At 38.6% G+C, this 144,179-nt stretch overlaps 3 protein-coding genes across 4 annotated transcripts; 1 reads left to right on the top strand and 2 right to left on the bottom strand.

Annotated features, from left to right (window-relative positions):
- Window positions 1-33,930: 33,930 nt before the first annotated feature.
- On the bottom strand, window positions 33,931-53,367 carry tedc1 (tubulin epsilon and delta complex 1). Its single transcript, XM_036563708.1, has 8 exons — window positions 53,157-53,367; window positions 52,192-52,279; window positions 49,567-49,778; window positions 47,926-48,090; window positions 42,966-43,052; window positions 41,045-41,131; window positions 37,464-37,658; window positions 33,931-34,657 (listed from the first exon to the last, which is right to left on the bottom strand). Exons 1-8 carry the CDS (start codon window positions 53,286-53,288, stop codon window positions 34,295-34,297), a joined length of 1,329 nt encoding a protein of 442 aa, XP_036419601.1. The 5' UTR covers window positions 53,289-53,367; the 3' UTR covers window positions 33,931-34,294.
- Window positions 53,368-54,361: 994 nt separating this feature from the next.
- dnal1 (dynein, axonemal, light chain 1) lies at window positions 54,362-60,120 on the bottom strand. 2 transcript variants are annotated; one of them, XM_036563710.1, is made up of 8 exons: window positions 60,065-60,120; window positions 59,529-59,567; window positions 59,286-59,395; window positions 59,129-59,184; window positions 58,956-59,011; window positions 57,878-58,004; window positions 57,635-57,775; window positions 54,362-55,136 (listed from the first exon to the last, which is right to left on the bottom strand). In XM_036563710.1, exons 1-8 carry the CDS (start codon window positions 60,065-60,067, stop codon window positions 55,087-55,089), a joined length of 582 nt encoding a protein of 193 aa, XP_036419603.1. In that variant the 5' UTR covers window positions 60,068-60,120; the 3' UTR covers window positions 54,362-55,086. The 2 variants fall into 2 exon arrangements, with proteins under 2 accessions (XP_036419603.1, XP_036419602.1); XM_036563709.1 differs by lacking the exon at window positions 54,362-55,136 and adding an exon at window positions 57,226-57,312.
- Window positions 60,121-61,485: 1,365 nt separating this feature from the next.
- fut8a (fucosyltransferase 8a (alpha (1,6) fucosyltransferase)) lies at window positions 61,486-141,278 on the top strand (the record flags this gene model as incomplete). Its single annotated transcript, XM_036563715.1, is given in 3 exon segments — window positions 61,486-61,645; window positions 101,280-101,328; window positions 140,865-141,278. A coding segment is annotated over 1 exon segment (203 nt), but the record flags the coding sequence as incomplete, so codon positions are not given.
- Between the last annotated feature and the right edge of the window lie 2,901 nt (window positions 141,279-144,179).

Below are 144,179 nucleotides of genomic sequence, written 5' to 3'. Positions count from 1 at the left end.
TTCTATTGGCAGAGAACTTTGCTTGTTTCAAACCTTAAACACAATGTCAAACTATTAATTTATTTACTATATAGGTTCCTAGGTATAGATGTATTTTCAGTGGAAATAAATTTGTTAATATAGTTAAATAATTAACTAAATAAGTGTAAACAATGTAACTAGAATCAGATCAGTTCATAGAACAATAATAGCGGTTTATGGAAGAATAGAGGGATGGAAAATGAAAAATGAAAGGAAAAGATAAAAAAGGAAGGAAAGTAATGGGTGAAATCTGGAAGACTAGAAATTGGAAGTTGTTGTAATAGTCATATTTATCAGTTCATGTAAAAAAAATTCTGCCCTTGTTCAGCAAAAATATTTTTGCTGTATAATTTCATATTGTCAAAAGTAATACAGTACCAGTACAACACTCACTAACATTACAATGCTGGTTTCAATAATGAGCTGAGAATGATCTAACACCGAAATGATATCTTTTTTGATATCTGATGGTCCTCTGGTGGTCCCCTTCCACTGAGGAAGTGCATAAAGGGTGGCCAGCAAATTCTTTTGAAACAGATGAGCTACAGGCAGTAATTGTATGTGGACGCACCAATCATGATTTTTTATTGCTGATTACAATTACATTACAGCCAAATTGGCAATGTAAATAAAATGATCAAAAAGTAGAAAGCTTAATCAAAAGTAGAAAGCAACTGGCTATTGGCTGGCTATTAGCACAAGTCATGCAAATTATGCTAGTAATTCCACACAACAAACGTTTTATAAATTCAAAAGTGCACTGATTCTTTGTAACTCATGCTTTTCATGTGACTGGGAACTAGTACTATGCTTTTCTGTCACAAACTTACAAAAAGCTAAATATGCTCCCGAGTGGCGCAAGTGTTGGCCCTATCATCAGGAGATCATGAGTTTGGGTGGGTAGGATGGCCTCTCAGCATGATGCTAGTCAGCACAGGCGTCTGTTAACTGCCGTAACAGATCTGGTGGTTGGTGCTTTCCTCTGAGTGCATTCGGCTGTCCAATGACCTTGCGTTAGCGGCAGTTCGAAAAGATGCGGCAGCTGGCCTCACAGGTCTCGGATGAAGCCTGTGCTAGCCTTCACCCTCCTAGCGCTAGTGGTATCGTGTGATTGGGGGAGTCCTAACTAGTGAGTGGAACTGAATACGAAAATAATAGACTATAAGACTTGTGGCAAATGATCCACATAAAGTCTTTGGCCTGCCTTAAACTTCTAGGAACCATGGGCCAGGGACAATAGGATATCTTTGACACATTTTCCCCTTGGGGACTAAGCCAAGACAGCCCATTTGCTGCACATTCAACAAGTTTTCTGGAGCGTATGCATCTGTGTCTCTGTACTGCAGTGGCACAAGTGTCTGTCTGTTGGGAAATTCCACCTGTCTCCCGTAGACAGCAGTGATTAGTGTTCTCCGATTGCTCTTCAGGGAAAGAATTATTGCACAATTGTGCATTCATCATAACCAGCATTTAGAAAAAAGCAAAGAAAAGTTGCTAAATCTCAGCAGTGTTTTTAAATCCTGTAGCAGATGCCTGCTCTGATAAATAAGCATTAAGTCAGCACTGATAAAGGAGATGGGCTAATGGAGGGATTGGGGGGTTGAGAAAAGTCATTAAATTGTAAATATTTACCCCAGTTCTAGGATGATGAGCCCCAGTAACATCCTTAGGGAGGGGTCTCAGATCTTGCATCTGCCTACCTCTCAGAGTTTTACAAGCAGTGGACTGGATATCCAGTGAGCTGGGCAAGAGGCCTTAGCAGACTGCAAAGACTCAGCAAATTTCACTAGTTTTAGGTTGAAAGACAAGAAGATTTGGATAGGCTTACAATCTTACTGTATTTGCTCTCATATAATATGGCAGTGTATAAATAATATGTATTACACAACGGCTTCAGACAAGATTTATATCACAAGATTTACTTTACAGTGCTGTCATGAGGATATATCCTGAAAAGATACAACAAACAACTTTTCATAAGAAGAGAAAAACATTTGTTTGTGATACTACTTTGGTCTAGTGAAGATGTAAGGTCATGTAGAGTTTATATTATAGCTCACATGGCTGTATGCACACTGAAACTGTTACCGATAACATATTTTTAAGAATCACTTAAAATATAAAATACACATATCCCACACCAAGCATATCACACAGTGTGCAGCAGCACTTAGCCATGCAGCTTGCCTAATAGCTAAACTGACTACCTTTTATTTTTATCAACATTACATAGTAAGTGTTTATCATCACTACAGAGTGTCCACATATTGTTTCCCATAATTGGGAATTTAACACAAATTTTACTGAAAAGTGCTTTACTGTGCAGGTAACTTAATGCAACAAAACGAAAGAAGCACTAACCTTCCCTGCCGGTATTATACAAATGGAATTGTTTTCAGCACTTCTTTACTGTACTCTTATCATCTTTTGACTTAGTAGTAGCCCTTACTTTTCATTTATGTCATAACCATTATTTATTTAGCTCTTCTTTCTTAATTATCATTGCACCTGTTATTATTGAGGTATTTTGCCCTTTAACATAAATATCAGACTAAGAATTCCAGTGACAGACCATTGACAGAAAAAAATGTCACTGTAATAAGCAATAAAATGTAATCTCTATACAGGATATGTATCAGACATTATTATATTGTTATTCCTGTTAATAATTTATTCATGATCAATTTCATCCACTAGCTAGGTCTTCTCCTATCACACAGTGCCACCAAGCTGGGAGGGTGATGGGTATCACATGATTCCTCCGATACATGTGAAGCCAGCCACTGCATCTTTTTAATCTCTAGTGCAATGTCATTGAGCTCAACACATTTGGAGGAGAACACTAACTGCCAATTGTATTATGTTAACTAACAGAGACCCACCCAGAGACAGCAAGGCCAATTATGCTACCTTGGACTCCTGGCAACAGATGGCTGTGCCATTGTCAGATATACCACTTGCTCCGGTTCTCAGAAGGGGCTCTAGAGGCGTGGTATGGCATGCTCAAATCTAATTTGTCTCCACAAAAACATTTTATATATATATATATATATATATATATATATAAAGCTGGTAATTTCTGTTTAACACTGATCATTTGTTATTTTCTCTCCAATGAACTGTTCGCCTACTCTAATGAGGGGAGAATACAGACCAATTACAGAGAATATAGAATATATACACCAGTTAGAAAAAGTCTGTTAATGGTATCCACCAGTGCAGCCAGGCCTCTGCCTACCCACTGTTATCACTGGCCAATGCATGATGCTTAAATTTAGTTTCAATATTAAAGTTTTATGAATAAATAAATTAAAAACAACTTAATGGCCATGCAAAATATATAACACATTCTAAATTCCATTTAAGCAATAGAACATGAGAGGGAGTGTGTTATCGGGAAATAACATCACGGCTGTGATTTGGTCGCAGGCAAAGATCATCGCAGCCGTGATGTTCTAGCGATAACACACGACCTCGAGTGTTCTATTGCTTTTATACAATAGTTAAATAAATAAAGTAAGAAATAAATAAATTGCTCCATTCACTAGCTGCACAGCCGGCAGTTCATTTCCCAGCTCCTTACACTAAATTCCGAAACTGTCATTACCAGTGAGCAAGCTTTTTTGTTTTTTATTGCGGCAGTTTTATGGCTCAGTCCAATTTGGTCAGACTCTGAAGATGAGACTACACGTATGGCGAATGGTATTCGGTTCACGTCTGGCTAATTCCAGGTTGTTTATGTGTTCTTCTGTCACAGCTGCTGACTGAAAAGCTTGCTCAGTGGTAATGATAGTTTCGGAATTTAGTGTAGCCTCATTTTCAGAGTCTGACCAAATCGGCTTTAGGTCAAATGTAATCTTAAAAGTATCTATTTTCTGTTTGTGCGCAAAGTAAGTAAAACGTTCAAATGGCTTGAGCATCTCCTATAGCTGTCAAACTCATTGCTTAGCAACGGCGTCTTAGCGGAGTAATACAGTGTTTGTGAAAAAAATGTGATGTTATTGCGAAATAACAGCATTGTTAGAACGCTTCTCAACCAATCAGCTTGCGTGGCAACCAATCCAAGTCTCAGTTAAACAAATAACTACAACTGTGAGGGGTTTGCTAAGCATTACTCCCTCCTGAAACTCCAACCCAGCTACAGTTTTCACTGCTGAATCTTGAATCTTAGAGCTTCTCATCACTTCACGTTCATGGAGTCCTGCATTAGCAATGATATCGTCAGCATTTCAGAGATGAATGTAGGGAGAACTGTTATGTGGATTTAAGGATTAGAAGCATATGAACAGCATCTGTTTTAAGCATGAAGGGCTCAGCACAGCACAGCTTTAGTTTGTTTAGTTTACTGACCAAGTCAGTTATTTACCTTTTTTTTTCCTTTTTCCTTCATCGCCAATGCATGAGAGTTGGCAGCCCTGTTATGATATTAAAAATTCATGGCCCTATTTTATTTTTAGAATGACACTTTGTGACATCTTGTGATGTATAAGTAATTAGACATTGGCACAATTTGGTGTTTTGGCTCTGTAACTGGACAAATTAAAATAATCTTCAAAAAACTGACCTGTTTAGTACTTGGATGCAAATAGTCCTTGTCCAGCTGCATTTACTGTGTTTTGAGGTATTTGGCTGGAAATGAGCATTTAAGATGCAGCATACTTATGAATTCATGCTGATGCTGCACATCGGTCATGTCATCAATAAAATGAGACAGTTAGCTGTCACATCATCAGTAAGCCAGTTCCTCTGGTAGCCACAAACGTCCATGGCACCGTGTCTCAGAGATGAAGTGCATATGCATTGGATTATGCATCGGATTATGACCAGTTCCTTTCTGCTCCACACTTTCCTCATTCTGTCACCCCACTACAGGTAATGCTTAATTGCATCTTTCCATTATACTTTGTTTCTGTATCTGTGCAAATTTTAATCTGACCTATCTGTTTTGGTGACTCCCAGTGGTTTGTATCATGTGCTAAACCTAGAGTTCAGGCTGTTGAATTTTTCTCTTTATGAAAGTAGCACATTTATGTCTATATCTTGAATACTGTTCTTGAACTGTTCAAAAAATTTTTACTATTTCTAAGCTCACTAGTCCATTCTTGCTTTCTGACAATTTTATCTCTGCTTTACTGTCAATGACACTTCACTGATCCTCATGTTTGGAGACAACAACATGACAAACTCTAAGTGCAAATGCCACCAAGTCTCAATCTTTGGTTCTTTGTTGGCTCTGTTGTGTATGAATTAATGATGATGTAGTTTTCCAAGAAAAAACTGAGCAGCTAATTTCCCAACTACTTATGGTTCCCTGAAATAGGGGCTATATTAAAAAAAATGTTTAGTGATTCCTATACAACTTACCAAGTGTAGCTGCAAAAACCCTCAATTTAAAATGACATTCTGCACTTTAACCTTTTCATCACTATTGAATTCCAAGTCTAATCCACAACCGTGAAGTCTAACTCCTGCAAAATCAGCTCTACCACACACAGGCTCCTGCAAGATAGATTACATTTTGATTCACAAATCTGTTAGATCAATGTGACACTGATCATTTACATGTGATTTGTAATGAATGGGTGACATGCATGTCAAATACTACTATTAGTAAGACTAAGGTGGCCAGCTGTGACAGCCATCCTATAATTGTTTTATTTTTACACTATATGCAGTATATACTTCAGTGCCCCTTGAACTCCAGTGTTCTTATCACAATATTTTTACCATCATATTACTTTATATTAGCTGTTCAAATTAAATTGACACTTCGCATGATCTACAAATTTCTTGTGCAGATATTTGAGGGAGCTACACTTTCCCCCAGTGGACCTTGCTCGATCTTGCTGATATTTATGACAGCTGGGGCTGGTAGTTCAGAAGCAAGAAGGAAGGAATCCAGTGAATGGAGGAAGGGTTGGGGGTGATGAGTGCTTTTTACCATCTTATAAATCAGAGCACAAGGTGTCAACAGGCTTTGGGGGAGGGGGACAGGGGGCTTAGGGAGGATGATAAGAAACCACAACAAACCGGAGCAGGCTAGGGTACAGTGCAGACAGTTTAGCTGCCTGCAAAGTGTGGAAATGTATATACAAGTGTGAATTTCATTTAGTCGTTTCTTTTATTTATGCAGTGATAATGCCTACTGCTAAGTTTTGTAGCTCTTAAATACGTGCATTAAAAGCTTCTGACAACTAAAAATGTGTCGCTCCTCCCTGCATTTAATGGTGGCTCAGTCCAGGTGTGTGGATGCCTTAGCCCCCTCACAGTCCAGGCCTGAGAGTAGCATTACTGTGCTACAGCATAGGGAAATAAGAATGTCTCGCTCCCTAAAGGCTGCCTTTTCATCACTACTTAAGGTTGTCTCATGACATGTCATCCTGAACCCTCTCCCTCTTTTCTTCCCGTGCTCTGAAAAGGCCAGGTGCCCTTCTCTCAGCATCACCTGCAACCTCAGTAGCCAGACATTCAATACTGGCAAACCAAGGAGAGCCCCATCACCAGCCACCCCAAGAGCACCACCAGAAAACCTAGAGGGAGCATCCCACTATCGCCAGCAAAGACAGCACTGTCTGGAGACTCAGAGGACAATGTCCTACTGCTGATGATGGTGACAGCACTGCCAGGTGCCCGAGAAGCTGGAACCAAATTACTTGTCTCCATGGCCCCACCAGATGACCTAGAAGGTGCCACCATGTAAACAGTTTGTTGGAGAATAATGTTAAACAGCTATCTTGCATCTGGGATCCATGAGGATGTCACTTCACTGCTATGAGGTGCAAAATCACTGCCTAGGCTTTTCTCCTGGAGCACTGAGGTTGGGTTCAGGCATTGTTATAGAAGAGCAGTTTAGGCCAGCATGGCCTCTCTAGGTTTACCTCTCTAGCATCAAAACAGTCACCATGCCATGCATGATCTTTGACAGTGGTGCTGTTCTCCAAGATTGTTATGGCTAGAAGACAGGGCTGCCAGAAATTCAGATGTGGCTAATATGGCACACTTGATGGGCCCTCCAGCCAAAGAAAAGAGAAAGAAACATAGCAGGAGAGCAAAGGACTGAGATAGGCCAGAAACATACTTCATGCAAGTTTTTCAAATGCAGACAGTTTGCGCTATGCAGACATGGTTTTGCGTGTTGTTGCATTCTTAAAATGCATGATGATACAATTCATAATGCAACGCAAGTGTGAGTTGCATTCTGTACATTACAGGAAGGGGATCTATAGTGACAGCCAAGCCTGATCAAGCTGTCTCATACTGCCAGCATGCTTTCTCCCTGTCATAACTGTCATAGCAGACGAGCAGTTGGATGAGTCTCTCACAAAAATTACTTGCTTGCATAAACATACATATATGATGTATCACCTCTTTATTCTGATAGAACAAGTAAAGCAGCCCACGCTCCTCTATCAACCGCGTGTTTAGTAGTTGCAGCTGTTGGGCTAACAGTAGATCCTGTTTTGATTTGTCCTCTGTCACCTTGAGCACTAAAGTAGAAGGACTATGCAGGTAATAGTGAACTAATGATTAGGGTAGTTTACTATTAACTAAACAATAACTACTGAGTCTCATAGAGAATTACTTAGTAACTAGGGTTTCCTAGAATAACTACTCAACAGTAGTGAAATACACTACACAGTGTGCAGCCTCTACAATATAATGGATTATACCCTCCATTTCTATTCACAGAAACAGGTATCCTCAGAGAAGGCTGGGGCATCACACCACACTGTAATGACTGGTGTCCCTCGTGTTTTTTTTTATCAGAAACCTTAAAATGCTAATGCACATCTTCATATTTGGCAGTGTGAACCAATTTGCACATCAGCCTACAAATGGGACAATTGCCAAAACACTTCAGTAGACCAGTCTGCTTACCTCTCATCTTTAGAAAAGGAAACATCATTGTTTTCTGCAGGAGCATGTGTGCCAGTGTTTCTTCTGAACAGTAGTTCTCCTTTAATGTCCTCTTGAGGGTGGGGTCAGTTGAAGAGAGGGCTCATAGAAATATCTGAATGTGTATGTGTCCTGCCTTCAAATTCACTTGGTTCTACATATTACTAAGTGATTATGTAATTACTGTCTGTTAGATAATGATTGAGGTGTTGCTGTTCTTCACTAGGAGTTAATCATGATCAGGAACAATATAAAATGAAACAATGGTAACTCATCATTAATGAACTAGGAGTTATTGATGATCAGGAAAAGTATAATGTGAAACACATGGTAACTTACTATTAATGAACTAGGAATTGATGATGAGAAAAGGTTTATAAAGTGAAACACATGGTAACTCATTCTTAATGAACTAGGAGCTAATGATGATCAGGAACAGTACTATAAAGTGAAAGAAATAGTAACTCACTATTAATCAACTAAGAGTTGATGATCTGAAACAGTATTATAAAGTGAAACACATGGTAACTCATTAATTAACTAGGAGTTAATGATGATCAAGAACAGTATTATGAAGTGAAACACATGGTAACTCACTATTAATTAACTATGAGTTAATGATGATCTGGAACAGTATAAATTGAACTACATTAGAAATAAATAAACCCCTAAAGAAATGATGTACTGTAGTACAAAAAGTAATAATAAAGAAATTTTGAAAAAAAGTAAGAGTACATAAGTTGTTTACTGAGTCCTTTTTTATTTGTGAACAGTCCAAATGTGAAAACATCCCTGGGTTAGCTAGCTATATCACTGAAAATAATAAAGCCAAACAAAATGAGATCAAAATCTGTCATTACTACTGAAGGAGAAAGTCTGAGAGCTGAGACCAATCACAGTATATCCTGCTAGTACATTAGTTACACATTGTTATGACCCGTCTAGGGTAGGCTGCAACATAAAAGTGTCTCCACCAACTTCCCATTACCAACCTGCCAGACCTAATCACACTCAAGCACGTATTATTAGTCTCATGAATTTTATTATGGAATGTGGAAGCTTAAGCTTTAGGAGTGAGCTCAGCCAAAAGAACAAAGAAAATGATACCTCCCCAAATCAACCAACTTACCTAAACAAAACAAAAGAAACAAAAATACAAAAACATAACCTAACTCCCTCAACAAAACAAAGACAAACCCCAAAGAAAATAAGGCTACACCCCCTTACGGCTTCCAATCTAGAAGTCTAAGTCTTTTAAGAAAAGGCTTCACATACCACCACAATGGACAGTTTAACACAACACATTAGACTAGCAACTACACAGAGAGTAGGCCCAACTACTCCGTGTTAGAACTTCTTGGTCTGGCGACAACATCAAGGGAAGGAGGAGGAGCCTTGAGGAAACCGTCACCAGGCTTATAAGATCTTGCCCCGATCTCAGCACAGCCAATTAGCGTGCGCCATTACACCTCCCTCAGCAGCAACACCTGGCGGCTATGATTGGAGAGCAAGAAGCTGACCAGAGCAGAAGTTTGTGCAAGAGATGAGAGGGAAAAAAAAAACATTTAAACAACACGTCATTGGACGTAACACATATTTCTGTTTCATATCTGAGGCACAAAGTTTTACTGCCTATTAGCTTAACTCACATTAGCTAAATTACCTAGCTAGCTAGCATGCACTCATAACAGAACATCAGCAGCAGCTTTAGGTTTAATTAAAAAAAAGCACACTAACATGTGCTTATAATTCTGAAACAACATGGTAAAACAGACATTGTACAAGAAGAACGTACCTACTTAGCTCAGATCAGTTAGCAAGTCAGCTAACTGTGTCTCTAGATTAGTGCTGCAATCTGAATAAACCCTTGAATCTGAATCAAAATCTCACGTTAGCGGCCCAGGGGTATGCCATGAGTCTGATTCACTCATCATACATCAGGAGATACAGCGAGTCAGAATTAAAATATGAACAGAATTATCAAACTAATCCACTGAGAATGCAGGATTAACTGCTCTCCTTTTCCAGCACTAGCAAAAACCTCATGGGCGCTCAACAGAAACACCAAAGCTATCATAATAAGAGTCCTGTCCAACTCTACGGTTAAATGTAAGTTCACTTAATTCAGTAGAACTCTAAAATGTTTATCGTAAATGTCAATACCTAAGTATTTGTACTACTACTACTACAATAATAATAATAATTATTATTATTAATATTATTGTTATTATTATTATTATTATTATTATCATTATTATCAGTAGTTATAGTAGTAGATTGTGGTGATAGAACACTTGCTAATAAGCACTGACCAAGATACACCTAAATGAGTGCATATTTGAAGTATTTGGATGAAAAAATACAGAACATTTTTTACTTACATTTTTTGTACCAGGCCTTTTTGGAGAGGACCACCTGACACTTGGCCCACACACAATTTGATTTTAGGACGCTTTATTTTATATTTTATTTCAAATAAAGTCTAGTTGTTCTTTCCATGATGGCTTAACTGGGCAGATCAGAATGTTTTCATTTAATAATAAAAATGGATCTATGTTGTTTGGTTTATATTTAGTTCACTTTAGGTGGTGATTCCAAATAGATTTTAGAGAAGAAGGGACAGGGAATAATCTACTAATCGACTAATATTATAATATAATAATATAATAATATTTCAGAGTATTTTCAGTCTATATATTATTTAATGTTTAGTTTTACAAAATATGTTATAAATATAATATTCATCTATATATAATGTATAATGAATAATAAGGAACCTTTTTAGTGGTTTCAGTAGTTTTTGTCCTCTTTCTTTTCATTTTTAAATTCTGAGAAATCTTGTCTTAGTCTCAATCTTGTCTTGGTCTCACCACTCCTGTTGTTTTTTTGTAGGAGTAGTCGTATATATAAATAGAGAGTCTGATATTTAAAATAAGAAACACTTTAGAGTTCTATTGAATTAAATAAACTACATTTAATAGTAGAGTTGGACAGGACTTTTATTTTGATAGCTTTGGTGTTTCTGTTGAGCGACCATGAGTTTTTTGCTAGTGCTGGAAAAGGAGAGCAGTTAATCCTGCGTTCTCAGTGGATTAGTTTGATAATTCTGTTCATATTTTAATTCTGACTCGCTGTATCTCCTGATGTATGATGAGTGAATCAGACTCATGGCATACCCCTGGTATAATGTGAGATTTTGATTCAGATTCAAGGGTTTATTCAGATTGCAGCACTAATCTAACGTTAGAGACACAGTTAGCTGACTTGCTAGCTAACTAACTGATCTGAGCTAAGTAGGTACGGTCTTCTTGTACAATGTCTGTTTTACCATGTTGTTTCAGAATTATAAGCACGTTAGACCTAAGTGCAGCCTTTGACACTATTGACCATACCATCTTGCTAGATCGCCTGAAGTATGGTGTTGGCATCCAGGGGGTAGCATTAAAGTGGTTTGCCTCATATTTAGAAAATCAAACCTTATCTGTTAGGTTGGGTCAATATTTCTCTTCCTCTCCAGCACCTATCACTTCCTCAGGGATCCATTCTGGGACCTATTCTTTTTTCTCTATATATGCTCCCTCTTGGGTCTATCTTCCAGAAATACAATATCTCATACCATTGCTATGCAGATGGCACACAGATATACCTTCCACTTAACCCAAGCAAAAACTGTTCCTTACATCTTTTGTTTGATTGTTTGAGGGATGTCGAATGCTGGATGTCTAAGAATTTCCTCAAGTTAAACCAAGACAAAACTGACATTATTATCTTTGGAAATCCTGCCTCGGTTAGTGTTATAGCCAATGATCTGGGACCTTTGATTACTAATGTGCATGACCACGTAAAGAACCTTGGTTTCATCTTCGACACTAACTTAAACTTTGAGAAACAAGTCAGCACAGTTGTTAGAGGAAGTTTTTATCACCTTAGGAACATTGCTAAGCTCAAAAGCATCCTGTCTTTTAAGGACCTGGAAACAGTTATCCATGCTTTTATTTCCTCTCGTGTTGACTACTGCAACTCACTGTACCTGGGTATCTGTCAGTCGAGCCTGTCACATCTGCAGCTGGTCCAAAATGCAGCTGCACGGCTCCTGACTGGTACCAAGAAAAGGGAAAGTATAACCCCTGTACTGGCTTCACTGCATTGGCTTCCAGTAAAATACCGGGTGGAATTTAAAGTTTTATTGTTTGTTTTTAAAGCTTTTCATAACCTGGCTCCAAGTTACATTTCTGACCTCCTTCACCTTCGCTCGACCCCTCGTGTTTTACGCTCCTCTAACCAGTTGTGTTTAGATGTTCCTTGCTCTTGGCTGAAATTTAAAGGTGATCGTGCCTTTTCTGTAGCTGCTCCAAAACTTTGGAATAATCTTCCACTTTTTATAAGGGAATCAGCCACAGTGGACACTTTTAAGTCCAACTTAAAAGTGTCCACTGTCCAATCTTTTCTCTCAGGCATTTGAGTCCTGAGCGGATTATGCTATTAGTTGTCTGTTTTGTCTTGGTCGACTCTGTCTTGTCATCAGATTCTTTTACATGATTGTTTTATTGCTTTACTGTTTTTCGTTTCTTTTATGTCTAGTTTTTTGTATTATTTTTAAATAGGTTTGTGTTATATGATCTTATTGTACAGCACTTTGGCCGGCACTCGTTGTCTTTTAAATGTGCTATATAAATAAAGATGACTTGACTTGACTTATTAGCGTTAGTGCTTTATTAAACCTAAAGTTGCTGCTGTTGTTCTGAGTGCATGCTAGCTAGCTAGTTAATTTAGCTAATGTGAGTTAAGCTAATAGGCAGTAAAACTTTGTGCCTCAGATATGAAACAGAAATATGTGTAACTAATGTACTAGCAGAATATACTGTGATTGGTCTCAGCTCTCAGACTTTCTCCTTCAGTAGTTATGACAGAGTTTGATTTCATTTTGTTTGGGTTTATTATTTTCAGTGATATAGCTAGCTAACCCAGGGATGTTTTCACATTTGGACTGTTCACAAACAAAAAAGGACTCAATAAACAACTTATTTACTCTTACTTTTTTCAAAATGTCTTTATTAATATTTGTTGTACTACAGTACATCATTTCTTTAGAGGTTTTTACTTCTAATGTAGTTCAATTTATAATACAGTTCCTGATCATGATTAACTCCTAGTTCATTAATAGTGACTTACCATGTGTTTCACTTTATAATACTGTTCCTGATCATGATTAACTCCTAGTTCATTAATAATGAGTTACCATGTGTTTCACTGTATAATACTGTTCCAGATCATGATAAACTTCTAGTTCATTAATAATGAGTTACCATGTGTTTCACTTTATAATACTGTTCCTGATCATGATTAACTCCTAGTTCATTAATAATGAGTTACCATGATTAACTCCTAGTTCATTAATAATGAGTTACCATGTGTTTCACTTTATAGTACTGTTCCTGATCATGATTAACTCCTAGTTCATTAGTAATGAGTTACCATGTGTTTCACTTTATAATAGTGTTCCAGATCATCATTAACTCCTAGTTCATTAATAGTAAGTTACCATGTGTTTTACTTTATACTGTTCCTGATCATCAATAACTCCTAGTTCATTAATGATGAGTTACCATTGTTTCATTTTATATTGTTCCTGATCATGATTAACTCCTAGTGAAGAACAGCAACACCTCAATCATTATCTAACAGACAGTAATTACATAATCACTTAGTAATATGTAGAACCAAGTGTATTTGAAGGCAGGACACATACACATTCAGATATTTCTATGAGCCCTCTCTTCAACTGACCCCGCCCTCAAGAGGACATTAAAGGAGAACTACTGTTCAGAAGAAACACTGGCACACATGCTCCTGCAGAAAACAATGATGTTTCCTTTTCTAAAGATGAGAGGTAAGCAGACTGGTCTACTGAATACTGAAATGTTTTAGCAGTTGTCCCATTTGTAGGCTGATGTGCAAATTGGTTCACACTGCCAAATATGAAGATGTGCATTAGCATTTTAAGGTTTCTGATCAAAACAAACGCATGAGGGACACCAGTGTGGTGTGATGTCCCCAGCCTTCTCTGAGGATACCTGTTTCTGTGAATAGAAATGGAGGGTATAATCCATTATATTGTAGAGACTGCACACTGTGTAGTGTATTTCACTACTGTTAGAAGTGTTGGAATACACTACATCAGTTAGTAGTTCAGCAGGAACCTTGTCAGACTCAGCTATTAAGCAATTAATGTTGAATTGATGGGTAATTTATGAGTAGTTATTCTAGGAAACCCTAGTTACTAAGTAATTCTCTATGAGACTCGGTAGTTATTGTTTAGTTAATAGTAAACTACCCTAATCATTAGTTCACTATTACCTACTGAGTAGTTAACTAGTAGTCCTTAGTAGTTAAGAGTAGTTGCTTACGTGTTAATGCAGCACTACTCATTCGTTCTTGCTTAGTTCCTGATTAGTTACTTATTAACTATGCAACAGTATTGTAAAGTGTTACTGAAGTTTTCGTATCTGTGATCTTTGAATGAAGTAAAACTTATTCACCTGGGCCTGATTCCTGCAAATTAATCTCTGAGCCCCAACTTGTTTTTCAGTCAGAGTGGCACAGCCTGTCTCCAGGCCATCCCTTCAGGCTATAAAAACTTTTCAGTCTCACGAAATAACAGACAAGAGGTCAAAGTGAAAGGTGGTCTATATATTTCAAATTATTTATACTTCAAAGTGGTTGGTCTTCCAAAGTAGTTGACCTTCTATGCCAACCTTTGACCTGTGACAAAAATCTTGCTAAGTTTATATGTTCCGGCTATCACCCAGCAGTGTGGATATGCTGTTGTCTTTCATCCTGGCTCAGACCTTTGCTTGAGTGTTATATATTTATTTAGTTTGTTTGTTTTCTTTGGTTTCCCCACCTCAATTCATTTCTCATTCTTGCAACAAAGAAAATGTCTCTATGCTCAGACGCTGTAAAAGGTCAGCACTGTAGGGCCACACCTCAAGTACACAATTTCTTTAGAGATTCCATACAATAATACTTGATCTCCCTAGAGAAAAACAACCATTTTCCTTGACACAAACAAAGTGAGAATAGATTTTCTCTCACATATTTCTGGTACCAGGAACAGCTGCATTACTATGTTCTTTGAGTGCAGATGTGAGGACTGAAACAGCTATAATCTGTTTTATTTGGCGAGTTTAAAAATATCCCACAAAAAAAGGCTTTGCTTTAACAGTGAAAAACTCTTACAAGCTATTCATGTGGACATTGAGAATGACCAAAAATATGCAAATATTATTTCTTCAGAGATTTTTCTGTACTGCAATAAGTCTCTCTCTTTGTCTCTCTCTCTCTCTCTCTCTCTCTCTCTTTGTCTCTCTCTCTCTCTCTCTCTCTAGTGTAGCTGATTATCTGTACTCTTCTTTTCTGGTCTGTATGTTAGACTTCTCTAGGTCAATGGTGTGGCACAGTACAATCAGTCATTTATGCTCGGCTGCTTTTGTCTGAGCTGTGAAAGAGTTACAGTAGGGATCAATAGGGGCTGTAAATCACAGACCCTTGTGATGGCTATTGATTTAGTGCTCAGGGCCTGTGCTATCTGTTCCCAGGTACCGGCACAGACCTGCTCCCTCATATCTGCCAATGATGTGAACTGGAGAGAGACTCATGGCTTTGTATTTTACTCCTCTTTTTTACTCTTTCTCCTTCTCTTCCTCTTTCTTTCTCTTACTTGTACACTCACATACAGATTTTTTCATTGGATTCAGCTGCTGAGTCCCATTGGAGGTATTCTGCCAGTGGATTTAGACACTTTGGTTTTCCATTGGTTTTGAAGATTTAAGACTTACTAAGAGTTCCATATCCAAAATGACATGCAAAGGCATATATTCACATTGGATAAGTTGTAATTAAATTATTGAAAAATCCAAGAGAACGACAGATATACCACCTATTGTGTAAAAAAAAAGTATACAAAACTGATGAGCATCTGGGGTATTTTGCATACAGCACCCAGTCATATTAACATTTGAGCTATCAATCAGTAATTACTGTAAATCAGAAATGCAGTCATGATTTGCAGTATCTGTACTTTACTTAAGTGTTTCTGTCGTCTAATATTTTTTTATTTTTACTCATTACGTTTCAGAAGAAAAATATTTATTTATATTTATTTATTTATATATTCTTTTCATTGCAATTTAAAACCAGGCTCATTATTCTGAAGTTTATTATTATTTTTTTTAATTTGATTAATTTGTTCATGTTTTTTTTTCTGAAGCTTTGTTTACTTTATTGTTTTTCTTATGAATCAATATTTACACTCAGTGTCATTGTTGTGTACATCTAATTAACACTCAATAAAGTACAACCTGTTTAAAAAATGTAATTAGAAACAAATATAAATTATGTTACTTTTTATATTAAGTACGTCTAGAAGCAGTACTCATTTTATACTTTTACTTGAGTAAAAAATGTAAACCATACTTCAACATTTATAAAAGTATTTTTTTACCAGAGTACTCACACTCAAGGACTTCTCTACTTTGTGATTGCATGAATTGTGCTCTACATATGTTATAAACGGCTGTCTTTATCAAACAAGACAGCTACTCACACAGTTAAAGAGACAAAACAGGCTATACCTGCTGATTTCTTAATACTGTTAGCTCCTATACCATCAATATGCTAGTTAACAATGAACTTTCTCTTGCTGGTTGTAGTATGTTATGACACAATACAACTTTAATTTCTCATCTAATCGATAATATTGCCACGGAGCCTCTAGCCTAAACTGAGCATCTGCTGAGCATGTTGATTATGCTAGCAACATGCTAAGCATGCTCTAGCATGCTGATTTAGCTAGCAACATTACGAGCACATGTCTAAGTCACTTGTCCTTCTGGGTCGCAGGGGGCTGCTGGAGCCTATCCCAGCAGTCATTGGGATGAAAGGCAGGAAACACCCTGGACAGGCCACCACTCCATCGCAGGCAGACACACAGACATATACATTCACACTCACATTCGCATCTAGGGGAAATTTAGCATGTCCAGTTCACCTGACTGCATGTTTTTTGACTGTGGGAGGAAACCGGAGCACCCGGAGGAAACCCACGTAGACACTGGGAGAGCATGCAAACTCCACACAGAAAGGACCCTGGTCGCCTGGCCAGGGAATCAAACCCTTCTTGTGAGGCTACAGTGCTACCCACTGCGCCACAGTGCCGCTCTACATTATGAGCCATCCAAATTTAAAAAATGAATAATGGGGTTTGCATTTTACAAGCATAATCCATTAATTATGCCCATAAAGTCAACATTTTTGTCACAGTAATGTTATGTTCACCTATAGCATGTGTGCTGGGTACCTGAACATCTCAAGAAGTCAAATTTTTTCTGGTACTCTGGGCAATGCAGTGTCTCGTACAGAGAGAAACAGAGCGGGTGGTTCAATCTGTGGCCAAACAACAGCTGTTCTGAGGTCAGTGAGAACCAGTCACTCCTCGATTTGTAGTTTTGTTGGTTTTTCCACCCTGAATCTCATCAAACCCTTGCAAAAGAAAATTGAGATGACCTCTGTGTCCTAACTAGTGATGTGTCGCTTGTGAATGATTCGGCTCATTGGGCTGGGTCTTTTAGTTGAATGTTGAGATCCGACTTGCACTGAGCCATTTTTTTTTTTATTAAAGCAAAATAAATGGTTCCGCCACCTCATTATTCCCAACATCTGCTTTCATGTTAGTTCTTGGCCATTTTCCATGTGTGCCTCATTATTCTAATTTTTGATTTTGACCTTGCATGAATTTTTCGCGTCTTCTTGTCTTGTGAGTTCTGCTTCTCGAAATTCATCATGTCAAACTACTTATCAACATCTAACTTTTTTGTTTTATAATAAATGTAATGCGGTTTTTGGTAACAAAAAAGTAGATACAGTCTTCATTAAAAAACAAATGATATTTAATATTGTTAATCAACAGACAATGCTGTTGAATGAAGAACCGCTTGGGAGCCGAAAGAGTTGACTCTTACTGGTGAGCTGAGCTGATTGATCTGATTCACAGAACAAAGAGCCGCATTGCCCATCACTAGTCCTAAAGCTAGTTACAAACGTGACAGGCATTGATAACGTACTGAAGCAACTGCAGATAGCAACGATTGCTAAGCAGTGATTGGCAGGTTGAGAAAATAAGGCAGAGCTTGGCAGATGTTGATTCGCTATATTACTGTGACAGTGCTTGCGAAAAGCACATCAAAGAGTTATTTATCCTGAAAATGCAGCATAATAAATATTCTGTCCCCATATAATTGGGTAGGCCTGTGAGGACTGCGCGTCTCAGCAGGCTGCTGCATTCAGTGTTGGCAGATTGGATGGGTTCCCACTAAATTGGGTGGATTTTGGTTGGATTTGGCGGGGGCAGTTTATTATGTAATTTTATGTAACGGATGTGCATTTGGGTCTAACACGGCATAGATCATCCAGTTCACTCTGCATTACTGACTTTACAGAGCTCTGCAGTAAAGCAAGAGGTAAGCAAGTAAGATGCAGTGCAAACAAATTAAATATGCCTCTTTTATTTTGAATTACTAATAGTTTCTTCCAGGTGCTTCTTCGATGTTTGACAGGGACTTTCGCAGACATCCTTATTTAGGTATCTTCATACTGTTTGCTGTAAGACATTCCTAAGCCATTATAGATGTTGGTGACAGGTGCTACAGTAGTCCAGGTGGAATTTTTCCAAAAATACATTTACAGGACGTTCAGTAACATCCTCATATGGTCCCTCAGTTAAACTTGGTTTTGTTACACTTAGAGACCATGTGAGAATGTCCAGATTTAGTCCCCTAGTTATTTCTCACAGTGACAGCAGTCAGCTGATTTTTCCAGCATTGTTGCCTCACTGATTTGGACAAATTTCACCACAGAATAGGCTGTTAAGCAGCTCCCTACAGATAGCCTGTATGGAATGTACCATTATTTACACTGAAATGTTTAAGTGACTGAGCTGATTATGGTTCATGGATAGGTATCATACTACTTAGTATCACAAGATTTTAATTCTGAAATCATTTCTTATTGAAACCATTTTCTAAATCTCTCCTGTATAAAGTGTAGTATACAGCTACCATCCAATATCTAGTTTATCTGTCCTTCATTAAATTAAATCAGGTATTGCTGATGGAATTTAACAAATCCATGTGATTACTGGAGTGCTGTGAGAAGTCAGGAACATACCTGTGTTCTTCTAACAGTATTCCTTTAACCTACATAATAAATATCTTCACTGCCAAACAACACATTATTTTTACAGTATTTATATTCATTTGTATATATTTATATAGCAAACCAAATACATTAGATGCTAGTAGGGGGAGTGGCATGCCTTGACAGCATCAGCTTGTTTGAGACATAACAATACCAAATAAACATGCAAATTACATTGTCATTTTTTATTCATTTAAAGTGTTTTTATGGTGGGGGGCCCATAAGATCCTAGTTATCCCACCAATTCAGCCATCACTACTTTTTAAAAGTATTTTGCCCTACTCTCACTGTTGATATCTTACTTTTGAGAAAGCATATTACATATGATTGAATTTTTGTTTATTATAGTTTAATTTAAACTTAAAATAGGCCACTAGAAACGGTTCTCAGGGCTGTACTGTGCCATTCTGCACTTGTCCAGACTCGTGAGACCAGTTTTGATTTCTTTTTCCATCTGTTGTGTCACCAAATCAGAACCAGAAAAAATTGAAGAAATCTACATAAACGTGTGGCTAACTGCTAACAGGCTAATAGCTACACACACACCACCTCAAAACACGTTTGATTTTGTCACTTTAACACCAGTTTCTCGCCATGCTCTCAGATTCTTTATCCTAAACAAGTGTTATTTGAGCATCAGTTACTGAAACTAAAACTGTATTGCGGTGAGTTTCACCTGTAGCCTACAAACAACACTAGCCTTAGCATTGCCCAGCAGGGTACAGCTCAAAGCACCATAGAACAATTCTATTCTTCTATCTTTCTGTCACTTCAACACTAGTCATTCACATTTGGTCTCTCAGATTTGCGTCTTTATCCTCATTATTTAATCATCGGTTCGCTAGAACCCAGCCGTATTGCAGCGGGAGGCACCGTGCATTCGCGTTAGCTTAGCCTAGCAGGCTAAAGCACTACAGAACAGGTTTGATTTTGGCTTTCTGTCACTCCACCATCAATCAGTCGACCTTGCTCTTACTGTTGTATGTTTTTATCATCTATAGTTGTGATAGCAGAGCACCAGTTAGTCGAATCAAACCTGCACTGGGGTGTTTGAATATCTTCAGCTATGCCAAGTTATCTAGGAGAGAGGAGATGGCTAGCATTAGCTTAGCTAGGAGGCTCCAGCTCTAGACACCAGAGAACAGGTTTAATTTTGGCTTTCTGTCCGTCTAACATCTATCATTGACTTCGCTTCCTCAGAGTTGAGTCATTATCATCTAAATTTGTGTCAGTAAAGCTTTTGTTAGTCAGAATTTAACCTGTTCTCTAGTGAGCAGAGCTGGCTCTGATTTAATATTTAGAAATTGGTATTAGATTGAAGCTTTGACATTTATTCAATGGTGGGTTTAAAATCGTGCACTGCTTTCATTTATTTGCCATCCGTGTGTGCAAACTGAACTTATTTGATTGTTTTCAAGTTTGAAATAATGCAGATGCAGTGGCACAATACCAATGTGAACATAGAAACCATTAAGCTAATAGCTACATTGTTACATCATCCTACTGGACGGTTATGTGGCCCCGAGTCCGATTAGCTAACTGGCTGAAAAAAACAGGTGCCCAAATTTTAAGCATTTCATGTCCAACCATGTCTGTGTGGAAATGTCACTGGAATGGTTACCCTCCGTGCTCAGAACCGTTTGGCCCTCCAGTAGAAAAGAGGCCATCGTTATGTCATCCCACTGAATGGTTCTGTGGTCCCGAGTACGGTTAGCTAACTGTGCCAAAAAAAGAGCCCGGTTTCTAAATGTTCCGTGTCGAACCGTTTTCATGTGGAAAAGCCACTAGCCCCTAGAACTGACCCTGCAGTGGCAAAGAGGCATAGTTTAAAGTAAGACCAAGAGTATGATCATGCTATTTAATAGTTTAGCAAGTATACATTTTATGCAAGACATTATAGTAGTTACATGCACTTATGCTAGTATTCAAGCTCACAAAGTTGACAGTAACCCAGTATCTAATTTAGTGTGACACTATGGGATGAACCAGTTAACTAAAACACAAGACACCATTGTGGCTGCATTAACAAAATATGTAAAACATATCTTTAATGTGTTATAAAAAATAATATGAAATAAATTGTACATGTAAAAATAAAAGCTTATTAACAGAAACTAACAAAACAGCAAGAGAAGCTAACAAGCTCTGCCCTTATGTAACACGACGAGAACAGCGCAGACGCTTGTGGGTAAAAAGTGTACGGAATCAGGAATACACCATCAGGAATACACCATCAGTAGCTCTGTAGAAAGCTGCTACACCTCGCAAAGAATCTGCCTACAAGCCCAGGCTTTAAACTAAACTAATCAGAGAAGAACAGGTGTTACAGATCAGTACTCTGGGGAACTGGAATGCTGGTTGGAGCGTGAGAGTGAGGCTGATGTCATGTGATCTCCCAGGGGAAGAGAGTTCAGAGCCAAAGGGAGTTGTGACACCGTATCATTATAATATTCGGAGACAGGCTACTTAAGACAGCACAAAGAAAGTCACTTTCCCATGCTCTGCAAATACCAGCTATTTCTATTTGTTAACCCTTAAATTCAACATTTTCTTCTTTTTTCACATGAAGCTTGACCTCCCAAAATACACAATTTTCAACAGCAATCTGCTGCAGTTAAGGAATACAGTAGATTACTGCAGGATTTTCACTATATTCACAGCATTTTTTCACTAAAAAAAATCTGACTGTTGCTTTTGTCAGAGGCAAATATGAATCAACATAAAATAACACTCAGAGTGAAACCAGGCAGTTGATTCCTATTTGTCTTCAGCTAGTGTTTCTTATGCTTTATCAGTTGCATTGCACAATGCCTTGCTTGTTAATCGGTACTACAATATTAGCTTTGCAATACTGATGGCACAAAATGCTGTAATATGCAAATGAGCCCTTCAACACTTAAGGAAAATCTGAATATGTGCTAGAGCATTATGACCAACATTGTGGATGCTTTAGATGAGTTTCCATGGGTGTTTTTATGAATCAGTGCATTCACATTATACAATAAATTTGGGTTTAAATAATGCAGACCAACTTTTAACCTTGTTACATCAAGGTATTTTTAGTATATTGCAAGGGATATCACAATCGCAATATAAAGTGTAATCGGAATGTGGTATTTGGTCCATATTGTGCAGCCCTAGAACGAAGGATTCACTCATCTCCTCAGTGTATCCAGCTCTTCAAATGTTTTTTAGAACAGTTAAAATGAGATGTGGGTTCATTTTGGCACTGACCACTATCTCTCCTACCAGCTCTTCTTTCAGAAACATTTGATGAATTAGACATAGTGCCTTCTCGCAGACTGCAAGTGATTTCTTTCTTTCTTACTCTTTGTACTTATGCCACCCTGTTGCATACCAGTGAGTGAGGCTAAGATGGGTCTCTATCAAAGCCGACGTAAGAGCTTTTTCGTGGACTGCAGTGGCTGTGTCTGCGGTCACATAAGAGAGAACAATGTGCAGTATTGTCAATAGCCAGTCCTGGTAAAACAAGCGTGTCAGAAGACAACGACTTGAGAAAGATATTAAAGAATGAAAAACAAGTGAGGGCCCATTGGTGAGAGAGATAAGTACGGAATGTGAGAGAATCATACACAAAAATGTTGGAATTGAAATGCAGCTCAACTTGGCTGTTTTGAGCACTGTAAGCTTTTCAGATCCTAGATTGCCATACGCTTAATCTTTCTCCTTTTTTTAAACGCTGATGCATTGTACAATCTTATTTCATTGTTTCAGTGTGTTTATAACAGTGTATCCTAATCCTGCTCCTGGAGTAGCCCTGAAATGTACATTTTAGTGTAACAATCCCACTTGAAATCCATGAACAACTTGTTGATATGTTGGGAGCAGAGAAAGCACTTAAACGTGTAGCAGAGGCACAAATTTTTATGGTATGTAACAATGTCAGAGTAGGTAATAAGGAGAGTCAGGAGAATACCTGGTGGGCTCTGCTGTTGAAAAATTTGGAAAAGTTTGTCATATTAATCATTTTTGTTGTTTTATATGCAGTAACTTATACACTTAACAACTGCACACTTATCATAAGTTGAGAAAAAGGGTATTTTAGATTTCATTTTATACATTTATAATTATATAGATAATACCAGGGGATTAATAAGATATCAGATTACGGTAGATGCTGGGGGTGTCCTAGAGCGTGACATACTGTCTGAGAAAAATTCTAAGCAGCTTAAGTGCCCTTCAGATGAGTTGTAAAATAATGAAAATATAATACGTCATGGTTTTCTACAGGCATATATAGTTAAATACCAGAGCTGATCCCACTATATGCAAGTAAGTCACTTTTTAAGTAATTTAAAAGAAAAAAGAAATAGCCATGAACCTACACCAACAGGACTGTATGAATGCACATGCTTACAGTCACAACTTTCAAAACAATAGTTTATTACCAAAAGGTGCAGGGGTAATCAGTAATGTATTATTTTATATGTGATTTTCATTAACAGTTTTCATTAAATGGATTAATGTGAAGAAACCATTTGAGCTAAAGATAGCTTAGAAAGTAGCTCAAAGACAGTGTGTGTGTGTTTGTGGAGGACAGAGGTAAGGGGAATGATATAATCACAATTTGTCATGCTAATGTGGTCATTCCCTACCTACCCCCATGTTTTAAAATTGTTTCATTGCAATGTCAACTGGTTTTAGTACTGGTCTTAGTTTACCATCACATGTCTTTTCTTAGGCTGTGTGTGTAGAAGCTAGGTCAACCATTTAAAATTCTTGGCAATTATTTAAAACTGATATTTAGGTTTCCTGCACTGCATTCTTTATACTTAACCAACTGTTCTACTTCCCATGAATTTGTGCTTCTTCATCCATATTATGTTGCCATGGTGTGATTAATGAGTGACTAATACATGCTTTTTTTCTTTTTTTAAATGAGGTTCTAGCCATCAGTCTGCACCAAGCTTCTCAATTCCTTTGCTGTCACCATCTATGGCACTAAAAAGTGAGATCTACGTGCACTTCCCCACCTTGGAGAGAGGATGACTGCAAGATGTGATCCCATGCCATCCAACACCCAGCTCTAACTTAATTAATTAGTCTGATACATCTCTTCCTGTGTAGGTAGCTAGCAGATTTCCCACGTGGCACCAAAGTATTGGCCATAACTCCCCTGCCCTAAGTCTGTGAGAACAGGCAGAGTGGATGGAGACAACAAAGGCAATTAAAGGGATGCACTGCCATGGCATTTGCTAATAATGTTGATTTGATGGATTCTTGCTGAAGATACCAATCCCCCATTTCAGTACTGTTTTTAACATGACCTTGTTGACTTATCTTGTCATTTCCCTGTGGGGGAATCCCTAACACCATCTCAAGGGCTGTTCCATTACTTTAAAAGCTCAAGTTAGGTTTTTTTAGATGAGCACTTTGAGGTATAAGCCTTCGGCTGAACATAAATGTAGATTTCAGAAGCATATTTTGCCCTGAAATCACTGTAATCTCATGCAGTCTCCTTTTCAAACTCAAGCAAAAAGGCAGACAAAGATGTTTACAAGCCAGATAAATAAAACTTTGAAATACTTAACACTTCACAACTATAAAATTTGATTTGCATTTTTAAAACTGGGTTAATGTAGCTGCTCCATCTGTTATACATGACTATAACTCCTAATGTTATTTTACTCTGGTAGCTTACTAGTTACATGTTAAGGGCTACAAATCTAGCAACAATAAAAAAGACAATGCACCAAAGTTTGAATTCTTTTTTTAACTTAATTTTTTATTTAGTTTTAAACAATATTACAAAACATTTTCATATAAAGCCCTTTCCCAGCTGTGTCTATACATTCTTCACATTGATTTTCAAATATTAAGTAGAAAAACAACCAAGGAGATCCATTCCAAAGTAAAGTAATACCCACATAAGTAAGGGTTATGTTATAAACCAGAGAACTAACAAATGAGAATGGAAAGTGAGAGAATATCTATAAGTAAAAAAAAAAAGTTCCCTCACTGTATTAGTAGATCCATGACAAGACCCCATCGCTTAGTAAATATACATATTTGGAGCCTTAATAAATGTTTTTTCCTCTATTTGGTAGACATCCCATACCTTTTGGATCCATACATTATATGTGGAGGGGGGGCTGCGGGGTCTGGGGTCATCCATATAATTGTAATACACTTTAGGGCTGCTGTAAGTAGGAGATATTCCTTAGAGCTCCCCTCTAGACCATCTAGGATCTTGTGGGATATTCTACTGAAACACTTCCTTAAAAGTGTCCAGTACCTCTTTCCAAAAGACCTGTAATTTAGGACATAGCCAAAAGATGTGAGTATGGTTTTCAATCTGTGCTCTGCAGTTTTTCCAACATGAACTGGTGTGTGTTGGACCCATCGTTGACACTATCTCTGGCAGAAATATATGTAGAGCTTATTTTTTCCATTCAAATTTTTAAAGAGCTATCTAGGTTTATAGACAAAAAAAAAGATATAGTACAAATCATCCTCCAATCTCCAGTTCCCATTTTTGATTGAATGAGATCATTTTCTATTGGGTTAGGTTTTTTACCATTCTTAATGTGTAGTCAGAAAATGTCTTAATTACAAATATCTGAAAAAGTCTGGCCTGGGGAGACTGAATTTACTTTACTGTTCCAGTGTCCTATGATCGCCCTTGTTCAATATCTGATGCAGTTTAGTTAAACCATGTTCAGACCATTTTTAAAGCCCTGTATTTAAGTTGTTAGGCATAAAGGTCCTCATACACAGTTTGAATTCTAAACCAGATACTTAAACCAGGCAAAGCAATTATTCACAAAGTGTTACATACAATATATGTTTAAAACTTTGTAGACACCTGCTCATCCAAGATTTCTTCTGAAATCAAGGGTATTAATGGAGAAGTTGTTTCTCCTTTGCTGTAGTAACAGCCTGTACTCGTTTGCGAAGGCTTTACACTAGATTTTGGAACACTGCTGTAAGGATTTGATTGAATACAGCAGTGCTGTTGGATGATTAGTTCTGGATTTCAAATACCACTCCAGCTCATCCCTGCACCTTCACTGTTCCAGAGAACGCAGTTCCACTGTTCCACATCCCAATACTGGAGAGCTTTATAACCCTCTAGCTCATGCTTGGTATTGGGCAAGGTGACCTTAGGCTCATGTGCAGCTACTCCAGAACTTCCCATATTGGCCATGTTTTTATATAGAGATAATTCAAGCTGTGTGAGTGCAAGTGGATGTCTGTGTCAGCAACTGGTGAACCTTAAAGTAAGATGAATTCACTAATTAAAGGTGTGTCTGCACACTCTTGGACATACAGTATATTTTACACAATGTTTGCTTAGTAATTAGCTTACTAGTCAGCCTAGCCAAGGCCAAATGCATTTCTATTGAAAAATTCAATGTTCAATTCAAAATGTTGTAACTGCCTCCCTTTGACCACTTGTGAAATGTGTTATGCACCTCAGAGTTGTGAGGTGGTGTTGGCAAGGCATTCAAAACAAAACTGAAATGGAGAGCAAACCTGGATTTTATGTATCTGCCTTCAGTGCACGTGTGTCAACCTTTCCCAGAGGTCCTATACAGTTACTTAATAAACACATCTTCATAATTAGCTGATGAGTTGAACAAAGTGTGTCAGAGTACAGAAACTAATCAATCGTTCCTTGGCAACTGGTTTCACATTCCTGTTCTAGTGTAAAGAACTCTGTGGCTTGAAGGGAGTGGAGCCTACTGTAATGATCCTGTGTCTAAATCTGGAAGGTGCACTTGCTGTGTCTCCAGCAAAGCTGACTGCCTGTCTAGCAATTCCCATAAGGGAGAGCTCTCATTTGCAGTGATGGGTCTGTTCCCACACAAGAGGCCTGGCCTTTTCTAATGGGAGCACTGGTACTAAAATGGACATGACCATCTGGAGGCTTGACTGACAGCAGGAATCTGGAGATGTACTTAATGCTGATCTCTGCTGAGTGGACAGTAGGCACACTAGGCAGGATTCAGAAGCTCATCAGTGCGCTAGTCATTTTTCACCCACTTGGACAGCGTCCTAATAGGCTAGTTTTTAGACATTCTCTTGCTTCCGTTGTAAATAAATGATGGAAATATCCTTGGGAGCTTCTCTTGTAGCAACTTGTGGCCAAACTCACAGGCTCTTGGTACATGGTAAATGGGTTTTTTAAACCTGAGTGCAAAACTGGTAGCCCAGCACACTTTAGCGTATTGCCTGCACTAACACCTAATTTTATTCATGGAGGGTTGATAGGCTGAATAATGTGTTTTAAAGTATGAAAGGTTGGTAATGCATTTTAAAGCAGGGTAAACTAAACCATGAAGCACATTTGCCAGTGGTATAAAGAAGATCTTATGGGCCCCAGTGCAAAAACAATTAAAGGGCCCTGCACCACAATAAATAATTACTTGGAATTAATAAAAAGGACAGGAAAGGGTATCATTCAATCAACTCACAGATGGTCTGTGACCATGAGCTAAAATTTACCAACTGCGTAATCAAATGGCCCGGTTCAAAGCACGATAGCTTCATTCTTCGCCAGTCCAGTCTATGGGCTGACTTCACACAGGGAATGGTAGCTGTTCTGCTGTTAGGAGACTCTGGCTACCCACTGAGAAAGTTGCTCATGACACCACTGCTGAACCCAACAAGTGAAAAACGCTACAATAATGCACACATTAAAACTAGGAATGTCATTGAGCGGTGTACTAAAGAGGAGATGGGCATGTCTACACAATGGTAGCTTTAACAAGATAATAATATTGGTTATAGACTAAACAATTCAGTTTTGTTTCATAGTAACATTCCTTTTAATTACCTATTTTACCTTCAAATTCATTCTTTTGACAGGCATCACGATGAACCCAGACAAGGCAGCTGTAGTTACTGGGGCATGTGTTATCCTGCACAACATGGCTATGCAAAGGAAAGTTCCATATTGAGAGCCAGATGTAGAAGAGCATGATGAAAATCAGCTTTTGGCAGACAATGACAGGGATATAGAGGGTGCCTATGTTCAGTCATATATTATCAATACAACCTTCATGTAATTTAGCAGTGAATAAGGCAAATCAGATTCAAAATTAATAACAACTGAACTATTCATTTGACATTAATGTATTAACTTTACAATTATACTATAAATAACTTTAATATCACACACAATTGTTATTGTACAACGTATGGCACTTGTAGGCTACAATCTAAATATGCTAATTAAATCTGAAGAGCATTTATTTTTCATTAACATATTAACTTCACTACACTAAAGGTCATCTATTAATGTCTCTAGTTTTCTAAACATTAAAGTTCAATGATGTCAAATCTATATCCAAGTGACTTCAGTTCTTCTTGAAGTTTTATTATTTCAAGATTTAGTTTCATCTTCTCTAGCTCAATTTTTTCTTTCTGTGCCCTGAATTTTATGGCCTCCTGTTCAATCTTAACTAGTTCAGCTTTGTAAACTTTGCATCACAAAGGTTCAACGCCATCCAAGTCATCTTGTTTTGAGGGCATTCTCTTAAAAGACCTCTTCACTGGTGATAACTGGTTGGAGATTTGTGGGGAAGCAGCGTGAGTAGATGGGGTTGGGTCGCTGAATGGCTGCTGTACCATCATGCCTAAAGACTGCCACAATCATACTGGTGCCCAAAAAACCCACAATCTCCTCCCTCAGTGATTACCGCCCTGTAGCACTCACCCCCATCATGATGAAGTGTTTCGAGAGGCTGGTAAAGGACCACATTACCTCCAAACTCCCTCCCACATTCGACCCGTACCAGTTTGCTTACCGCCAAAATCCCTTTATAGAGGATGCCATCTCCTCTGCACTTCACCTGAGCTCAGAACACCTGGAAGGAAAGAATACACGTGCGCATGCTGTTTCTGGACTTCAGCTCAGCGTTTAACTCGATCATCCCACAACATCTGATAAGCAAACTGGCCCCCCTTGGCTTCAGCACCCACCTGTGTAACTGGCTGCTGGACTTTCTAACAAATAGACCTCAGTCTGCGCGGGCAACAACGTCTCCAGTGTCATCTCTCTGACCACCGGCTCCCCTCAGGGCTGTGTCCTGAGCCCGCTGCTGTTCACCCTGACGACCCACAACTGCTGCGCCAGGTCCACTACCAACAGTGAAGTTCGCAGACGACATGACAGTAGTGGGCCTAATCCAGGATGACAATGACCTGGACTACAAAGAGAAGGTGAACCATCTGGTTGACTGGTGCGAAACCAACAACCTGGTCCTGAATGTCGGGAAAACCAGAGATCATCCTCAACTTCAGGAGGAGCCAACCCAACCACACACCACTCCTCATCAAGGACACAGCAGTGGAGAGAAAACCAAGTTCCTGGGGGTACAGATAACGGACACTTTGACCTTGTCCACTCACACTGAAGCTCTGGTCAAAAGAGCTCAGCAGTGCATGCGCTTCCTGAGATGGATGAAAAGAACACACCTCCCCCCTCCGATTCCACCACCTTCTACAGAGGCACTGTAGAGAGCATACTGACCAGTTGCATCTCTGTCTGGGCAGGTGCCTGCAGCACCTCTGACTAGAAGTCCCTGCAGAGGGTGGTAAGGACAGCAGAGAGAATTATTGGGAGTTCACTTCCTCCGATACAGGACATTGCGACAAGTCGCTGTCTGACCAGAGCTCAGAACATAAACAGACACCCCTCCCACCCCTACCATGGACTGTTCTTGCTGCTGGCCTCTGGAAGGAGGTTCCGAAGTCTTCGAAACAGAACAGCCAGGTTCAAAAACAGCTTCTTCCCACATGCCATAAGACTGCTGAACTCTAAATAAAATGCTGCTTCAATTCTTTTTTGATTACTCCATACCTGGGAGCTCCAGTGCAATACACTCTCTTGTATATATACTTATTTAAAATTTATTTATCTGTTGATATACATATGTTTACATATGCACCACATTGCATTACTTTTTTTTCCCCCCAATCTACTCCGAGCCAATGCAATGTAATTTCATTCTAATGCGCACTGTATGGTGTAAATTTGACTTAAGTCTAAGTTTAAGTCTAGTATGCTTCATGACTGTAGTAGTGGCTGGTCTTCTTGGTCTTGGACTTGCAGACTGTCATTCAGTAGTTGACTAGTTGTCTGGGAAGGTGGTGGCTGGCTCTGTGAATTGCTCTCCACTCCACCCTAATACCTATGACTGCAGGTGAGTCCTTCCCTATGATTTCCAAAACTAAGGTGGAGTAAGGCCCAGTGTCAGGTCTGGAACCACCTCTAGTTGGACAGGTTTTGGACCTGGGAAAGTCTTCAGTGGCCTGGCTTTTGTGGTCACTACATTTTTTTTTTTACCTCCCGAAGCTCTCTGATTTCAACCCCCTTAGCATTGATGTCATCTGTAATTCCTTGCCACTTCTCATGCTTGCATCGATTTTTGACAACATTGTTCAATTTTCAATTTTTGGTACACGTTTAGTCATTACGAGGGAATGTCAAGGCAAATAATCACGCACAAAAAAAACCCCAAAAAAGAACAAAAACATGACTTTTTTGGTTGACTAAGCTAAAAATTCTAAACGCTATACACTGTGATTTTATAGCTCTAATCATTGCCCTGGTGTAAACTCTAGCTAAACACCCACAGCTCAAGCTCAGTGATAGTCGACAGGGGTGGTTAGCCAGAAACCTACTGCCTAGATAAATAACTGCATATTTGCTTGTCTCTGGGAAATAATAATGAATAAACTGGCAATGGCTATAGATAATTAGGTTTATTCAGTTTTACACATCGTTCTCTTCTAGGCTGAATAATTTTTCCATTGAAAAACTCAGCACAAACTGCCGTTGTGCAGTGAAACACCACATACACACTAGTGGACACACACACTAGGGGGCAGTGCCGCCCAGGAGCAGTTGGGAGTTAGGTGCCTTGCTCAAGGGCACTTCAGTCACGTGCTGTCGGCTCAGGGGATCGAACTGGCGACCTTCCAGTCACAGGGCTGGTTACCTAACCTCCAGCCCATGACTGCCCCATGATGTACACGTTAGTTGTTACAAGTTGAGACATGACTTACGGATTTGCAGTGCAACCAAATTTAGTAAAAGGATGGTTTGAAATGTGCTAACTAGTGTTAGCTAAGGACTTAGTAAAGACTTTACGCAAAAAAGTATAACCTTACGCAAAGCTGGTGCAACCCAGTCCAGGTGAGTAGAGGACACTAGACTGACCTGTCAACCTGGGCTAGGCAGGGGAAATATGAAATGGAGCAGGGCATACTGGAATTGTGAACCACTGTTATAGTTCAAGAAACACTCAACTGAATCCAATGCAGGCTGCGGAGTCCGTCAGTATTTGATTCAGCTAGGACCCATAAGGTCAAAAAATTTGCTAAGGAGGGCAGCTGATTAGTGCAATTGTAGCCGACATATTGCTGGAAGAAATTTGGAAGAAATACTTGTCCACATTACAGCCCTTGTCAAGTAGGGCGGTAGACACAACAAACCCATCTCTAAATGTCAAGAACATTACCAAGGTTAATTGAGAATGTGTGTGTGAGAGAGAGAGAAAGAGGATATGAATATAACTAAAAGATAGCGAGCATGTTTAATAGTAAAAAACAGCCGATGCAAACACTCATGCAGGGCTTGCCCAGACGGAGGAGGCCGGAGGTATTGGCAGGAACGAGAAATCCTGTTAGAAGTCTTCATGCTCTGCACAGCCCCAGGATTATCTGCTCATAATCCCGATGAAAATCAGTGCTGAAAATGACTTCCTTTAATCAGCTAATCCCACCACCTGCGCCGACCTCTGCAGCTTGTCCTACCCCCTAGTCTTGTCTTGCTTACTCAGTTTGTTTACACCTTTCTAAACACACACAATTTGTAGGTGGCTGGCAATAATGGTCCTAGCTTTAGTAGGTGGAATCAAGCCATTTCTAAAAATACAAGGTGACAATGAATGCGCATCACCAAATCCTGGAGAGAGATAATAATTTATTGGAGAACCGCAGTCCTAGTTCAGTGAAAACTATTTAAGAGGCAAGGAAACTACAAAAACCTGACCTACTTTAGAAAGTCCAGCCTTTTTTTTCTTAAACAAAACTAGAAGTGCTGGCCATCAATAAGCAATTTGGACAGTCATATGCAAAATCTGGATAAATTAAATGTTTTTCTGCTTTCTACATAATTCACATTAACACATCCGCTACAGGAAATATAGCTTATTTGGTGAGTTTAACATATTGTGCCATAACTTTTGCATATGACTGTACACACACAGACAGATGTGCTGGCACATATAGGCCAGCTTGTTAGTATAAATCACAATCAATAGAGAACCCTCTAACAAGAAAATTTGATGTTTACTTTTATTTAATATAATCATCAAGCATGTTGCATTTAAGCTCTGATACTATTGTAGTAATACTCTTATTACATTGTCAAGTTTTGGTTGGAAACAAAAAGGTTAAAATCTTGAAATGACCAAGTGAACATTATCCAGATTTTTTCCTCTGTGGTGTCTAGGTAGATACAGCCAAGCTAGCTCTCCCAATGGTTATGACTTCAGGAGCTAAAACAAAAGCCATCGGGTTAACCACTAATATAATTAGGAACGGACAGTGGAATCAACAAATCACATTTTGATTTCCAATGGTATTCCAATTATGTGGAATGTAGGCTCTCTGGACGTCTAACCAATGTATTTCAGTCAGTTGCTAAATACAAAAAGTGACAGGACTATGCCAGAGCTCTTTAGAGAAGGAGTCACTTTAAAACTGCTACAGGGTGAAATTTATGTCTGTTTCAAGCTCCAAATATCTATGTCTAATCTAGAAAATAAATATAAAAAAGAAAATATCAGCATGAATCTCTGTTAGCTTAGCTAAGCTTAACATTATCGTAAGGGCGTTTTTTTTTTTCTCATTTATGGCCTGAACTGAAAGCCTAGTTCTAATAGTTACACCGCTGGTCACAGCCTATTTAGGTTTCTCTCATCATACCTAAGCTCAGTAAAAGTTTAGTACGGGGTCGGCAACCCAAATGTTAAGTATATTTTAAACCATTTTGTCCTTTAAACAAAAATCAAACCACCTCAGGAGCCATGACATTGTATGTCCATTTTACCATATTGGCTGTAAATATGTCTCACTATGTGCTAATGTACTAGTGTAGGCTAAAAAATAATCTAAATGAAAATGCAGACTTACTTTGCTCTGCTTTAAGCTTTAGCTCAGCTATAGCCGCTTTTCTCGCATCTCCAGCAGGAAACTTTTCAGCTAAAGTAAAATGGTTTCTTGTAAAATGTCTCTCAATGTTCCATTTTTTAGCTTCTCATTCGCCTGATTCTTGTTCTAATTTTCCCGGTCCACCTTAAATGGTGCCTGGAACTGGAAAATTAGAGTGAGAAGCTGACTTCAGCTTCGTGACATTTTAGTGTTTAACAGTTTCTCGCTGCTGATTAAACATATTAGGAAAGCAGCTGAGTGCTTATAAATGTAAATAAGTCTGTCAGTTCGTCTCTGAATTATCAATGTTTGTCTCAAATCTCCCTTTGTCTTTTCGTTAGCTACTAGCTAGGCAAGACTGTATGCGTTGCTATGTGCCCAGCAGTCTGCATGCCAATCTTCAGGGTTAAAGGTTGGTGAATTAGCAGATACAGGCTACATTTACTCCAGCGTTTAAGACCATTTAGTGTTAAAACTGTTAAAATGATCAACAGAGCTTTATTTTAATGCAAAGGAGGATTATTTTATTTTCATCTAAAAAATCTAATTCTGCTGTGGAGCCGCAACAGGGCAGTGCTGCATGCCATTCTGGAGCCACATGTTGCCGACCCCTGGTTCAGTAGATGACAAAAAGAAAAATTAAGCAAATTTTCTTTCTTTTTTTTCCATAAACATTCTTATTGTAATACTCATAGACACACCAACAGAAATGCATAGACAGCACATCATCATTCCTGAAAAGGCAAAGAATTAGAACACAAATTTCACTGTCTACTTGTTTCCCTTTGAAGTACTTACAACTTCTCTGAAGTTTTTCTTTGTTACTAAGTTCATTTTACACCCCTGCAGATGTCCTCAGAGAATCCATCACAGCTCTTAATGTGAAGATTGTACTGTGAAATACTGCAGTGCTCTACAGTGCATGTTTCTATATGTGTCATCTCTTGATTGGTGGGATAAGCACCAGTCCCTCCAGTGTACTGGCCTGTGCCTGTATTTGCTCTCTATGACTCTGCCTGATTAGCTCCAGTTCCCAAAGCAGCACCGCCTCCCTCTCCTTCAAAACTCTTATAGCTGATGAAGCTTGGAGCTTTCTTGAAGCCATTTCCTGGCTCAGGTCACCTTTCTGGGGCTTGCGAGGTGACCTGGAGGCCTGCGGCTCCTGGAAGTATGGCATGAAGCCTCTGTTCATGGCTGTAGGGGTGTTAGCAAGATATAAGCCTTGCAAGCGGGCAGCCACTCTTCTCTCCACCTTCTCTTTCTGTTCCTGGTTGACCCAGGTTGCACCTGTGTGTCTGTCCTAGAGAGAAGCAGAGGACACATGTAGTGTGAACTGTATTGTGAACTCTATCAGCATGTCATTAACCACCACAGAAAAGAAAGTGTGAGCGTGTGCGTCTCCATGACACACAGTCCAACTAATTACACCCTCAAACTCCACACTAGACCACAACGGAATGTTACATTAGTAAAAGAATTTATTCAAGCAATAAAGCCACGTGAAGATGAGATGACCTAGTTTTTTTTCATGATACTTCATCAGCTCTAATCCTCCTCCATTATCACAGATGATATTAAAGACCGGGGAAGTCTGTTTGAAGAGTCTCTGAGCACACAGGTAATAAAACATAATGAAGCATAATTTCACATGCAAAGAACAATCTCCTTGTTCTGATTGTGAGGGGGAAAAAAGAACAGTTTGTAGGGTGCTTGAGGAAAGAAAAAGATTGTTACAAGTGATTAGTCTTGAAAGCTAGACAAGGGGAAGAGATAAAGAGGAAAAGAAAAGAGAGACAACAGGAACAAGGTGAGAGAGACAGAAAGAGAGAGAGAGATGGCATGATATAATGTAAACATAAAAATGGAAGAAAAGTGTCGGAGTGTTGTATTGTAATGTGAGATTTACTGAAGGCTTTATCCCAAATTAAACTGACTGTGCCAAATACAGTGCTGTGAAAAAGTATTTGCCCCCTTCCCAATTTCTTGCATTTTTTATAAGATCATCAAACAACTTACTATCAGACAAAGATCACCCAAGTAAACACAAAAAGCCATTTTAAATGATTTCATTTATTGAAGTAAAAATGCTATTCAGCCCTACCTGGCCCTGTGTGAAAAAGTATTGCCCCCTTAGCTACAAAATCAACGAGTTAACCAAATTGTATTGACTATTGGGTTCAATTTTACTAGCCACACCCAGGCATGATTACTGTCAGACCTGTTGAATCTAAGCATCACTTGAATAGAACCTGTCTGGCAACGTGAAGCAGGCTAGAAGGTCTTAAAAAGCAGCACATGATTTCACGTTCTAAAAAGATTCAAATACAGACGCGAAACAAAGTCATTAAAATCTACCAGTCTGGAAAGGGTTATAAAGCCATTGCTAAGGCTCTGGGAACCAGTAAATCATAGTGAGAGCCATTATCCACAAATGGAGAAAACTTGGAACAATGATGAACCTTCCCAGGAGTGGCTGACCTACCAAAATTTCACCAAGAGTGCATCACATCCAGCGACTCACCCAGGAGGTCACAAAAGAACCTGGACGAACTAAAGAACTGCAGGCCTTTTTGGATTTTGGAATGACCAAGTCCTGACTTGAATCCCATTGAGACATTGAGATGCTGTGGCAAGAGCTCAAACGAGAAGTTCATGCTTAAAAATCCTCCAATGTAGCCAAATTAAATTAAATTATTATTCCTCCACAGCAACGTAAAAGACTAATCACAACCCACTGTTAACGTTTGGTTCCAGTTGTTACTGCCAGCGGTTACACAACCAGTTTATAGGTTTTGGGGGGGCAATTACTTTTTCAAATGGGTGATACAGGTTTTGAAATAAATCTTTATCTTCAATAAATGGAATGATCGTTTAAAAGCTGCATTTTGCGTTTACTTGTGTTGTCTTTATCTTATATTAAAATTAGCTGGATGAACGGAAACATTTAAATATGACAAATGAACCAAAATAGTAGGGGCAAATACTTTTTCACAGCACTGTATGTCTCAGAGCTAAAAACTGAGAACTAAACACTGAAGAATATGGCAAGCTTCTGCTGTTTAGCATCATATCTGTTGTCTGCATGCTACAAATCTTTCTGTCTCAGTGTCTAAGCTGTTTGTGTCTCAAAGGGTCCACATCAATTGAAAACTGAATTTCTCTTGCTATTTTTGAAATAAAAGAGCTTTATGTAGTATGTAAACATTGTTAACATTTCAAAACATGCCATTCACTCCCCAATCCATATATGAATACATGATGTCAAAATTCACAATTAAGCTATAAGGAGTGTTTCAGCTTGGACTGCTTTTTAAATGATGCACAATGCAGGACAGCAAATAAGAACAGACAATTTACACATCGTTGCTGTCCAAAAAGAAAAAAAAAAAAAACACCATCAAACAAGTATCAAGTATTTTTTCAATGTTTATTTTTCTACATCATTTGACCTGAGCTGCTGCCCTTTACATTTTGTAAAAATGGGTGAATGGACCAATGAAAATGCTCCTAATTTCTCTGGAATAAAAGCTCTTTACATTAACTTACATTAAAAGTGAAGAATGTTTTCTTGCCTTCTCCTTCGAAGTTACTATTCTGGAGATGCTATTTTTTCTTTAACAATTGACAGTCTTAAAGACACAGTATGAAAAAACAGCTAGTTTAATTCGCAGGGATAAAGAGAAGTTGGAAAATGGTCATTTAAAAAAGATTTATTTGTATTTTAAGTGGCACTTAAGAAAAAAATGCAGGTTTTTTAATATTACGTGTAGGCCTGCACCAGTAATACAGTCCTCATAAGTACTATTTGGATGGGTTAAGTTTTCATGGAATTTTCAAAATGCCTCTACTGCAGCATCATTGGACAGGTGAACGTGCTTGGAGGAGCTTGCTAGCTGCCAGTTCTGTTATGTCAGTTAACATACACCTGTGCTGTCTAACACTGCAATGAGTGTTGTGGGAGAGGGAAGGCCATCCTACCCACCCAGGGAGAGCGAGACCAGTTGTGCTCTACTGGACTCCTGGACACAAGTGGCTGTAGCATCACTGGGGATCGAACTTGCGCTCTCTTGATGATAGGGCCAACGCTTAGACGGTTGCCTCATTACCTGTGTAAGTGGGTGTGTGGTCTTTTCTACTCGGCTGAGCTGGAGCTCTGTCTGTAGCCTCAGCAGCACCTTGTCTAGATGTCTCATGGATCTCCTGGCCTTGTCGTCGTGGGAACAGCTCTGAGTGACAGAGTGGTCACTGAACGCTAACCCCACGATGCAGTCGTCTGAGAGGTAGCCATCAATCACGCTGTCCTGTGCAGGGATCAGTGCATGGTATAAGAGGTCTTGTCTGTACTAAATAGCATGCTGTATTGAATTGAATAACTGCTGTATTAATTCAAGTAACTAACATCTTTGGCAAGATGCTCTTTGAATTAAAATTAAAATAAATGAATATCTTACTGTGCAAAAGTCCATTACAAAGAGCACTATTCATTTATTAATTTTCCAGTCAAAACTGCCATTATGTAGAAGTTATTTATCTTTAGGAAATATTAAACATATCTGAACAGAAAACATTTCTAAACAGAAGATATTTTGTTTAATTCTGTTTCTTCCTATCACCTTCTGTCAAATGCTGTATTTTATTCATTCATGTCTAGATGCATAGATGGTGCTCATCCAAAGCAGTACAGTAGGGGTAACCTAAGAAAGCACAATCTAACCTGACCAACTTGATTGACATTCTGAAAGAAACCCCCTTTTTTACAGTTTGGTATACACCTCAGCCACTCAGAAACTCTTACCTTTCCATTAAATATATATGCTCTCTGGTGTAAACAAACTGACCTTCATTGTCGTATACACACTTATGCTACAATTGAGAGCATTCTGTGACATTTTAAAACTGTATGTAAGGCAAATGTTTCTTTGGCTTTTATTTTAAATGTTTTTTGAGTGCTGTGACATAAGGATTTTTTTTCTTTTTTGGTTCTAAAAAGGACCAAATTTATATTTATATTTACTATAAATTATTTTGGTGACATGTCTATTGATTTTTTTTTTTCGTTTTGCATAAAACACCAGGGAAGGTGTTTCTGAATAACGACTCTTGCGTCATTAGCACATTAGCGCTCATCCTGACCAGCCTGTAACTTCTACAAAAGTTGCTGATCTGTCTATATTACCCTTTTTCTAGTTTAGAGAACTGGACTGGTGAAAGTGATTTATCTCATATTTCTGTCTGTCTGTTTGTCTGTCTATCTCTCTATCAATCTGTTTCCTTTTTGTCAAACTCTGGGTGAAGTTTTTCAAAACAAAAAAAAGTACTGTATTGAATATGCATTCAGTGAATATAATTTCCAAAATTATTTTATTCACTTCTCACTTAGTCCCAGCCTTTATAAAAACTGTGTATTCCTAGAGCTCAAATCGTAAATGCTTGCATACAATGTTACAAAGCTTTTACAATGGATATCAATCTGCTAAGGCTATAATACTACATGGGGTTAGGGGGGTGCCTTGCTGTGTACAGGGCAAGTAAAATCAATGTCTCTGACTTTGTCCTTCTCATGAGAGGCTTGGCCAGTTGGCATGGAGAACAAGCAGCCCCCATCTGTCTTGTGTATACAGCGGCAAGAAAATCCTGTATAAACAGCATTCTATGCTTAAAATATTTTGCTTTCATTAAGGGCTATAGATTTCCTATTGATGCGGTGGGCCTGCTATTTGACTTCCATTTCCTTCCTCTTGGGTTGTAGTATGGAGAACTCATCTGCATTTTAAAGGCTGGATAGAATTCAATTTCAATTCCTCATAAAGGCCTTTGAAACTAAATTACTGAGGCGTGACATCCTCTTTATCATTTGCTCCCTTCCAAGTAAATCTCAGCCTTAGAGGTTTTTGCAGTGCAGTCTCAGTACAAACATTTGTTAGAAGACGTGGCCAGAACTTTTCCTTTGTAATGAGCCTGGATTGTGGACAACACAACTCCCAATGACCTCAATTGAAAATGAAAGGTAACTGGAACAGTAATCTTTTTTTGTTTTAACTCTGCCACCTACCAGATGCAAGGAACATGGGGTTTTCCTCCATTTCACTACCTCAAAGGACTCCTGGAGGCTTCTCAATGACTACCATCTCAAACATCGCACTCCTCCCATCTTCTTTTCACTTTAATCTGCATGCTTAAAGGGAAATATGAAACTCCTGCCAAGAGCTCTGGATCTGCTCCTCCTAGGAGAAGACTTCTTTATAACTTTGGGGCAATCTGGGTGTGAGCCAACTTGAGTGAGCAGCTTGTGGTCTCAGACTGATGCTACACTGCAATAATTACCACGGCTGAGTTTGTGGGGTTTGGACTGACACAGCCAGGATAGGAGCAGTATAAAAAGCCTCACACCCCAATATGGACCCAAGTTAATGCCTTTCTCTACTATATTAGCATATAGCACTGATCTGCATTTAATCATGTGGGCACAAAGCCTGAAAATTTTACAAACTGTAGAATAAGTGCACTCTTTAATCAGTCTTAATTAATTAATTAGTCTTTTCATTGAGGATAAAAGATATGGGATAAATATAACAAGTTGAAAAACACACAGAAATACTCTATTTCCATCTTTTTTTTCAGTATTCGGTGTTTCCACACTTTATCTATATTACAGCTTTCATATTTTCTGGGAGACTTTAACAAACAGAAATCTGCAGGGATATTTTTCCACACCTCCAAAATTCAGATGTTGCACTATATGCTGCTCATGATCCATGTAATCCCAATTAGAAATTTAGACTACAAAACCCAGTTCCAAAAAAGTTGGGACAGTAGGTAAAATGCAAATAAAAACAGAAAGCTGTAATAAAAAAAATCTACTTTGACCAGAATTTGAACAAACAGTAAAAAGACAAAATATTTGATGTTTTACCTTTTAAAATTTTTTCAAAACTTTTTTGGTGAACATATGCTCATTCTGAAATTGATATCTGCAACAGGTTCCAAAAAGTTGGGACAGGGACCATGCATGACCAAGAACGCTGTGAAATGTTCATAAAACATCTGATGCAGGTGATGTAATCATGCTTGGGAATAAAAAGAGCATCTAGGAAAGGGTGAGTCCTTTATGAGCGAGGATAGGTCAAGGCTCACCAATTTGCCAAAACTGCATCAGTAAAAAAAAATCCAACAGTTGAAGTATAACATTCCTCAGCAAGAGACTGGAAAGATTTTAGGTACTTTACTTGCTATAGTGCTTAATATAATCAAAACATTCAGAGAATTTGGAGAAATCTTGTGAGAAATATGTGTAAAGAACAAGGCCAAAAAGCACAACCGGATGCCCATGATCTTTGACCCCTCAGACTGCACTGCATTAACAGCATTCTTTTGTGATGGATATCACCACATGGGTTCAGGAAAAAAACGTCCATCACTGCATCAACAATGTGCAAGTTAAGACTGTACTATGCACACCGCAAGCCAAATGTCAATGGCTTCCAGACACGCTGCTGACTTCTCTAGGCTAAAGCTTATCTAAAATGTGCTGATGCACAGTGGAAACATCTAGACTGTTAACATTTAGAACACACAACAATGAAGGACCTGTATTGTTGCACAGCCGAAGACTCGTATAACAAAATTAGGCATCAAATTTGAAAGGAGTGTATATTTACCAAAAACAAGAACAACAAGAACTGCATACCATCCAGCACCAAAATAGCGGTTCCACAACTTTCCATTCCAGATACGCCTCAAGTATTTCATTCAAGGACTGTATGCGCTCCAGATCCTAAAATGCAACCAACAAAATAGCAGATTACAAACACTGAAAACAAATGCATTATAACTTGAAAAACTCATTAAAAATCTTATGAGCCTCAGTGCAAAACAAAAAAATACCTTGAATTGATAAAAAAAATATGTTACTACTGCTATGCCTCAACCACGTTGGAGCTCTAATGTAGGCTAATGGTTGTAAAGTTGACACAGGTACTACGAGTCTCAAGCAAAAAATTGCTTAACTAGCAATATAAGGGGTCCAATCATGCCACACTACGGCCCCAGTGCGCTACCTATAATGACCGTTTTGAACAAAAAAATAAATAACTAAAAAAAAACAAAACAAAACAAAAAAAAAACAAAAAAAAAAACACTGCCCTCCAGTCAGAGCTTTTTGTCTAAAGCAGTCCGCATTGCTGTTCTAGAGGATGATATCATCCAAAGCTGGGTGGTATTTGACAAAATACTATATAACGCCATTTTCCAAATACATCATACCATCATGGTATCAGATAGTATTTAAGTTTGCATTAATAAAGATATGCTTCCTAAGTGCTGCTAAATATGATAAAACGTCTGATTGATCTCTGTCTGCTTCTCTTGTAATGAGACAGAAAGAAACCTTACACGGTATTGTAAACATTAACCAGAGAGAAAACAATCCAATTCTAAATTTCTGATGTCAAGAAAAGAACCTTACAATTTGTTTAGTTTGAACATTGTGAAATGTCCTTTCAAAACAATCCAAATCACCCAGCAAATGACATATTCTGGAGTTGTGTTTAGAAGTGTGTTTTCTATAGAGGATGGGTATATACTTTTTACTCAGAAAATCATCACATTATTTAATTTTACCAGGGCACCCCAATGTTTGCATATGACTGTACACTGGAAGAGACCACATATATCACTAAGCACTATCTCCCCACATGTTCAAACTTTCAATCATATTAATGTTATTTGTATTTCTTCTAATATTAATGTTAATAAATGCTTAGTGCTCAACTAAACAGCTTTTTAAATCATTTCTGCAGGTGCCTAAAATGTTTGCACAATGGTATATATCGCAATATGTAGTATTTATAATTTCCATATAAAGCAGCCCTAACAGGTAGAGGAGATCTTGTGTCAATACTAAGATTCTTGGATGTTTAAAAAAAAAAAAATCACTATCACCAATTGCAAAATACAGGGCAGGAGATGGCATCTCTCAAATACCACTTCTTGCTGTTTCTTTCTTTTTGTTATACTTGTTCCTGCCCCATTTCTCTTTTTCCCCACTCACACAAACAGCATAAACAATCTGAAACAGCTCTCTCTCTCTCTCCTCTTCAGAGTCATGAAAAAAGAGCTTTCTTGGTAGAGAAGCACTTTTAAAAACCGCCTTCAGAACAGGCAGCAGAGGAGAGAGATGCAAAGAGGATAGGGGAAGGTACGTGGGACTTCAAGATCAAGATCTTTCCGCATTCAAACATCCAGGATTTCCTGGCCTGTCAGCCTATCAGTCAGAAACAATGGAAGAGACAGAGAGAGCATGAAGTACGGCTCTCTCTCTCTCTGACACACTTCCAGAAAAATCCTGGTGTTTGACAGCTGCTGTTAAGACAGGCATTTAAGAAGCAGAGCAATGCGACCAATGCATACGCTGCCACAATTAGGTGTTACTCATCTTTTTTTTGCCTAATGACAGCTAATGATATGCACACCCACATGCTATATTTGAAAATGACTGCTGTATCTCTTCTACTGTAACGCTGATTGAAATTCATCTAACATACTAAGTATCCTTCCCTATTAGCAGAAATACGGTTAGAAATATTTCAGCTAATACTGTCACATGTCACCTTCTCAAGTCCAGAGGATGCTGTACATTTAGGAACACTAGTAGTGCTGGCCTCAGAGATGGGGGATGAGCTGATGTTGGAGAAGACCTGCAGAAACAAACAAAACGACAAGTGTTTTCTTCTGATGATGGTCTCCCCACATATAGCCATATGCACAAGTCTGAACATACCTGGCCAAATTACATGTTTTGTTGACTTTCTTGACTTTGTTCTGGCAAATTTTAGTCCACAATTTCTATTTATTTGAGTGTAACATAGTGGAAAAAATAAAACATAAAATATAAAGTGCGTTATAACTTTTGCACAGGCCACGTTTTATGTTTTATTTTTCCCCTCAGTATGTTAAACTCAGTAAATAAACAGATGTGCATTAAAATGTGCAGAAGGGTTTTCTTGTGTCTTGTGTTTTTGAGGATGTGTAATTCTTTCACACTTTACATTTTAACAGGACTGCAAAATACAGCGAGTTCACTCGTATTTACGTATATTTGGACAAGGGTTCTTCACCTTTTCCACGTCAAGGCCGTCCTATGTATCACCAGAAAGCATGATGACCCACAAGAAAACAAAACTAAACTCTTTTCACTTAAAAATTCATTTTTGGGAAATTTTCAACACAGGCAGGTTTGGGTGCCTACCCTGCAATATGTAATGTGTATCAGTGAAAATATCAACAGATTAGGCAAACATAAACTTGTTTCATACCAGAAATCAGGCAGAATGATGGCAAATGAAGCAGAATGTTTCTGCAACAGCTTTTTACACCAGAGTGGACAGCTGAAACATTGGGGGAGTGTATTTTGTTTCTTGATGCAAGAGAACTAAATGCCTGACATTGCTGCCTTTCTTGCAGGACTTATTATTAATTAATATCAATATTTACCATTTGAATCACGTTATATTTCTGTTTCATTGTCAAGCCAATTGTTTTTTTACCGATGTTTATGACAAAGTGCCATCATCGGCCCACTACAGACCACTGCCCCAGTACTGGCCCGAGGACCACCAAAGACTGTTTCGTGGCCCAGTGGTTGAAAAATTCTGTATTAGGACAGGGAAGTGCCTTAACATGAGCCCATTACCAAGGACATGTTGTTGAAGACATGACTGAAAAGGCAAAGAAAGTGCAGACAGGTATGGTGCAGCTTTTTGCAAACTAGGCAAATGTTAACTAAATTCCTCTAAGCCAAGATTAGTTAGGTCCAAAACAGTCCATCTCCAAGTAGATAATGGCTATGTACTACCAACTAATTTGTATGTCCAGATTGTATTCAGATTGATTTTTAATAGTCTGGACAGCAAAAAAACACATGAAATCTGATTTGGATGACTTGGATCCAAACCACATTTGGAGGTGGGTTGAAATGCAATTCCAATCAGATTTTTACAGATGCGTCTCAGTCTGGATGCGCTGTCTGCTCAATCGGATTTCAAAGTGTCTTCAGCGTCACTCGCAACACGAAAAACAACAACAATGTCAAATCCAGAGTGACAGAAGTGCTTGGATTCATACTTATGCCAGAGAATTTTTAAGAGTTTGGAGGGTAAGATGATACACTTTCATCTCTCCTGCACTTCATCTCCAGTTACTGATGCCTACATCATTACCATGGCAACCCACGAAGATAGGTTGGTCATGTCTGGACACACAAATCCAATCTCTTCACTTAAAAATAACAGTGCGGACAGTCATCTCAAATGATCTGATGTGGAAAAAAAATCTGATTGGTCTGCAGTCTGAACATAGCCGTAGAGTCCTCATCATCACCCAGCATTGTACCGAGTAGCTTAGCTAACTCATTAGTTCCTCTGAAGACGTAGCCTCCTCTACACATCCAACATGAAAACCTAACAATATTGTGGCTATTTTTGAATAATAAAACATTATTTAAAATGTGCTCCTAAGTGTGCTGTTATACCAGTGTTGTCATCTAAAATGTAAGCCTAGAGCTGTACATTAATGTTTGCTGAAGAGTGTTTTTTCTCCCCTTAGGCACACAGTTACTGCCTGTAGCCCATCTGGTGCTGCAAAGTTCATCAACCATGCTCTGTCAATGGAAAGCGAGCACGATAGGACCAAAACTAACCAGATATTATTTAGGGCTGGATAATATGTATCGTTACTGTGATAAATTATGTCACAATGCAATACAATATGCTTTGCTGGGCATATTGTGTTTATCATCAGTGCTAGCATGTTTCATTATAAAGACAGCAAAATTAGTCCCATTTAACTGGACAAAGTGCAGCACATTTTACCAAATACTGAATAAAAATCATTGTATTCAGAGGTTTTGATAGTATTTTTTTTATGTAGCACTATTGGTTCTTTTTTCTCAGTTTCAACTGATCAAATATCTGAAAAATTAAGTACTGTGACATACTGTGGTTTGTGAAAATTTCTTGAAGTATCACGATATTTTTATAGATTTTTGCCATATTGCCCACCTCTAATATTACTTGTGGATCATTCTCAGCCCAGGGGTGACAAACATGGCATGCAACGCTGATGTGTTTCAAGCTGATGTTTTTAAACTCTGTAAACATACTTACTGACCTCTATATTAGAAACACCTACTCTCAGTTTCTGACCACATGAACACTGCCGGCTAGACAGTTTAGTTTGCAGATTATTCTGAACCCATGGAGTATTCTGAAGCAACGTGTAAACAAACAAACAAACAAACAAAAAACCAACAAAGAACTTGCACACTCATACCAGTGCCAAACATACGACCATGCCACTCCAGATGTTACGCATCCCCAAACGTGTACTGATCCTCCACTATGAAACCCTACTCTATATCTCAAATCCCAGTTTCAATGTTCGAGTGCAAATTTTCATATCTCAATAATGGCTCCTTGACAGCTACACATTCTATCAGACCCATAGTGGTGAGTTGTCATCTCACAGTGAAAGGATGGACAGAAACACCTGTGGACTTAAAGCAAGTGGAGTTTGATCTACCAAAGATAAAATCTTTACATACTCTTTATCTGATGCTCACAGTTGTGGTGGTCTAACAAGTTTTTCATGGTTGTTAGTAGTCTAATTTTTGGTATGTTTTAATATTTTTTTGAACTCCAGGTTTGAAAATGCCTGTTTTTCTTTTACTTAATCTTTCCATCAGCAACTGAACTGTTATATCCAATCTTAAAAATATCTCCTTTAGCCACAAGAAAGAAACTTGCAATGCAGCTAAGGTGTGCTTGGGTGGTTGCTTGTGTGAATGTTAGTGTCTCTTGAAAGGGTATGAGAAAGAGTAAAGAGTAGACAAATGAAATACTGAAAGATAATATACTTAATGTTGGAAAGTTTTGTGTAATTTATTGATAAATGACTAATATATGTTTCCTGCTTATTTCTGACTTTGAAAAATAAAGAATTTGTACTTGAGGTAAGTTTTGACTGGAAACTAAATAACTGAAAGAGTGGTCACTGACTTTTCCACAGTAATGTACAACCCCATTTCCAAAAAAGTTGGGACGCTGTGCAAAATGTAAATGAAAACAAAATGCAATGATGTACAAAATCATTTAACTATATTTTACTGAAAACAGTACAAAGACAACATATCAAATGTTCAAATTGAGAAATTTTATTGTTTTTTGAAAAATATATGCCTATTTTGAATTTGATGCCAACAACACGCTCCAAAAAAGTTGGGACGGGGGCAACAAAAGGCTGGTAAAGTTGTGCAATGCTCAAAAAAAAAAAACACTTGGTGGTCAGTTGGCAACAGGTCAGTAACATGATTGTGTATTACAAAGCATCCCACAGAGGCTGAGTAAAGATGAGGAGGGGTTCACCCCTCTGCGAAAGACTGTACGAGCAACAATTCAAGAATAACATTTCTCAATGTAAAATAGCAAAGAAATTTTGCTTTTCATCATCTACGGTACATAGTAACATTAAAAGATTCAGAGAATCTGGAGAAATCACTGTATGCAAGAGACAAGGCCAAAAACTAATTTTGGCTGGCCATGATCTTTGGGCCCTCAGGCAGAACTGAATTAAAAACAGACATGATTCTGCAGTGGAAATCACTGCACGGGCTCAGGAACACTTCTGAAAACCACTGCATCCACAAATGCAAGTTAATACTCTAAAACCCAAAGAATAAATAAATTAAATAAAGAATAAAGATCCAGAAATGCTGCCACCTTCTCTGGGCCTGAGCTCATTTAAAATGGACTCAAGTGGAAAAGCATCCTGTGGTCCAACGAATCAACATTTGAATTTTTTTTGGAAATCATGGACACTGCGTCCTCCGGGTTAACGGTCACTCAGCTTGTTTTCAGCGTACAGTTCAAAAGTCAGTATTCATGATGGTATGGGGGGCATTAGTGCACATGGCATGGGTAACTGGCACATCTGTAAAGGCACCATTAATGCTGAACGGTATATACAGGTTTTGGCAACATATGCTGCCATCCAGATGATGTCTTTTTTCAGGGAAGGCCTTGCTTATTTCAGCAAGACAACGCCAAACCACACTCTGCATGTATTACAACAGCATTGCTTTGCATTAAAAGAGTCCGGGTGCCAAACTGACCTACCTGCAGTCCAGACCTTTCACCACCAAAGCTGGCGCATTATGAAATGAAAAATACAACAAAAGAGAACCCAAACCGTTCAGCAGCGAAAATCCTATATCAAGTAAGAATGGAAAAACATACTACTCTCAAAACTACAGCAACTGGTAGTAAACATGCCCCTGTCCCAACTTTTTTGGAATGTGTTGTTGGCATCAAATTCAAAATGGGCATATATTTTCCAAAAAACAATTACATTTCTCAATTTTAACATTTGATATGTTGTCTTTGTAGGATTTCCCTTTAAAAATATGGTTTACAAGATTCTGCACACCGTCCCAACTGTTTTGGAAATGGGTTTGTGTACGGTAGATATACCCGATAAACGGACAACTCAGTATGACATCATCGCATGACCACTTGCCTTGTGGGTAAACTTGGCCTGCTCTTGCTGGGCTGCTAGATGATTCCTCCACTGCAGCCTTAATTTCCCGTACTGCCACTGCATGTTCCTAACATCTCCTCTCCCTGCTCCATCCACTCCAGATCCACTTAAACACAGTGTCAAATCCTCCACACTAGGCACAACCTGTTGGATCAAACACACATATACACGAGTAGAAATATGTCCTCCTGATACACCTCTGATCCTACAAAAAACAAACAAGCTAACCACGTGTTTTCATTGTGAACTAATTCATTTTTATATACTGACTATATATTAACTAAGTACAAGATCAATTGTCAGGGCCAAAACTGTAGTGTTATACTGCCATCTGCTGGATTCATGCTCTTCTACACATTGAATTAACATCAAGTTTTACATCTGCGAATGTCATGATTTGTTTTAATTACACATGAAAAAAAACCAATGCCCCAACGATCTGCTGACAAATAATGTGTTTTTTTTGGTGGCTATAAACATGTAAAAAAAAAACAGTTTCCAGTTGTTGTTTAGCTCAGATCAGAGGTAGCCCAGAATCTGGTCATCATACCATCTAAAACTTCACAATGTGCGGCACATGCACGGAAGGAAAATGTCTTGATTAACAGGGCTGTGTTCCCTAAACCTTCATTTTTATCAAGCCTGGTAAGCTACATCATTCCTTATTATTCAGAATATTTCATCCAGTAATGCTAACACAAACAACAAAGAAAGACTGTTAGAATTATTCCTATAAAACATACACAGACCTGCCAACCTTGGGAAAATATTTATAAAAAAATATAACGCTAGAAAAACGCTTAACAAACGTCAGTTTTTCCACTCGCCGCCATAAAACACAAGTTTCGTCATTCAACGGGGTCTGCCCCTGTCTCTGTCAGTGTCCTCCTCATCTGACGTCAGGTTTATTTAAACAGGCGCACGTGCGCACGCGCGCACGCGCACACACGCACACGCACACACACACACCTACCTACCTACCTACCTACCTACCGGTAACCTTCTAGGTAATGTTATTTCTGCGACACGTGCACTCGCTTCTTTTCATCCTCAATGATCTGCAACAGCCGGACAATAACTTAAATATAACTTAACGTTACTTTGCCAACTTAAATGGCTGATGAAAAAGCAAGCCAGTTTGCAAATTACGTAACGTTGGGCTAACGTTATTAACGATATGTTCACGAGGTTGGCAGGTCTGCGTTAGCCCAGTTCACAATTTCAACTTTCCACATTCGCCCAAGTCCGTTTACCTTTGCAAAAGAGCACCGTCCTCCTAGCTAGACGGAGTGAGGAGAGCGACCAAGTGGGACAAAAACCAGCGCTATGATAGGATGAACTCCTTTTCAAGGGGCTGCCTCTTACTGTTAGATCTGAGTACTGCACACCAGCTTTTTGCGTAGAGTGACAAATCGACACAACGTACTTTGATGTCAAAATGCACCTGCTACGCAAAATACGTAAAGATTGGCAGGTCTGCATACTGGTCCTTCTTAGCCTCCATTAACTGCTGACCATATTGGTAATTTTTGGATAAAGTATTGCTTAAAAAGAGTCTAATAGATTCTTATAGAGTTATATACACTTCTATATGTATGTTGACTTAACTAAATGTCTTACCCTCGGTGCAGCCGAGAGCTGCTCTAATTCTAGAACTTTCTCTCCAAGCAGGGACTCCAGCAGGTTTTCTGAGGAAATGACCCAGCCCAGAGCCAACAGCAGGTCTCTGCTCCCGATCTCATCTGCGCTTCTACAGGACTGGGCATTGATCGTCCACCAGCTGCCGTAACCAGTGTACCACAGTGCACTCCTTACAAACCCCAATTGTAAGTCTGTGAGCATTTAATCATCCGCCACGGGACAGAAAACAAGACGAAACCGTTTAATCGGGTGAACATTGTAACATGACTAGCAACATCTAGAACTGGCATGTTATTCATAATCGTATTTTTTTCAACCCCTTGTCATGAATAACATGCCAGTTCTAGATGTTGCTAGTCATGTTACAATGTGTATGTATATATATATATATATATATATATATATATATATATATATACACACACACACACACACACACACACACACACATTATTTAAGCCACTTTTTTTCCTGGGTTGCGAGGGGATGCTGGAGCCTATCCCAGCAGTCAGTGGGCGGAAGGCAGGAAACACCCTGGACAGGCCACCAGTCCATCACAGGGCAAACACACAGACATTTACACCGATCAGGCATAAAATTATGACCACCTCCTTGTTTCTATGCTCATTGTCCATTTTATCAGCTCCACTTACTATATATGTGCACTTTGTAGTTCTACAATTACAGACTGTAGTCCATCTGTTTCTCTGCATATCTGTTAGCCCCCTTTTATCTTGTTCTTCAGTGGTCAGGACCCCCATGCCCCATGGACCCTCGCAGAGCAGGTACTATTGGGAAGTGAATCATTCTCAGCACTGCAGTAACACTGACGTGGTGGTGGTGTTTTAGTGTGTGTTGTGCTGGTACGAGTGGATCAGACACAGCAGTGCTGCTGGAGTTTTTAAACACTGTGTCCACTCACTGTCCACTCTATTAGACACTTCTACCTTGTCAGTCCACCTTGTAGATGTAAAGTCAGAGATGATAGCTCATCTGCTGCTGCACAGTTTGTGTTGGTCATCCTCTAGTCCTTCATCAGTGGTCACAGGACGCTGCCCACAGGACGCTGTTGCCTGGATATTTTTGGTTGGTGAACTACTCTCAGTCCAACAGTGACACTGAGGTGTTTAAAAACTCTAGTAGCACTGCTGGGTCTGATCCATTCAGACCAGCGCAACACACTAACACACCACCACTACAACACCAGTGTTACTGCAGTGCTGAGAACGATCCACCACCCAAATAGTACCTGCTCTGTGAGGGTCCATGGTGGTCCTGACCCCTGAAGAACAGGGTAAAAGGGAGGCTAACCAAGTATGCAGAGAAACAGATAGACTACAGTCTGTAATTGTAGAACTACAAAGTGCATCTATACAGTAAGTGGAGCTGATAAAATGGATAATGAGCGTAGAAACAAGGAGGTGGTCATAATGTTATGCCTGATCGGTGTACATTTACACACACATCCACCTCTAGGGGCATTTAGCATTTCTCATTCACATGACTGCATATCTTTGGACTGTAGGAGGAAATTGGAGCACCCAGAGGAAACACATGCTGACACAGGAAGAACATGCAGACTCAAGATGATGTAACACAGTGGTAAACATCCCTCTGTCCCAATTTTTAGCAGGCATCAAATTTGGAATGAGTATATATTTTCAAAATTCAATAAAGCTCCTAAGGTAAAACATAAAATGTTGTGTTTTTTGTACAATTTTGAATTTAATACAGGTCAAACAGAATTTACTAATCACTGCTTTCTAGTTTAATAGCATTTCACACACTGCCTTCTACATTTGACAAACATTTTTGGAACTGGGTTTGTATTTTTTTAAGAAATAAAATTAAGAGTCAGGAAGAGTTTTCTGTTTTTGGTGGTGTGTAATGTGGGGCCTAATGAGCAGTGCTAGTCCTCGCACTCAAACAAATTAGCAGAGATATTGGCAGTTTTAAATTTTAAATTGATATAAAATTGATGGGATGCACTGGCAAACAAATAATTGACAAGTTTGTTTTTTTTGTTTTTTGAAGAAGAGAAAAATCACATGGTCCTTGAAATGTGTAGTAAATACTTTAAAGGTCCAAATGGAAATAAGGATAAAAAAAGTAAAATATGTTATTTTTCTCATTAATAAAAATAAAACACTTGACCATAGGAACAAACATTTCCAAAATAATACTTACTATATATAAATAATACTCAATAAAAACTGTACTTTTCAGGGTACAAACACTGTCACTGTGGTGGTACACTCAGAGTACATTTTAAGTACCTTTAGTTAGGGAACATTGTACCACACTGTGTTTTTTTTTTTAGGTTGCATTGACCCCAAACACCCTGTCTTGATTTTTCCTTTTTCTACTTAATTGTGTAAAGTCATAAAAAGGTACAATATGCGCCTTAGAAAGTTATTGTAGTGTACCTTTAAAACATATTTAAGACCTATGAGGGTACATTTACGTACACTGTTCATACCTTCAGGGACTGAAATTTCCCCAGACAGTGTACTTACAAAGTACAGTCACTTAAGTATGTTCCATCTCTATCCATTAATAGCAGAATTTTCCAATACTTCAAGAAAAAAACAGCTAAACAGATACCCAAGTGTGAGTGTGACTCCTGGCAGGCACAGTCTCGTTCAAAAGCCTTCATTAGGAGACTATGGAGCAACTTCCACATGTCTTGTGTCTATAATGGGAAACAATAAGAGTCAGTTTTGTCCTTACTTTGCCACATATGACCATTAAAGGGGAAATCCGGAGATTTTTAAAAAAAATTCTGCGTAATTAAATAGATGTGATGTCATTCAGAGTGATCTAATATGATTTCTTTTTGTAGAGGAATGTACCAACTTGTGAGAGAAACTAGGGGTTGTAATGCTCACAATGCAAATATATCAATTTTATTTACTATCAGAAATAATGAGTGTGAACCTACATGAGCCTTTTGTGTTTTTATTTGTAATGTTGATAATGGCAAAATACTAGTGAATCTTTCTTTGGGTACTATTTTGCCGTGTGACGTCCTGCATGTACCTCTTTGTCATGAATGCATTTTTACAAATGGCCAAAACATTGTCTCAAACGATGTCTCAGGACATATGTAAGTTCCTCTAGCATCGGAACATTTCACAACAAACCGCACTGAATGACTCTGTTTACATCTCAATTATCATGTAAAATTTTCGAAAAATCGGTGGAGTTCCCCATTTAAAGTATCAACGTCTCGCTCCTATCACCACCACTCTGAACTACAATTCTGACTTAGTAAGTTTTCCTAGAAAGAAGCATTTCACATTAAAGCACTCTTAGTGACTGTGTACATGTTAAACATTCTATTATGAAGGAAATGTGAAAAAATAATGGAATTGCCATCCAATCACTTAAATATTTATGTGGTGTACTGCATGTTATTTATGTGGTGTACGTTACTTGTTTTAGCCAGCCCTGTCATTAAAAACGCTTTACTTTAATTTCGCTCCCTGTGGTGAAAAGGAACTCGTCTGTAAACAGGTTATTACTAATGCTGAAGCTGTGCTTCAACGAAAGTAAAAGAAGGCACTAACCGCATCCGTCTTGTTGAATTTGGCTCTCCTAAAAGCTTCGGCAGTTGGTACCGCTTCAACACCCAGTGCTGACAGAAGCTTACAAAGCGTTGTGATTACTTCTCTTACTTTTACATTCTTCTCGCGCTGCATTTTATGACAGTTTTGTGAAACATAAAGACTGTATATTGTGTTTCTGTGGCTCAACGTTCACTTCCTTCTTTTCGCAAGTTTGGCGCGTGACGTTAATGACATGACTCTGGTTAATGTGCGACTACCATCCAATGAGAATTGCCGCCGGCTTCATGACGCAGTTGTTTCCCCTGATCGCGTCTTTATCTCCTTGGCAACTAGCGACAATCTCTTCTACACAAGCGCCATAGGTATTTATTTCTTTATATGTATTTTATTTTACATATCTTTTATATATATTTTGCTTTATTTCGAGTTTTTTTACAACCTAACAAGGGTTCACTCCCATGCCACAAACACCCCCTTCCATCCCCAAGGCAGTGCTTCACGATAGTTACATATAGTGATGCAGACAAAAACATTTTTTTTTCTGTTTATTGCAACATTATAAGATATCTCAAAACGTACATTAACAATCACACATTTCTGCATATCACATTATAAAAACATGCATACAAATGAAATACATTAAAAATTATATTACAAAAGATTTAAAAATAGTTGAAAACAGATTAAAAAAGAAAACTATATAGATTCTTCATCTATTTACTTCTATTATATTTGACTTCTGCTTTATTCTGGAAACATGCCATAAAGTTAACTTTTCTATTTGTGCCTTTTGTACAAGTCAGAGCTTTGAATACACCACAATGTACACAATGACATAAATAAGCAATTTACTACTAGAAAACCTGGCAACAGAATTGTTGTTGGATCAGACTAAGTTTTTTGCATAGTCAGAGTCCTTTTATACTGAGTAACCAGAAAGTATAAATGATGTTGATATCTAGGACTGAAATGCCCTAAGGGACATAAGTACATTGGATATACTTAATAAATTGCGCACACACAAATTTAAGAGCATTTTTGGTAAACTGCTGCAATGCATCAGTATCATTCTGTTACCAGTCCAGTAGCTAATCTTTAAGACTACCTTACTTCTTAACTATTTAAAAGCAGCAGCAATGTGCTTTTCCTTGAGATCGAATTTAAAAGATGTTAAAAATCTAAGAAAGTGGCTTTAGCTCTTAAGCATATATACACATCAAGTCAACATATAAAAATCTGCATTGAAAAGAAATTTCACTGTTTTTTCAAAGTTCTTGCAATTGTTTGAATTGTTTGTAATTGTTTCAATTCAATTGTCAGCATGTAAGAAAAGTCACTAAGAGTGGATTTATGTGAAATGTACCATTTTAGACAAACTTACAGAGTCAGAATTGTTCAGAACTGTGGTGATAAGAATGAGACATCTGAAGCGAATACCTTTAAAAAACTACCTTACAGAAAGTTATTACATGAAATGGTTAGGCATTGCCTATTGCCTGAGACATTGTGCTACAATATTTTTAAAACAAGCGTTGGCCTCAAACACATACAGGACAGAGAGGTATATGCAGGTAGTTTTAAGGCAAAATAGTACCCAAAGATTTTAAAATTTAAAAGTATTTCACCATTATCAACATTACATATAAAACTCATGAGACACATGTAGGTTCGCTGATCATTGTAAATAGCAAATAAAGCGGATATATTTGCACTGTCGACATCATGACCTCTGGTTCCTATCAGCACCAGGAGGTTTCTATACACCACAGCATTTAACATCAAACAACTCTGAATGACTTTGTTTACATTTCAATGACTGAATTATGCAGAAACTTTGGAAAACTAGTGGAATTCCGTTTTAATTGCTAACATTCTGGCATTGGAGTCATTTAAAAATTGTACCACTGAGAAGATTTTAAAGCAGACTCTGTTAACTCTCCCCCTCTCTTTCTTCCTCTTCGTGCTTAATCACTGGGGTCCCTGAGGATTACATTAGTTAGAAGAGCATGATTAGCATGATTCCCAGTAATCTTCCTAAAGATTGAAGATACAATCAGTATCTTTCTCAAGATGGATTATATTCAGATTATACAAATAGTGCCACTGTCACCCCATGGTCAGTGTTTTTTGTTGCTGCTGCAAAAATGCTGCAAAGTAACAAAAGCCTGCCACCTACAGCAATTCTTGAATGGAGATTTAATACTTTAAATGTTTCTAATTATATACAAAACAAATCTAATTGATGATTTGTCTACTAAAGATAAAGTGAAAATCTGAAACCAGAGCTGCATATGGACATCAAAGAAATCAAAGTGCTAATGCACATCCAAGCATGTGATTAAAGAATGAGTTATACTTCTGCATCTGCGCATTAGTGAACACGTGAGGGCACTGTGCGCTGATGTTTGTGTAGATGTCTGCCAACATACTTGCATGTAACCTGAATGTAAACATTAGGGTTCATTAAATGATTGGCATACAACTGCATTCTGTTTGTATTTACATTTTACACAGTGTCCCAACTTTTTTGGAAACGGGGTTGTACAACCAATTACGTTTTAAAAGTATCCTTTGGTAAATTCTACTGAACAAAAGCCCCGAAGAGCAAAACCGACATGTTACTCTTTAAGGAAGCATCTAAAAAGTGCACTTGTACTTGTAAACTTGTGAACTTGTACAACTGTGAAGATTACATTTTAAAGCATTAAAGGTTGTAGAGGCTATAGGGTTATTTTGGGCAATTGTTGGGTAACTAAACGGGTGATGTTATTGTGCTGAATGTGATCTGTGGCACGTTAGTGAACATTTTATTACTCATTGTTCACTTAACAGCCTCTCACACACGCAAATGTACCCTCATATAGTTCATTCTGCACTTGTGAATGACATTATTTATTCAGTATTATTGAGTATCTGGTGTGAAGTGCCATTGCATCATAAATATGTCTGATCTGATGTCTTGCATCATAAATATGTATGATAATTTCAGAAGGACTAATTTTATAAGGCTAAATGTCTTACATATGCAACATAGCAATAGGTGCACATGTATGTATGAGAAGCGAGAAGGGGTACGCAACAAATGGTCAAATAAAGGGTACAGGACTATAGAAAAAGTTTGGGAACCACTGACTTATGTTAAACAAAGGGGTGTGAGGTAAGTTTAAAACTGAGACTGATTTTTACTGATGGAAAAAATGGTCAGGTTTTGAAAATGTACACATGCATATTAATTCCATATTTGACATCTAGTATAAAACTGACAGACTGCTATGTGCAGTAAAACCTTTCAACAGAATCCAGTGGATTTTCTGTGTTGCAGAATGCATTTACTATCAGACTAACCAATCAGATCTATGTAGTCAATATGGCTCAAATTACTTTAAATGCTGCTACTGAAAAAGGGAATCTTCATAGAGACCTCAATACTGTGCTTCTTTCTGTCATACCAAAACCAGGCAAGGATTCATTAAACTATGCTAAATATCATCCTATTTCACTGATAAATGCTTAGTTCTTAGGTTGGAGAAAGTGATAGGTAATTTGATTCACCCAGACCAATCTGGGTTCATGAAAGGGCACCTGGCTTCAGACAATATCAGAAGGCTTTTGCATGTAGTAGGAGAAACACAAAAATTTAATCTCTTTGTGTCCTCATCCATACCAAAATCTGCTACAGATCTTATCTACCACCCAGGTTGAGACACTTAATGAGTTTAAGTCCTCACCCCTATTGTACCTCCTGTCCATATAGGACTCTAGAAACTTTATGTGGGAGTGCCCAAATATCGGTGCCGTTTATTCGCAGTTTTTAATGTTTTGAGAGCTGAAGCCGTGCCATAAAGTCCTTCACCACCATCTGTCAACATTTTCAGGAGGAAAGCCTCGCTCCGAATAGTGGAGTGGGTGGAGCTCCCCATGCTGTTTGGTGCAGCCTATGGTGGTCTGGCAAAACTAGGCTTGCTTAGTCTTCTTTTCGTCTTGTTCTAATATTAGATGGATCATTTAAATGTTTGTAAGGTTGCTCTTCTGCCCGCTGATCTTTCAACAGTCAGAGGAATGATAAAAGAAGAGGAGCCAGTTCACTAGTTGAAAAATAAATAGGAAAGCTCATAACGCTCAGTATGGCGTCTCTTCACAGGAAATGTCCTGCACCCTTCAAAAAAAGTTTGTTATTTTGTTTAGTTCTGGTTCGGTTCGAGTATTTTTGAGGTGTACATTCAGTAAATTCAGTAGCTTTTGCAAGCCTCTGTGAGCTATGCTTACCCATTAAATTCTCTGTATTGCAACATAGCTATGCTTACGTGTCGTTTCGTATAAATCACTAGTATAAATTGTATCATTAGTATATAAAAAGTAGTGCATTAGTATAAATCAGCCTTAAGTAGCTATATGTGTTTATTCATAGCTGTGTATATTACAAGCAGTGCAAAACAAGCAGAAATGTTTATTAGGAAATTTTGATGTTTGCTCCTTACCGTCAAGTTTCTTTAGATTGGGGACTCTTTTAGTGGCCTCATCTATCCACGTCCCCTCAGCAGAGTACTTCTCTTCTAAAGGATTCCCCACAAAGACCAGGTCTATCAGTGATGGAAGGTCTGCCAGTTTCACAAACTCCCCTAATGTGGCACCAGACAGAAAATGTGTAAGTACAAAAATTATGACATGGTTATGACAAAGCAATATCAAATGTTCAGGGTGTTTTTTTTTTACATGCTCACCCCACTCTTTGACTAAGTTGTTGGACATGTACAGAACTCGGAGCCTCTTCATGACATGGATTCCCTTCAGCTTCTCAATGAGATTGTAGGAGATCCAGAGTTCCTCCAAAGTGTCCCCTACTGCCTCCTACAGGCCACAACAACCACGGGTAGACAACACTTGAGTAACTGTGCTTCTTTACTATCTTAATCACTATTTTGGAAAATTTCTACTTTACTTGAGTACTGCTGGAATGCAATAGTTGTACTCTTTATTACATTTACATACTTTTTACTCCTTACATGTTCCTTTAGACCTTAAAAGTACTTGAAGACTAGGAGATTTTTCTCTTTGTCTCCTGCAAATGAGCTCCCGCATATTTTATTAATTGTTTTTATTAAAACATCTAACCAAATTCCAACCAGTGCAAAATGAAACTGCTTACAATCACACTAATTTGTCTTTGTGCAAATTAGTCGCCATATCACAGACCACAGAAAAAGAAAACTTTTAATTTATTTATTAAAACAAATTATTTGTGTATGTTTAAATGTTGATGCTTTCTCCTTTCAGTCATGTATATTCATGGCTCCATACTTCCACTGTAATTGAGTATGTTTCTGAACTCATATTTTCACTTATGTACAGTTTCTCTGTATTTTTCCCTTCCCTGACAAAAACACAGCTCAATATTCATTCTTAACCCCTAGTAAACAGGCACACTTTTATACAGATACTAATGTTCATCTGTCAGTTCATTAGTCAGCCACTGGAGGGAAAAACCATTACTATTACTTTATTTTATTTACTTTGCCATTTTAACCCAGATAAGTGTGTTTCTCTGAACCACAATTAAAAGAATTCTCTTCATTCTCTAGTATGAATGTAATTCTGCACTGTAAAAGTTGGGTTTTTAGCTAAAAATAGTTACCAGGCTGAAAATTTTGAGTTAACTGAATTTCGAACGGTAAGTCAACAAAACAAGATTCTTGCTTTGTCAACTTTGAAGTTCAAATAACTTACATTTTTAAGGCAGCCTGGTGACTAACTTTTTTCATATAAAACCCTTTTTAAGTGTGATGTATTATTTTCACTTACTAGTCCATTAAGGTTCTTGATGTTGTTTCGGCCCAAGGATAAAATCTTCAAATTCTCTAAGAGAAACGGCAAAATAATATCTTTCTTCCACCTAATAATTATTAGGTTTTATTATTATTATTATTTTAAATATTTGTTTTTGTATTTATTGTGTGCAAACCGTGTATACTCACTTAACCCGTTCAGGTTGGCAATTTTTTCAATACAGTTCGTTGACAACGACAGTTTCCTGGACAGCAAACATAAACAAACATGATAAAAATGTGGCAATTAACTAACAAGGAAGATGATAAATGGATAATGAGAGTCAAATATGAGAGGAAAACTCACTCGCAGTTCATAAGGGTTGAGAGAGAGGCGTCCATCTTTTCAATTGGAGGAATTTGGCCATATAGTTTCACTGCTTTAGCCTCACCGACTTTCTCTCCTGATTTTTCCTCCTAAAGAAAACCAACCAGGGTCACGAACATCACTGTTGCGGTAATGCTGAGATTAACTGCATTAAGTTAACTGTATTGCCTTTAACTGTGATAATGCTGTACCGCAAACAAGCCAGTGTTTAAAAGTCCTTACCCACTTCGCCAATGCCTCTTTAATAGTAGTTGCTTTTGCCTAAAGAGATAAAGACAGCCTTTGTGCGAATCTGTAACTTATATTGTAAAAACCAGCAATACATGTGCAAACTTGCCTGACTTAGCTAGCTGCTTAATCACCTACAAGAAGTACCGCTAATTATATTTTCATTAGCAGTATGCATACTCAATGAAAGGTTAATATGAGATCAATTCTTTTCGCTTAACCTTTTGTAGGACCAAATCCTGATCAGTTTCTTTAATATCATTCCGCTTTGCGGTTTATATTGCAAACGCTGTCTCACCCAGCCAACGCTAGCTAGCCTAGTAGTTAGCACGCCGCACCATAACTCACTGTGGCCGAACCAGTTACGTTAGGTGAACTAACAAGCTAATTCATTTTATAGGATGCCGTTTCGTTATAAAATGAAACGATCCCCCTTTTTTGCAAGACGTCGTTTCCTCTTTACTGTGCTGAGTAATATTGTAGCTAACATTGTATTACAGAAAAATACTGAAGATCGATTAGCTACTCACCATGTTGTCTTCTTTGGTTGCTATGGAAGTGTCACCGCTCAAAACGCATGCGCAGTCTCGGCGTCCACCATCACTGTAAACAACAATACGTCGCGTTTTCTTTCCATAGAGGGTCTTATTTTCTAGCTGTCTTTGTATGCGAAGCTAAAACAGAGTTTTACACGCACGTTTATAACGACATTAGAAGTAGAAGAGCGCTGCAAATATAGAAAAAGTAAATAAAGAAAGAAACTCGAAAATAATCTCACTCTTGGAAATGTAGTTAAAATAGAAGCAAAAGGTGTCTCGTGCCAATTTACTTAAGTAACAATGAAAGCCGTGTTACTTATTAGGCTTAATCTCAAATGATTCGCTTCTGCAAATATGGTGCACTATATGAGTTATAAAAATTTGGCTTCTACACGTAAATTATGCACTATTTGTCCATTATGGAATTTTTCACGTGTGCCTGAAGCCCAACCCGCTCTTTGTTAGTCTTGTCTTTTTTATACATTGAATATTTTCTTAGTTCTGATATCGATGTCAGCCAAAATTGTGACCATGGATTAGGTTGGAAGTGAAATGTAACGTTGTAGTATGACAGCTGACCGTTTGTGGAAAGGTTGTGATTCATTTTTTGTATATTTCTTCGAAACAAATAGGGAGAATGTCACTTAATATGGCAATTGGGCGTGTAATGTGATTAGTAATATGATTAGGTCTAGTCTGCATTCCTTTTAACGTAGATAAAAATATTATGTTGTAATTTGTTTGTGAGCACATCTTGAACACTACAATCTTCAACATGAAAAAAGAGGCAAAATGTCCTTGTAATATAGTAAAGACACCTTTGATCACGTTTCAGTCCAGAAGAGCATACAAGCCCTGTTTTCCATGTGTTCTTGTGCTTCCCCACTCGTACCGCTAGGTGGGACTGTTGTGACAATAATCAGATCACCTTCAACTCAATCCTGTGGTAATCTCAGGTGAAGTGCATTTATTTGGCATAAAATAAAAGTCATGGTTCCTCAGAGAGTGTCTGGGTTTCATGACTGTTTCATTCAGAGATCATTATTTACTAGAAAAGCATCAATCACCCCTACAGCATTTATAGTTTCATTGTTTTCCTTTTTCTACTATGCGTATACTGTGGTGTTGGGGAGAGTATAAAGGGATCTTTTCTTATGTTAACATAATTAAATTAATTTAAATGCCAATTATTTTAGTGTATTCTCTGTTCATTCATTTGTTCATTTATTTTATTTTTTCCTGTACTGAACTGTCATCATTCTGAAAAAAACTAGTCATAAATGTGCCTTTTACATTTGAATGCAGCACAAGGGAGCACAACGAATGGATGAAGTCTGACATCCGCGGGCTTTAATACAGTCCATTAGAAGGAGGGCGATATGATGTGCGCATGCGCACTGCGAAGCCTCCTGAAGAGCCCAGCAGCAGCAGCAGCAGCAGTTCTCCGTACAGCCCGGGTTCTTTCAGTTCCTGTTTCCGCCGGAGTCTCTCCACATAGTCTCGTCTCCAAGCATCTCCGTTACCCGAGATCCCTACTCTGCAGGGACCCCGTTTCCTCCGTGGTCCATCGAGGTGAGCCCGTCGCCGCTACGACGTGATTTAGAAACAAAAATGAATCGGCTAGCCAGTCTCTCTGACTGTTTTCCGGCCTGTTGCTAGCGGCTTTCACCGCTCCTGACACAAATGAAAATAACGGACGTTTAGCTGGCATGCGAGACCGCGAGAAAGGCCGATATTTTTTAAATAAATGCTCAGTGTGTGCGTATGTCTATCGGCAGGTCTCAGTGTAAAGAGCGAGTCTAAGTATTTTTACAGAAATGCAGACGATTGCGAATTTATTTCGTGCCATATTCGGCTCTCAGCGAAAAACAGTAACGTTTGACAAACAAAATTGATTCTTCATCGCAAGCAGGTGACTCACATGAGGTACGGTAATTGTAACTACGCCTACTGCCGTTGTGTAGTTCGTCGTCATGAGTTGCATTTGTGAATTATTTGACATAGAATGCCGATATGCAGATTGTGTCCAGTTGAAGTCAGTACCGTATAAACATATGTGGGTCGACGAAAGTAGACCACTGTAGCTTTGCTATATAGGCCTATAGCGCATTATTACTTTCTGAACACTACATTGAGTGGCTACAGATGTGACTTAAGCGTAGTAACGGTTAGCTTTCACACGACTGGTGAAAAAGCAGTGTGGCCATCATGAAGTCAGCCAGCCATTCATCTTGTGGCTTTGTTTTGTGAAGTAAATCAGCGGCGCAATCTAGAGGAGCTCTTCCTTTTTCACACAAGAGGCAGAATTCAGGGCCACATTGGGCCCGGTGCTTTTTCCAGTTTAGGCTCTGACGAAGTCGACAGCATTAATTATCATGTCGTAACACCGTGATCCTTTGTGCATTGCGGGACTGGTTTTCCGGCTTTATTGCCTGTGCTGTCCACTCAGTGATGTAATCGATTCAAAGACCGACTCACGCCTTGTGAAATCGATGTGCTTTTGTTGACGTGCAGCTATAATGTTGCTAAACGTTCGTGGTTTTCCAGCCGCATGTTAACTATTGGCTTTGGAGTGTTCTCCTGCTTCATCTCGTGTGAAGTGCTCCATTGTAATGACGCTCCCGTCGTCCGTTTGCTTGTTGTGCGCTTGTTGTTTGTAATAGAAGTAGTTTTAGATAAATCCTCCTTGACAGTTGACCCAACCAGTCCATGTGGTCACCAGTTTCTTGGTACTGATGATGTGTTTGCCATCTTCAGTGAAAGCTCTAGTGTAATGGGATGAAGCTTGAAGAAGGCTGAACTCCCATTAGTTTGCTGTAATTCTCAGCAGGATGCTGGGAAGCTTATGATTCTAATCTTGTATTTCCTTATGGTGCATTCTTATAGTGTGTTTTACTTTACAGGAGTCTTTATTAGAACATGTTTAATGTAAAGCCTTTTATACCTTTATAGGTTATTACTATTTCATTAGAATCCACTCTTTCATTCACTTGTACTATACTGTTGGATAACATCTCAGTTTATGCCTTGTTTGGAGCTGGCATTACAAAGCTTTAGGCCTGTTTCTGAATCCGACATCACTATCAAATCACTCACTGATTTGGGGAATGAGACCACTGTAAGAGCCCTTCAAATGAAGAGTAACTGTCTTTTTGTCTGTATTTTTGTTTGTCTGGTTGTGAAGGAAATATGCCCTAACATGCTTGTTTACAAGAGGACAAAGCAATCTTCCATTTGTTAAGTTTTAGCTGTGCATTTGTGTACTGTCTAACTTTAGCAATCCTTCAGCACAGTTGTAAATCTGAGTTCCTAATCTAATCTCTTGGTGAGGCCACAGCTCACAGAACTATGAGAATCTACCACTAAAATATTTCTTTATGGCCGCTTCCCACATTCTACTCAATTTTTACTTTCTACTTTCAATTTTGGTTTTGCATTCAGTGTGAAAGATAGCCTCTGCAAGTCTGTCCAAGTCATTATGACTAGAGATGGACTGAGATGTGTTTTTGGGGCCAATACTGATTGCTTTTCAGCATGCTCAGCTGATAGCCAATATGAAAGAGGGAGGGGGCGGATGCCACATTTAAAGGCGCAGAAGTGATACTCAACAGCAAAACAAATACACCCCTCCCTTCAGCGCTCCTTCAGAAGCTTTGCCCCCCAAATCTAAGGCTGTGCATTGCCAAGGCAAACAGCACTTTTTTAGATCTTAGTGGCCAGAAGGCCCTTTGCAAACATTGTATAGAAAAATGCCACGATATAACAATAGAGCAAACAACAGCACAGTAAGTAATGTAACTTTACTAACATTGGCTAGGTTGTGGGTTAGCAAACTGTCACTACAATTACTACTGTGAAGCTAACCACAAACAAGCAAACTGGACAAAGCAATACTAACATATTGGGTGTGTCTCAAAACCTAGTGAGCTCTCTACATAGACAGCATTTTACGTCACAATATACGCGCTCCCGACAAGAAGGCTGTCCTAATTCTTGGATATCTCAAATATGCTGCCTACTGAGGTCTCTCATTTTGGCCCAATATCGAAAGAGCATCGGATGTTTCTTCAGCCGCTGAGGCAATCCCGCGATGCAGCGCGGCGAAACTTTGGTTTGAAGATGGCGGGCAGAAGCGCTTCACCAAGCAGCGACGTCATCTTCAAATGTAAGTTATTCTGATTTTCTGGGGTATTTATCTGTTTTCTAGTCATAAAGGTGCACAAATAGTCTATACTTTCCGCGTTTGACCACAACTATTGTCTATTTTGCTGTTTCATTCAGAGCAAATACAATTAAAATCGCTATATAAACCGCCAGAGCGGGATCCATGTTGGCTAACTGTGATTCTGACGGCTGAGGTAAGTAAACGCTGGTCTCGTGCAGTGGGCGGGAACAAGTGGCAACGTCACTGCTGTCTAACTAGAGCGTCTCATTTATCTGCCTTATAAGGATAGATGACGGTTGGAACACTGCCTACTTAGACACCGCCTATGTAGACAGTGGCTACTTAGAGAGCTCACTAGGTTTTGAGACACACCCATTGATTCTGTGAAACAGCAAAAATAAATTAATGTTACCCACCTGTTAAGCAGAAACAAAGCAACTGTTCCTTTTTAACCATTGAAATAATTGGAGCCTATACGACCAGCACAGCTAACAGGACGCGTTTGTAGCTCTGTGTCTTATTTCTGTTTTCAGTCCCTGCCAAAGGCACGGATCATGAAGCTAGTGCAGTGTAAGCTAAGCGAAGATTGGTGCTTGGATGCTAACCTGCTAACATGGGTTCTCATTTTGAGTCGTGGTTCCTTTCAAAATCTCTTCCTCATGCTAAAGGTGTTTTTCCTTTCACTGTCATCCTTGTGGATGCTCATTAGGGATCTAGACCAAGATTCCAGAAAAGCTGCTTTAGGACAATGTCTGTTGCCCTCTTTACATAATAATGAGGTAAACTGATTGCTGGAAACATGCTCGTCAAATTCCATCAAAGAATACCTGTCTTTCCATGTAATAAAGCAACAGAGAAAGGTATGGAAGGCAGTTCTACTATGCACTTCTTCCTGAACTTGATTATAAAAGAAAATGAAGCCTGTGAGATGCTGCACAGTTTGAATAGTGATATGAATATGTAACAGTATTTTTTTGAATTCCATTTGCATTTCCTCTGTCATGTCACATTTGGGCAGATTTGAATAATGAAGTGAAAAATCTGATAACATCAATGATTAGATAATTGTCCCCTGGGGTGTACTGTGATGATGAGTGATTAACCAGTGAACATCATTCTGGTTTTGTGTTCTTCTTATGGAGAATGAATGTGGGATGGTGGAGTGCACATATAATAGTGACATCACTTCCTCTCAGCATGAAGTGAAGGTCAGGATAGAAGCTCCAGCAAACCACAAAACCATGAAGGAGAAGAGATTGACAGAAATCTTATTCTCTCCCTCTCTCTCTCTCTCTCTCTCTCTCTCTCTCGCTTGCTCTATTATGCCAGTATTGGAAGCCCGCTCTTGGCAGAGTTTCCATGGCAATGTGAGCAGTGGGTGGGGGTAGAAGTTCTGATTAGTTTTAATGATAGTGTAGTTTGCTTCTCTTGCTGGACGAAAGAAAAGCACTACAACAGGTGATTTTGTGTTCAATAGAGGAAATAGTAGATCAGAAATATAAAGAAGGCCAGATTGTGTGTGCGTGTGTGTGTGTGTGTGTGTGTGTGTGTGTGTGTGTGTGTGTGTGTTAAAGGTGGATGATACGAACTATAGTGTTTCCCCCTAACTGGACAATAACAATATAACATCATGATATCCAATGCAGCAACAATGATACTAATAATAACAATGTAATAATTTCTTGAAACAGAAATGTATTCTTAATTGATAAATAATAAACTGCACCAACAATCTAAATGTTTGTGTAAACATTTAAATGGCATTTATTTTTGTTTCTAAGATTTTTTTTTAAAGCTGTTTACGTTCATGTGTAAATTGTCTTGAGGGTGGAGATGTTTACAGTTGACCATTTTTTGGTCTTATACTGGTATCCACTGACGGATAACCTAACGACAATGCTTTAAAGGCAGTAATCGCCATGTTAGGAAAAATTAATTAATAAATGACTATTTTGAGTTTAAAAAGCTTGGTAAAGATTATTAAATAATATGTGATGTTATGGAGCTGCTAGTATAAGGCAGAACATCATCACCATTGTCTCTGCTGTGGCTTTCCTGTTGTATTGTCTGAGGAAAGTTTTAAGCATTTTCTGTATGGTTAAGCGTCCCAGTGGTTTGGACAGTTGTAAAATTATGAAAATATAATGGTTATAAATATCCTGGTTTTACTTAGGCACCTTTAGCTGAAATCCATAGCACTTCTGCTATAATGGTGGAAAACACATTTTTTATGTAAAGCAAATGGATGGAGATTTACATCCGTTCAGTGGTCTGAAGTTTTTCCTCAAGCGGGAGCTATTAGCATGCAAGTGTGCGCCATTTAAAGAGAAGAAACAGCAGTTAACTCACATCAGGTGTAACAAATGAATGTGTTTACCAGTCACAACTTTAAAGTGGTAAAGTCTTTTATTACCAAAACGTATTGAGTTACTCAGTAATATATAATTTAATATGTGATTTACAAATCAGTCAATACCAAAAAAGCATATAAGCTAAAGATAACATAAAATTAGGTCTAAGTCGCACTGGACAATGTAGGTGTTTGCAACAATATAATCAATAATCGCTAAGGAAATATTATGGCCAAATCTACAGTTCGGTAAAACCTGTATCATGGAACATAGCACTTTTCAGTTTTATACCTCCCACCACTCATGTATGTGTGTGATGCTTGTGTGGATTTATGTGTGATGGATGATGAAGTGGAAAAAGCAGCAGAGGGATCTTTGGCAGGGAGCCTAATGGCCGTAGCATAGAGCTTTCTTGCATGATGAATGTTGGATACTCACTCATGCTGCTGCAACGGTCCACCTCCACGATGAGGGACAGTGGCAGCACTCATCTTCAATGTCTGTCTCCTTCCCTCCTGCATGCCGAGACAGTGGCAAGACAGCTGGAAGATCATGACTAATCCCAAAAGCTTGCATGTGCGGGGGGTTGAATGTTTTTTGAGATAGGTTCTAGGCTGACATAGAGCTTTTTTTATTGTGTATAAATGCCTTGCTGCAATGAGGAGCATTACGCTGGTGGCTGGAGGAGAACCGCTTTGCTGCCACTAGCTGGCAGCCGGCAAGAGAGAGGTCAGGAATGGACCTCATTCGACCCTTATGTGCACAGAAATAACACAGCACACAGCATACCCCCTGGTTGCATCATGTTGTAGTCTAGTTATTACGACTGCCTACAAGTAAAATTCAGTTAAAAGCAGAGATTGTTTCTTTCATATGATTTTGGAGAATGGAGTCCTCTCTTGAGTCCTACCCTTGTGGTGGTAATTGAGATGTGTATTTGAATGTGTCAAATGGACATTGTTTGGGCTGTGAATGACGAGTCCTCTGCATGCAAACTACATGTCTAAACCATCACACAAGTTCCTTAGTTTTTGTGCTATACATTTTTTCATCAATAATGTTGATGGAACATGTTTCGATGGAAATGTGTGTGATTCACAGTAAACTGGATTTTCATATTCGTGGGTGATAAAGCACACTAATAATTATAGAAGTGTTTTATGTTGAAATGCTTTTTTTATTGTGGCAGTTCCACAGGACTGTTTAATGTGAAGAAAGCTGCAAGTGAGTTGTCGGTTTCATCTTAGCACGGCTGTCTTTGTGTTTTCAAACCCCTGTGCTTTCTGCCCTATTGCTCGCTGGCAGCTCAACACAGACTCACAACATTTCACACACACAGCACCAGCAGTGTCCTGGTTAGTCTGATAAAAGTTAAGGGAAAAATGTTTTTTTTGTTATGTATTTATTCAAAATGTGTCGGTTTCTATTTCGCTGGCAGATTGGCCTCTCGGGGGCCTGCAGAAAGGGGTTGAGTAATTTGAAATAGACTTGCTGATGTGGCTTCTTAGTCAGCAGCAGTTCTCTGTGTGAGCAGACCTTCGTTCACTGCCAGCTTGTGTGGTTTGTTCATTAGCGCAGCAATGTATACTTGGCTTACGTCACATGGTATCAGTTGGTATCGGTGTGTTTCTATGAGGTTGAGTACAAGTAAATGAGCATCGTATCATACCAGTACACCATTATCGGTATTGATGCATCCCTAGTTTTTAATGTTGCTTCTGCATGCTGTTAAATGTTTGTGTAACACCAGTGCTGTCACCTAAAAAGTTAATCCTACAGCCATACATTATTTCAGGCCAAGGTCCTTTTTTGTTTTGGTGTTGTTTTTTTTGTTTCCTGCAGTTAAACAGATATTCATTCATGGACTCTTCCGGATGTACAAATATCAAAGCAAGTCAGAATGCATATCCATAGTCTCGGCATATTCATTTTGACTAGTATTTGTGTAGTTAATTTTTAAAAATAACTAGAAATGTGATGTTTTACGCAACAGTAAACTTTGTAGTGAAGGGTCTGTTGACTTGTTGAGTGGGGACAGGAAACTTTTCTCTCAGTTCTTTTTCTGTTGACAGCTGCAAACTGCAGCAGCCTTGGCAGCTTCTTGTAGCTTAACCTTATCCTCATGCCTAGCGGTCAGGAGGATTACACCGGAGGAGCCTACCATGTTCTCTGGACTTTCTTGAATGCTATTGCTCAGCCCACATCATCTCCATGCCAACACATACCTTCACGTCATTCTATAGCTAAAACCCACCCAGCCTTGCCTGGTCATGCTCCCTGACGCATATACACACATACATGCACACAATGGCAGCAAGAGAGACGCTAATGTCCTAGAAGTGTTACATCTGAGTTGAGGAGGAGGGGTGGCGGCGGGGGAGTGTTTCTTATGTGTTTCACTCCCTCCGTATGCTGCACTTCACTCTGCAGTGCTCAGCACTGATACCACTGCTAATCTGCTGCCTCAGCTCAAGCGGAGCATGCCCAGTGGCATGCAGAATGTCTCGTGGCTCGTTAAAGGCCTCTCTGGGACAATTAAGCATCTTGCAGCGATGGATGAAGCACTGCAGTAGGAACCATAAAGAGGACAGTCTCCTATAGGATGTGTCAGAAATAACCAGGAACAAAGGGAAAAAATGCCCTCATACTTAAGATTTTTCTACTTTCAAGAGCCTGTATCCCATATTCTTCTTGTATTTTATTTTTTCCCCAGGTCCAGTTTGTGTGGGTTTATGCAGCAAAATCAGCATAACATAATAGAACATAGCATATAACGTGTAGTGTATATATTTTTACTTGACCATTTCCCAATCTCTTTTTATCCCTTTGAAATTGTTACTTTGTTGTTACTGTTCCTTTAAGATCGGTATATGTAAATGAGCACTGTTCTTATTGGCTGCCATGTGTCTGAACTGAGACATTCATAATTTCAGGGCAAGTGAGCAGGACCAAATAGCCGTAGGCTGAATAGAAAGATATATAGATGTCTCTGTTTTTGCGACATCATAGAAACAGTGAATTCAAAACGGGCTGTTTTTGCAGTTTAGTTTTCAATACATGGACTGGGAGGTGATCCGTGTGTTTTTAACCTTTTTTATGTACTATGTCAAGCTATTTTATTTCTAAAAAAGGCAAGGAAAATTGTCCCCATAAAAATGCCCCCAAAATGTCATAGGTGAATATATCAATATGTTTAATTTTCTAAATATAATAAATGTTGTGTTAATAGAACCAGTCAATATGTCATGCATTGCTCAGCCTGCTGATCTTGACCTGTCATTTTTTACAATAAAATTAAAAGGATATTTAATCTGTATACTGTTTAATTTCTACATTTTCTGCTACCTGATTAAGTTCAGATATTATTCTGAGTATTCTCGCATTATAAGAGCCCATATTTGTGTAAAATGCTTCTGAATCTTAGTCACCATGGGCAAAAAATGCCCTTTAAAGAAGTATTATTTCCTACCGTGGATGGACGTGTTAAGCAGATTGGAGCTCAAGATCTCAACTTGGCAGGTGAGCCAAGGGTCAGCTCAGCCGCTGACCGCACAGCCTGAAGGCTTTTCAGGCTCAAGCAGATCCAAGTCAGGGGCCTCCATGTATGTTTCATTTCATAGCTGACTGCAGGCTAGCATGTGGTCATCCTTCATCGCCATGAGCTGGTCAGGGGATTTGGCTGGAAAGAGGATTCACTGGGATATGAGCAGATTGATGTGATTGGATTGCACCTTGCACTGATTCATACTTTCAGCAATGAATCACTGAGGCCGCTGTATTGTGTAAACCTTTTAATGATGAGGTAGAAACAGCTATTTCTGCCTTTTGGTCTACCCTTCTCCTTTAATAATGTGATTTCCTAATGCTGTTGTAGCATATGTTGATATGTAACAGAGCTGAAAATCCTTTTGATTTGTGTCATAGGCTTTCATTTTTGAGCAAGCAAACATATGAATAGGAATAGATTGTATATGGCCAAAAGTATGTGGCACCTGGCAATCACACCTACATAAGCTTGTTGGATATCCCATTCCAAAGTCATGGGCATAACTTTTGAGTTTGTAGCTATTACAGCCTCCGCTGGAAAAGGCTTTCCACAAGATTTTGGAGTGTGTTTGTGAGAATCTGTGCCCATCAAACCAAACTCATCAAACCATGCCTTCATGGACCTCACTTTTTGAACAGGATTACAATTATGCTTGAACAAGAAAGGGCTTTGCCCAAACTGTTGCCTCAACGTTGAAAGCATGTAATTGCCTAAAATGTCTTAGTATAAACATTACCCCACATTGAAACTGAAGGGCCTAGCCTAAATCCTGAAAAACAGCCCCAGACCATTATCCCTCTTCCACCAAACTTTACTGTTGTCAGTATGCATTTTGGATGGTAGCATTCTCCTGGGATCTGCCAAAGAAATTTTGTCCATCAGACTGCCAGATAGTAAAGGGTGGTTCATCACACATTTCCACTCTATTCAGTATGAACCATTCTACTGCAAGTGTTTATTTATGGAGATGGCATGGATATGTGCTGGATTTTATACACTTGAGCTCAACAATTTGGAGGAGTGTCCTTTTTTTGCCATAGTGTACTTCACACTCACCTTTTATTGTTGGTTAAACAAATTAATATGAATTCCATTCTAAATGTGCACACTCAGTCTGAATCATCAAACTGTAAGGGCAGCATTATTTTGTCCTACATGGATAGAAAATACCTTTGTACAAAGAAAGCTCTAATTCTGCATGGTAATACGTTTCCCTGTGCCCACGTGGACATGCATTACGGGTGATGTCTCAATTTGATACATTACTGATACAGGAAAATAAAAGAGTGACTGAAAATGTGCCTTACATTTAGGGGTGGGAATCTCTAGGCACCTCATGATTTGATTAGATTACGATTCAGAGGGCTGCGATGTGATTATAAAACGATTAACAATGCATCTTTTTTTCTATACAGGATTTCTTTCTTCTCACTGTGTGACAACTTGATACTTTTAAAGCAAAGTATTTGTAATGATCCATAATGAATTTACTTCCATTATCTTTTATTAAAAAACAAACGGAAGTGATGTGCCAAGTCAACTGGAAGGCTCTCATTCACTGCTCTTGTTTGGAGCACATGGGACACAGGCTGCCACTCATCTGCGATAAAATGCGCAGTTATGGTGACATAAGATTATATGGATGTCCACGCATCACGTTACAGCTAACCTACCCGTTCTCTTCAGTGATTACATAACTTCGGTTTTGGTCTCGTTGTAGAAAGTGCGGGGGTCACTGTGTCAGTAAAATATCTTTGAGTTGGGCCGCTGTATCTCGGTTCCAAAGTGGGCAACGTAGTGTGAAAGCCCTGGTTCTCAACGACTGAGTACGGACGCAAATCCTTGGCAATAAAAGTTGTGATAGAATTTGTAATTCGCTTCGTCCTTTCCAAGTCCTCTGATTGGCAGCAACTACACCTGGGCGGAATATGGGTGGAAACGTGTAATATGGTTTCTCATGTTTATCGTTTCCAAAATAGTTTAGTGTGACACAACTTGCATATAGTATGGCTCCTGTCCAGGTCCCTTTTCCCTTCAACTTCATAGACGCCAAATGAAGTCAGCTTCTCTTTTTAATTTTCTCATTCCACCTTAAATGGTGCCACGTTTACATTCTGGCGCATCAGGCAGAATTTAAGGTGGAACGGGAAAATTTGAAAGAGAAGCTGACTTCACTTCAAATTTGAAAGAGAAGATGGCGAATAAGAAGCTGATTTCAGCCTAAATGTTGTGGCTCCCAAGGTGGTTTGATTTTTGTTAAATGGACAAAATGCCTCCTCTTAACATTTGGGTTGTCGACTCCTGACCTAATCTAGCTTTTAATGCAGAGGGTGCCAGTCGGATTTCTCGCTCATCCATTTGTGTTTTTATTACATGCACGCAACAGACTGTCCGGGCGCTGCACTTCAGCACTTCCAAGTTTCACCTTTTGCGTTCCGTCAACATAACATTATCAATTAAAATTTAGGTTAAAATTTGATTTTTGACATTTGTGAATCCATTCAGAATCGTCCACATCCGAATCGCGATGCATCTAAAGATCAAATTTTCCCCCCACCCCTACTTACGTTATGTGAAATGCGTACATTTTCAGTTTCTTAGAGAATTCTACATTATAAAACTACAATACCCCCTCTCAGTGATATCACAAGTCACTTCAAACTGGAGTTTTACTGTTACGTGGATGATACTTTCTCATGCTAAATACCAATAAGACTGAAGTCATCCTTATTGGATCTAAATCAACCCTCAATAAAACTGGTTCTCTCGCTATTCCCATTGACGATGTAGCTGTGTCCACTTCCCTTCTTGTTTGAAATTTGGGTGTGATCTGCAACTTGACTCTTGCATTTAATGCCTCTGTTGTTAAAACCTCTTTTTTCCACCTGCACAACATTGCCAAAGTCCATGGCATGTGTCAATCTGTTGCTGAAACTCTTATTCATGCCTTCATTTTCCCCTCTTCACAAACTGCAGATGGTCCAGAACTCTGCTGCCCATCTTTATACTCATACCCGGTCACAATATCACATTGTACCCATTCTCCCTGCTACTCACATGCAAAGCTCTTGACAACCTTGCTCCTTCTTATCTGTCTGATCTTCTTTTCCACAACCTGCTCATACTTTCAGGTCCTCTCTCTCAGCTGTGCGACTCACCATTCCTTCATCAAACCTCCATAGCTTTGGCGATCAATTATTCTCTAGATTTGCTCCGCGTCTTTGGATCCCTCTCCCTTCGCAAGTCCGGAAGTCTGATTCTCTCGCCACATTCAGATCTAATCTTAAAACACCCTTCCCCCGCACCTAAACTGTTCTTCCGTCCAGGCTTTCCCCATGCTGTCTTTGTCTGTATTACTGTGTTTTATCGACTGCTTTTTGATGTTCTATGTATGGATGCAATTGTAAACGTCTTTGGGTTCTTGAAAAGTTATAAGCTTTTCTATCAAACATTTTTATTAAGATTGTCAAGTTTCAACTGGTGAAATTGAACCTAATAACATAGAGCTTGTGAACTGCCAGTGGATAAGTTAGACCAATCAGAAGCAACCAACACAATCACACCTAACTGGCAGTTGGCACACCATATCCAGTGTTCAAGCCTCAAGCCAGAAAAATGGATGTTCTGGTCTTCTTGGCCAAAATAACAGGCCTGGTCTTTGTTTTATAGTAAATAGTAGAGTGTACTTTGCTGGGTCTGCATGTTCCTCTCCCAGCTAACTGCAGCTGAAGGGCCGAATGAAGGCAAGCTGCAGTTCACTGACCATGTCAGCCTTGTCTGTCTGTCTCTCTGTCCCTTAGCTTTGTGAAAGACAGAAGTCAGTAGAGCAGTGCAAGAAGATAGGGTGGAACTCCCCATGGGAAACAGACATGCTGTGCCACTTCAACCTTGCTTTCCTCCCTTTTCTGAATCTTTCAACAGTAAAGGAACTTTTGGAGAGTGCTCGTGTTTCTCTTTCCAAATAAAATAATTGACAGCAAGAATTCATGAGCAAATGGAGCAAACTCGTAAAACTTTAACAAAGCCCTGCAGATACTTAATTTATACATTGCCCATAACAGCATCACTTTAGTCATTTCTGAAATGTCCTATGGCTCTATGCATCACTTATTAAAACATTATGCAGTCATTTTTACCACAGAAAGTTGTGACAGTTTTTATTTCTGTCAGCAGTAATTTGTACCTTATCAGTGACGAGTGAGGTATGCCCCATGAAGCTTTTTATCTAACCCTAAATTCGAAAATGATTCTTGTTAGTTTGTGTGCCTGGTCATATTAATTGTTTGTCATTCATCAGTTGTCACCAGTATATTAATAACTTTATTTTTATTTATTTAATTTGTTTTACCTTATTAAGACTTGATTAACCTGTTAAAGGCAGGAATTTTTTTCTTCTGTGGATAAATATATTTAAAGAGCTTTTTTAAAGTAGCCAGTGCAGTTTTAGAGTGGTTATTAGATTATACATCTACGTTCAAAATAAAACAGTTTTGGGAATATAATTTGTCTTTTGTTTTGTTAGTTTCCAGCACTAATTGTTAATGGTTAAGTACTTATCATGATTCATTTGTTAGTTTGTTTATCTGGACCCTGTAAGCAAGAACTTTGATGTAACTAGACCTTGGAAGTTTTAAGTGAATACCCCTGATATAAAGGGTATGGAATGAGTTATGATTTCCAGTTCATGTTCACTTTAAATAAGAGGGGGAACAGTCATGATAGAATGTTTGAATGCTAGATTTGAAAGTCTTTTTTACTTTTAACTGCCCTGTTAAACAGATGACTAATGGATTGACAGTTGTAAGGCAGCTGCATGCTTTTGTTGACTTTTGATAAGGAACTACAGTAATAGAAATTATGGTTGTCCCAGTTGGTTTGCTACTTGGTGCCTGAAACATAGCAGATCATTTTTCATGCACAGCAATATTCAATAGGCATATTACCCTGCAGTCTATGCACTGTGATGTTTTTTGTTTCCATAAGGACTGCAGAAGGAAATATATCCTCTGAATGGTATCAATCCGAACTGTAAAACTCCCCTCAGCACTGACTGTTTTTTTCCCTTCCTCTCACCATAACCATGAAAAAACGTGTTTCTTTATGTCTGATGTAGACAGGCCTGGTACTCCGCCAAGTGCACTTCAAGGCACAGTGTGTATGATTCCTGTGCTTTGTTTGGGGAAAAAAAACATTCTCTCAACCCACCATGTTTACCGAGAGAGAAATCCAATGCATGTTGCTCTCTCCCCCACTCTGTTGCTCCATGTTTGTCTCTGAAAATCAGTGAGTTCTGAAAAAAAGACTAGGAGAAATGCTTAAAAAATATTGTACACACTGAAAGTTTACATAAACGGTGTATCAAGGCTAAACAGTGTTGCTTGTTTACAGCTGCCCTTGAAAGTGCAGGGAGATATATAGAGCTCTACTGCCTGATACTGCATGTAGTGAAAAGACCAAGCAGCAACAACAGTGCTGAGCCTGTAGGCCCAGAAGCATTGAGCAGATGTAAGCATGGAAAGGTGTGGACTGATGGTTATATGATTAATTAATTAAACAGCGTAAAACATTATTGAAACTGACTTTGGGATCAGATGGCTTGAATTTGTTGGTCACTACATGTTAAAGATGTTTTAGCAAAAAAAATCAGTGACATTTTCCACTTAGTTCAGTTGTATTCTATTGGATGAGACATGTTTGGAGTCCAGATTTTGCTTCTATAGTTTGGAACGGGAGCAGTGAGGCTAACATTGCTGACAAAGACTTGAATTTGATAGTCATCAAAGAAGCCCAAATAATTTCTGTAAAAATACATCACCAAAACATCTTTCAGCCTGTGCAAATTACTTCCGGGTCTTCTTTAAAGTGACGCAGACTTGTTGACATGGTTTAGGACACAGTGTGACTAACTGTGAACTTTAAAAATGAACAAAATTGCAGGCAGCCACCTGAGACAATAGGGTCTGTATTCACAAACCACCTCAGGAGTAGAAGTGCTAATCTAGAATCAGTACTTGTGGCAATGACCATCATAAATGTTGAATCTGATCCAAGATCAGTCCTGCTTTGCGAATACCAGCCTTTTGTTGTCTGAAATGGGTGCTTGTAGCGGTAATGTTTTGTTCACTTTTATAGCTCACAGTAAGTCATACTGTACTCTACATTTACAAGTCTCAAAGCTCTAATGAAGGCCTGAATGCAGTTTGAGCAAAGATGTGTTTCTACAGAAATAATTTTGGCTTTTTGAGTGACTACTGAGTTTGTGTCTCTTAGCAATGTTGGTGTCATAGCTGCAGTTGCACAGAAGCAAAATTTGTGTTTCACATGTCTTGGCTAATTGTCTACATTTGAAGTAAAATTGGGTAAATTCAATTTTTCACTTAACTATTTCTTTAATATTGTTGATGTTCTGTTGTGACACCTCAAGGAATGTTTTACAGCTGTGGTGTCAAGCTCTTTTTCTTCTGACTACATATTTCTATATGATATTTAAAATGTGACAGTACGTCAGTTCGTTAAAATGAAATCAGAATTACAAGCTTTTACCCCTGTTGACATCAGTTAAAAGGTCTAGTTATTATCATGATAGTACAGACACCATCAGTACAGTGCAGTATTCACTCTGCAACTACTAGGCCAAAAAGAGCATAATGTTTGAATAGACTGTGCTTTCAAATAAATTTTACCATGCTATTGAAAAGTGGGAGTGTGTCATTTGAATGGATTTCATTGGAGTTTCATTGGCAGTTCAGTGATTCTCTGCCTGGGCAAGAACACCACATTACACGAATAGAAGTCTTTGTGTAAGACTTATAATGCTACATTCACTTACATCTGTAAAATAATTTAGTTCTAAGTTGTTCTAAGTAAGAGTGTCTGCCAAATGCACATATGTAAGTGTGCCTTTGTTTTGAAGTCTTTGCATGTGTCAGACTAGAGCATTACAATATTTATTTGTAATATTGTGATTAGGGATGCATTGATACTGGCACCAGGTATCGGTCCAATACCATTCTCAATTACTTTTACTTGTACTCATAAAAATTCACTGATACCAACATTCCAATACCAGCTGATACTGTGTGGCATAATCTGAGTGTGTGCTGCCCTGCTAATGAACAAACATCTCAAGCTGTTAGTTAAGGAGGCTTTGCTCTCACAGAGAAGTGTTACTGACTCCTTGACAGTCTGACACAAAGTTGCAGGCCACTTTAAACTATTTGCCTTGGCATATTCCCGCCAGGAGTACACTGTGTGATTTTAGCCTGTTTTAAACACACAATTGCAGCCGCTTCCCCAATACTGTTGGAGACACATAGGTTAGCAGAATGGAAGTGAAAAGTCAACATTTCCTACCAAAGTCCTTACACTCTGTTTAACTGAATGAAATAGCAAGGTATAAATGGTAATACATTGATTTGTTTTTGTGAAACAGGCTGTAGAAAGACTGTATTATCCAACTGTGTACATCACCACCTACTTTAAGCTTCAGTGCACAACAGCTTTTTTGAAATTGTTCATGGACAGAGTGTTTCACATAGTATGGACTAAGCATTTTCAAACGGTGTGAGTATATAAATTGTAGGCTTTGTCCGTAAATGATTCAAATGAATGGTGTGAGTCACCAAAAGACAACACTTATAAAATCACACAATGTATTCAGGATTTAAAGGAAATCCAAACTACAGCTCAACCAGCCAAACAAAATAATTCGGACGTAAAACTCCATAAGTGAGCTCCTCAGATGCATTAGTCTCGGATGTGATTACTGCTGTCGCTGTGCTACAGAGACTGTTGTTGAAAGAAACAGATCGGGGTTCAAACCTACAAAATATACTTTACTTACAGCTTTATAGAAGTGCTTTTTTTCTGACGAGGAACAAAACCTGCTCTTCTCCACTGCAGCGCTACTCGATCAAGGTAACTAATGTAGCAGGGTCCTGTAGTAACGATTGCCCGAAACCCGGGGTAAGTAAAACACATTGTCGGAACAGCAGCCCGATCGGGCAAGTTCGTATTAGGGTGGGGCCGCAGTGTGTTAACAGAACAATGTAATCGTGGCCAAACTCAATTCACTTGAATATTTAACCCCTTGCCATACAAAAATGGTCTTATACATTCGTGCGTCCGGTTAAAACAAGCCAATGGTTTTAATTGTTGACAAATGACGTCAGAGCGAGGAAAACTCAGTTCTCATGGGTCGATTTTGACCCCTCTGTACCTGGGATGTTCTGTAAAGTTTGTAGGGAATATCCCAACAAGGCAGATAAAAGTGTTTTTTTTTTTGTCAGAACTACAACTTAACAGTCGCTCGAGTGTCACGACAAGTCTCTGTCACATTGCGCGTGTAGCAGCGAAAAAAGCTGCTAGCGCGTCTGGGCCGCTCGACATGGGCATACGACGGATGAACAGTGAAGCAGATTCCAGGTTGACCAAGTTAGTCACAACAATATATCATACAGTTAAAAGAGAAAAACCCTTCACCGACTACCCACATGAAATAGACCTTCAAATTAAAAATGGACTGGAACTTGGTAGCCTGTATTGTACCGACATGGATTGCAGAGGGTAAGGTAATGTTTGCTTACTTATGCATACAAATGCTAACGTTAAGATTATTGATAACCTTAATGTTTGTTTATAATAAATAGAAATACAAATCAGTGGTAGGAAATTAAGCTAAAAACGTTTTATTTGAAGAATAAATAATCTTCATTATTTATTATTTGCTCTTTAATGGGCCAAGCTAGCATTTTAAAAAATTACATTTTAAATCGGCTGACTATTGAAATAACATGAATCAAATGAAATGGTACGTTGAAAGTGAGAGGCAACTGGTTATTTAGCAGAATGAGTCATGCATAACTATGCTGTGACAATTGATCCCCAATTTCGTGTTCGTGGTCCTGGCCGTTTCCAAATGTGCATTAATAACTGTATTGGTTTCCCTGTCCTAACTCCACCCATGTCTGTGTTTGCCTTTTACATTAGTGAACCATTGGTGTGACATGGTTGAAATGGCCTGCATTATTTTTGACTAAAATATTTTTTTTGCTTGAATGCCTTGATTCACCCAAATATCCAAAGAGCATATAACATTAAAACATTCAGCAATCTGCATGTCTCTGTGATCAGTATTGCGAAGGGCCATGGCACAATATCAGAACGATATTTTATGCAGCTGTATTTCAGTCTGAGTCATAGTCAGGAGAATAAGTGACTGCGGATCAGCGGACTATGTTCCTCAGCAGTGCATAAGTAAACTGCTCAGAATGCTGATTCTGTAGTGGAGCCGGCTAGAGATGAAACGGTTACCGGTTTCACAGTAAACTGTGGTAAAATTAATGACGGTTAGTAGTACCATATGAACTTCAAAGTATCGTTAAAACCGTACCGCGGTGTGAAAAACTCACTGTACAGAGTCAAACAAAGGCAGAATCATTCTCTCACATGCAGCTCTGTGTGTGTGTAGAGGGGGAGGGGGAGAGAAGGGAGAACATGGCGGAATGTAGTGACAGAGATTCGGAGATATTTCAGCCTTCTAAGAAGACCAAGTCTGACGTTTGATCATATTTTGGGTTTTATAAGAATACAGAAGGAAAGTTAATTGAAGATGACCACCCTGTCTGCAGATGACCACCCTGTCTGCAGAACAGGCCGAAAGAAAATAGCGGCGAAAGGGGGCAACACATCAAACCTTACGAGTCATCTTCGCGACCACCACCCGCTACTTTTTAGAGAATGCAAGGTTAACTTTAATGGAGAAGTCTGTGGGGACTTCGAAATAGAAGAAATGTCATGGTTTGTGTGGTTTAACTTATGCTTATGGTTCGTTAATAATATAAAATGAAGCTTTTAGCGTCAAAAAAAAAAAAGAAAAACAATCGGGGAATCAACTGTGAATCGAAACTAAAGCTTTTAACACATATTTCTGTGGAGCCGTGTCTCCAAAATGAGCTCTGAGTTAACAGTCACACAAGCTCTGGAACGAGACGCTGCAAAAGTTCAATCTGCACAGCTCCGCTTTCTCGCCTCGCTTGCAGTGTTTACTGTCTGAGAAGAGAATAACACTGTCTCAAATCACTCAATGTCCCCTACATAGGGCGCTACTTTTCAAACAAAAATGATCATCATAACAAGCAATTGAGTTATAAAAAGGGAATTTGTAAGCTATTGTTAATATATTGTTATTGTGAACATTTCATGCACTCTTTGGGTGAAGGATTTGCTATTTCATGATCCACGAAGTGCACTACATAGGGTTGATAGTGTACTTTGAGACAGGACCTTGCGCGAGTAAATGCTGTGTGCTGCTTTTAGGAAAAGCAGTTTCAGAGATTAAACTGTAGGAGTGTTTCTGCCACAGCTCAGATGCATGTTAATTTTAAGTTATGTTTTAGTTTTAAAATGCTTTTAGAGAAGCAGCTCCACAGGTGAAGACACACTGTGTGAGTTCTACACTGTCTGCAGCTCACAGCACGTCACGCAATTCCTCTGTGATTTTGGCTGTTTTTCCTGGTGCACTGTATTGATTAGGGGTACAGCGCCACAACGGCACAATAATGCTGTAATTGCAGTTAGGACAGAAATCCCCCAGGTGCAACACTTCTTAGAAGTAGTAATTTTCCATGAAGACCCACCTCAGAGTTGATTGAGATTTAATTCTCTATGCAGGGAAATCCCTAGTTATTGTAATTAATAATAATAATTACAACAGTAATAATAATAGTAATAACAGTAATAATAATAACAGTAATAATAACACATTTGCTGTTGTTTTGTTAACAGAGTATTACAAGTATTGTAAGTAATACAAAAGTAATACTACAAATGTACTGACTATAATTTTTAATGTTTATGCAAACAAAAAGTGCATATTGCTGCCAATTCTATTTGTGTTAATATAAAAGTTGTTGAAACGAGTTTCTGTTTGTGTATCAGTATTTATTTATTTATCTATTTTACTTTTCAACACGTTTGAACAATATCGCGATAATACCGATAATTGTGATAATTTTGGTCGTGATAATCGTGATATGAAATTGTAATATCGTTTCATCTCTAGAGCCGGCAATGCTAGTTTCTTGTGACACCTGCGATGGAGAGAGGGAATGCAGAGCTGAGGCATGCCACCCCGACTGTGTTATCCCCCTTTTCTGAATTCCCTCAGCCACTTCTTTCCAACTGTTCTTCGAAAGTGCAGACTTCCAGACCTTCTAAACCCCCAAACTGTCCCACTCCTTATGCCGTATGGGAGATGAATTGCACAGTTAAGAATATGCTGTTTTTTTTCTCCTCTTCTGTCATGTTCTCTTTTTTACATCTTTGCCTTCCTTTTTCTCCATCTTTCCATATCTTCCTCCCTCACCCCAGCTTCTTTCATCTCTGTGGAAATCAACTGGTTAGAGAGAAGAGTTTATGGCTGTGGCTGGTTATCGACTACAGTTCAGAAGCCATGGAATCACATTAGCCATTGCCAGATAGAGAAAGAGTAAGGCACAGAGGCTCAGACTCTGGAAACATAATCTGATCAGTGGATTGGAGGACTTAATTTTGCTCTAATCCTGATAGCAATGAGTCAAACTCCTTCATGTTAAGAAGGTGCAGGTTGTTGTAATTGTGATCAAATCATGGATTGCCTCTAATGGGTGCTGCAAGGAACTAGTGGTTCAGAGAGACATAATTCTGGCTGGAACGTGTTGGTGGTTAAGCTGCTTTTGTCTATTTAAGACACATTGCTTTGTGTCATTGTTCACCACATGCACTTTTTGACTTGGTGCTGACCTTTCTGTGTATATTGGCGGTTACAAGGGATTTCTCGGTTAGTAAGGCAAAGCAGACTGTAGACTTGAATCTATATTATCAGCTCAGAACAGAAGAATACTTTAGATCTTACCATGTTGCTATAAGCAGTGCCTAAAAAACAGTGACTTGTATTTATGCCATAAACTCATGTAATTGCCTGTCCAAGGTGACTCTCCTTTGCATGGTAGTTGTTCATCTTTGGTTAAAATAAATAAATAAAAATTCTTTCAGTTTTCGGCCAGGTGTGTTTTGGATTTCGGGTTCCAGTTATTTTTGTTTTAGTGCATCACAAATTGTTACTTTTATTATTATTATTATTATTATTATTATTATAAAACAAAATTATTTAATATGAGGTAATAATTTGTTACATGTATACTTGTTTATGATCATGCGTATTAATTTATTAATTCACTTTTTAGTAAATAGCAAAAATTCTATCCGTTTACTTTGTTTTTATTTGTGCTTTTTTTATTAATATGTACTTTTAGAGAAAATGAAAATACTACAATGCAGTCATAGAAAGACGTCAGTAATGGGTTTTCTTTTCAAACGTTTCACAAATTTCCCAAAAAAATGGTAGAAGATAATATGAATTAATCAGTGTTTCGATTAACTTTGTTTATTGAAAAACACATGGCATGCTTGTATACACAAGCGTAGCAGAAATGGCATAAAAACACATTTAAATGGCACTTAAATCGGGTCTTAGGTAAAATGTCAGTGAGGTAGCTGTCCTTACTGAGGACCAGATATCATTTGTGAATTCAAAAAGTGCATTTCAATTTTAACATTCTTTGCTGTGATTTCCCATGTGGCCTTTGATATGATGTGATGCACCTTAGCTGACTTCAGACAGCAAAAGCAGCATACACCCACCCGATAATGTGCAGCTTATCAACAGCTACCAGCACACATACTGATTAGATACTGGAGTGCACCAAGAGCCAGCAAGTTCTCATTTATTTTTGAAAATAAATACATCTGAGGACATTTTAGCTAGCTAGCTAGCTTTTTGTTACTACAGTGTAGCCAAGAAATACCTTCTTTGAAAGGAAGAGTCCATTTGACTGACATAAAAAACTATCCACAAACTGCTGTGACATGCAGGCAGCTTGACTTGTCCTCTGTAGATACGCTGTTGTTGCATGCTGCTGGTGACTAGCATGCATTTAGCTTCATAAACAAATGTTTTCTTCCTGTAAGACTCAAAAAATTGGTGCATAGAGCTGTGTAATTTACTAGAAACAGCAAAAGTATAATTTTAGAATATTTCAGCTATCAGATTTCTCAGATTTTCTTGAATATTCTTGCAGCCATACAATACGCTGTATACTTCCAAGGTATGATCAGCTACATGAAAGTGAAAATGAAAAATAAAGATTCCTAAGTGGTTTTTGGTTTGAACATATGATTCTAGACATTTTGTGGAGGTTCTTTAAACTTTGAAAAAAATCTTCATATTCACATATCATTTACAAAAATAGTTCCTTAACTAACTAAACTATCCATTTAAGGGTTCTTAAGGGAGCCAGAAGTGGTGGAGAAAAGAGTGTGCAGAAAATAAACAGAGCATGAAAGAGGCACAGTGCATTGTTTGGACTTGGTCTTGTTGGTAGTCCAGACTATCTGCAAACAAGCCCTCCAGCCTTCTTCTGATCCACATGGAAATCAGCATGTCTAACGATAGCCACTGTGACCACTGCTCTCTTGAGCATTACACAAATAGATATTTCAGTGGTAGTGCAGTGATTTTTATGGCTGATTAGAATGATCAGAGGGTCTTTTGTGGTCATAAACTGGGACTTGGAGAAGTGGGGAAAAAGAATTTTGGGCTTGGTGGTGCCCTGGAGGAAACAAATGTCACTGAAGAGGCAGTGACAGATAGTCTTAGCAAAGCTGGCCTAGTGTACACAACCATACTGACTCCACCCTCATAAATGGAAACAAAGCCTTGCCGTAGTGCATTTGTTTCACCCAATTTGTACATTGTTGACATTATGTAGTTTACCAGAACTGGTTTCAGTGTTGTTTACAGAGTATAATGAACCATTAAACATATATAAGCACTAGTGACTAGCATGTTAGCTGATGTAGCATAACATGCGCAAGGCTGCACTGGCATTAAGCCTTTTGATAGGGATATTATTGTTCTGAATGAATCACTCCATCTCCTTCTTTGCCGCAGTTCCTGCTTGCCTTGTCGCACAGACCACAACTAGTCTGCTCATCTTTAAAAGCATAGGTGAGCAGCAAAATGGGCAGGATCAAATACAATTCATAGAAGTTGATAAACACCCATGTGCCTTTCCATTATCACTCTGCCTCCTTTTTTTTGTTGTTGAGCTGTAGGCGCAGATACCATTTATTTGCTCTGAAGAGTCCTGATCCTCTATACCTAACAAACTTCCCATTTCACACTCCCACCCTCAGAGATAGATCAGACTGTCAGTGTACTGGTGCTGTGTAACTATTTACATCATTTATTCCACTTTTCTTTGTCTTCTCTTTTTTTATTTAACTGTTCTCCTAAGGTTTAGACTTTTTAAAGACAAGCTATTTTCTGGTCTGGTCAGTCCCTAATGCTGGACAGGAAGGTCTGGCTCGCAATTGATGTTCCAGTTCATCCCAAGGTGTGTTAAGTGTGATTAAGATCGGGGCTCTGTGCAGGCCACTGGAGCTGCTCCACATCAGGCTTGTCAAATCTTGTCTTTATGGACCTCGCTTTGTGCGCAGAAGCACAGTCATGCTGGCACAGGAAAAGGCCTTCCAAACTGCTGCCACAAAGCATATAATTGTCTAAAATGTCTTTGTATGCTGAAGCTTTAACATTACCCATCACCTGGAGTAAGGGGCCGAGCCCAAACCCTGAAAAACAGCCCCGGACCATTATCCCTCCTCCACCAAACTTTTGTGTTGGCATAATGTGTTCCGGTAGGTAGCGTTCCCCTGGCATCTGCCAAACCCTCAATCCATCAGACTGCCAGATAGTGAAGCATGATTCATCACTCCAGAGAATACATTTCCACTGCTTCAGAGTCCAGTGACGACATGCTTTACACCACTTCAGCCAGCACTGCGCATTGTGGTCCTAGGCTTGCGTGCAGCAGCTTGGCTATAGAAATTCATTTCATGAAGCTCCCAACGCACAGTTCTTGTGCTGATGTTGCTTCCAGAGGCAGTTTGTAGTAATTGATGCAACAGAGGATTACCAATTTTTACACTCTACACGTGTCAGTCACTTGGCAGCCCCGCTCTATGCGATTGCTTCGTGGCTGTGCTGTTGCTCCTGGAGCATTATTCCATTTCACAGTTATAGCACTTAGAGTTGACTGGAGCAGACCTAGCAGGGCAGAAATTTCATACTGACTTGTGTTAAAAGTGGAATTCTGTGATAGCACCATGTTTAAAGTTGCTGAGCTCTTTAGTATGATCCATTCTGCTGCCACTTTTTGTCTCTGGAGAAATAAAAGTGTCTGAATATTTGTTTCCCGTCGCTGTGTTAAAGAATTATGTTGTTGCTACTACTAGAAGTTTCTGAACTGTGCTGATTAGCTGGGAGACACATTTTCCCCCACTGTAAAAGATTTTTTATGCTGCTGTAATTTGTTTGGCATACAAGGATGATAAAAGTCATTTGCTGGAATACTGCAGTAAGCAATTAGATGATGTGGGCCAACTCTGTTCAGTATTAACTAATTGGACTACCTTTGGCCCTTACTAGCAGAGTGACATTGGCAGCACACAGGTTTTGGAGCACAGAAAGCAATGAATCAGAGAAATTTCAACAGATCTCAGCAAAAGGGTGCTGTTGCCTATCAGTCTGGCAATGGACCATACAAAAGTCATTTCCAAGGCTTTGCGGTGCTACAGAACCTTATTCAGAGCCATACTGTGAAGTTCTCGCACTAGTTGCTGTCCAGTCACGACAACGTCCAGGCACCTACACACCAATTTCATCTTGGCCAAAGTTTCACTGTGTGGCACACTGAAGGGGAGAATAGATTGTTTTAATTAAAGAAAGTCACAAATTACCACTAATTACAACTTTTATGTACTGTGCACATCCTGAACTGCTCATATAAAATTGCAGTGTGTTATTTTTATTGTGAACCCAGGGTGTACCATAATGCATTATTTCATCTTTGCTCTTTTGCGTATTGGTGTGCTAACAGAAGAGGTTTGATATGTCTGGAAACACGGTAAGAGGAGGGCAAAAATAGGTCACCTAAAATGACAGTGCTTGCCATACATTGTGGAGCCACCTGGACTTCTGGCTTTCCCCATTCGGTACTATAGTTGTTACAGCTGTTTTGTAGTCTGATAAGGTCATTTAAGCATCTTAAAGAGGCAAGGTTTGCAGCTTCTCATAGCAACCCAAAGGCAAGATGGTGCACTAATATGGTATGTGCTCTGTTGACCTTTCAAAGTCAGATTTTTGCTAGACCTCTCTGAAGACCAGCAAAGAATAGTTTATGTGATTGACTGACTGGCTACCCATGAGTTTCGAGGCATGTCGTGTAGTGTACGCAATGCCGTTCACTATACAGGGACCAAATTCTTAGGGACCATAGTCAGTATAACATTCTGAAAAGTAAGGTATTTTGCAATTTCAATATGTGTATAATGTTATTTATATTTATGTTCATAATATTTATAGTAACTTTATTATATTAATATCCCTAAAATGTAATGGAATCACAAAATGTAGTTGCAGCCCTAATTTCAACAATACAGGATACCGTTAAAGAGGGATCACAGTTCTCCCAATAATCACTTTATATCATAAATAGCTAATCCTACAGATTAATCACTTTCAGTAATTATTATTCGTTTTATAGTTAGCTAGCTAGCTATGTTTTGGGAATACATAGTTACATCCAACTGTGATTAGCGAGGTGTCTTGCAAGCTTGCAGAGAAGTCTGGACATTGCATTCTGGCTAAACTAGACTTGCGTAGTCTTGTTTTGAAGATTATTTTGGGGAAAAAAACATTCTGTTGGTCTTTATTTATTTTTTAGCAGACACTGATTCACCTCAGAATCATGAGCTGGCTTGTAGGTGGGACTAGCCACAAGGCCATCTGTGATCCTTTGCTTATCCAGACTTGCACTCATGCACAGAGCTACCACTGCTGTTCTCTGCTTAATGTCTCAAAACCACTATGGTGAACTTCCTTTCAGTCAATGTGAAACTCTCCAAATAACCAGCTTGAGTCCTGCTTGGAACCCACTGAGAGCCAGCTGTCTGTCTGATCCTCTAAATCACAATCATACCAAGAATACAAACTCTTACTTTGAGTCTCCTTGGTCACTGGCTTGGTTGTCTTTTGGCTAAGCAGATTATAGTTCTGTGCTCAGTATTTTGGTGCAGAATGTTTACGGTTTAAATCCAGTGTGGAGTTTTGCAGTGTCTGAAATTTTCCATAACATGGTAAACAAATGACAGCAAATGTTTTTAAAAATAACCTGCTAGTGAAAAATTCACTGATCAGTACGAACGGGGGTCAAATTGCTGATCAGGGCTTGACTGTGCTAAGCTGAATTCAAAGTACTTGGTATGTCATGATGGGGAAGGGTTTGGGACATAACATGTTCTGGCAGTGCAACTTAATTACATTTGATTAGTTGATAGTGGAAATGTTTGAAAGTTTCCTTGGAAACTTCATCGTCTCTGTCTAATGCTTTGAATTATAGTCTGAGTGGCTTACAAAATGGCTCTGGATGCTAAATCATGTAACAGCTCTGTGGAGCTCAGGGCTCACTGAGCAGCACCCACAGATTAAAATTCAGAGGGATGGTAGTACTGCACACTCAATGACAGGAAAAATCAGTCATTGTAAGGCACCATTCTACAGCTAGCCTAACTGCTAATTACCTGGGCGTGTGGAGGCTTAAATATCTGACTAACCAGAGAGATCCTCTTAACCTAATAGCGCCCTCGTTAATGTGATTAACAAAAGGGATAGAAATGAGTCCTACACTATGCGTATGCAGAGATTAATATCTACACTCCGCTGAGTAATCTTACTACCTCGTCTTCTGCTGCCTCACTTATGAAACAGAACTGCTGTAATACAACAAGAAACAGAAAAGATACAGAAAAAAATATTGCTGTAATTGCTGTATAGGGGTGCCAGGATTTCTTGATTAAAATTGATTATTAGTTAAAAAAAGATAATAATTTGGCATTTTGCATGGTGAAAATGCATATTTTAAATAGCCCACCTGGCCTTCCTTTAAATACGAAACAGATACACCCATTTATATGCAGTTGTTTTGCCACGTAGTGTTTTAGATAATATTTCAATGAAGTCTTTTTGAAGGCCTCCATTTTTTTTCCTACTCTGTGTTCATGTTTTCTGCCATTTTCTGTATTTTGCAACCTCTGAAAGGCTTTGCATGGTTTGTTATTGTTCAGTTATGTACATTTTACTGATTGGCTTCATAAAACTCTAGCGTCAAAATAGGTCTGGGCAATATCACCAGGATATTTATTGTTATTGGGATTAATTATGTCACAGTATGTCGCATCTTGCTTTTCTGAACATATTGTTAATATTATCAGTACTAAAACACTGAATAACTCCATTTAGTACAGTAATACAATAGTCTGTAAAACATTAAATAAAATTGTTGTATTCATAGTTTTTGATATTTTTAAAATGTGTACACTGCCCAATCCAACTTACCAATTGTCAAAAAAAAGAAATATTGTGAAATGTCACACATTGTGAAAATGTCTTATTGGATAGTGCCACACCCAGCTCTGTTTAAAAGAAGTGCTGGAAAGGGTCTTTAAGCAATGAGAGCCACTTTCAGTCCCCTAAAGAACCATTTCTGAAAAAACTTTTTAATGGTGTAAAGAATCTTCACATAATGTAAAGAATGCCAGTTTAATAATTCTTCCTTTACATTATTTAGAAGTTCTTTAAACTTTGTAAAGTCCCAAAGAATCCTATAGAAATTCCTGTAGTATTATTGGTTATTCCAAAAAGCATGTTCCTCAGCAGCACCATTTTCTGAAATCTTCAGGTACGTCTCAGTCTGTCTGTCTCTTGGCTGGCAGGGTTTTCATGACAGGTTACGAATCCCAGTAGTGAGTTTTTTTTTCTACACGATACAGTCCCTTTAGGTTTTTCTGGGGTGGTTCATAGTAAATTGTTCTCATTAGACTGCCTCACATTTCCTAGCAAAATAATGTTGACCTTGTTTGTAAAGGACATTCTGTAAAACATTCCGCACATCCTCTAGCATCCTCCCCCTCAGCTGTTTCACTTCTCTCCTCCATCACCCTGCTTGCTTTTCCTTGAGGGCATGTTTGTGCTTAACAACCAGTGATGATGATGCTGTTGTTGTATGTTTGTCTTATTTTAGCAAGTAACAGGTCTTAAATCTCAATTAATTAAAGGCTGCAGAGCTCTGATTAAAAATAGCCAGCTGCTTTACGTAATGACCCAAAGTCTTGCTAGTGGGGGTGTTTGTTTAAGGATGAGAGCATAAGCAAGCCTTATGCTAGTTGTTTGCTCCATGGAGGAGTATGGGAGGCACTTCTTGGGCAATATGATAAAAATCTACCTAAAATAGACCTATACTTAAAGACACATTGACAGTATGCACACTTACACATACACCACCTGCCCACTTCCTGAAGTACACCTCCTTGTATCTGAACTCATTTTCTACTTCACTTTGTAGTTCTACAATGACAGATTTTAGTCCGCTTATTCTCTGTATAATTTGTTAGAGTACTCTTTGGGCAGTGCAATGTGATGTAAAGTCAAAATAACACTCACTAACATGCCACCACCATGTCAGTGTCCCTGCCGTGGCCTCACCACTCACTCTGTGGTAGGCCGGTTGGTGCCCTGACCATTGAAGAACAGGATAAAAAGGGGCCACTGAAATATTACATCATTTCATTATTTCTCATAAGTTTATGTTTACCTTTTACACTTATGGAGCTACACCTCTTTCAGTCTTTAGAGAAGGAAAGTTCATGCAATTTTTAAATGAAAAAGTGCAGTTGTTCTGTTGTGCAGTTAGATTAATATTATTAAACAGTCATTCTTTAAGATCTCACAGTTTGTTCCATTAAGTGTGTGTGTGTGTGTGTGTGTGTGTGTGTGTGTGTGTATGATGTTTGGAGAACTGAGATTTCTCTCGAAATGAGGTGTTGTTTTGAGGACAGGACTATTTCTGTCTAACCAGGGCTTTCCTTTCTCCTGCCACTTCTCCTTTCTTCAGAGCTGAAATGCCGACATGTCTTTTAGGGGAGCCGCATTGTACTCTTTACTTTAGGGAGCGTTCCTCAACGCCGCAGAAGAAACACACACTCTGGAAATTTACACAGCTCATGTTTTATCACTTCCAGCAACAAATGTATGTGTGCAGTACTGTGCGGAGGTCAGAGACCACCCTTCATTTATATATATATATATATATATATATATATTCTGAAGAAAATTCTGAAGAGATTACAAATAAGATAATCTATCAGTGAATTTTTATGAGTACGAGTATGAGTAAATGAGCATGGTATCGCCCCAATTCCTGATACCAGTATCAAGTGAACGGGTTTGGAGAAAATTCAACTCCTAACAACCATGCAGGACCTTGTAGACAACCAAAATTGTTACCATCAGATAAACAGTACTGAAAGCTTTCATCTTTTGAGAGATAGGAGAAAATCAAGCTACAGTCTTGCTTCACACTTTAAATAATCCAGAAGTTTTTCTGTCCATCCTTCCACTGTGAGAAGATAACTCAAAGCAATGGGTCTGAAAAGATGTTTAGCTGTCCAGAAGCTGTCACTGAGAGAAGGATATAGACACACAAAGAAAGAAATTTGAAAATCAATCGAAGAAGCTGCTGGTGTTCTCAGAACAATGGAGTCCAGACTTCAAAATTATTGAATATTTTTAGGATTATTTGCATCGTGTGAAGGAAAAAAATGCAACCTGCTTCTAAAACTTGATTTTTCTCGATGTGGAAAAATACAGGAGTATTAATTTATTTTTAAAAAACTGAAAGCAAAAGAATTCAAACTGTAATAAAGGCAAAGGGTGGGCATACTAAATGCTGAAAAAGATATATTTAATTGTTAAGTTTTATGTAGTTTTCTGTTAAATGTATGTTTTCTGCCTTTTTGAATAATTTGTACTCAATGGCTGTTTTGCCTGGTAGTTAAAGAAATGAAGGGAGGTCTATGACCTATGACCTATTTTGCACAGTACTGTATGTGTGAACATGTTGATGTGTGAGTACACATACACGTGTGAGCTGCTGTGTAAGAAGAGGTGTCACACACAGGCCTGTCAGCTCCTTCCACTACTTTTTGACCTCTCCAGGCAAAGCAGCCATCCATCAACGCCATCTGTGCTGCTTCCCCTCTAAGGAGAGTGTGTGTGTGTTTTTTTGCACATGTAAAGTATAGCTGACACAGCTCTGCACAAACAGTTAGAAGATGGACCAAGAATTGGGCCAACATCTTAGGCCGTGGCTAATATCAAGACAGCCACAGGAAAAAGTCTGCAAAAATAAGTGCCTGAAAGAAAAATCAGTATATCACACATCGACACAAAGCACATCATGTTACATACTACATTATACTGAATTATATTTAGTAGTGTACATTGTATTTTTTTCCAACTGTCAGTGTTCTGAGTGGTGAAAGATAAACCGCTTACATAAAAGCAATTAAAGCGGAATTCCATTGACTTTGGCATTGACTTGAAATGTCTGCATAATTAAACATATTTCAAATTCAGATTCAGAGTGGTATAATATGGAATGCTAGAGAAACTAGTCACAATTGTTTACAGCACAGGTGGCTGGAATGAGACATCTGAAGTGTTTTAATGCCTCTGAAAGCTTACAGAAAGTTATAACATGAAATGGCCTAAAACATATTTGCAAAACCCATTAATGATGGAAAGATACACGTTGTTGTAAGGTGTTATAAGGCAAAATAGTGCCCAGAGAAAACTCTGGGCACTATAAAGTAGACATCACTACTTCTGGTTGCTATCACCAAAACTGTAAAGGTATCAGAGTAGGTGCATTTCTCTACAATTAATGATTCATTTTTTCATTAACCACTATGAATGATTTTGTTTACAGCTCAGTGTTAAATTATGCAGTAATTTGAAAACTCAAATATCACTGGAATTCCCCTTTAATGGCACTGCTGACAATGTCATTAAAAATATAAATATTTGAAGGGCTTGGGAAAACTACACACTCTCATCATTCAAGTGAATTACATTAACTATATTGGTTATTTGGGGAACAGCATGGAAATAACAGCCTCTTATTTTCAAATCCTTGTAAAGGAATAGTTCGACAAAAAATCAAATGTACAGTTTTCCCCACATCAGGTTAGGTGATTTCTGATACGGTATGACATGCTGTTATCTACAGAAGTACAGACATGTTTCAGGCATTGATATCAATGCTACTACTGGTTTTAGCTGTTTTTAGTCCGTTTGTGTAGATAAGAGTCTTGGGAGCACGGATAGCACGTCTTGGCAGATTAGCTATATTCAGTGAAAGGGTAACATTGTAAATGTATTGAAAATAAGAGGCTATTATTTTCATCCTGTTCTTCTAGCTAATGCAGCTAATGTAAGTATCCAAGTAAGACCATTTAGACTGGTATGTTTGTTTTAGTGATAGTGTCAGGTGATGCATAGGTGATGCATTGATACTGTTTTTTCAGATCGACTTCAAGTGTGAGTAGGCCTACATGTTTATTAACACTCGCCAGTACTGAGTCTGTTACTATACTGAGTAACTTGCGTGGAAGTATGTAGTTGTTAGTGTAGATGAGTGCAATGTACCTTATCAGATAAATCGTTAAAATCTAGCTATTTTTACACGAAGTGTAGTGCATTAGATAGCTTTGCTATGTTATATAATGCTACTTTGGATTGAGTAGCGCTGCAGTGGAAAATTTTTGTTAGGCTGGATGAGCTGCAGTAGAATGTCCTCTGGAAAGCCAGACATACACTGTCTGATTTTAGATGTCTTGTTCTTTGGTGACTCACACTGAACGGTTTAATGGTCCATCGTGTACAGACAAAGCCTACGATTTATATACTCGCACTGTACAAATATGCTCTCACCCTGCTACGTGAAATGCAGTCCCTACAGACAGCTTTGTCTATAAATAATTACAAATAAAGCTGTTAAATTCAAAATCACATATTGCGCATCAAGTACTGAGCAAACACGCTGAGTAACTGAGCAGTGCTGCTAACACTGTGCATTAAAGCTAAAACCAGGCGGTGACATACAGAGTAGGACAATATGGTCTCTCCGCAGCCTATTTTACAGAATGTTTATAACTTGTAATTCTATTCAGTCAGAGTAAAGTGAGCATATATGGCCTTTGATAGCAAATGTCAACTATTTTCGCCTAGTTTAGCTGGCCTACGTTCACCCATTTCAGGGAAGTGTCTGTTTAAAACAAGTTAAAATCACACAGTGTAAGTCTGATGGGAATCTGCCAAGACAGAATGTAGTGACCGAAAACTTTGTCACAGCGGCAGTTAACACTTCTTTGTGTAAGCAGAGCCTTTTTCGCTGCATTTGTTCATTAGCCCGGCAGCATACACTAGGCTTATGTGACGTGGTATCAGCAGGTATCGCAATGTTTGTATCAGTGAATTTTTATGAGTACGAGTATGAGTAAATGAGCATGGTATCGCCCCAATTCCTGATACCAGTATCAGTATTGATGCATCTCTACTTTAAACAGTCATTTAAACAACTTTGCTCCTCTTCTTCAGGCTGTAAAAAAAGACTTGGAAAAATGGGGCAGCTTACCCTTATCACTGCTGGGTCGTATTCACTTAATTAAAATGAAAATCCTTCCACGCTTTTTGTATCTTTTCCAGATGGTCCCAGTGCTACTGTCAAGGAGAAGTCTAACTCAAATAAACAGTGCCATCATTTAATTTATTTGGCACAGAAAATGACCTAGGTTAAGATACAGCTAGGATTTATTTTAGAATGGATTATTGATGATCCTAATTCAACCTGGATTAGTTGTGAAGCTGCATCATTGAAGAAAATTCCCCTCCCTAATCTTCTTTATTTATCACCAGCTTTGGCTGCAGAGCTAACAAAAAATAATGTCATATTGAGGAATATGCTCTCTATCTGGAAACAGGTTAGGAAATTAGTAATTCAGTAATTGCCTCTCATTATTAACCCCCTGCATGAAAATCCAGATTTCCCCCCCCGGCTCTTAACTCTGAACTTAGTGATTGGAAGCTTAAGGGTGTTAGGGTTGTTGGAGACAACAGGATGGTGATATCTCTCTTTTCAGCAGATCAGAGATAGGTTTGGTATACCAAAGTCTGACATTTTAAAGTTTTTACAGATTCTGAGTTTCATATGTACAAATTTGAAGCTGCTCACAGGTGGCTTCGCTGTCTCCCCGGTAGAACTACTCTTGAGAGATACAAAACAAGTAAGATTTGTGACAAAAAGGTTGTACAGTGAGCTTAGTAATACCAATATGGGCAATACTAATAAAGTTAAAAGGTTGTGGGAAGAGGATTTTGGTTCAACAGTTGATTTGGCTGACTGGAGAGATATATGTAGACAACTTACTCATGTTGTAGCGAACAACTCAGGTTGGGAGAGGCAATTTAAAATACTGCATCGGCTCTATATTACCCCAGAATCTAGACATACGATGAATCCAAACTTGTCCCGATTCTGTAATAAATGTCATATAGCAGTTGGATCTTTATTTAATTGTCTGTGGGGTTGTCCACATATACAGAAGTTTTGGTTTGAGGTGATTAAGGTGATTGAGAAATTTTTCAAATGTATTAATGTCACGCACACCTCAAAAAAGGTCCAGCTCAATGTTTAGATCTTAAATACAAATTCAACAATATACTGATGAAGATATGATGACAATAGTAGATAATTTACTTACATCCTCAGAAGACACGTCCTTCAAGTTTTAACTGAGTTCTCTTTCAGTACTTTTTGAGCATGCTTTCAAACCTCAAATTTGACTGCTTGAAGGTGTCCGAAACACAACCGACGTTAGAAAATGTTCTCCTGGCCATTGTATGCAATTGCACATTTCCTCCATAGAGATCCCCAGATCCCCAAAACGTATATAGTGCAAATTTTTATTACAGAGTGTAAATTTTGCTCATACAGTTTCTCTACACTCACTCTCTCTCTTTCTCTTTCTCTCTCTCTCTCTCTCTCTCTCTATCTCTCTATGTATCTCTAGTAACATTATAGCCTATCACTGCATTTGGAATAGCTACATAGTTCGAGAAGTGGGCGAACCCTGAATGAAACTGAGGTCCAGATTCCATGGATGATGGGAGAGATGTGTTGGAATTAGGCCTGCACGATATTGACATGAAGTGCAATGTTTAATGAAACTGTCATATCACGATGTGATGATATGAAAAGCAATAAATTACTGTTAAAATAATGCATCTCTAGCTGGCTGTAACACATGTGCAGACACTTTTTGGGGGTTGTATAAACAGAAATCTAACTAACCTCTCTTTAAACCCCTCTTTAAGCAAATAGCAAAATACAAAATAAAAGCATTATTTACTATTCTGCAAAATAAAAAGGAATGAAATATTAACAACTGCTTTCATCAGCACTGCAAACACATTTGTTGTGCACTGAAGGGTTGAGAGAGTCAGCATTTTCTTCAACAGCTTTTTCTATAAAGGCTACAAAACCAAATAAATATATTTATTAAATAAATACATATTCTTGTTTCATTTTTTTATAATAAATAAATACTGTGGGATCAGACATGCTGGATTGTATGTAGTTTTAAAATAATGTTGTTCTTGCTTTTGGTTGAGTGTAGTTAGGCACCATGTTCTTAGTTGGTCCAGGACTCTTTATTTTGAAGGACTCTGGGGAGCGTAACGTAGTAAGCTTCAGTAGTCCAGCTGGCTAGCAGCAAAAGAGGAGAGCCTGAGCTAGCCTGTGTGCTATGTGTTTTCCCCTTTGCTGCATGCTTTTGTGAGTTGAATCTCCATTAAAGCTGAGTTATGGGCCAACATTTAAAGGTCTTTGAGTGTATGTTTTCTAGTTAGCCATTTGACTAAATGGTTAAGTTTGTCATCTCCTGCACGGGACATCAGAGTTCAGTCCCAGCGCAGAGAAGCAGGCTTCTAACAGTTTGTGCTGGTAATGTAATGACGTCTCTCTGGCGCTGTGTGTATGTGGTAATTAGAGCTGTCCTGTTGTTGCCCCTCTAACGATGTGTTTATCGCGGCAAGTCATATTGCAATAACAATAAAAATACGATTTATCATGCAACCCTAGTTGGGTTGGTGGAAAAGACACATCTTTCTCCTTGCTTATTAAGCTCACCTAAAAATGTGTAAAGGGGGAATTGCAGTGATTTTTCTAAATGTTTGTATATTTCAAACAATGAGATGTAAACAAAGTCATTCAGAGTGATTTCAAGTGAAATGGTAAATTGTAGAGAAACTTTGTATAGATTTTTTTACAGTGGTGGCAATAGATAGGAACCAAGTGTTGCAAAAAAGCTTTTTTATTGACGGTCCAAACTATCAGTGAATGTTGAGTAATTATATGTTATTGATGCTGTTGATAATGGTAAAATAGTGGTAAATCTTAAAAAAAAAGTTTTATTGAGGACTATTTTTTACCCCTTGGCGTGTACCCCTCAACCATGAATGTTTTTTTTTGTTTTGTTTTGTTTTTTTTTTTTTAAGTTTTAAGCCAAAAGCTTATTGCAAGACTATCATAAAACAATGTCTCAGGCATCAGGCAAATATTCAGAACCATTTTATGTAATACTTTCTGCGGGGCAGCTTTTAGGACCCTTGAACATTTGGACATCTGGTTCCTGTCATAACCGCTGTGAACAATTCTGTTTCTGTAGGTTTCTCTAGAATGAAGCATTTCACATCGAACCACTGTGAATAAATTTGTTTGTATCTAAATGACTGAATTTTGCAGAAATTTTGAAAAATACTCTTTAAGCATTTCTACAAGTAGCAGTAGTAGCAAGAGGAGCTTTAATGCACAAGCACTAACAGTTGATCAGACAATCAGAGATGCTTTTCTCTGCCATGATCGGCATGGCAGTATAACAAATACTGATAGTGTATTACAGATTTGTAAAATACCAGTTTATCCAAGCATGCTATTTTTGTTGCTCAAGCACTTAATAATAAAGCAAACCCCTTAAAACAAATTTTACAGTAATCTCTGTTTGTGCAAACGGGTTTGGGTTTTAAATTTAGCAGCACCAGTTAAGCCAGGTTGGGTTGGATTGAGTGTCAAAGTCACAGGAAGTTTTTGGGTACGAACTTCAGTTGGGTTGTGTTCGAGGCCCTTGTAGACCTCTTATTCAAAATAAATGGCTGTTATTTAGATTCTGTTCTCTTTGCTAATGTAGTTTAGTTACATGTAGTTTTTCAAACCCTGAAGTCACTTATGTTTTTAATGGTAGTATCAGTGGTGGCATTAATTGCTCTCACGTTGCTCTCTTTCACCACACAGCATTCAGAACACAGGCCTTATGGGAAAAAAATGTAACGTTTTCTACTAAATATACCACACAACAGGACCCAGAACAGCTCAGCGATCAGCTTTTGTCAACAAGTGTTGGTAATGTAATAAAATGCTAATTGAAGACTCTGGTCTGCTAAGGTATCATCTGTCTCTGATGATTTGAGGAGATAATGGAAAGAAAACTTTGACACCGAGCCCTGTTGTCCTCCTCTGCCCATACGCCTGAGGAAAGTGAGTTGGCAGCTGATGCCTACTGCACTGACAACAGCACAGCTGTGGTACCAAGCGCATTCCCGGTGACCTTTCACCTCCCAGAGGGTATGCGCCTCACCTTTCTCCTTTATGCTGATGACTTATGGTTTCATAAAACACTGAAAAGAAACTGCATGTAGCGCAGTAGAAGGAACTGTCCTGTAGAAACATTACATGGTTGGTCTGCATAATATAGACAGAATACCACATTGTGATTGTATTTCTGCATGCTTTATTTGCAATATGCCTTGCAATAACCGTAATGGTAAACCTTTAATGTGACATGGTTAAAGAGTGGCCAACAAAACATTTTGACAGCAATTATTTCTTGGATGATACTTAAGACTTGATTCATCCCAACACCCACCATCAGTGTTGTGAGAATTGTCACACTTGGCTTGTGCCAGTAACAGAATCGTTTTATTCAGATAACTATGTGGAAAATAATCATGGTGAGTGGTTAAACCGGGTTGGGGTGTGGGAATCATTATTTGTCAACGATGAAGATCTGTTGCACTTTTTACTTTTTTTCTTCTGTGTCCATTTCAAAGTAGGCATGATACCTACCCGCAGCACTGAACGTGTTTATGTTTAGCTCTGGGAATATTGGTGTGCTGTTATGATTTGCATTAAATAAATCGATGAATGAACAACCTTTTTTAAAACCTGCAGTAAAGTAGTTTTTGCCATGAGTCTGTTACTACTATAACTCAGCCCTCACGGGGCACAGGCCTAGGATAGATCAAGTGACGCTCTATTATAATCATGCTGTCAAATTCTATATAGTAGAGTTTCCAATCTGCCTAGTGTGGATTACTTACTTAGACTTAGTTCCTCCCACTCTGTATGGATTATTGGGCAGCTAGCTGTCTTCAGTTAGCACAGTCTTGAGCAAGGTACCTTGCTTCATCCCAAACTGATGCCAAGTGTCTGCATATCCAGCTGCATTGATCTTCTCCATTTACAAAAAGGTTGATGTTTCTTTCTCTGTCCACCTTGAGGTATCCACGTAAATTCGTCATCGGCTGGACCTTGAGAACGGTGTCATAGGATGTGTCCTGTATATCTGAGGCATCTTTTACAGTGGTGAGGCTTTTGACCTGCACTTTCAAGAACTGTATCGTTCTTTACGCAGTCTTTACAAGTTATTCCCATGATGCATGTTTCCTATTTTGGTCGTGGTCTCCCAAGTTTTGCAAGCATAATTTGCTGTTGCCCAGACTATAGACATGTAGAGCAAAGTTGTTGGGGAACTGCTGCTGTTTCCCTGTCCAGGTAGTAACTTCAGCTGTAATGTCACCATCACACAAAATTGTTATGCCAAGATAAGCAAAACACTCGACATCCTGCATAGATTGGTTCTCAGTGTGATCTTTGCCTTTGGATTGTCTTTTTAGGTCTAACTTACATTGTTTTGGTTTTATTTTCATTGATTATCAGCTTGCCTTTAGCAGCAGTGCTACTTAATGCTTCTGTCATTGTTTGTAATGTTAGTGTATTATCTGCCAGTGAGCAATATTGTTTGCAAAGTCTTATGTGTCGATTACACCACAGTATGCTTTATAACTTTAAAATCCAATAGGATCATGAACAAGAGTGGTGATGATAATGCACTCTTGGCGTACACGTGTCATGATATTGAATAGTGCTGCTGTTGTTGTGTTTGGATGGAGCATTTTGATTCTCTGTGTAGAGATTTGAAGAACACAGTATAACATTCGGGTATGCCCTACAGCTGTAGTACGTTCCAAGCTTTCCAAGCTTTGATTAGCTTTATGTAACTAAAGTCATTCACGCAGCGTCATTGGACAGATGAACGCGCTCAGAGGAAAGCGCCAACCGCCAGATCTGCTACGTCAGCTAACAGACGCTTGCGCCGACTAGCATTGCGCTGGGTGATGGGGGAGAGGGGGGCGCCATCCTACCCACCCAGAGAGAGCGAGGCCAATTGTGCTGTCTTGGACTCCCGGCTACGGATGGCTGTAGCATCACCAGGGATCGAACTCACGATCTCCTGATGATAGGGCCAACGCTTAGACGGTTGCGCCACTCGGGAGCCCCAGACATCTGGTTTCTGTCACTACTGCTGTGAACAATCCTGACTTTGTCTAGAACAGTTTGTTTCAAATCAAACCCACTCCAAATGATTTTGTTTGCATCTTAACAATTTGCATGCAGAAATTTTGAAAAATTATTGGAATTCCCATATAAACTGGAAATTTAATGTAACATAGTGACTCTGAACTCTAACCTAAATCTCATTCACCTTACTGAATTTTTGTGAATGTTCTGGAAAATTGCACAGTCTTGCCTCAGCTGTTACAAGAGACCACATTTGTTGGTGAGGCATGGATTCTTCAGTTGGTTCAAAGCACACAATAAAAGATTTACTAATTTGTTTAAAGAGTTGTTTACATACTGCAAACCTTGGTGATATCACTGTTGCAAAGGTTAATATAGCAATAATTAACAACATATAAGGTAACAATATATTGTGCAGTCTTAATATGTGCATAATGTGATTTTCCAACCGATGTCATAACCTAAACAACCAAACAAGTGACAAAGACACTTGAACTAAGTTCTTATGACCAGAGGAACATTGCCTCTGCATCCAGCCTAACCTACCAAGGAGTGTGCTGTCTAACACCAGCCCATCATCGTCTTCTCATAAATCATTTGCCCTTTGCACAGACGGAAGCCACACCTTCCGCCTCTCAGTCGAATCCCAGTCTACTTCTTGAGTTTTGTAGGTGTTCCACTTCTGGATGTGGACCTTTTAATAAAACATAAATAGCCATGCTGTGTCTTTTTCAATTATAGTGCGGGGAGAGGATTTGCAATCTGGTCCGTCTGGTCTCTCTTCTCCACCAGAGGAGATGCCATGAAATATGGATCCTTTTATTTTCCTGGCGTGGAAGTGGTGTGAGCCTCTCTGTGAAAAAATTGAAATGGTGATTTACAGTGCAATTTTGGTTTCAATTATGTGTTATGTTTTTTTGTAGAGGAAATTGTATTTTATGAAATTTAGGCAATTATGAGTAGGTAATTTGATATGTATATATATTTTTTTGTTTTTGTAAAGCAAAACTTTTTTTTTTTTGGTAAATCTCATGCACCAAATTTAACTTTTTTGGTTAAGTACATGCAGGGCCTTTTCTCTGGGAGTGTGTCTGAGTATGTATGTCATTGATTTTGGGTTGGAGATTTGCTTAATGGCTTTCTATTACTGCTGACACCCCCATCTGTTATTAACCTGGCTCAGTTGCCATGGTAGCGTGTGTGTGGGGAGTGTTTCCAAGCTATCGGGATTAGGGGATGGTGATAGGAAATGGGGTTGCTTGTGGTTCAGAATGCACAGTACCAAGCCAACACGTCTCTTCCCCTTCAGAACAATTTTAAAGTGCTGTACTGTACCCCATGAGTATCCTTATGGCAAAGAAAAACAACCCAGTCAGGGAGTTTATGGGTTGCTGATGCTTAATAAGCAGGAAGAATATTTGCCAGTGACATAAACGTGTTCTTTATTTTACAGGAGGAGGTAGAGCTCTGGTGCCCCAGCTCTGTAACTGAAGCACAGTAAGGTAAGCTCAAAGAGCAGTCTTGGTGTGTGTGTGTGTGTGTGTGTTTATGTAATTGTGGGTGATACAGCAGATATATTTTTTTTGGTTCCCGCCAACCACCCCCCCCCTCTTCGGAGGACTATTAGGACTTTGTTATTTATTTTGTAATATTGTAAAATATTACATACGCATGTAGGTATAGTCATAAGTGGGGGGAAGGGAAACAAAAAAATAATAGTGATACAAATCAGAGAGCAAAAAAGGAGGAAAAGGAAAAAAAAACAACACTTGTAGGTACACCATATTTCTAGTAGTACAGCTCAATTAATAGCATTGTCCTTTGCTAGCTTTGCTAGCTGTGTGTGTGTGTGTGTCTGTGTGTATGCATGTATTCCTATGTGTGATCGTATGGGGGGGTTTCTAGTCTTTTAAACATTTTGTGTGTGGTGTAGTGCACTCTGTGAATGATTTTATACTGAATAAGTTGTAGGTTGGTGCTCTTGATCATGCGGTGATTATTATTGCATGTCTGAATCCAGAAATGTGCATCAGGAGCTAATGATAAGTCTTCCTCCCATTGTTTGATTGGTATAGTAATTGTGAGGTTTGATTTAGCTATTATTTGATATATTTTGGATAGTAGTTTTTTAGTAGTGATGTTAATAAATTCTGAGATTGGAATCGGTAAGTTTAGTGTTTCTGAGTTTATTTTTGGACATATTACTGATCTTAGTTGTTGGTTTGGTGTATTGTAAAAACTGAGTGCTTCTGATGCCATATTTCTGGATTAGTTGTAGGAGTGACATAAAGATATTGTTGTGATAAACATGGTTAAGATGTGTGATGCCTTTTTCCATCCAGGTGGAGAGGTTTAATGTTTTTTTATTGATGATAAAGTCCGGGTTATACCAGATGGGAGTGTGGATAGTTGGTGTGAGGACTGAATTTGTTATCTTGTAAAGTGACCACCAAGCTGTCAGAGTCGTTGCCACTGTTATATTGTTAAAACGGATGTTTTTTTAATTGACTGACTGATAAATGGTAAATCGAATATTTGGATTTCTTTGCATAATGCCTGTTCTATATTGATCCATGATCTGTCTGTTATGTTGGGGTTTTTCCATTTTAGTATGTATTGGAGCTGATTTGCAAGGAAATAGTGGAAGAAGTTTGGGGCTTCTAGGCCGCCATGAGACTTGGAGTTTTGTAATGAGAGTTTCATTCTGGGTGGTTTATTTTTCCAGTAAAATCTGGTTATTGTAGTGTCCAAAGATTTAAACCAGGTGGGGGTTGAATGGGGATCACTGAAAATAAATCGTTTATTTTAGGTAATACTGTCATTTTGATTGCAGCTATTCTACCGAGAAGGGAGAGGGGAAGGTTTGTCCAGCGTTCAAGGTCATCAGTTATTGTTTTGGCTAATGGATTAAAGTTAAGTTTAAACTACTCTGATCTTGGGGGAAATGTTAATACCCAGATATGTGATGTAATTAGTGCATACAGGGATGGGTAGTGTTTTAATTTTATCATTAAGCTTATTCATATTTAATGGAAGGATTGTGGATTTTGACCAATTGATGGAATATTCTGAGATTTTTGAATAAGTTTCAATAGTTTGAATAGTTTCTGTTATTGATGTGATTGGGTTTTGCAAGAAAAGCAAGATATCATCAGCATACAGGCTAATTTTGTGTTCCATGTTAGCTGTTTGTATTGCTTTTATATTTATGTTTTGACGTATTTATTACCCCGTTAATATTGACTATGGCTATGGGTGAGGTGTATAATATCAAGATCAATGTAATAAATGATTCTCCAGATCCCATCTTACGTAGTGTGGTAAATAGGAATTTCCAGTTTACTCTGTCAAAAGCTTTTTTGGCATCCAGTGTTATAATTGCTATTAATTAGTATTTTTTGGTGAGAGGTGTGGTCAATTAGATTTAACATTGTGCTCATATTGGTAGTTGAATGACGGCCTTTGATGAAGCCTGCTTGGTCGAGATGTATTAAATCATGGATTACTGTTTCGATTCTGTTGGCTAGTGCTTTACTTAAAATTTTTGTGTCTGAATTCATGAGTGATAGTGGTCTATAGCTAGAGGGTAAATTAGAGTCTTTGGTTTGAGGTGAAAGGAGATGGTTGCAGTATTCATGTTAGCTGTTAATATCATGTTTTGTTTAATTTCTGATATCATTCTGTGAAAAAAAAGTGGGGCTAGGATTGGCCAGAAATGCTTATAAAACTCGGCAGGGAATCCATCTGGGCCAGGAGCTTTGTTGTTAGGCATGTGATTTAGGGCATTATAGAATTCTTCTTGCGATATTGGTTTGTCAAGTGTTTGTTTTTGTTTGTCGGTTAATTTTGGTAGATTGATATTATTCAGGAATTTATTAATGTCTTCTAATTTAGGTTCTTGATCTGTTGAATATACCTTTTCAAAAAAAAAAAACTCGGAAAGTATTGTTAATTTCTTCAGATATATGTACAATTTCTCCTGCCGAGTTTTTTATGACTGGAATTATTGTTTTTTCTTTATTTCGCTTAATGAGATTTGCCAAGTGCTTTCCTGATTTGTTAATGTATTCAGTGTTTCATGTCTGAGTGTTTGTATCCGGGATTTGGTTTTCTTATTTGTCAATTCATTAAGCTCATGTTTAAGTTCTCTTAACATATTTTGTTTGTCTTCAGATGGGTTGTTGATGATCATGTTCTCCAATTCTTTAATTTTTGATTCTAGATTTACTTAATTTTCTTTTTTTTTTCTTTTTCTTGTAAGTAGCATATGATATATTTTTCCTCTTAATACTGCTTTGCCCGTCTCCCATAACAGTGATAACGAGATTTCTGGAGAATCATTTATTTCTAGAAAGGATGAGTAATGATGTGTTAAAGCGCCATGTAAAGGTTGTTTTTGAGTCGTTGGTTTCCATTCCATATGAGTGAGACGGGGGCATGGTCACTGATTGTAATAGGGTGAATTTGTATATGTGAGATGTTTGAATTATGTGCTGAAGAATGGAAGTGAATTCTTTAGTATTAGGATGTCTTACTCGCCATCCATCGCCAAGACCATAATCATGCATGAACTGTTTTACATACATGCATGAACGTGAGAGCCAATACCACATATATTCCATGTAATAAAATTCAGCTGTGACATGATAATAATGTTAAGTGTTCGTTGGTTTCCTGAATGTTTTCGCCAGGTTGTCTGAAGGTGTGTGTGCTGCTATGAAGATCATTCTGTGTAGATAGAAATAATTTGTTATAAATACTCCTATTAGTGGTTGAAAGCTTGTGTGTGAGCAAATTGATATAAGGTGCACAAAAGTATGTATTGGCAGGCAGGCAGGCAGGCAGGCAGGTAGGTTTCGTATCCCCTTATCTGATCTGCTCTTCACGACGATGGGTTTCAAAACAGCCAAGGTGTGTTATCAACACAATTTCTGCTGAATCACCCAGATGATAGAGTCAGAATTTAGTGCCAACAGAATGAATCCATGGACCCATCCTGCCTTGTGTTAACAGTCCAGGCTGGTGGAGGTGGTTGTAATGTTTTCTTGGCATATTTTTGGCCTCTTAATCCCTATCAGTCATCACTTGAATACCACAGCCTATTTGAGTATTGTTGCTAACCACGTGCAACTTTTCATGGCCACAATTTATCCATCTTCTGTTGGCTACTTCGAACATGATAATGCACACAAAACAATGTCACAAAGCAAGAGTCGTCTCAAACTGGCTTTATGAACATGAAAATTTCATTGTTCTTCAGCGGCCTTCCAAATCACCAGAACTGAATCCAACTGAATGCCTTGGGGATGTGGTAGAACCAGAGATTCGCAACATGAATCTGAAGGAAAGTGAATCTAAAAAATCTGCAGGGATTGCATCATGCGGTCATGTCAACTTGGACCAGAATCTCAGAGGAATGTTTCCAACATTTTGTGCAATCCATGCAATGAAGACTTAAGGCTGTTTTAAAAGCAAAGCCATACCCAGTATTGATATAGTGTTTCAAATAAATTGGTATATATAACCTTTGGTATAAAGGTGTGATGATTAGGTGTCCACATACTTTTGGCAGAAGAGTGTAGCTCTGACATCTGTAACCCAGTTTTAGCTGCTTTTGGAGATGCTAGCATGATGTGTGATCTGTTCCTTTTGATGTTTGTGAAAAAGTAGTTTCTGAGACATAGGGTTAGAGGCGTTCTTCCACTGAGTTTGCAGTTCCTGTCAACATCAGCATGACTTCAGTTCAGAGTTTTATTTAGTGACGTATGTAGCTGTGTAACTAAACTCGAAACCCTCCACACATATTTCCCCATTGAGGATCTATATTAGTGAGTTCTCTTTTTGAATCTTTTTATCCCAGTGTTTTAAGTGGAACTGGAATGGTTTCACGTTTAGCAGCTTTTGGCACAGTAGTACCAAGCTGTCAGGCAATGCTCTGCAATTACCCAACACCTGGAATCTACTAGGGGTTTCTCCTTCCCTCTCGTATACTGCTCCTTTGCTAGAGCTGATCGTTTTGAGTAGGAACAGCTGTAATTAACAGTTGAAAACCATAATGCCTCTCTGATAGTGGCAGCAGGGCCTGAAGGAGGGTGTGGAACAGTCCCTTTGATGATATTCTTTACTTTCGAAATCAATATTCTTATGCAGAACCTCTAAAGGACCTAGTATACCATGTATTTGACATTTTACAATGTCACCCCTACTTTTATACAATTACTGTGTTTCAGTGAGATATGATTCATGTAATATTTTTTTCAAGATTTTAAGACTTTTCAGAGTCTTTTTTTAATGTGCAGTGTGGTGAGTAATTGATGACATTGCTGCCAGATTTTTTGTCAAATGTCAAATGTGCTTCAAGATACTACAGGTGTTGAAGCCTGCCATCTGACTCCTTGTAATAATGCGCCTGTCTGTCAACAAAAGATCCACCATAAACATTCATTTGCAAAGAACTGTGTATACATACAACCATAGTGTACTATGCGAAGGAGTATATAGTGAAAGAATGGTGCACTGCAAAAAATGATATCTTGGCAAGTTGAGTCTTAAAAATAGACAGACTATCTAGTATTTCTCATTTTGAAATTCTTAAAGACAATTTTGCACTTGTTTTAAGTCAGTTTATTTTAGGAAATTGTTGTGTTAGCAGATAATTTTGCCTTAGGGCTGCATGATATGGCAATAAAATATGATGTCTGATAAAGTTGTTTGATATCATGATGACAATATGAGAAGTGATGTATCACAAATAAAATAGTGACTCTCTGAGTAATTTGTTAATATAACTAACCTCTTCTTTAAGTAAAGAGCTAAAAATACAAAATTCAAAAAGCACCATTCACCATTGTGCAAAACAAACATGACAACTACGAGCACATTTTTGTGCACTGCTTCACACAATTGTACACAATTCTTGGGCTGGGAATAGTCATCATATTCTAAGCCTTTTATGGGTTAGTAGTTAAGTAAACTGTGAGGCTATATAAGTTCCTTGCAGGGGAAGGAATTTCAGGACCAGTGCTGGAAAGTACTTTATGGGCTTGTTATGCATCATTCAAATCTAATTACATCAGTCTAGTGCTACACATGTGGGGTAATTTGATCTGTCATTGCAGCCCTTCACAATGGTTTTGTCATGAATACAAAAAAAACAAAAAAATCATGGCAATTTTTCTTTTTACTCTTTTGATTTTTCTTGAAACAGATGATTGTGGCATAGGATTGTGTGTGTGTGTGTTTGTGTGTTTGTGTGTGTGTGTGTGTGTGTGTATGGCATGAGCTTTTGGCTAGAAAGAGAAGGAAAGAACCTTGGCTGAAGTGTGTGGCAGATAAATTAGATGGTTTGATGTGTCAGAGAGCAAGTGTGCATTTGTGTGTGTGTATGTGTGTATTTTAGCTCTCTTACAGAATCTTTTTCAGAGCACCCTTTTTTGTTATTCCATGCAGGAGAGCTCTCAGTGAGCAGCAACAAACACTCACTCACTCACTCACACGCACGCAGACACAAACACACATATGTGCAGTGTCCAATACAGTTGCTTGGAAACATCCATCTCTTGACTCAGCATCAGTCACACATGCATTGATCACCTTGAAGTTGCAGTCTTGCACACACGCACACACACACAAAGCAACATGCTCATCCATCACTATATCAAATGCACATTAATCGCCTTGAAGCAACACAGCTTTGTTGCATGCACACACACACCTCCCTGTGTAGAACTGTGCAGGAGACCACCCTTCATTTATTTAATTTCCAGTCAAAAAGTGAAAAGTCAAAGGAAAATAAGAAAAAAAAGTTCAAAAATTATGAAAATGAGGAAAATGAGACTCCTAACAACCATACAAGACCTAGAAGACCACCAAAACTGTCACCATCAGATAAACAGTGCTTAAAACTTTGATTATTGAGTGATATGAGAAAATCAAGCTCCACATATTTCTTTGAAAATCTAAAAGCAAGTCTGCTAGAAAAAAGTAGCAAATGTGAAGGGTGGACTTACAGTGCCACATACTGAAAAAATGAGGTCATATTTAGTTGTTGAGGCTTCTGAGTAACTGTTAAATATATAAAGAGTTTCATTTGAAAATGCTATATATCAATTTGCAACAGTTGTGAAATGAAATTTTGAAGACTAAAACAGCTGGCATATAATGAAAAACATTTATATTTATCTACTTCAGGTGATATGAAATCACAATATAGCATTGATGTTCCCCACCTGCTCACAACAATGTATATCATGAAAGAAAGATTTAGAAAGTCATCTATAATACATCTATATCTATAATAATATAATGCACTTTTTTTCTGACACTAGAAATAAATAGCTTGAATTTAAAGACTGTTTTGACTGTAAAGTAAATAAATGAAGGGTGATCTCAGGCTTTTGCTCACAGCTGTAAACATGCACACAAACACACACACTGGCACAAGCAGCTGATCACAGGTGAGTCAGCCTCTTCCAGGAGTAAAGCACTCAAAGATTTTTGGATGCTACAGTAGCAGGCCACACACACAGTTTCAACAAAGCTTATTCCAATTTACACATAATTAGTTGTCACAACAGCAGCTGCTTGTAAAGTACTTTAACCTTTGGCTGAAAACGTATTATTTTCTTTATTTTTATTTTTTATTTTTAAGCAGTAGAGATGTGCATGGGTACTCATAGGGGTGGGAATCTCTAGGCACCTTATGATTCGATTCGATTACAACAGGGCTGCGATGTGATTATAAAACGATTATCGATGCATCTTGATGCATCTTTTTTTTTTCTATACAGGATTTCTTTTTGCTCACTGTATGACAACTTGGTACATTCAAAGCAAAGTATTTGTAATGGTCCATAATGAATTTACTTCCAGTATCTATTATTAATAAAACAAATGGAGTCAACTGGAAGACTCTCATTCATTCCTCGTTTAGAGCACATGAGACGCTAGCTGCCACTCATCTGTGATAAAATGCGCAGTTACAATGACATAAAATTCTGTGGCAACGGATGTCCACACAGCATGGTACAGCTATCCACCCGTTTTTGTCAGTGATTCCATGACTTTGGTCTCATTGTAGAATGTGGGGATCACTGTCTCAGTAAAATATCTTTGAAACGGAACGCTGTATTTTGGCTCCCAAGTGCAACATGGCGCAAAAGCCCTGGTTCTCGACGAGTGAGTACGGACGCAAATCCTTAGTAATAAAAGTTGCCATAGAGTTTGTAATTCACGTCGCCCTTTCGGAGTTGAGTGGAAGCTTTGACATCGCTTGCTTGATGGTCCTCTGGTTGGCAGCGGAAAACGGGTGGAAACATGTAATGTGGTTTCTCATGTTTGTCGTTTCCAAAATATTTTAGTTTAGTGTGACACACCTTGCATATAATATGGCTCCTGTCCATTTCCCTTTTCTTCTCAACTTCATAAAAGCCAAAGTGCTTCCATACGCTAGCTCAGGGGTTGGCAACATATGGCTCTTTTACTGCCCGGTGCAGCTCCACAGCAGAATTTGATTTTTAGGTGAAAATAAAATAATCCTCCTCTGCAGTAAAATAAAACTCTGCTGATCATTCTAATACAGTTTTAACAATAGATGGTCTCAAATGCTGCTAATTTGACCTATAACCCTAAGGCTGGCGTGCAGACTGCAGGTCACATAGAAATGCAGACAGTCTCACCTAGTAGCTAACGAAAAGGCAAAGAGAAAGGTTTAAGCTGAAAATTTGGAAACGAATGGACATTTATAAGGACTGCAGCTGGTTTCCTGATAGGTTTAATCTGCAACGAGAAACTGTCAAACACTAAAAAGTCATGAACCTGAAGCCAGATTCGCATTTGCCAGCTCATTCCAATTATCCACCTTAAATGGTGCAGTAGTTACATTCTGGCACCTCAGGCACTATTTAAGGTGGAACAGGAAAATTAGAACAAGAATCAGGTGAATGAGAAGCTGACTTCAGCTTCATAAAAAAGTCGAACATTGACAGACATTTTACAAGAAACTGTTCTACTTTGGAGGAAAAGTGTCTTGCTGGAGATTGAAGGAATGCTGCACTCCTGAACTTCCAAGTTCCACCTTTTGTGTTCCTTCAACATTACTTTATCATTTTAAAATTTAGAAAGTCAGTTTCTGACATTTGTAAATCGAGTCAGAATCGTCCATGTCCACATCGCGATTCATCTAAGATCTATTTTTCCCCTCACCCCTAGATACTCGAGTAAACAGTTAACCATGCCAGTATTCAAACACTGAAATCACCATTCGGGTTTTGTTGTGTTTCATTATGGAGAGAGACTATAAAGTCGATGGTTATGTGAATCAGCAGTTTTATGTTTTAACAGGACTGGAAATGTGACAGTTTTGTTTGTGTAGTTGAGTAAGCATGTTTCTAACAATGTAAAAAATTTCTTTGACAAATTAACATTAGGACATTGTTCACTTGTGTAGAAGATCTGATCAGCATTAGGTGATATAGCAGTTATCTCTAGTATTATTTCTAGTGTTATCTCATTAGCTCATCTGAAGAAGCAGCCTGAACTACTCATCCAGGTTGGAAAACTTGCAACAAATTTTTTTGGGCTGCTGAATTTTGGCCTCTTAATATCACCTAAAAAATTTAGCCAAAATAGTTCTCCTCTTTTTTTTCCCTTCACTGTGGTTAACCAAATATTTATTCTTTAATTCTTACAGATACTTGTTGAAATTAGTCAGAATACACATTCCTGTTAAGTAGTGCAAAGGCACACACTGTCCAGCACATGCTCTTCAAAGTAAATCTTGTCAATATTTTGTAAACTACCTTATGTTTTCCAACTAGCCAGGGAAGCACTTTTTTCAGTGCCTGATAATTCAGAAGGCTGTTTTCAGCTTGTTTGTTTTGGATTGAATCTATAGACATCTATGGCTCAGAATCCTGAAGCAGGTGAGTTCATTGGGTATAGATGTATCTTTTAAAAGAGGATTTGCACTGCTAAACGGATGCTGAAGTTGCTTAGCAACGGCTGTTATCAGACTTTTAGGAGACTCTGGCTAGAGGGGTTTATCTTAGAAGAGCTCAGAGGATCTCGCTTCAACTAGATGTCGAAAAAGCCTGTACAGCCTTGCAGTCTAGAACAGTAGTCTTCAGCCTTTTTTTGGATTTGACCCACTTTTTGTGCTCTTACTCAGAAGAAGCACATCAAGAATTTAAGCCCATATCCTGCATTTTTTTATTAATCTTCTGAGACTCAGAACACTTACGTTTGTGTGGTTATATGTGTGCTTTGTGTGGTTCTCTTTTTATCCCTTAGAATTAAACAATGGGCTGTAATGATACCATCAGTTTATAAGTTGTTTCGATTCACAATACTAGGTTCATGATTCAGTATTCTAACAAATAAATTCTCACTATTTTGAACAAAATTTGAATGAAGAAAAATGATGACTAATTATATTGTTGCACAACTTACTGATGACATTTGAGCTGGGAAGCAGGAGTACTGGGGCTGGCTGTTTACTGGTGCTGATCCTTTGCAGTTTTGGTGTTCAAACAATTCTTTTGCATTAAATGGCATAATTAATAGAATGTCCATTTTCCATGATGCAGATTGTTCCAGTTTTGCATTGCAATATCATAATGTCACAATGCATTGTAATGCCTCAATTAAGAAAGCTGTTTATGTTACAGTATCTAAGATTAATATATGTAAATAACCTCTGTTCTGGTTGGCTTCTCTGTATTAAAAAAAAACAGTACAGGCTAAAACATCCTTTATAACTTCAGCATGAATGGGTGGTGCTGAACTGCTGTAGGCTGAGCAGATGGATATATGTAAATGCATGGATTTTCAATATATGGACTGCAAGGACTGTGAAGGGAGTGACGCATTCTGAATTAGTAACAGGAAATAAAAGTTAGTTTTCTATGATATAGCCCCTTTTAATTTATTCTTTAAGAATGAAGCAGCGCCTTCTTCGTTTCCACCGAGGTTGATCAATGCAGCCGGCAAAACAATACACTTAGTCATATGATTTTGCTCAGCTCACTCTAACCAAACAAACATGGCTTGTGCGTGCAGCTAGAACCTTGTCCAAAACCTCACATTTGCTTGGTGAGAGCGAGATTTCTCTGCATGGAAACAGACATGTTTTGCGGACCCACACTGCTTCTTTGGTGGTTTGAATGTGTTGGACATATGTGTGCCTACAGAAGAGCTTCAGTGTGTGGCCAACTACGCAGACAAGCCTCCACAAAGGCAACTTAACTATAGTAAAAGGACCAGTGTGCTTGGGACATCTTTGAGTGTAGTTGCAGCCTCAAGTTTCTAGTAGACAGCCAGACTGTCTGACCAGGACACAGGGTAGGAGCAGGTCTCTTGCGCCAATCCACCTGTGGTTTTGGCTGCGCTCAGCCCTCTCTGCGCACCTCCTCAACCATTCATCATTCACTGGCCCTTTTGCTGGCTCTCCAGCCCAAGGGAACAAGTGAGGGCTGAAAACCTAAAACACACTGAAAAGGAGTAAGGCCTGTAGAGGCACTGATTCTGGGCATACTCTGCCCATGGCAGATAGCAACTCTAGTCCCACTATGACCTAATGCAGTAGGAGCGAAGAAACTGGCCGATCTCCACCTGTCTATTAGGCTGAGGAGGAGAAATCGAAGTCAGGCTAATGTTGATGTTAAGCTGAGCACAGAAGGCCTGCCACACATGAGAGGTGAACCCCAGTCCGACACAGTATCGTCAGGCAGTCCATAAAGCTTAAAAATGTTATTAAACTGTTCAGCCGTTCCCATGACCTTGGGAAGCTTCAAGAGAATTGGTCAATAATTACAAGAATTGCTGTGTTATCTTGAGAGCTGGGTAAGTCTGTGATGAAGTTGATACCAAGATGAGACCAGGGTCAGTGTGGATCAGTGTGGGTCATTTCTCTGACTTTCTGGCAGGGAGCTGTCAAAGAGATTTGGACTAGGAACAAACACTGCATTCTTTGACATATTTAGCAACGTCAGCATTCAACAATGGCCACCAAAACTTATTTCTTATTGTGAAAATAGTTTGATGAATGCCAAAGTGCCCTGAACTTGAGGAGGTGTGAATATAGTGTAGTAATTGTGGTCTGACACTGAGTGGAACAAAATGCCTTTTCTGCTGGATATATAGTCGAAAAGGCATCAGATTCCTGGGCCTGTTTTGTCTCTTCTATTATATCCCAATGGACAGGAGCATGTACGTGAGAGAAAAGCAGAATGGTTTCAGGATTTTTTGGAATGGGTTTTGTCTTGAACAGGCGAGATGGGGCATCAGCTTTGGTGTTTTTTTGATCCTGGTCTATAGATAACTGTGAAATGAAAATGAGTAAAGAACAGTGCCCATCTAGCCTGGCAAGAATTCACACGCTTGCTAGTCAATAGCACATCCCAGGACCTATGGGGAGGTAATTAGGCAGCTTTAGTTTTACTAAAGACCTCAGCAAGAGGCTGGTAACAAGCAGGAATATTTATGGAGGTTTCATTGCCTGGGCTTTTAGTGTTTGTTACATGACAGGGAATAGATATGCATGACTAAAACAATGTTCACTCTATTTAGCAATATCTCCAGTATTCTCAAGAAGCGATGGGGTCATGTAGCACTAACCAGGAGAATCCCAGAATGATGGGGGTTTGTGGGGAGTTAATGACCAGAAGGAAGAGTGCTTCTTCATGAAATAGACCAATTTTTAGCCTCAAAGCCATAGTGGTTTCTGTAACAGCTCCCTCTCCAAGTGAATATCCATCCAGGGCCTTTACTTGGAGTGGCGGTTGGCATGATTCCAGTGGCACATGCAGTTTGGTGTCGAGTCCCTGGTCAATGAAATTCACTGCAGCCCCGGAGTCAATCAGCACTTGAACAACAAAATACTTTGAACACCAAGACATATATATATATATATATCATAAAATTTCTACTTGCTGTTGAAGGATGAATAACTGAACTCTCCTTCAGTGTCCCAGAAGACCTGGGACATTTGGGGCAGGTAGCACGTGATCGGCACTGCTGCAGTAGAGAGACAGTCACACGTTCAGTCTCACTCAATCCATGGCTATCATGTGCATCTCTGTGGCATATTTGGCCGCTGAGCTTCAGCCCTACCGAACTTCACAAAGCAAGAAGCCCACATCTCTTCCAATGGTGGGGTAGTCAAAAGTTGCCTTAAACAAGGAGTGAAAGCTTGTTTCTGAGCTTAGCACTGGACTGTTTTGATACCAAAGACCAGTTGCCCACTCCTTAGTCCTGCCAGTGAGCAAGGAAAGAAACAAACTGAACTATATCCACTTCAGTTTAAAATTGTTGAGGATGGCAATTAATGTAAAGAGTGCACTGCATTAAAAAGCCCTTGCACTTATCTGGTGATCCCATATATCTCTTAGGAGCAGTGATAAAGGTCTTGGTTTCTACTAGGACCATAGTGACTTTGGCTGCAGCTTGAAGTGGACCAGCTTCACCTGTGCCATCAGGTGCTGGAGAAACAGTCACAGTTAGCAGCTCTGAAAGCTGATTAATTCTTATAGGCACTGTTTTTGCCATGCCGTCCTCTCCTTTAAGTTCGCTGGATCCACATGAAGGCAAAGCCTTTTGTAACAATGAGGATCCAGATACGAACCAAACTTTATTTAAAAACAAAAAGTCGTCAAAAAAACAGTCTAGTTCGTAATGGGGGAAGAAAATTCAGTCAAAAAAACAAAGTCGAAATCAAAAAACAAGCAAAAAACGAAGGACAGGTATAAGGTCAAAAACATGAGAACCCAGTAAACAGTAAATGAAAAGGCTTAGAATTGCAAGATAAGGCTCATACAAGGCTTCGCTATGACCAATACAAAATACAGGCTACATGTAGCAAGACTTATGACAAAACAGGCTTCAGGTGTGTAGTTAGCTGATTATAACTCAGGAGAGAGTGACCTCTGTAGGTGAGGAGGGGAATCTCCAGCCAAGGATATGACAGGTGTCCTCCCGTATGCCACAAATGCAGACTCTGTTGCATGCAGTTGCGATCCTCTATGTCAGCTAGCTTAGCTTCTAGCTGGACAGTTCTTGTCTTCTCCTTCACCTTCATTCATTGTCCTTTGTAAGTCTAGTTTGTGGCATTCAGATGTTCAGTGGCAAAAAATAATATCACTGGTAGAGAAAAGTGAAAAGAAAATCGTGTCAAATGGAAATTCAGAACAGAAACAGGGAAGAAAGGGCAGGAGTGAATGCACTATACGGCCATCTTATCTACAGGTCATGTGACCTCCCCCCTTTTTGTTTATTCTTAATGAGAAATTTGCAAGAGTCAGATATGCTCTCATGGACATGTTTATTAGAAACCCTACCGTATATGTCTATCTTGCTGGTATAATGTAGTTAGCTTGAACGATAATGTCAATTTAGACAAAAAATTATTGATTGAATAATTATTGCAATAAGCGATGTTATCGTGACCTAAGTTACGAAGAGTAACAGAGCCTTACCCTATAGCTTTCATTTTACCTGGTGGTAATAGAACTACCATATAACCATCAACTGGTCTACCTTCTAATATTTAATCATTTATAATGATAAGTATATTCTGCACAGCATGCAACAGTGTTAACATCCAGTGGTTCTCTGCAATCATTTGGTTGACTGGAAACCAGAATATTGACAATAGTGGCACATTGGCACCCTTCTTTTGGACAAAGTCTTCCAATTTATTCTCTACCAGAGAGTAGATCACACAGATCTTGTGCTGGAGTTTGTATGTTTCGCTTGCGTATTCCCCAGCATTCTTTACCATATGAAAATATAAATTATAATCTTTACAAGTGGTGTTCACAATATGTATAGCCTGCAATTAAGTACAGTTCTCTTTATTTTAAAAATAACAAAAGAATGGTTATTTACATAATATTGGCACTGATTTCATTTCTCACAGTGTTTGATAATATCTGTTATCACCCCAAAGCTATATTGTAGGCCATTTTTTGCTGCCCAGTTTGTTTTAGTTAGCCTCTAGCCCATCACCGATTAGTTTCCGACTAACGTGTAAAAACCTCTGCAACACCACAATACTTGTGCAACACCCACAAACATACCACTGCCATTTTGTTGTCACTACTGTGTCCACCACCCAAATAATATCTGGGCAACAGCAGTTCTGTCATAAACTGCAGTAGGAAGACTGACAAATTGTGCTTGACAAATGTTGGGCTAGATCAGTTGCTTTTAACTAGTCCTGGAGATCTGTTTTCCTGCAGAGTCTATTTCCAACCATAGTGTGCAACACCTGCTGTAGCTAGTTAACTTCTCCAGATTGTTTGGATCAGATGCGTTTGAATTAAGTAAAAAGTGGCCAGCATGTTAGGGGTGCTGGCTGTAACTAAACTTTTTTATAGTCTACAGTCAAGTACAGTGTTTTCTGTTGAATACTTTTTTTTTTGAACTAATGATTAAAATTATTAAAGCCACAATTAAGCCAAAATAAAATCACATGGCAGGCGTAAGAGAACGAACGAATGGTAAGTAGCAAAATATTGACACTGATATAATTTCTCACAAAATATCTCAGCAATACCACTATACTTGTGCACTAGGCTAGGGTATGCAATTGTGCTCCTGTATAGCAAACCTATAAAATATGTGAACCTCATACAGGCCAAGTAAGTATAAGATATAAAATGAAGGTATAAAATAAAGTGATGGTGATTGTAGACTGGCTCAGCAATGTCAGGCTCACCTTCTACCTTATTCCTTCTATTGTGCTACGGCTCTGTGAACAGAAGAGTCAGTCTTCCACAGATACCTGGTGAATGGCAGTATTATTGTTGCATGCTTAACAGCATAATGGTTTGTAGCAAAACAGCAGAAACAGGGGATTCAACTCAGAACGTCTTCTGAGGACTGCAGTCGCATAATAGTTGCATCACGTGGTCCACTTGAGAAGATAACACAACAATGCTTTCAAACATCACTGCTAGAACTGTGGATTATTATGATATTTATATCCTGCTCTTTAAAATTGCACCAAACATACTGCTTTTCTCAAATTAGTGGAATATAGTGACATATAGTGGAGTACACAGTGTTATAAAGACAGTAAGAGTCTTTTTTTGCTGTGGTTGTTTTTACTTGCCCAGTTTCTTAGAGAACAGGAGAAAAACAAACACTGTGTGCAAGTAATCCAATTTGTGCAGATATGAAAAAGTAGACAGTTGCCTATAGAAATGGACTGATCAGTGTTTTGGGGGCAATTTTAGGATCTGCTTTTGCTCGTTGCTCCTTTCATTAAAAAGGAGCGAATGAACTACTGCCAAATACAGTCACTTTAATGTACTCACCTTTTTCAAAACTTGAACTTCAGCTCTCGTCCGCCATACCAACCTCCATGTTTTTTAGTCAGCATTTGTTTGTCATATAAGCTTTTGTGCTCTGCTATAAGAGATCTGCCGCCATCCTGACACACCTGTGTTTGGGCTGCAACCACGACAATGGAGTCCTGATTGATCAGCCTGATTTTTAACACATTCGTACCATGCAGAAAATAGAGCAGGCTTCGATTTAAAAATTTACGCAGTGTCGCAGTCCAACAGTTTTGAACTCGGTGTGAAGGACAGCATTAATATGTGTGTTCATTTTTTTAAAACTTCACGGTGTGAATAAACCACCGTGGAGATTGCTGTCTCTCTTAATGCCATGCAGACCCATAAGGCACCTGGTCTAGTCGGATTTCCGGTTTATTTTTTTTTTTTTTAATTATGGATCAGTTGTCTCCTCTTCTTTTAGCAGTTTACAGTGAGTCCCTGTCATTTCCGTTCTGACTAATTTTCATTCGGGACCAGACAAAGATGCTCTTTGTCTCCTTTACTGTTTACTCCTTTACTCGCTGTCGAACCTCTGTCAATGACTTTGAAATCTCTTTCATCTTTCTGCGTAATCTCCCGTTCTGATATTGAGTTGAAATTATCATTGAATGCTGATGACTTGTTGTACGTGATTGATCCAGTGAGCTTTCTTCCTCCAATCTTGTTGCTTTTGAAGAGGTTTGGCTCATTTACAGGTTAAAAAGTGAGCTTACAGAAAAATGAGTGTTTCCCACTGAACTCACTTGCACTGACAATTCACTCCAACTGGGTTCAAATATTTAGGGATTAACATATTTCATACTTTACCCTCTCTCTTTCACACCAGTTTTTTTCTTTTGTTAATAAACTGGACCTACAAAGATTGAAATCTCTTCCTTTATCGTTGATCGCTAGAATAAATGCTATAAAAATGAATGTTATGCCCAGATTCTGTTTTTTGTTTCAAACCATTCCTTTATTATTATTTTTCTTCTCATTACCTCCCTTATATGGGACGGGATGGTTCCTAAAATTAGAAAATCACTATTACAGAGATCTAAATTTGACAGGGGCTGGCCCTTTTTAATTTCTTATTCTGTTACTGGTTAGCCCATATTTAAAGGGCTCTTTGTTCCCCCTGCTGTGAGTGATACAGCTTTTAATGTATGACATGAGAGAGATATCAAATCTTTTAGTGATCTTTATAAGGATGGTACTTTTTGTAGTTTTGTTCAGTTAGCTGCAGATTTCAGCTTGCCCTCTTCACATTTGTTTCTGTATTTTCAAGTTATGCATTGTGCTTCTTTTCTTTGTCTGTGGTAAGGCACATGTCACATGTCACATTTCCGTCAGTAAGCTTGTGAATATGAATTGCTACCATGTTGTGTAGCTCTGATAGGGCCACATAAGAAAAATAACAACGACTACATATAGTATGTGGCTCCAGATGTTTGAGCCGCCGTTAAAACTCAACATCATCCACAACAGAGAACGACTGGCCATCCAGAGCGATAAATTCCATCACTTTTGCTGTAATAGTTTTTGGGCTGATGTGAAATTTTGTTGATGTCTGAAGAAGCTGAACAACTGCCTGAATAGTTACAGGTTTTGCTTGTGTGCACCTGAACGTTAATAGTGCTCTTCCAGCATACAGTAAAAACATTATCAAATATCGGTTTGAAATATCGGCCAAATCTAAGCATTAGCAAGATGCTGATGAATTGTGAAAAAGCAATTGTCTGTGGATGCAGATGTTTCCGATATCATTTCACATCCCACAGCCTTGATGCACAAATATAGGGAGGCTAACTGTATACCTACAAAGTGCACATATATGGTAAGATTAGCTGATAAAATAGCTAAGGAGAGTACAGAGGCATGCAAACATTTGGGCACCCCTGATCAAAATTTCAGGAGCAGTTCTTTAATATTTTAAGCAAGATTATTTTTCTGTTGTCATCTTTTACAGTTTCAAAACATAAGGAAAAAGGAAAAGGGCCCTAAGAAAAAGTTTGGACAGGCTGCATGGTCAATACTTAGTAACAGCCCCCTTTCACAGCTTGTAAATACTTTTGGTAGCCAGTTAAGAGTCTTTCTTGTATCTTGTTTGGGGGATTTTCGCCCTTTCTTTCTTGCAAAATACATATAGTTCTGTAAGATTCTGGGGCTGTTTTGCATGCACTGCTCTTTTGAGGTCTGTCCATAGATTTTCAAAGATGTTTAGTCAGGGGACTGTAAGGGCCATGGCAAAACCTTCAGTTTGCATCTTTTTAGGTAGTGCATTGTGGATTTTGAGGTGTCTTTAGGATCATTGTTGTGTTGTGGAAGCAGCCATCCTCTTTCCATCTTCAGCCTTTTTACAGGTGGTGTGGTGTTTGCCTCCAGAATTCCTGTATTTAATTGAATTCATTCTTCCCTCTACCAGTGAAATGTTCCCAGTGCCACTGGCTGCAACACAATGCCAAAGCATGGTTGATCCACCGCTGTGCTTGAACAGTTGGAGAGGTGTTTTTTTCATGAAATTCTCCAGCTGTTTTCTCACAGCATATCTTTGCTCATAGTGACCAAAAAGTAATATTTTAACTTCATCAGTCCACAGGTCTTGTTTCCAAAATGCATGAGGCTTGTTTAGATGATCTTTTGCAACCGTCTAATGCTGAATTTTGTGGTGAGGACACAAGAAAGGTTTTTTTTCTGATGAGTTTACCATGAAGGTTGTATTTGTGCATAGAACAGTGCACCATCACTCCAGAGTCTGCTAAATCTTCCTGAAAATCTTTTGCAATCCAGTGGGGGTTTTGATTTGCCTTTCTAGCAAGGCTACGAGCGATTCTGTCAAAGTTTTCTTGGTCTTCCAGACCTCAGCTTGACCTCCACCTGTTCCTGTTAACTGCTATTTCTTAATATATTGTGAAGGGAGGAGGAACCAACTACCTGAAAATGCTTTGCTATGTTCTTATAGCCTTCTCCTGTTTTGTGGGCATCAGTTATTTTAAGAGTGCTAGGCAGCTGCTTAGGGGAGCCCATGACTGCTGATTGTTGGGACAAGATTTGAGGAGTAATTATAAAGCTTTGAAATTTGCATCACCTGGCCTTTCCTAACATTGACTGTGAACAATCCATAGCCCTAACAAACTAATTATGGTCTGAGACTTTCGTAAAAGTGATCTGAGAGCTCAAATCTCTTGGAGTGCCCAAACTTTTGCATGGTGCTCCTTTCCTTTTTTCACTTTGAAATTGTGCAACACAAAAATGATACACTAAGCTTGCTTAATATGTTGAAAACAATGTTTCATATTTAACTTTATGCCTTTTGGAGATCGATTCATTTTCTGCTCATTTAACTATTCACAGTAACAGAAATTTTGGCCAGGGGTGCCCAAACATTTGCATGCCACTTTATGCACAATGTAGGTCTATGTCATGTACACATGCACAGATGCTTGCACTCACCTGAACAGGCCAAATCCAATGTATGTGGAGACCAGTGCTGGCAGTAGGATTAGGCCCAGCGTGCCTAGGTCCACCCATTTTTATCATTGGCCCACTCAAAATGACTGCTTAGGTTTACTTTCATTATAAAAGTCCTCAATGCATAAATAAGCCAAAATGCATATACTAAATATGTGATATATTCCAAATTCCATTTTTGACATTGAACATTTAAAATCCCAGTTTAACTAATAACTCTATGAGACATTTGCTAAGCATTAATCTCTGAGCCACCAGCACAGTTTAAACTTAAACAATACTGTAGCACTAATTCTTTCATCACACTGGTTCAAGAAGTGTGAATTTATTCAATACCGGTGATACTGTCAGATAAGTATGGAGAGGGCTGTTTAAGGACTGGAAGCATATGAGCAGATTTTCCCGGTAACACTTTCTATGAATGTCACCTTTGTAAGCATCTATAAACACATTCATAACGTGTTATAATGCATTCATAAGGCATTATAAACATGGCTATAAATATTTATTAAAATGCATTACACGTTATAGCCATGCTTATTATGCATTATGAATTGTTAACATAATACATGATAAGTACTGATTATAACAAATTATAAGAGCTCATAAGTCGTATTTGTCCTCTAAGTAAAGTGAAGCATACTCTACTAAAGCCTCCTCCAGTGTTAAGAGTGAGGCTTCAAGTTGAAGTATTTACTGAAACACTTCAACGTACAAAGTACAGCACATTACAGGCTTCCAATGTCAGATTTTAAACTGTTGCTGCCATCAGTGTTTTACCCAACGTGGGAAAGTCAATGTACGCCACCGTTAGCTTGGTATTTGTCTTTACGCTCTCCAAGCTTGGACTGACTTCTTTGACACTGACAGTGTAACATGTTATCAACACTACTTATAATGCATTATATTAACAATTCGTAATGTATAATAAACATGGCTATAACGTGTAATTCATTTTTATAAATGTTTATAATCATGTTTATAATGCCGTATGAAGGCATTATAACATGTTATAAATGTGTTTATAGATGCTTACAAACGTGACATTCATAGAAAGTGTTACCATTTTCCCCTGCTGCACTGTTTAAACAATGCTTACCAAACATCTCAGTTATGATTATAATGTACTTTCTTTGTTGAAGCCTATATCCTACCTGCCCACAGGTATGAATTTCAAGATTCGCCTTACCTGCAGTTTTGTCCTGTCCGTCCCAAATAGCAGTCCTGGGGTGCCAATACAGGGGTGTAATTTTACCTCAGTTTTGTGTGTACATATATTGCAGCTGCATCATGGAATATTTTGTGTCACATCTTCTCACATATTGCTGCTGTCAGAACAAAACCTTCTATCTCCAAAATGATAACTTGAATGCTCTGCGCGCAGAGTACTAGTAAACACACTGAGAAACTGAGCAGTTTTGGTAACACTTAGGTAACACTGTGCACTGTAGTTTAAAGAGGTGTGGATGTACAGGATAGGACAATGCGGTCCATCTACAGTCTATTTAAAAACACCATATTAATGTTTGTACTTCGTTATTCTATTAGGCAAAACGGAGTTAGCATAGACAGACTTTGGTAGCAAATGTTCATATTTTTTTTTCCCCTCACCTTGGTTTTGCTAGTCTACATGTCTCCACCCATATTGGGGAAGTAGTTGTGATTGTATTGAAACAGGCTAAAGTGGCACAGTGTATGTCTGGTGTGAGTCTGCTTGGTGGAATGTTTAAAGTATCCAGCAACATTGTGTCCAACTGACGCAGAGTCAGAAACACGTCTCTTCAATAGCAGACCCTCTTTCACTAACAGCTTGAGTCGTTGTTTCATTAGCGCACTCTACTAGTAAACATACTTAGTAAGTAAGGTGGCTAATCAGCCAATTTGGCCATCAACTGTTGAGAGCCATTAACATTGAGTGGAACAACATTGACTCTTTCTGTAAAAAAGCTGTCTGCAAGTTTACCCACAAGACTTAAACATTTAAGGAAATCAAAGGGAAATGCTGTCCCATTTAAACTTTACTTTATCTAGTTGTTTGATTCTTGCTCATTTCCTGACCATTTATTTGCTGTTGAGACCATTAAAAGCTTAATATTTTGCAGTTTTGGGGTCGACCCTTTTTTTTTTTCCCGACCAAATATTAATTCAAGTGTGCATGTTCGTGTGTGTGGGTGTGGGTGTGTGGGTATGTGGGTATGTGTGTATAAATGTATACATTTGTACACGTAGGTGTAAGTGCTGCATGCTATGTGTACACACACACACACACATTTTCTAGGCCTCTCTGGCAACATTCCAGCACCCACATGGCCTGATGAGAGAATAATGAAGCTCGGACACTGGGCTTTTTTCCAGCCCGCAACAGCGGCCCTTCCAAAAGCAGATCCCTGAACAAAGCCTCACTGCCCTCCATTGTAGTTCTAAGATTACATCTTCCCAAAGGGGTCACCCTGCTATTTTGTTCCTTTTTTTTGTTGTTTGTTTTAATCAGTCAGCTGCCCCCCTCCCCTCGCTGTCAGCGATCAGTGCCCTGCTTTGTGTGCTGGACGTCAGGCCAGGCAGCTTTGCTAAGAAAAGACCATTTGGTTAGAGTGAGAGACTCCATTGAAACTCTAAGACAGGACGATGAGGTACCAGCCTTTGGTTTGGACTCTGACCCTATGGCTCCATTGTCGTTCTGAGGGACCTTAATGACCCTCTATGTGGCAGCAGTGAGGAGTTGGTGGGGTCCTAAGGGTTTGAGGCTGTGCAGGGTTGTATGTGGGGGGTCTTAACAATGCCATCTTCACTCTTTGTTGCCTTGGGAACAAAGAGAGCTGAGACTCAGATGAGGCCAGAGAGAGAGAGGATGAGAAAGACAAAGTGTCTCAATACTTAGAAGAGTAGCTGCTGTCCTTTTGCTATAGTATGTAAATGGCTGTAAAATGATTGAAATAATTATTGTGATTAATCGCATTATTTTTCGCACTGTAAAAAATGATGCCAAATATAAGTGAACCTGGTCGACTAAAAATTTTGAGTTTATTGAACTTCTAATAGTGATTTAATAAATGCAAAACACAAATTCTTGTTTTGTTCTTGTTCTGTTAACTTAATATGAACTTAAGTACAGTGAACTCAAAATTTTGTCAACCCATTTTTTTTTCTTTTTAGTTAAAAAAAAAATTGCATCTTTTTTACAATGTGTAGTTAAGCATAATTAATTGCTTTTGTATTGTCTGCCCCAATTTGACCTTAAAGAAAGATTCACTATTGTGCAAAATAAAAAGACATACTAACAGCTACATCAGAACTGCAAGCAGATTTTCTGTGCACTGAAAGGCACAGCAAACAGTCAGCATCATCTCATCAGCTTTTTCTATAAAGGCTACAAAAACAAATAAATATAGATTTTGTTTTATATAGACACAAAAAATAAATATTTTTATTTTATTATTATTATTTTTTTGTTATTAAATATGTTTATGTATGTATGTTGCCATTATTGCTTCACACACTTAAAAAACAATACTGGCTGTGAAAACAGTCCTAATATTTGATAAATTTATACAGGCTTGTCGCTCAAGATGGAGTAGTTTTTGAGCTGTGCATCTATGTTTTGTACTTGGCTCTTTAGCCTAATGGTTCAGTTACTAGTCCCCCATGTGGGTGAGCAGGACTTTATTCCGGTCCACAGAAGCACTCATTAGACTCATTAGACGGTTTGGGTCGGCAATGCAATGATGTTTCTTTAGCGCTGCGTATATGAGGTAATCTTTTCTGTCATAGCAGCTTTTAACGATGTGTTTATCACGTGAACTTAACAAATCAACAAATCATGCAGCCCTATTTAAAATCAGTGCTTTTTGTTAGTTATATTGGTCAGTGCTTTTTGTTAGTTATTTTAGTTGACAGAATAATCAGAATGTATGTGTTATTTTCAGTAATTCAGTAACATCTGTTCACCACATGAACCTACACATGAAATTCACGTGAATGCAGGGTGAACATAAAAAATATTTTATGTCCAGTATAGTGGCTGCATGTTACAACCAATAAGTGTATGTATCTTATATATGGTCAGTGGTCCCAACTCCGCCACACTTGTAGCACTCTTGTCCTCCATCATACAGATTGTGGATTCTTGTTACAGTAGAAACTTTCCACTTAGATTTTTTTAGTCTGCTGCTCATTGATTTATCCCTATCCATATCCATTGATTTATCTACAAGCACTGCCCAGCATAGTTTGCTGAAGGCATTCTCCAGTGTTAACATTACTGTTATTACTGATGTTGCTGGCATCTGCGGTGTGTTTTACCTGTGAATGAAACATAAGACCCGGTGTAGTTCGGTGATGAATTCATGGCATTGCATTAGGTGAAAAAAGTGTTTTGACAAGAGATCTATCAGTGAAACTTGCTGTCCAAAAGCTGTTTTTGAATGGCAAACAAAACACAGTGCACAATCAGCTGGGCTGGGAAGAAACGGAAAGTTATATAAGAATATGTATTTTATCATTTCCTTATATAATAAAATAATAGAAATTGTTAATGGCGTAAAAAAATTGTGGCGTTAACATGTCACGTTAGCATGTTATTAATGCGTTAACTTTGACACCACTAACAATTAGTATGTAGGCATGCAAGAAATCATTAAATATAATATGCTATATTATGATTAATACCACCTTTATTAGAGAAATAAAATGACATTTTCCATTATACATCAGCTGTTATTATTTTCAAAAACACTCACTGTATCTAAATTTGTACATATAGTAAATATCTCTACTTCTGCTTAAGTGGGATTGAATTTGTTGGATTGAAAGTTTGGAATCTGCACTTTTCACAGACTTTTGACTTTCCACTTTCCGCTGCGAATGAGAAATAATTAATCTAACTTTAATACATGCTGACTGCAGCTTTTAAGAGCTAGTGTAGTGGTTGTGCCTCATTACTGACAGAGTGAGGTAAGATGGAGTGAGAAGGAGGGATAGAGAAATAGAAAGAGATACAGTGAGAGAGAGAGAGGGGTGTAGAATAGGGGTGCAACGTTTATTCGACTTAGTCGACAAAAATCGACGACCAAATTAGTTGGCAACTAATTTAGTAGTCGCTTAGTTGGTGACGTCATTACGCGTCTTTCCTGCACTCACTAGAAAGGTTTTGACATTACCGCTTACTGGAGACTTAACAACAGCGCGATAGCAGCCTCAAGAACAAAGTCTTCAAAAGTGTGGGAGCTGAACTCAGAAAGAAAGTTGTCAGTTGTGCTATTTGTAAAGCCAACCTTAGCTGGCACGGGAGCACATCTTCCATGTTGGAGCATCTGAAGAGGAAACATTGTTGTCTTAGCGTCGAGGCCACTGGTGCGGTCAAATTCGGTGAATACAGGAGTGCGTTTCCAAACAGTTTTCTGTTCTCCGCGAACGTTTGGCTCCACTCGCTAACAGTTTAAAGAGGTAGTTCTCCGTGAACACACAGGGTAGCTGGACAAAGGGTTACCGTTGAAATGAAGTGTTTACACAAAATCGTTCAAACGTAACTGTTTAGAGAACAAGTTTGCCACAAACATTCGCCACTTTCCCTTCCAATCCATCAGAGCGCATCTTCTCTGCAGCGGGGAATATCCGCTCTCAGAGGAGAGCGAGACTCTCACAGGAGCACATAGAGATGCTGACTTGCCTCCGTTTCAGTGAAGACCTAAGATTGTAGAATTTAGTTGCAGCAAAGTGTAGATAGATAGCAGAATGCACAGAGCACAGACTGCACTGTTTATATTTAACATTTAAATTCAGATTTTTTTTTTATTTATTAAAGAAAATAATTTAAGAAAAACAAATTTAGTTTTGTTATTTTATTGTTGCTATTTTGCACATCCTTGGTTATAAATTTTGACAGGAAAAATACATTGGAGTTTTATTTTTTATCTTTTGTATTAGCAGGACAGTTCATTAAAACAGTGAATTCTTGAATGATATTCATCTTTATTGTCTTTATTGTTAGCAAATGCATAAAACAACCTCAATCTAAATTTATAGGCTAATAGCTACATAAAAGTTATTTGGTAATGTAGTGATTCATAATCCGAATAATCAATTATTCGTATCAGTAATCGATAGATTATTCGACTATCGAAATTAGTCATTTGTTGCAGCCCTAGTGTAGAATGACAGAATGAGATAGCTAGACATATGTAGCTTTTTAAATTAAGTTACACATGAACAGATGAAACAACAGAATGAAGTGCAAACACTCTTGCGTCAACCCTTGAAAATGCACACATACACACATGCTAAGCTGGGTTTCAGAGGGAGCAGTATATAGATTACTGTTCTGTGGCCTGGCAAGCTCATGATGCTGCTTATTACACAAACAACACTCCAATCAATAGACAAGAAAAAGCCTTAGGCTGTTTACACACAACAGCATCCTTTGCTCATGAGACCACAGGCTGCTCAGGGAGCGAGGACTGATCAGATTTAGAGCGGTCATCAGCCTCTGATACCCTCAAACCATACACAAAAAGAGAACATGGGATTCTTGATTTAAATACAAGGGGTCTGTTTATTTAAAGAGCCCATGTTGTGAAAAAACAAAATTTCCTCACTTTTTTTTTTAGAGAAATGTGTAATAGATGTAGTATGTGAACACTGATAAAGTTTCAAAACAAGCAGTTCACTCTCCTATCCATACAGTCTGTATATGGAAACTAAACAGCAAAACAGTCTATTTTAAATGTTCTGTTTTAGTGATACCTTGAGAAACAGCACTTTTACTTATTTTCTCAAATTCAGCCTACAAAAGTGAAGTTATGGCGTATTTCAGTCTGGACTGCATTTTGAATGACAATGTAGGGCAGCCAATCAGAGCAGAGGTCATTTACATACACTGTATTGCCAAAGGTATTCACTCACCCATCCAAATCATTGAATTCAGGTGTTCCAATCACTTCCATGGCCACGGGTGTATAAACCCAAGCACCTAGGCATGCAGACTGCTTCTACAAACATTTGTGAAAGAATGGGTCGCTCTCAGGAGCTCAGTGAATTCCAGCGTGGTACCATGATTGGATGCCACCTGTGCAACAAGTCCTGTCGTGAAATTTCCTCACTACTAAATATTCCACAGTCAACTGTCAGTGTTATTATAACAAAGTGGAAGCAATTGGGAACAACAGCAACTCAGCCAAGAAGTGGTAGGCCACGTGAAATGACACTGACGCTGAGCATAATCTAGTAGTGTAAACTGGTCAACGACTCAATCTGAACTAACTCCTGCAACAGCCATTGAAAACTGAGTGCAAAAGAATCACATGCTTCCATGTTGTATGAAAGCAGTTGTATGAAAGCAGTTTCTCACCAATGTCTTTGTTTAAGAATGTTTATTTTTGTAATATTTGTTTATTTGATGTTGGGTGTTCCTTTTAGGTGTTGATAATGTATGATGTACTGTGATCTATAAAAATGGACAAAAGTGCAATGTATACACTAAAACAGTAGTGGCAACCATCTTAAGGATTGAATTTTGGAAGTCTCTATTTGGTGTGGACTAAGCTTCTGTTACTTGTTAGCTACATTATCCCCCATCTCCAGTAAAAAACTGAAGAAATAAACATAAGACATCAAATATCTTGGCTCATCAGCCACATTTGATGTTTTTTGATTTTGAAGGGGAAATTGTGTAAATTCGATTTTTCCCAAACTGTTCCGTCAAGTGTGGTTCTTTTATTTATTACGTGCAGAGGAGGGTGAAAGTGTGTCTAGTTAAGCCAGTGTTTTATAGAGAACCCCGAGGGGCATTCGGTCAGGGATTACTGATTTGTAGTGATGTAGAAACAAGTCTGGATGAACAGATTTATTCCTCTGACATTTAGAAGGTAGTGAAGAAAAGATAAACCATTTCTCAGAGTCATTTTGGTGTGTATGTGCATGCGGGTATTTAGTGGATACCCTGTGTATTTAGGTGGCAAAATCCAGCACAAATGAAGGGACTCTTTGTTGGTCAGCAGCCTATCACAACATCTAAAAGTTATCTGTTAGATCACGAATGGTTTAAATATTTCCTCTCTTCATGCTTGGATGCTGCTCTGCCACCCCTCCATTTTGTGGCCGAACACAGCATTTTGTTCTGATCTGCCTAGGCCATATCACTGAAAACAGTTTTGCTCTTTTTTTCCCATTTACTTCAGTTTATAATCATATTTTTTTAAGTGATTTTTGGCAACAGCTGTCCGGTCAAGGAGAGAACGACACGTGCTAGTTTACCCTTTGGCATGACCTTCATAACTCTTTTTCTCTCATACACAAACGCTCACATTGCCTGTGGTCATGCTGGAGCAAAGTTCGTCTGTTACGTTGCTTCATAAGGACAGTAAGGGGTCAAGGCTGAGTCAGGGCCTTTTCACAGCCCGGCCCTAATCAGTCAAGCAAACATAAAACACATCCGACGAGCCACTGATGCATTGCAGTTCTGTGGCCTGAGGAATTCTTACCCAAAAATGGTAACAACACACAACAGCTAGCTGACCACATAGTGAAGTCTCATGTGCTAATGCTCCCTGGCTCTAACTACCTTTTATTAAACTGCTCAACAACTCAATCTATAATAACTCCTGAAACAGCCATTGAAAACTGAGTGCAAAAGAAAATACAGCAAGTGAACAAAGAAAAATGGCAAAAAGTCACTCACGTGTGGAGCGAAGCTTTTTAATGAGCCGAGTTTAAGGCTCTACCTTTACCTTTATTACCTTTAAGTACCTTTATTAATCACTAGCAACATTACAGTATCTTGAATGCCATGATTTTTCAAATATGCTAGCATTAGTTGGGCTATACAGTAATTCCTCCCATGTTCATTTAATCCTTTAACTGCTTAGGCAGACCTTTTTGCACTTGTGATATGTGATATGTGGATACTCAGGTGTTGAAAGGTTCAGTATGTTTATTATTATCAACATCATATTTCATTTCTAGTGAGTGTCAAGAAAAAAGCAAAATATTAATAGAAAATTACAGAGAAGAACTAACAAAGTATAAATCAGTTTTTTTTTAGTGTTTAGTATATCCACCCATTTGTTACATCTTCCTTTCTTTTTGGGAAACTTGCTTTCAGTTTCAGTTACAGAAATCTGCAAGAATATTTGTCCACACCTTCAAAGTTCAGCACAGTTGGTTCAATTTTCTGCTTCTGATGATCCAAGTAATCTCAAACCCATTCAAGATGTTATGGTCTGGAGTGGCCTGTTCATTGTTCTGAGAACAACAGCAGCTTCTATGATTTCTTTTGTGTGCAGGGTGAAACTTTTATTACACAGTGCTACAACTTCGGAATAACACCACCACTTTGCATTGTAGTCCATGTAGTTACTACATAATAAGCCTTAGGACGTATTAAGGCTTACATTTCAAAGTGCCAAAAAAACCTGAAGTTTTCAAGTTTTTTTTTCTTCTCGTCTTTCTTCACTGTATCAAAAATTAAACTTAAATAGCAAAAACATTTAAAAAAAAAAAAGTTTACTCAAACTCTTACCCATACTGTACATGACTGGTTACTGTGTTTTATATAACACTATTCATTTGAGTGCAACACTGTTAACACTACTGAAAAATTTTCCCTGACTACTGAAAAATGTCCCTGACATTCCTCGGTAATCTACTGCCAGTCATGTTCCCCACCAACACTGACTAAGTTAAAGAACCCAGCCCTTACAGCTAGTCCAATTAAAAAGGTAAAGTGCATACCCACGGAGTGCTGCAACACAGAATAAAAAGAGTCTGTCTTCAGCGTCCACTCATGCATGCATCGCAAAGAGCTGTTTTACTCAACGGCTGTGAGAGAGCTCTTAACTGAGCTTCTTTTAGAAACCTGTATGTGTGTTTGTTACCATGCATTTTCAGGATATATGGTATTGTGCAAAAGTCAGAGACCACCTTTCATTTGTTTTAATTCCCTACCAGAATGAGCGTTATTTACTTTTCAGGAGATATTTCAAAGGAGATTAGATATAAGATAATCCATTTACATAAAGATGAAAGTCAAAGAAAAATATATGAAAAAACAAGTTTCCAAAACTGATATACAGAGAAAATCAGACTCTTAAGAAATGTGCAAGACATGTTAGACCACAGCAACATCAGATAAACAGTACTTAAAGCTTTCATCTTTCAGAGATAGGAGAAAATCAAGCTCCACTCTTGCTTCAGATCTGAAAAAATTGCCAGATGTTTCTGTCCAAGCTCGCACTGTGAAAAGACAACTCAGTGTTATGGGTCTGAAAGGACATGTAGCCATCAAGAAATTCTCTGTTAAATGTGAATGTTTTTCTGTATTTTCCCCTTTCCCACTAAAAAATGAAGAACTTTGAACTTCATTGAACTGTAAATGTGTAAAAAAAACAACAAACCACTGTCACTATTGGCTTGCTCATGGGGTCTTAGACCCGGAGTTTCTGTAAAGCTGCTTTGTGACAACACCTGTTGTAAAAAGTGCTATATAAATAAACTTTGGCTTGAATGTTATCTATTGTGCGTCTAACCCAGTCATTTGGAGCAAAGAACATTACTCTCCTTTATTTTACCTGATTTTATTACAGGTTTTTTTTACAAACCTTCAGAGTTTTGAAAATTATTGACTGTTTCACTTTTTCCTTAGCTCAGTACTTGTTGATAGTCTATATGCTGTCTGGTCTGTTTAGTATGTTACATGTCATACATGTATGCACTCACCAAGACAAATTCCTTTTATGTGTAACACTATATGGAAAAAAGTATTGTGACATCTACACATTACACTTACAGGAGCTTTTATGTCATCCCATTTTAAATCCATAGGCATTAATATGGAGTTGGTCCCTCCTTTGCAGCTGTAACAGCTTCCACTCTTCTGTGAAGCTTTCTACAAGATTTTGAAGTGTGTCTGGAAATTTTTGCCCATTCATCCAGGAGCACAATCATGAGTCAGACACTGATGTTGGACAAGAGGGCCTAGCTCGCAATTTCTGTTCTAGTTCATTCAAAACATGTTCGATGGGATGGAGGTCAGGGGTCTGTGTGGGCCAGTCCACCAAACTTTACAGTTGGCACAATGCAGTCAGGCAGGTAAAGTTCTCCTGGCATTTGCCAAACCCAGACTCGTCCATCAGACTGCCAAATAGAGTAGTGTGTTTCCACTGCTCCAGAGTCCAGTGGCAGCATGCTTTACACCACTCCATACGACGCTTAGCATTGTGCGTTTTGATCTTAGACTTGTGTGTAGTTGTTTGGCCCTGGAAACCCATCTCGTAAAGCTTCTGTAGTGCCTTTTTTTTTGTAATGTTACTTCCAGAGGCAATTTGGAACTCTTTAGTGAGAGATTCAACAGAGGATAGGCACTGTGTGCTTCAGCACTCACCGGGCCCACTCTGTGACTTTACGTGGTCTACCTGTTCGTGGCTAAGCTGTTGTTGCTTCTAGATGCTTTCATTTAACAATAATAGCATTTACAGTTGACAGGGTCAGATCTAGCAAGACAGAAATTTCCCAAACTGACTTGTGGCAGAGGTGAGCTCATCAGTGTGACCCATTCTGCCAGCATTTGTCTATTGAGATTGCAAGGTTGTGTGCTTAATTTTATCTCCCTGTTAGCAATGAGTGTGGCTGAAACACCTGAACTCTGTAATTAGAAGGGGTTTCTCAATACTTTTGTCCATATAATGTATTTATTTTACATCATTTTCAGTCTTTTTTTTTTTGTTTTGACTCAAAAAAGGCAGGCCCTTTCTCTCTCTCTCGCTCTCTCTCTGTCTCTCTCTCACTCTCTCTTTCTCCCTCTCGCTGACACTCTCTCTCTTTCTCTTCCATCCTTCCTCCCTCCTCCCTCCCTCCCTCCCTCCCAGTAACACACACTCACAACTCAGCAACTCAGCACCAGATTGTCTTAACAGGTGTTCTCTGCTTAATGTGACACTTATTGAATATAAAAACTGATGACAGAAGTGAAATGGCAATGCTTTTCCTCTTAATCACCCTTCTATCTCTTTCAGTTCGACCAGCTCTTTTCAGTAGTGGTGTTTTTGTAGCATACAGAGACACACACACATATGCACATAAGTCCCCAGAGTGGACGGTGCGTATACTAGCAGGTTTGACCTTGTTCAGGTGATATGCAGTGGACAGGCTATCATTCTCACACTTTTTATTCATAACCACACATATCAATGCACAATAATACTCTAGGATATCAGGTGTAAGATGCTTTTTAACACTATCAACCTAACTATCTTACCACATGCCACATGCCAAAGACATAACACAGAGAGCCTGATGTACTAAGCATTCTGCCCAAACTGCACGAACTGCAAGCCTAAATGTGCGGGCCACCTGTTTATGCAAAATGCACTTCCCTTCATTATACATTTGCATTTGAGTTGGGTGGAGATAATGTACATTTGACTGGCTATATATTCCGCTTGATTGACTAATATTTGCACAGTTTGAGGCAGCCATTTATGCATAGATTTTCCACTACCTTTTAAACCCAGGCATTCATTTGCTTTAGGGCCTTTTTCTCTTTCATCTTCAGCTCCACTATTTAACTGCCTCTTTCAAACTCTGTGCATCACAAGCAAACGGGTAGTGGGCAGGGCTTGACAAATTATAATGCAAATTATAAGTGCTATGTTATTTTCTGTTAATGACATGTATGTAACCAGTACAACAGTCCAGTACAGCAGCGATACTAAGTTTATCACATGTGATCATATCCACTACTGAGGAGAATGTTCAGTTCAATCATCCCTAGAAAGAGTTTAGTAATGCTGAGATTAAGAACTGGCTTGTCACAATGTTTTATCAGTCTAGTGAGTTTTTTCAGTGTTTGTTAAGAAGCCGTTTTTTGAGTGCTTCTGTGGAGTACAGTGTGGGAAATAACTGTTCAACATTAACTTTTTTTATTAAACATATTTCCAGTGAGCTATTCACATAAAAATTAGACCAGACATTGGTATTAACTCAATAAAACCACACCACTTAAAAATCATAACATTCCAATACATAACAGGTTATGTGCAAAAAAAGTACACTGTAATTAAATTTATTTGCCTGCAATGACAGCTTCAAGACACTCCCTGAGAGGCCTGTAGATTATTGGGAGTGTATAATGTGGTCAAAAGAGAAAAAAATCTTTTTGGCAACAGTATGAGAAATGGCAATAAAGTTTGATGGTGGAAGAATCATGGTATGGAGCTGCTTTTCTCATGGTACCAGCTGAATCCAAACTATCAAAGGGAAGATGAATTCAGCCAGGTACCAAGAAAGTTAACCTGAACACTGTGAGAGATTTTCTTTGTACAGGAAGCATCTTGAAGTTATCATTGCAAACAATGGCTTTTCCACCAAGTATTGAATTTATTTTCGTTAATGTGTTCAGTACTTTTTTCCTTTGTCATTCCATTTTTTTTTATCAATTGGAATGTTATGATTTCTTTCGTTATATTGTTGTATTGAGTTAATACCAATGTCGGGTCTAAATTTCACATGAAGAACGAGGACCTCAGGCACATGGTTGAGACGCTCAGGTCAGTGATAGGGATGTCTCTCTTTCACTATGTGTTAAGGGTGTAACAATAGACTCGGTTCACAGTTTGATTTGATTTACAATACTGGCTTCACCATGTTCAGTATTTTCAGTAATTTCTGTATTCTCATGACCTTACCTAACATCTTAGTGGTGGTATGTTCAGAGATTTTGGCTTTATCCCCTTTACTCTACCCTCAGAATAGTTATGTGTTTGTCCACGTTCAGCATAGTTGAACTGTATTGTCATATGGACTTGGAGCTTTCTGTTTGCTCCCTAGTTTTCTACTTCTCTGAAAGAAGAACAATGCTGCCTTTATTGTTGGATGCCCTGCAGATGTTTTTGAGCAAGTGTACGCCTAGATTCAGAACAGAATTCAGATTGCTAAGGGCATCTTATTGATTTGTTTCATCAGATAAACAATAGGTGTATGTGTATTATATGTGTCAGAAATCTATCATCATGCTATTTAACATATTAAAAGAAGAGTGGATTCAAGAGTGGAAATAGCTCTTTTGTCATGAAAGGGATAACATCCTAGATATAGATTGTATGAGGTATTATTAGTCGTTACATTGTTTAGCATGCAGTTTGAGGCTTGACTTTTTCTTTTTTAAGGACTTCTTATTGGATAACTCCAAAGGTCACAGTTCTGGATAGTGGCCAATTTTTGGAAGAGTAGTAGTAGTGATTTACCGTAACAAAACCATTTCCATGCTCCAAAATGTCAGGGTGTTTGGGCTGTGAAATCATTTGGCCTTCCAACTCCAAGTGCACAGCAAAGTCTCAGAGGCATCATGCCTTCCAACTCCAAGTGCACAGCAAAGTCTCAGAGGCATCATTCTTTTAATGCTGCTGTATAAAAGACCACAGCAAAGTGTAGAGGAGGTGAAGGTGAGAGAGTGCATTAAGTATACCACACAGAGCTAAAATGCTCCTGGCTAACCTGACCTTACCCTTCATCTTCAAACTCAGCCTGGCCTTGAATACCAGCAGGCACTGTGCAGTTAGTCACCCAGGAGTTTTGTGGCTAAAGATCACACTTGAGCTGAGCTTCCTGCCCTACTTAACTGGTTCCCAGTTAAGCCCTCCAGTCCCTACTGCATTAGTTGTACCCACAACCTTTGCTTAGTTCTCTTCTTGAAAAAAAAGGAACAACTAAATCAGTCCTGTAGGATAAAACCACTGAACACAAACTAATTCTGGTGGACCTCTGACTAATTCATAGCTTCTATGAATGTACATAAATACCCTGGACGTCTCACTTCTAAGAATAGGGCACTTTGCTTCGAATGTACTGCCAGCCCTAGTCAGTGAGCATTAAGCGTTCCCATAATGTCTACACTGCTGTACAGAAATATCATTACTAGTGTGTCTAGCCGGTTGGCTATATAAACTTGATGGAAGTTTGTCAGAACTGGCCAGGAAAAACAGCTTTCATCACCAGCAGTAACAAAAGCATGGTGTAATTATATGTTAATGTGTATACTAGTTTCCGAACTACATATCAGCCAATGTTTACAAGCAGTGTTGGTCAGAATACTTAGTAAATACTTGTAAAAGTACTAATGACTGAATACACCAAATGTATTCAGTAACGTATTCCATTACAATATATAAAAAATAACATTCAGTACAACATGTAGAATTTGTATAGAATACATCTTGATAAGACATGGGAAAAACTCAAAACTCTGCTGTTACTATATGGCACACAGTTCTGTCAATGTTTAATTAAAAATTTACTGAAAAAATATATGTACTACATGGACAGATTCCACACATATATACATATATACATATTATTGGGACACCTACAAAGTACACCTGCAGGAGCTTTTATGACATCCCATTCAAGCTCTGGAAAGCTTTTTACAAGATTTTGGTGTGTGTGTGTGTGTGGAAATATTTGCCCATTCATTCAGAAGAGCATGTAAACCTCATGAAAATAAGAAAACAGGTGCGTGCACTATTACAAAGCTATGTGGTAATAGTGCCCTCTTGTGGAGAATTTTCAGCCTGCTTAACTTGAGTGAGTGAGTGACAAACTAGTTCCAAAAAAAACAGAAAACAAAACTGCTGTGAATTTTGGGAAACTGCTTCCAATGCTACAATATGTACAGTATTTGAGACTTTGTTAGTTTCTGCTGTTTTTTCTGAGTTTACCATTGAGAACAGTACAGTGTTGCTGTACAGACTGAGAATAGACTTAAATGAATGAGTCTAATGGACCAAGGCTTTGTTCTTACCTTGACTTGTTTCTGGAAGTATGACATTCTTTTGGCAAATCATACTGTAGGGCCCTGGAATCAGATCTTGTTCACCACTACAGGTTTTTATTTTTTGGAAACATTTAACATGCTGTTTGGATTCATGAGATGATACATAAGCATATATAACTCTTTTGTAAGATGGGGATTAAATTATCTGCCTTTTTTGTCTCAATTTTGTCAGTGTTTTGTCTCAATTTTGTCACTTTTTTGTCACAATTTTTTAAAGGACTTATTTGGCAAAAATTTTGTAGCACACATTCATTTTACGATGTGAGAGCAGTCGTGGGCTTGTGCAGATGTTTTGACGTGATTAGTCGATTAGTTGGTGACGTCATTACACGTATTTCTCGCGCTCACTAGGAACGTTTCGTTACCGCTCACTGGAGAGTTAACAGCAGCGCGATGGCTGCCTCAAGAACAAAATCCTCAAAAGTGGGGAAGCTAAATTCAGTTGTGCTATTTGTAAAGCTGACCTTAGCTGGCAATGGGGCACATCCTCCATGATGGAGCATCTAAAGAGGAAACTTGTCGGCTCACTGGATGAAGACGATTCAGCTCGGTAAGATACGCCCCGTCCCATACTAGCACACTAAATAATCGCTTTCTTAACAGTGAGGCCACCAGTGCGTTCAAATTTGGCGAACATAGGAGAGCGTTTCCCAACAGTTTTCTGTTCTCTGAACTGAAGAGAACTGAAAGGAAGTCAGTTCATCAAAAGGCCTTCAGTTGCCACAACGATCAGAGGTCTTTAAACACATTATAGGTTTACATTAATATGTACTGATCTACACTGGTTTGTAGAACATCCAAGAGGTTGTCAACATACATGTCAAAACTACATGACTAATGGCAGCATTTCTCACATAGTAGCACTTGCACAGTGGATTGGTTCTATATTTAAGCCATTGATTTCATTCTTGATCAGGGACCATATCCAAAGAGGTTCACCAAGTTTTGGTCAGAATTACCTTTTGACCTTTGTATAATAAGCCTTTGTATAGTGAAATCTTTGAATGAATAAGCCAAAATAAAAGACAAGCACTGCAATTTTTGACATAACATGTAATTAGAAAGTCACATGGCTCCATTTGTTTGTCTGTCGACCTTGTAATAACATTGTTATAGCTTTTTTGAGTGCTGAAGTGCCCCCTAAAGGTCAGTCTGGACCAAAATTGGGCAAGACCATTTGAGTCCTAATTTGTAAAATTATTTCAAGTTTGGAGATGATCTGACCAATGACTGTTGAGTTAAAGCAAATCAAGCTAGCAATGCTATGGTTGCAGTAATTCATTGATTGATTCTCAATACACTCAGTGGAACAGTCAAGATGTTTTTGATAATTATTGAGGATCAGTGTCTTCTGAATGTTAAGATACTAATTTGATGATAATTGGCCAAAAATCCAGAGACTAGTTTGCAAGAATAGGTTTTTCACATTATGCAAATTAGCTCAAAAACTAAGCAGGTGGGGCTAAAAGTGAGGGGGGGGGGTGCACTTGTTCAGCAAGTCCCAAGGAATCAGCAGAAAAAAGAATTTTGTCTCTATCTCACTCTGATCAAAAGTTACAGGCAAAAATATGAGTAAAGTTGAGAAAGATGAAAAGTTGAAACATAGGACTAAAGTAAAGTACGAGCTCAGTGAAAGTGGGTCAGAATTAGTGAAAAGGCCACAATATGGTGTGATTCTTGATCAGGGACCATATCCAAAGATGTTTACCAAGTTTTGGTCAGATTGACCTTTTGACCTTTGTATAATAAGCCTTCGAATAATGTAGTCTTCGAATGAATAAGCCAAAATACCAGACAAACCGTACAATGTGACATAACATGTAATTACAAAGTTGTTCATGTGAGTGACCTGAGTTGTATGGCACCATTTGTTTATCTGTCGACCTTGTAATAACATTGTAATAACATTTTAATTGATTTTTAAGTGTTTTTGAGTGCTAAAGCGCCCCCTAAAGGCCAATCTGGACCAAAAGTGGCATGCACCATTAAAATCTAAATATGTCAAAATCCTTAAAGGTTGGACGTGATCCGACCAATGACTGTTGAGTAATAGCAAATCAAGTTAGCAAAGCCATGGCCACAGTAATGAATTGATTGTTCCACGGAAAACTCAGTAAAAAAGTCAACATCTTTTTAATAATTATTTACCTACACATGCCAAAGAATTTTTCCAGACCAAGTTCGAAAAGATTGGATCAAAATCCAGGGACTAGTTCGAAAACTGACTATACAGTTTTGTAATAAATATGCATGTGCAAAATTGTTTGGAATAACGTACTACATATGATACACAAGGATTTTCAAGCAAAGTTGCAATAAAATAGTAATAATATGTAATAATATGTTAATTTTTATGAATAGCGCCCCCCAGTGGTCAAATCTTTTCAAACTTGATTGGTTGTTAGAAAGTGGCTATATGTAGACATCATTCAAGTTTCATGATGATTGGTCAATGTTAAGCCTGTCAAAAGCCTGCTAAATGCTGATTGGCCGATGGCGACCATATACTTCAATGAATCAAATTGTCCTTATGGATTCACTTATAGTCTGGCCAACAGATGGTATCTGCAAAGTTTCAGCCTGATCGGATGTAGGGATGATGAGAAACAGCCATGTAGCATTAACTCTGCCCCCTAATGACATATGCGCACAAAAATCGAGTGACTACCTCAGAATCTTCTCCCAAATGTGTCTGTCAAGTTTGAAATTTTTTGGCTGAAGGATTATCGAGTTACAGAATTTTAAATTAATTCTGAATTATTTTGAATTTATCCAGAAGGGTTCATTTGCATATGACAGCCATGTTGTTTAGAAAAGTCAAAATGTTTTTGATAATTATTGACCTTCAGGCTCTTCCGAATTGTTTGACACCAATTACATGGGGATTGGGCGAAAATTGTAGGACTAGTTCGCAAAAGTAGGTTTCGTATATTATGCAAATTGGCTCAAAATCTAAGTGGGCGGAGCTAAATGGTCCAAATGGCAAAGTTGTTTGGTTGGACCCAAGGAACTAGGAAAAAAATATGTCTTGTCTGGCAAAAATCTGGTTTAGGAGTTATAGACCCAAACGCGTTGACCTGCGCTATAGCGCCCCCTTGCGGCCGACTGGGCTGATTCCTCGCGCCTGAGTAACGGGAGGGACTACTACCTATTGACCAAGTTTCAAGTCTCTAGGACTTACGGTTTGGGCTGTGCGTTCCGTTTCAGGGAAGAAAAAGAATAGGAAGAAAAATCTTGACAATTACAATAGGGTTCTACGCATTGCATACTTGAACCCTAATAATTTTGGAATTGTTTGCCTTCAGTGAACAATTGTTCTCTTTTGTTGAGGACACGTTTTTGGCACGTTTTTGGTTTTCTTTAAAGTGTGTCCTGAAGTTTTGTTTCTGTTTTAGTCAGACATTTTCGCTTCAAAGCATCACTATAAAAAAAAAGTGGCCAGAAAGTGTGTGTGTGTGTGTGTGTGTGTGTGTGTGTGTGTGTGTACACTTGTACTCAGCAAAAAGTTTTTTACACATATTTTTTTTACACCTTTTAAATATTGTGTGAACATTCCATCCAATAGAAATGGTTCAAAATGCCTTCAAAATGTACATCATTTTTTTTTTCTTCTCTTATAAATGTACCATTTTGGAGATATAAATATGTGTGTGGTGCTACAGTAGCTTTCTGGTTAAAGTCAGCTGCTGTAGCCAAGCACCAGTACAAGGTCACCATATTGATGAATTTACACATTGCATCATTTGATTGCCTGGCCAGACTCTCAGCTGCAATCTATAATACATTGTGTAGTTCCATGCAAAAATCCATAGAGGCTTCAGTCTCTTCATACAGCCCTAACCTAATGAAGAATTAGTAGGCCTATTCTCTCACTCTTTTCTGAGTGGTGAGTTGACAAAGTTTGGCCCGACTGTGCAATCAATAGAACAGTATGCCATCTTTGTTAGCACATTTTACAGAGAGTCATTGTGACAAGACTAAAGACCAGAGCAAGAATGCATAGGGAGCAAGGGAGAGTATCAGCAGTCTCTCTCTCTCTCTCTCTCTCTCTCTCTCTCTTTCTCTCTGTCTGTCTGTCTCTCTCTCTCTCTCTCTCTCTCTCTCTCTCTCTCTCTCTCTCTCTCTCCTGCCATCTCTGATTGCCTCATTCAAAATCTAATTATACTAAATTTTCCCAAGCCTCATTTACAAGCCTGACATCCACTTGACTTAGGACTTGCCCTCACAGCTCACACATGCCTTCTGTAATCACAGAAGGACAGTTAGCCTAGCTATTAGCTGTTTGCAGAACTGCTCTCCACATCCCTTGGTAAGGAGGAAAGGGTGGAACTGAGAGATAAGATATGCAGTTCCTCCCCAGTGATTTCTGTAGAACTACCTCTGTGCACAGTGGCATGTCTCGGCAGTAACACACATTGTTTTGTTTGCACAGGCTCGGATGTGTGCTTCCTGATTTGGAGGCAATAGGAAGGTTAAACGTATGTGGAAACTTCAAGAGGCAGTAGCAGAACCCTTGCACTGAAGTCCGCTAGCTTCTTAAGTGGTGGGGGAAACACCAGAACACCAGCCTTTACTCAGGCACCCTGGCGGCCTGCTGACATGCTGTAACTGCCAGCCGACTGTGAGTGCCCCACCTCCTCCACATGCGGCCGTGGACGGGCTCCTGGCGCTGGATCACGCTGGTGCTGCTGGCATGGGGCACCCTGCTCTTCTACATCGGTGGGCACCTGGTGCGCGACAGCGAGCATCCGGAGCGCTCCAGCCGCGAGCTCTCCAAGATCCTGGCAAAGCTGGAGCGGCTCAAGCAGCAGAACGAGGACCTCAGGCGCATGGCTGAGACACTCAGGTCAGTACTCTCTCTTTCACTATGTGTTAGAGGTGTAACAATACACTCAGTTCACAGTTTGATTTGATTCAAGATACTGGCTTCACAGTGCTCAATATTTTTTGTATTTTCTGTATTCTCATGACTTTAACCAGAACCTAAACCAGACTTTACCAGTGGCGATACATTGAGATTTTGGCTTTGTCCCCTTTACTCTACCCTCAGAGTAGTTAGGTGCTTGTCCATGTTCAACATTACATCCAACAATACCTTTATTGTTGGAGGTCCTGCAATAGTTTCTGAGAGAATTCACATTGCTAAGGGCTCATTATAAACGTGTATACTTGGAATGATGATAAAAGATGACTAACGTGTGCATATTCTATTCCTACGCATAGGTTTGTAGCTTTATATGGTAGTTAATGACATAAAGGCAAACACAATTTTATTTTTGCTAAATTATGTGCTTTACATACAGCCCTGTTCCTCAAAAGATGGGACGCTGTGTAAAATTTAAAAAAAATAGAACATCATAATATGCAAACCATGTAAACCATATATTCAAGTGAAAATAGTACAAAGACAACATAACAAATGTTGTAACTGAGAAATTTCATTGTTGAAAAATGTATGCCTATTTACGCCAGCAACACGTTCCAAAAAAGTTGGGACGGGGCAACAAAAGACTGCCAAAGTTGTGTAATGCTAAAAAAAAAAAGCACCTGGTGGTTAATTACCAACAGGTAAGTAACATGATTGAGCATAAATAGAGCATCCCAGAGAGGCTGAGTCTTTCAGAAGTAAAGATGATGAGGGGTTACTACTTTGTGCGAGCAAATTGTGCAGCAGTTTAAGAATAACTTTTTTGATGTAAAATAGCAAAGAACTTGGGGGTTTCATCTATGGTACATAATATCATTAAAAGATTCAGAGAAATCTCTGTATGCAAGGGACAAGGCCGAAGACCAATACTGGCTGGCCGTGATCTTCAGGCCCTCAGGCAACATTGCATTAAAAACAGACATGATTCTGCAGTGGAAATTCCTGTATGGCCTCAGGAACCATTCCAAAAACCATTGTGTGTGAACACAGTTCATTGCTGCATCCACAAGTGCAAGGTCAAACTGTACCATGCAAGGAATTTTTTCAAAATGTTGATTAGGTTAAAGTTGGACAGATTCGGATTTGAGGAACAGGGGTCATTGATCGCTTGCAGTCAGCATCCATCGTTTAAGTATATTAACGTTCAGCCAATCGGTTTTATGCTTTGACTTTGAATTTTGGAGGTTAACAGTTATATTTAAATAGATGAGCTTTTACCACTGTTCTTCCAGCAGTTCACACATTGACTACAGACACAGATCATGAAACACCACCTGTCTCATGATTGGCTAAATGTTGGCCAGATTAATTTGCATAAAGTTCAGCTCTTCTCCTTTTTGATGAATCACATTCTCCAAATCTGACACACCAGATCCATCATGCATGCGCAGCCCACTTGATGGAACACATACTTCCCATCGAAAACAAATAGGGTATGTTGTGGTGTGTTACTGCACACCTGATCCAACTAATTAAAGCCTTTCCAGGGTTAAAGTAGGTGTGTTAGTGCAGATAAAACAGAGTATGACTGCATGTCTTACAGAAGTCCAGTCTTTGTTGCAATTTCTGGTGTAGAGGTCTGCATCACACCACAATGTCTTGCCACCCTGGGTTAATTTTCAGCATCATGAGTGGGGGCGGACAATTTTCCAGCACAGTGCAAGTTGGAGCAGGACAACAAATACGTGTAGAGAAGTCCCACAAATTAATCAATAGCCAAAATGAAATGATAACAATCATTCAGAAATTAACAGACTCATTCTAAATAGAAGTTCTAAACTACTTCTAAATAGAAACAACCAATCATGAATAATCACATTTTTTGAACTGCTTGTAGGCTACAGAAATGGCAGAGACTTTAGACAGTCAGATGGCCACAGCTGTATAAAGTGCTCTTAAAAGATACGTTACAATAAAGCCAACTAAAGGCAAGTGAGACCTGTGGCATTTTCAATCGGGACAAACACAGATGGAAACCTGTTATGGATAGGAAAACAGTGCAGGATAAACAGTGCAGATTTTCAACGGGTCCGGATGTGAGCGGGATTTCATCCTAACAATGCATTTCTCTATTCTGAAGCACTGACCACACCAAAGTTAGTACAGCAGTACTGTCTGAACCAGCTCTATTTCCAACATTGTACACCAGTATTATGTTGTCTTATCTACTTGCATAGTCTGCAGTGTTAATATGGGTATATGTAGTACTGATACCATGATATTCTTTTTTTAAGTCATAGGCTACTCGAAGTGGAATACTTTATTAGTATGTAATCATTATTTCATCAATATGCAGTAGCGTCCAGCAACTTTAGACTGACAAGAACTAGGTATTCACAACCATATCTGCTTCAGTGCAACTGTCCAGTGATCAAAACAGGAAAGTTAAAAGTATCGATACAGGCACTTGATATCCGCAGCTCCCTGAGGTTCAGTATTCAGCAGATCAACTGTGGGAAAAAATGGTATCAGTGCATCCCTGCTTGTAACAAATTGACAGTATGCTGTCAAATTTTGCATTCAGTGTTGGTGTGTCATTTGCTGTCCCTCAGGCTATGGCATTGCTGATACATATCTAAATGCCAAAGCAGTGAACTGTCACTCTCCTAATATGTTTTTCTTGTTTGATTTGTCCTTCCCCTCGGGATTTTGTAAACTCAAAAACTGGAATTTATTTTCATTACATTTATCTTGTTTGGTATTTTTCTTTTGATTTCAGAAGGCTATGAACATCTCCCTTGATCTCATCTGCCATTTCTCTCTTCTCTAACCTCTCTTTCTCTGGTTTCATGACACCTTCACACCACCATTCCAGAGCAT

The sequence above is a fragment of the Colossoma macropomum genome, unplaced genomic scaffold, assembly GCF_904425465.1.
Source record: "Colossoma macropomum unplaced genomic scaffold, Colossoma_macropomum, whole genome shotgun sequence".
NCBI lineage: Eukaryota > Metazoa > Chordata > Actinopteri > Characiformes > Serrasalmidae > Colossoma > Colossoma macropomum.
The sequence above is the reverse complement of the archived record's forward strand: the minus strand, read 5'-3'. Positions and strand labels throughout refer to the sequence as shown.

Bases quoted from the DNA above. Each gene is read 5' to 3' on its own strand.
- dnal1 (XM_036563709.1), bottom strand. The intron at 58,005-58,955 runs GTAAGTGAAAAT...TGTGGCCTGTAG, and splicing joins TCAAGAACCTTAATGGACTA to GAGGCAGTAGGGGACACTTT. The intron at 57,776-57,877 runs GTGAGCATGTAA...GTGCCACATTAG, and splicing joins CAACTTAGTCAAAGAGTGGG to GGGAGTTTGTGAAACTGGCA.
- tedc1 (XM_036563708.1), bottom strand. From the start codon at position 53,288: ATGCAGCGCGAGAAGAATGTAAAAGTAAGAGAAGTAATCACAACGCTT. The intron at 48,091-49,566 runs GTAAGACATTTA...TTGATCCAACAG, and splicing joins AGCTCTCGGCTGCACCGAGG to GTTGTGCCTAGTGTGGAGGA. The intron at 41,132-42,965 runs GTGACATGTGAC...GTTGCATTTTAG, and splicing joins CATCCTCTGGACTTGAGAAG to GATCTGGAGCGCATACAGTC.